The 144,179-nt window shown below is 40.0% G+C and overlaps 7 protein-coding genes and 2 long non-coding RNA genes across 9 annotated transcripts; 1 reads left to right on the top strand and 8 right to left on the bottom strand.

Annotated features, from left to right (window-relative positions):
• Positions 1 to 17,108: 17,108 nt before the first annotated feature.
• Positions 17,109 to 20,204, bottom strand: LOC109192700 (isocitrate dehydrogenase [NAD] catalytic subunit 5, mitochondrial-like). Its single transcript, XM_019343404.1, has 7 exons — positions 19,940 to 20,204; positions 19,260 to 19,580; positions 18,997 to 19,158; positions 18,839 to 18,913; positions 18,527 to 18,636; positions 18,374 to 18,446; positions 17,109 to 17,659 (listed from the first exon to the last, which is right to left on the bottom strand). The coding sequence occupies exons 1-7, from the start codon at positions 20,111 to 20,113 to the stop codon at positions 17,468 to 17,470; spliced, it is 1,107 nt and encodes a 368-aa protein (XP_019198949.1). The 5' UTR covers positions 20,114 to 20,204; the 3' UTR covers positions 17,109 to 17,467.
• Positions 20,205 to 25,582: 5,378 nt separating this feature from the next.
• On the top strand, positions 25,583 to 26,320 carry LOC109192683. Its single transcript, XM_019343378.1, has one exon. It carries the CDS (start codon positions 25,583 to 25,585, stop codon positions 26,318 to 26,320), a length of 738 nt encoding a protein of 245 aa, XP_019198923.1.
• Positions 26,321 to 46,896: 20,576 nt separating this feature from the next.
• On the bottom strand, positions 46,897 to 49,307 carry LOC109192689. The gene is made up of 3 exons (XM_019343382.1): positions 49,080 to 49,307; positions 48,282 to 48,455; positions 46,897 to 47,271 (listed from the first exon to the last, which is right to left on the bottom strand). Exons 1-3 carry the CDS (start codon positions 49,218 to 49,220, stop codon positions 47,224 to 47,226), a joined length of 363 nt encoding a protein of 120 aa, XP_019198927.1. The 5' UTR covers positions 49,221 to 49,307; the 3' UTR covers positions 46,897 to 47,223.
• Positions 49,308 to 52,487: 3,180 nt separating this feature from the next.
• LOC109192682 lies at positions 52,488 to 72,053 on the bottom strand. The gene is made up of 4 exons (XM_019343375.1): positions 71,873 to 72,053; positions 70,675 to 70,726; positions 53,583 to 53,740; positions 52,488 to 53,497 (listed from the first exon to the last, which is right to left on the bottom strand). The coding sequence occupies exons 1-4, from the start codon at positions 72,051 to 72,053 to the stop codon at positions 52,488 to 52,490; spliced, it is 1,401 nt and encodes a 466-aa protein (XP_019198920.1).
• Positions 72,054 to 103,523: 31,470 nt separating this feature from the next.
• On the bottom strand, positions 103,524 to 104,034 carry LOC109192687. Its single transcript, XR_002056140.1, has 3 exons — positions 103,903 to 104,034; positions 103,748 to 103,797; positions 103,524 to 103,623 (listed from the first exon to the last, which is right to left on the bottom strand). It is a non-coding gene; the product is annotated as an uncharacterized LOC109192687 (long non-coding RNA).
• Positions 104,035 to 104,521: 487 nt separating this feature from the next.
• On the bottom strand, positions 104,522 to 104,766 carry LOC109192686. Its single transcript, XR_002056139.1, has 2 exons — positions 104,718 to 104,766; positions 104,522 to 104,639 (listed from the first exon to the last, which is right to left on the bottom strand). It is a non-coding gene; the product is annotated as an uncharacterized LOC109192686 (long non-coding RNA).
• A 7,492-nt stretch (positions 104,767 to 112,258) lies between these two features.
• On the bottom strand, positions 112,259 to 116,849 carry LOC109192698 (phenylalanine ammonia-lyase-like). The gene is made up of 2 exons (XM_019343401.1): positions 116,180 to 116,849; positions 112,259 to 114,230 (listed from the first exon to the last, which is right to left on the bottom strand). Exons 1-2 carry the CDS (start codon positions 116,575 to 116,577, stop codon positions 112,481 to 112,483), a joined length of 2,148 nt encoding a protein of 715 aa, XP_019198946.1. The 5' UTR covers positions 116,578 to 116,849; the 3' UTR covers positions 112,259 to 112,480.
• Positions 116,850 to 120,442: 3,593 nt separating this feature from the next.
• On the bottom strand, positions 120,443 to 121,489 carry LOC109192681. The gene is made up of 3 exons (XM_019343374.1): positions 121,251 to 121,489; positions 120,949 to 121,184; positions 120,443 to 120,834 (listed from the first exon to the last, which is right to left on the bottom strand). Exons 1-3 carry the CDS (start codon positions 121,487 to 121,489, stop codon positions 120,443 to 120,445), a joined length of 867 nt encoding a protein of 288 aa, XP_019198919.1.
• A 1,624-nt stretch (positions 121,490 to 123,113) lies between these two features.
• On the bottom strand, positions 123,114 to 123,716 carry LOC109192679. Its single transcript, XM_019343373.1, has one exon. It carries the CDS (start codon positions 123,714 to 123,716, stop codon positions 123,114 to 123,116), a length of 603 nt encoding a protein of 200 aa, XP_019198918.1.
• Positions 123,717 to 144,179: the final 20,463 nt, after the last annotated feature.

Here is a 144,179-nt window from a genome sequence, read left to right as displayed (position 1 = left end):
ATTAGGTTTCTTTTTATTTCTTTTCCCCAGGTGGTGTGTGTGCGTTTATTAACAAACCAATATATATATATATATATATATATATATATATATATATATATATATATATATATATATATTATAACTTATTTACGTACGTAGGTATGTATATTCTTATACCAATCTGTAACATATCTACATAAATATATGTATATTAGTTTAATAAATTAGGAAATTAGTTATTTATATATTAAGTTTAGAACTAAACTAAAGCCATGAAATAATAATAGTAAACTATTCTAAAGGATATTAATATCAATCTAATATTAACGTACAAAAATAATCGGGGTATCACACTCTACCTTCCTTAAAAGATGCTTCGCCCCCGAAGCACAAGCATAAGAAAATACTGGGTATTACAGATGCTGGGGGCGGGGGCCCCGTTGGGGCCGTTCCCGTTCGCGACGAGCTGGGTGCTGGGGGAACCATTGGTATAACGAGAGATGGATCTCGATCTTGCCATCGCTGTGGATGAACGATAGTGGGGAGAGCGCTTAAGCTTGTACAGCAGCTCTCAACAAGAGCACCAATGATGGATTTAATTAACCCGGGGTGCGCCTGAAAATCCATCAACTTCGTATTATTTATTATTCGTATTCTTACCCGGATTTAGTGATTCGGGCGCACCCCGGGTTAATTAAATCCATCAACTTCGAATAACAAAACAAGTTTACATATGTCTATCTACCTAAATCTCTAAGACGGCAATTTATATCCTACACCACGGCGCGCATTGTATTGTGCGCCCAAATGCAAAACGACGTCGTTTCAATTTTTTTTTTTTTTTTTTTAAATTTCCCGCCCCAGTATTTGACAGTTAATTTTTCTTTTAAAAAACCCCATGTTCAAAAATGTACATAATGTTATACATGAATGTACATAATTGTATAACAAAATATACATACTGTTTTTTAAAGATAATACACATAATCTAACATAATACATAATAAACATAAACTTTTAACATAATACATATCAACTCTTAACATAATACACAAAAATTTCCTGATTCGGATGTACATAATTGTATAAAAAGAATGTACATAATTGTATAAAAAATGTACATAATTGTATGAACAAATATACATAATTGTATGAAAAATATACATAATTATATGAACAAATATACATAATCACAGTAACTTCCTACCGCGCCTCCCAAAACGACGTCGTTTTGGGAGGCGCGCGGCACACAGTGCTACACGCGCCGTGGTGTAGGGTATAAGGATTTCCCTAAGACTGCTTAATGTATAGAGATTCCATATATTAAATATATATTCCATAACACTCCCCCTCAAGTTGGAGCATAGATAATAATCATGCCCAACTTGTTACACAAATAACTGATAACCCAAATATAACTAACTCAAAATAACTAAATAATGAAATAATTAAATAAAAAAACTAACTCAAGTCCATTTAGGACACTCCCTGGAAACGAAAGCTTTGAACACCACCATTACCACGGATAGCTGGTGTACTCAACGTGGATCGAATAAGCTCGGGATTGGACTCTCCCCCATTGATAAACACTTATTTGTCCATATTTTTTCACCTTTCACTAAGCCACTTTGCTTATAGATCATTCCAAATTTCATGAGATTATAATTAAATTGTGTTATTTAGCAATGAGTTTTGTTTGGAAACAAAGATGAGTATTTTCAGGCATTTTGGTGGACATTAGAGTCAAATGGAGCGTTTTGGATGCATTAGGAGTCCATGAGAGCTAAGAAGAAGCTAAGAGGATGGACAAAAAATTTCTAAGGGAGCCTAAGATTGGTGTATTCAATGGTCTTAGTCATTTGGGCAAACCAAAACAAAGAGGAGCAAAAGATCAAGACATTACAATTTTCGTTCCTTTCGACCCTTGTTCTGTAATTTGACCATATCTTGGACTAGAAATGTCCAAATGAAGTGATTCTTGCACCATTGGAAAGACAACCCGAAGGGCTACAACTATTGTGCAGACTATAAATCTAAATTCAGAGGTTTTGGAGGTCAAACAACACAGCCAAGTGCACGGTCATGTCTGTAGGCGTGTAATTTCTGTGCAATTCCAGTAGCCACTGCCCATTTTGGACATGGCCAGTGGCACGGCCATGTCCCTGGTCATGTCACCTCTACTCTGCAATTATTTAAACTCGATTTTGGTCATTTCTACACGGGTTTGACTCTTGTTAGAACCCCAGACACTCTCATTCACTCAATTCCCTTCATATTTTTAGGTTAGATTAGGCTTAGATTTATGTTCTATAACATTTTGAAACATATATCTTAGATTTGAAGCTTGGATTCCAACATTTCAAGATTGTTCTTCCATTTTCAATACATAAGTTCTCCTTCCTTTTATCTCTTTATTTTGCAAGATTTATGTTTATTACTTGTGTTTTTGTGTTCTTTATGCTATTTAATCATGAGTAGTTAGTTTATGGACTTGAGTTAGGGTTGTATTATCTATCTTGATGCTTGATTTGTGATTATTGCAAAAAGGGGAAGAACTTTAACCTAGGGTTCATGTGTTTATGAGGATGTTGTGTTTATATCTTGTTAATGTTTGATGTACACGTTCATTTAGCATATATTTGGAGGATTCCTTGCCTCAATGAGAGTTGGGTGATGAATTCGAGTCACCCCTTGCATAGATCTGATTTCTTCCTACAAAAATAGAAGAAATTGGGGGATTTAGATTCTTTGTGTGCTTGATGGACTTGGAATTGATAAGTCACGAGAGTGGGGGTAATTCCTTATTCTAATCCTTGTTTATTAATCACAAGAGTGTGGTTTATAGGCTAGGATACCTACGTGCATTCCCACTTGATTCCTTGGTTATTTGTTCTCCATAATCCCATAGGTTGTTGAAGTATCTAGATGATAATGCTACCTAGCTTGAATCCTATTTCTTTATTTCGTGTTTATCTCTTGTTGATATGTGTTTGTGTTATTTTGTTTAGTTACCGTAGCCTTAACTTCGTTATGATTTGCTTAGCTTCTTGTTGGTTTCCTTATGCTAGTGCCTAGTTTCTTGTGATTTCATATTGCGTGACATATCCCCCAATCCCCTAAGGACGACATTTCACACCCGTACACTCACCATCACTCATTTTTGCTACAATAATGCAACAAAAGCTTGGATGCCACCAATACCACAGACAAACACCGGGTGAACTCGAAGTGGGACGAACAAGTTTGGGATTGGACCATCCCCCTGAACCAGAAACTTGGACGCCACCAATACCACAACTCCAGGTGAACACAAAGTGGACCGAACAAGCTTGGACACACAAGGTAAAGAAACAAACTCCGAACTGGAGGACACACATTCTTTACCAACAAAAGAGAAACATACCCCAAACGACAATGAGCATAAAAAAAATAATAATAATAAAGAGTGAGAGAGAGAGAGAGAGAGAGAGAGAGAGAGAGAGAGGGGGACAACACCAAAGCAAGCAACGGACTCCATCCTTCTAGAGGTCAAATGTAGATACCCCCAGACGCAAGCCCCTCACCAATCACCCTCTTCGTCATAAGATCTCGAGGCAGTAACAACTACACATTTATTCTCAGCCATACCCACTAACATAGATCACAAACTGATCACAAAACACACAAAAAGGGAGCTTGAAGGTGTACGAGACAAACCGACCGTAAAGCAAAAGGAAATGGTCCAAACTAAGTCCAGAACTAAGGAGAGTGACTCAGACGACCCAGGAACTGCCGACCAAAAAATTTTTCGGAGGCCGGAAATGCCCCACGCGCAGGCGCGTGAGAGAAGGGCAATGGACGACGTGTGGGGCTCACGCGCTAGTTAGATGGGACTCAAAACCTTCTGGCGAGGCCGACAGATGACGGCGCTTCTCCCTATTTGGTGGTGACGACAACAGAAGTGAAAAAAAAAAAATTATATCATAAAGCTTTGATACCATGTTATGAAAGTAAAGATAATATTTCTAAATATGTTATCTATTGCATTGTGTGTTATAAAAGAGAATACATAGCCCTATAAATACATGCTAAAAGACTACGAATAAGGAAACAAGTTTCCATATGCCTAACTACCTAAATCCCTAAGACTACCTAATTTATAGAGATTCCATATATTAAATATATATTCCATAATAGTCTTGCCAAAGGAATCTTTAGTATAAGATTAGCATCCCTTGGAGAGAACATAACTCTGATGGTGTCCCAATCCCATCTCTTCTCATTTGAAACAATAAGGTATGTAACCATTGCATTTTCCATTAGATGGTAAGGGTAAGAGACAACATTAGGATTGGACTTCTTTGTGAGACACTTATCTTTCCAAATTTGAATATGAGATCCACCCCTCCATCTATTGTGCTTTCTAATAATTTCCTAGGTTTGGATGAAGCTGCTCCAAATAAGGATGGGTTTGGACCAATTTTTGCCTCCATAAAAGATTATGTATTGGGAAAATACCTTGCCTTATACACTTTTGCTGCCAAGGAATTATTGTTTTGGATCAAACGCCATGATTGTTTACAACATAGAAAGATTGAAATCCCGAAGATTTCTAAAATCCAACACCCCCCCCCCCCCCCCCCCGATAATTTAGGATAACAAAGTTGGTTCAAAGATTTACGATGGATACCCTTTCTCTCCCTCCCACCCCCATCCCACCAGTAGGTGTTCATAATGATCTCAATCTCTCTAGTCAGCTCTCTTGGCAACAAAAAGACCCCATAGCATACAAGGAGACATATTGGATAACACTCTTTAGCAAAACTTCCCTTCCAACTTTAGACAAAAATTTATGATCACCCTTGGATCCGAGAAAGGATTTAATTTCTAATGAACCCCCCAAGATTTATCTCATGTTTCTATCTCACCATCATAGCAAGCTCTAAGTAATTCCCTGCCCCCCCCCCCCCCCCCCCTCTCCGCTACTCTCCTAACTCCTAGAATGTTGCCCACAACACTCCCTCAACCCTTCCACAACATTTGCACTAAAACACAAAGAAGATTTATCAAAGTTTACAATTTGATCAGAAGCATTTCTATACAGAGTCAACAAATGTTCATATTATTAGCCTCCTCTAGATTAGCATTAAAGAACACATAGCGGTCGTCACTAAAAAATATATTAGTAATAGGGGGTGCTGACCTAGCTACTGTGATGCTATGAAGTATGAAGCTTGCCATTCATTTCATAACTTGATAGCATCGCAGTGAAGCCTTATGCAATTAAGAGAAATAGATAAGGGGAAAAAGGGGTCCCCTTGCCGAATACCACGCTCTGGAATTATACGTCCTATATCCTCATTTCGATTAAGAACAAAGTAATTAACATTAGAAACACATTGAAATGCCAAATTAACCCATTGTTTGTCCAAACCCATCTTTAACATAATTGCACTCAGTAAGGTTCACTCCACCTGTCATATTCTTTGCCCATATCGAGCTTAAGCGCAGCAAAACCATCCCAATCTTGGGTTTTCCTTTTCAGGAAATGTTGCATTTCGAATGTCACCATGAAGTTGTCCGCTATTAACTTTCCCAAGACAAATGCGCTTTAGTTTTTTGAGATTACCCCATCCAGAGTTGGTTTTAGCCTGTTGGTCCTAGCCTTAGCAAGAATTTTATAGGCCACCATACACAAAAGTATGGGTTTGAGAGCCCCATTGATTCATGGTTGGTCTTTTTGGTATTAAAACAATATGGGTGGTGTTTAACCCCTTAGGCAGACTACTTAGTTCTCAAAAAGTCGTTACAAAGGCTTACCATGTTTCCTCGAGGATGTTCCAATAAGTTTGGAAAAAGCCTATATTAACACCATCATAGCTGGGTATGGATCTGGTAAATATCATGCAATACCCTGTAAATTATAATGGAAAAATAAGTCACATTAAGAAGATCATATCCAACAACTCGACCAAGAAGGTGTTCGCAAGAATTGTATTCATGACATTTTAGTACGAGAATTATGTTCCACCCACTTAACCACTCTTTCAGGGTATTAGTTGCAATTATGGGGATTTAAGGTCTATTTAGAAATTCGAAGAAAATAAAGTCAATAAAATGTCAAAAATACTCATTTTCGTCAAATGAAAAATGTTCATTTTGATATAAAATGACTTCTTGAATCTTTAGCCATAAGATATTTTTGTGTCCTTACGTGGTGTTTGGTTCAAAGAATAAAAATAAATTGGATGGAATATAATTCAAACAGGAATTGAATAAGAAATGAATAGAATATGAATATGAATACAATTCTATTGTTTGGTTCACAATTTGGATAAACATGGATTATAGGAGTAATCATATTCTTGTGTTTGGTTAGACCAAGAATGAATAAATAAATAAATAAATAAATAAATAAATATATATATATATATATATATATATATATATATATATATATATATATATATATATATATATATATATAATTTAAATAACCAAAATATGCCTATTCAAAATAAAACAAATAAAAATATATACATAATCACCTGCCATAAAATTACAAAATAAAAAACATAATAAAATTTATTATATTATTTCATAATCAATTCTAATTAAAAAGAAATCAAAGAACAAAAGAATTGTACACGAATTGAGTTTCTTCCGTTCTTGTATTACATGTGTATGAAGAGGCAATTTATATCGTGCATCAGGGCGCGCTTTGTATTGTGCGCCCTGATTCAAAACGACGTCGTTTCTGTTTTTTTTTTTTTTTTTTTTAATAATTTCGCTACCCTGTGTTAGCGGTTAATATTTTTATTTTTTTATTTTAAAATCTCATGTTGAAAAATGTACATAATTTTATACTAGAACACACGCAATTGTATACATGAATGTACATAATTGTATAACAAAATAAACATACTTTTTTTTTAAAAAGATAATACACATAATCTAACATAATACATAATAAACATAAACTTTTAACATAATACACATAAACTCTTAACATAATACGCAAAAATTTTCTGTTCTGAATGTACATAATTGTATAAAAAATGTACATAATTGTATAAAAAATGTACATAATTGTATGAACAAATACACATAATTGTATAAACAAATACACATAATCACGTCAACTCCCTACATAACTTACCTAAACGACGTCATTTTGGGAGGCGCGAGGCGCACAGTGCTATGTGCGCCGTGGTGCAGGGTATAACGATTGGTATGAAGAGTTTTTATAAGGGTTTTTTTTTTTTTTTTTTTTTGAATAATTCCTAACGGGCTAGGAATAGTTAATACCAAGAGGGGCCTTGAGAATGACTATTCTCATTGCAAAGGGGCGTGGAATTCTATTCCTTATTCTAAAAGTTGAACCAAATAACAGAATGGATCTATTCCACGGAATAACATTCCATTCCACTGTATTCCACAAACCAAACACCATGTTAGTTCATTAAGTATTCACATTGCGATCTAATGTTAGACCTAATTTGTCATTTCAATCAAATTTAAGAATTAAGTCTAGGGAAAAAGGTAAAATAGGCCCATAAAATTTATACAGAAAGTTAATTATGTTATGAACATTTTGTAATTAGATTTTGATGATACCAAACTTCGGAGTTTTAGACCCCTCATTTTGTTCAAGTCCTATTCTTGGACGAATCGTTACTCAAATCGTTAACCAACAGTAATGCAAGAAGCACTCATAGAAATCACCTCATTATAACTTCATCATAACCCGAGTTGATAGTCTTCAACCACGAAGTATAAAAGAACGAAGATTCGAAGACACAAGGCCGAGAGGTTACTAAAGACCGAATCATGGAAGGGTCTACCTCTTGTGTTGATCAAGACCGAATGATAAAGAAAGATCAGTCGAGGAGTTATGAGACGAATGATAAAGTCAATAATTCGTGATTGAGCAAACAAAGGTACGAGTCGTTGCACGATTCAATTGGACAAGTGAGGAACATTTTCTGAGCAATTTCTGTTCGAAGTCTTAAGTGTGGGATGTTTTACCTTGAACAATATGAGTCCTAGGAACAAATTCCAAAGTCAACTATCATTGAATGACATGTCCTTTTGTGCAGTGTTACGGGACAAAAGACCACACTTTATGGATCAAACGGCTAGAAAATACTTACACGCGCACATGCTCAATACACTATAAACACACACACACACACACACACTCTCTCTCTCTCTCTCTCTCTCTCTCTCTCTCTCTCTCTCTCTCTCTCTCTCTCTCTCTCTCTCTCTCTCCTTATCGGGACCAACAAATTAGACCTTAAACTTTTAAAAGTTGAAATTAAGTACATCAACATGTTATTTTAATGCATCGAACCTTAAAAACTAGTTAGTGACCTAGTAGGCCATCAGGGTTCAGTCGATGTTCCCGTTACCTCTGGAGATAAAAATCGACAATCAATGGTCACATTCTTCTCCAAATGAGACAATCTCTGATCACTTCCTTCAACAAAGTAGAGTCGCCTACTTCCTTAAGGACATGACTGCCAGTGACCTCCTCCACTGAATAATAAGGCGATTGATGGTCACATTCTACCTCAAAAAAAAAAAAAAAGGTAACTTGTTGTTTGCCTTCTTCCCCAATGATGCGATCGACGATCGCCTTCTACCTCAAAGGAAGAAGGTGACCTGCTGGTCACCTTCTTCCCCAAAGGAGGCAACCCTCAAACAAAGAAGGTGACTAGCTAGTCACCTTCTTCATCAATGAAGGAAGTGATCGGCAGTCGCCTCCTTTAGGAAGAAGGTGACCGTTCGTTGGTAGTCGATTTTAACTCCGAAACTAGTTAGAACATCGTCAAAATCGTAATGACCTACACATGTCACTAACGGGTTTTTAGATTTCAAGACACTAAAATAATATGTTAATGTGCTTAATTGTACATTTTAAAATTTCAGAGATCTAATTAATTTTTCGTTAAAGTTAGAATGCATTTGACCATTTTCCCTTTAAGTCTATATGATAATCCCAACAAAAATATTAAAAATCTCATTTTTTACGCTTTTTTTTACTAATTTATTTCTTTTATATGTATATTCAAATTTTGTACTTATATTTCGTCTCTAATTATAAAACAAAATGATTAAAATATTTTAATAGAACAAATCTTCTAATATAATTAAAATATTTTTAATTTGACAATTAATCAATTAAAATATATCATATACTCCATAATTATGTGTAATATTATTACTATTCTATTTTTTTCAACAGAAAATAACAATTTTGACCCCTCAATCATTTTACTTTTAGAAATTTAGTCTATGTAAATTAATTTAAACAAATTTAGCCCCTTGATTGTTCATAATATTACACTTTTAGTCCCTATTGCTATATAATTGTTAAACTCCATTAGCAAACTATTTTTTATGAGGCTATATTTGTAACTTAGAATCAATATCAATGGTTAAAAGTTTCATTCTCTCCATGTGAATGCCAGTTTTAATAGTGAATATTGATTCTAAATTATAAAAAGAGAAAATTTCAATTTTGGTCCACTGACTATAGAAGGTGTGTTAATTGCAACACTTAACTTTCAAAAATGTTAATTTAGTACTTTGACTATGCAATTTCTATCAATTTTGGTCACGCCAGCCAAATTGACGGCCAAATCTCACTGGAAAAATTTAATAGATTAAATAATGAGGGTATTTAGTCATTTTACTCACCCCTTTCTTCTCCAATGAGTTTCTCTCCATTTCCGACGACGAATAACCTTCATGAGCGGCAACCTCCTTCAACCGCTCCTATCCGACCAGCTCTAAGGAAGCCCCTTTCTGACTACCAAACAATCGAACCTAAAAAACAATAACAAAAAACATCATACAACCCATTAAACACAAGTAAAAACAAAGAATTGACTTGGAGATTCAATAAACGTAAATCCAAAGCAAAGAAAATGAAACATTTTCTGGGAAGATCCGAAACGCACACCAAAATTGGTTCTGAACCTGACAGGTCCAGAGCTGAAATCAGCAGTTCAGTCAAGAATTGAAAGCCTTATGAGTAGATACAGAGGTGAGTTTATCCATTGGGATGTCATTAACGAACTGCTGCATTTCGATCTGTACGAGCAGAGGCTCGGACTCGACGCCACCTTAGAGTTCTTCAAGACAGCACACGAAGCAGTGAAGAGACACGACATTTAATATTTTTCCGGTGAAGTTCATCGGAGAAGAAGTCGCCGGAAATTTGTTGGAGCTACCGGAGAAGAAAGGGGTGGTGAGTAAAATGACTAAAATACCCTTATTATTTGACCTATTAAATTTTTCCGGTGAAATTTGGCCGTCAATTTGGCCGGCGTGACCAAAATTGATAGAAATTGCATAGTCAAAGTACTAAATTAACATTTTTGAAAGTCAAGTGTTGCAATTAACACACCTTCTATAGTCAGTGGACCAAAATTGAAATTTTCTCTTATAAAAATAACCACATATGTTAATAGAGTTTAACAATTATACAACACTAGGAATTAAAAATGCAACATTATGAACAATTAAAGGCAGAAGGGTCAAATAGGCTCATCAACTACCTCGAAGTGTTCAATTCATGATGCGTAGTATATTTGCAAACAAATAATACTCGGAGTACGAGTTATCGATCCACAGGGAAGTGGTTGTATCAAGCACTAGTTACTAATTTATTCATTAGAGCTAATCCTAACAATTGTTTAGATGATTGATTTGCATAAAATAAAGCAGAGATTCAGGATTTTGAAAACAATTAGAGAGAAGATGAGATTCCTGACATTCAAGTATTTAATCACCTAGTGCCAAATCTTAAGGACAATATTAAAATGTGGGTTTAACAAGTGTGAGGATGCAATTTGGTATAGAGCTACTCTCGTAGTCATTAACACTAGTGAATTTCCACTCTCGTGGCTTAAACACCCAATAAAACAAGATCAAGCATCATAAATTCCTAACTACTACCATCTCTCGATGTGCAATAATCAAGAATTAAACTCCCTAAATAAATTACCCTTTCTCAAGGTGCAACAATTAGGTGCAATTGTGTGTGCCCAAAGTTATGTCCAACTCTCGTTGTGACACAAACAAAGCAAACGAAACAAGTAACTATGGCCACTAATTACAAGCATCAAACAATATTATCACAATTGCAACACAAGTATTAAACCCAAATAATAATACATTAGAGAGATCAGGCACATAGGTTCATAAACACTTTTACCCAAGAACCTCTAAAGAATTTAGCCAAACATGACTAAATTATACATAGCAAATATTAATAAAGAAAATACAAATTATCAACAGAGTACAACAATGAACCAGACGACTCTCTCGAATCTCCCTAGTCTTCTTCTTGATTCCCAAGACAATTGTGGCTCTTGATTTCTCTCCTTCTTGTCTCCAAGGATCTCTGAATTCTGAATTATCTCCATTAGAGTTGAGGAAGGGGGATTTTATAATAGGTACAAACCCTGGAGGAAAATAGGAATCCTATTTAATTTGCTTGGAAAATCATTGCCCTAATTTCACTTTCCATCTTGGAAATTATTTCTTTGATTTGGTATGGGAATCAGCACCAATTATAGCCTTGAAATCCATGCTTTGACTTTAGGAAAGAAAAATTAAGAAATCCCGCGCCTATGTTGAATTTTGCCCAGTCGCGCCACTTTAGGCGTCTGTTTTTACTGAAAAATAGACGCGTTTCGACGCGTCGAGAAAATGCGTCATTTTCTCCTCATCAACGACTGCTTATTCGACGCGTCGAGACTTCCTCTACGCAAGTTAATTAGCTACGGAAAAATTTCAACACGTCGAGTCTTTGGCTCAACGCGTCAAGTCCCCTGGGCCCCGAACTCGTCCAAAATAGCTCCAAACTCATCCTTGAACTCTCCTTGCTCATATCTTTGACCTAAAATGGTTCAAAAATACTAACAAACACCGTAAAACATTCAAAACAAGTGTGAACCATAAATAAATAATAAAATAAAGAATTATGCCAATAAATTACCAAAATCATGAACTTAAGCCTAACAAATGTAATTAAATAAATACGAAAAATATGCACAATTAGGCTCACATCAATTCACCCCACCATCTAAATTATAATATAATCAGGCACACTTGTTTTAAAATTGTTCGATTGAGCTTTTTCGCAGGTTACCACCTGGTTGACCTGGAAATAAATTTAATGCCATGGAATTTTATGTCTCCGGTGGTGACATTAGCGAACCCAAGGACTTCAAGAAAGTCGTCAACGTTCACAAAATCGAGAGGCAATACTTCATGTTTCGCCGGCTTCACCAACGGCAGCGGCAACTTCGAGGGGAAATACTTCGCGTTCATGTCCAACACGTTGACAATAGTGATAGGATCGCTACTGGGAACGTCGCTGGTGACGGCGTTCATCGAGCCATTGACTGGGATACGGGAAGGAGAGCGGACGGGGCTGGCGTTCTTCTTCACGCCGCTGTAGGCGTCGATTCCGACGTGGGCGATGGGGCTGATGTTATAATCAATTCATTTATGATTTTTATGATTTTAAAGTTAAAAGAAATAAGACATTAAAAAAAATATAAACAAAGAAAAGAAAAACACATTGTCCTCCATTGCTTATCTAGCAAAGCCATTTCTCTAGTTGTCGTCCTCTGATCCGTCATCGGAAAAGTTAAGACTAACAGAGGATTTTTTTTAACCAGTTGGGCCAAATTTACCACCAGTACAGTTTGGCAGACATGGAAATTCGACCATTTCGTAAATGAAATCTAGACTCCATAGTCGGAGGGAAACCCCACCGCCCATCAAAATAATTGGTCTGATTCTCCACTGCACTAAGCATACATCCTTATCCATAACTAAAAAATCATTCTAGGCCTAATCAGATACTTCGGCCCCCATCACTATGGCCACCACCGTTTGTGATATGAGCATTGGGATCCTCCATTGGTGACCCTCCGAATTGATCGGAAGCAACCATTTGTAAAATGGTCGACTTGATCTCGAAATTGTTAGCCTCCACACCCGGAACATTAAAGCTATCATGTTCCTCAACATCGGGTGTAATGTAGTCTGACATGGCTCTTCCTGGATGTGGTGGTTGATTGATTCCATTGTCATCTCTATCTCTATTGAGATTCAAATTTATGTTTCCTTGCCTCTGTGCCATCCTTCTTTGCTTTCTAAGACACTTGTCTCTCTTTTCAATCTCAACGTCCAAAGGTAATAATCCTTCTTTCCCCAAGGACCGTGTGAGCATACAACACCAAGCACCTTAATCAAAAGATCACAACTAAACAAAAGCAACTTGTTATCAGTTAGTAAAAAATTAAAGAAAAGGGTGGATTAGACTCCTAGAATAAAGCTTTCACTAATGTCAATACTTAAACACCACTTCCCCGGAAAGAGTCAATTTGATTACAGTATATTTGACAAACAAACAAATACCCAGAGTATCAGGTTATCGATCCACAGGGAAGGGGACGTATCAAGCACTAGCTACTAATCTATTCACGAGAAGAATCCTAGCGAAAAGGGTGATTGATTGATTGTAAAAGTAAAACTAATTAAAAGAGAAAAAGGCAGCAGGTTGATGAAAACAATAGGGAAATAGTGGAATTTCTGGGATTCAAGTGCTTAATCACATAGTGTCAATCTAAGATGCAACATTTAATTCGGGTTCAAACTAGTGTGAGAATGCATACAAGGGAAGGAATTACTCCTATAATTTCAACCTAAAATAACGCGAGTAAATATTCATTCTCATGATATAAACACTCAACAATTCAAGAACAAGCATTCAAGATAAATCATTAACAAATATGTCATCTCCCAATGTGCAATAGTTAAGTGCAATTGTGGGTGCTCTAAAATATGCCCTAACTCCCATTAAGACATAAAGATAGCATTCAAATGAGTAATTTGAACCCTTAATTACTAACATCAACAAGATATAACACAGTTGCAACACAAACTATAAAACGCAAATGTAAATATATTAATGAATTTAAGAACTAGGCACATAGGTTCATAAACACTATCACCCAAAAATCCCTAAGATGTTTTAGCCACTCATGACTAGATTAACATTCATTGCAATAATATAAAAGAGTTTACAAGAAGCAAAGAAAATAAAAGAAAAGGGAAAGAGATTCTCCCAAATCTTCCTAGCTTTTCCTCCTTCCAATGTAATCTTGTAGCTCTTGATGTCTCTCACTCTTTTTGTCTCCAAAAACGCAGCTTAGGTCTAGGGTTTGAGGAAGATGGACCTTTTATAGTGGGAGCCAAATAGGTGTAGATTAGGAATTTCCGCATAGCTTAAATTCTCGCCCAGGACGGAAATTCGACGCGTTGAGTCTTGAGCGCCTTTCTTCGCATCGCCTACTAGAATTATTCGACGCGTCAAAAACGGAATTTGCTTCTGCATAACAGATCCGGTTCATAATAGTTGTAGCCCTTTGATTCTTCTTTCCCATGGCGCAAGAATCACTTGAATCGGACATTCCTAGAATGAGATATGATCGAAATTCTAAGATGTCGCCAAATTTAGCGGGAATTACAACTCTTTGGTCTTTTGCTCCACTTTTTCCTTGTTTTGTTCTTGTGATCAAATCCATTGAAAGTGCCACTCTTTGGCTCTCTTTGAAACATTTTAGCCACCTCCTTAGCTTCGTCTTGACTCCCATTGACTCGAGATTCACTCAAAATGCGCCGAATAACATACGATTGTCTTCAAATCGACAATTTATGCACCTAAGGATATAAACAAATGAATTAAGACACATTTTGCATAAAACTAAAGTATCTTTCACTCAAAATAGGTCTATATATGGGGTAGAATCATGGGCATAAACACAGTTATCACCTCGACAAAGCCTCCTCTAGTCACGTGAGTGCCATTTGACTTGAAGAAATAGCCGGCGTTGTTCAATTTATTTTCATGTCATTAAATTTATTTCCAGGTCAACCAGATGGATTGGCAACCAAGAGGTAACCTGCGAAAAAGTCTCATCGAACAATTTTAGAAGGTAAGTGTGCCTGATTACATTATAATTTAAATAGTGAGTGAGTTGAACACTTCGGAGTAGTAGATGGATCTATTTGACACTTCTGCCACAATTAAAATGCTAAATTTGTTTAAATTAATTTATAGGGACAAATTTTGTGTGTAATATGTTAAGAGTGAATTCCATTTTTGGTCCTACTGTTATAGGGGCGTTTCCAATTTCAGTCCACTTTAATTTTTTTTGCCACTTTACAACCACTGTTATTGAATGTGTTCCACTTTTAGTCCAACGTTAATATTTCCGTCAAGAGGCTGTATAATCAAAGGGTATTTTGGTCTTTTTATGTTTGTCTCTTCTCTTTTAATCCAGGCACTTCGTCCTCCTCCTCCGATATTCGAAGATGGCTCCTCGAACAACGAGAATGGGAAGCCAAAGCTACATCGTTTCGTTCGTTCCAACATGGGCCGGCGAGGTTTCTTAGGTTTTAGGTTTAATGTTCTCATTTCTTTAGTCAAACATTGTCTTGGATGAGAAGAAAGGTCAAAATACTCCTAAATTACACGGCATCTTGATGGAAATACTAACGGTGGGACTAAAAGTGGAACACATTCAATAATAGTGGTTATAAAGTGGCAAAAAAAATTAAGATGGACTAAAATTGAAAACGCCTCTATAACAGTAGGACCAAAAATGGAATTCACTCATATGTTAACCAGTGAGTCATAATCACTTACCAAACGTCCAACCCCTTCAACCTTTTTAAGGCGGTTTAAATATTGGAGAATAATTGATTAATTGGTTAGTTGGTAGGTAAATTTCCAAGTTGTCATTCCGGTACTGTCGGTTCCGGTATTTGTTGACTTTTGAGTGTTTCCATTTAGCATGAAAATGTATAGGAAATAAACTATTATACAATATTAATAAAATAAAAAATTTCTACGCTATTTTATAATTTAGAGTGGAGTTATACTTTCTATTTTGTAAAAATACTCCGTATTTTTTTAGAAATAATTATGAGGGACAATGCTAACAATAACTTCTTTTTCTTTTTAAAAGGTTGAACTCCAACCCTGTCCCCCACATATAATTTCTTTTTTCAAGTTATTTTGATCAAACAATCATCATATAATTAAAAAGTATCATAATTGCTCCAAAAGGGATGATCAAATGATGGAGCACGCTTATCGTACCAAAGAGTCACATGAAACATTATTCTCGTACCAAAAGATTACGTGTTTAATTTATAACCAACACTCTCTCAGTCAAACTCATAAAAGAGAAATTTTACTTCTATTATGTAGTTTGCGTGTTATTACATAGAATCAAAGCTTACTCAATGCATACTCACGAGTAATAACTGCAAATTTACTTTTCATTCAAAAATAGTACGGAGTATCTACTACTATAAAACAAAAATTACAACAATATACAAAATTTATATTGTAAAAATTAAACTTGAGATATTTGCAACTCAATTTTTTATATTGTAAAAATTAAATTTAAAATTTATATTAAAAACATAATACAACAAAATGTTAATTTAACTTTTAAATGGCAAAAAAAAAATAATAAAATAATAAAATAAAAACCAACAACAACAACAATGTTAGATACAACTACATCTACCACTCACTAAAAACTCACTTCCTTTGTGACAAGTTCTAATAAGTTAGATTTCAGATATAAAAGAAATAAAAAGAGAACTATTAAAACTTGTCATAAAAAAAAAATTAAAACTTGTCATAAAAAAAAAAAGTCACTCTATTTCAAAAAAATAGAGTGACTCTGTTGTAAGTGGTAGATGTAGAAAATTTTAATATTTTTCCTTACTTTTAATAATAATAAAAAAAATCCTAATGCAGTGGTAGATCTAGGAAAATTTTAATATTTTCCTTTAAAAAAAAAAATTCTAATGGTAGAGGATGTAGAGCAGCTGTTTTCGTACAAATTACGGAGACTAAATTTACCTCACTAATAATTAAAAAATTAAATTTACACGACGGACAACTAAAATACTGAAAGTATCATTTTTTTTCCTAATAAAAATAACATTCAATATGGAATAGAGAAAGTACTAAACAATCCACTAAAGGAAAAAAAAATGTGAATTTTTATCATCATAAATAAATATATTATGCTCTGAAATTAAACCAAACGTAAATATACTTTTATTAAACAAGAAAAATGAGGAAGTACCAAATCAAATAAATAAACAGAATTTCAGTATTGAGAGAATGGCTCCTCCCTGAACAAAATTTCAGTATTGAGAGAATGGCTCCTCCCTGAACAAAATTTAGGGCCCTACATTCAAGTAGGTTCTATTAAAGGGCAAAACTTTTTATTTCTCCATGATGTAAATAAATTTGGCAGGAACAGGATATAATTGGAAATCCTGAAATTAATTGGTTGCCTTCCAAGAACAGCTTAAAACAGTTTAAATTCCCTATCTGAAAGAGCAAGAATGAACCCGGATAGAGCATCAAATGGATGAGTTGCAATGTTGTTCAAAGATGATCACAGATTGCATTTGTAAATTCGGTTGTTGATGAGCTTCCACCGAGGTCACCAGTTCTATACTTCCCTTCGGCAATTGTGGTCAGGATAGCCTTCTGGATGCGATCGGCTTTGTCATGCAGATCTAGATGTCTCAACATCATAACAGAGCTCAAAAGCAAAGCAGTTGGATTTGCCATGTTCTGAAAGATGCACACAATGTCAAATATGGTTATTAGGGCAGGGGGGAAGAAGTACAGCAAAATTACAAGGTTGGGGAGTCATTCTAGGCATCAACAAAGAACTCTAAAAGCAGAGGCCTTTCATGATCAATTGATATAATGACATGGTAAATAATCAATGCAACAAAAGGTTTGTTCTTTAAATTCCATTACACAATAATCACATTTTATCATTGCCAATAAAATTTCAGTCTTGGTTGCAATGTCCTAGTGCCACAAGACAATGGAGATGGGCAAAGGTACATGGAGGAGGACAGAAAGTGTTTTCATCAGTGTAGTTAGTCTAAAATTTATCGAATATTCACTCAATAACATCATGTTTGGTTCATGGAATAGGTCAGGGATGAAATAGACTTATTCAATGTTTGTTTTGACTTTTTATTCTCAAAAATAGCATTCCTGGAAATGGGATATTCTGGGGTAATAACATTCATATTTTCCCAAAATCCATTTCATGAACCAAACATGTTGTAAGTAAATTCACAAAATCCAATATTTAAATCAGGTATAAAGGGGAGAAAAGTAGTCAGTTATCATCAACAAACTTGAAAACCCTGCTTAGAAAACATGGCTTTATATTGACTTCAACTAGCATGTGTGAAAAATAGGACTTCTAAAATAATAGCAACAGGCTGGAAATCCAGAGAATCTAAATCCAATAGTATTAATGCAAACCTTTCCAGCAATATCAGGTGCTGAACCATGCACAGCCTCAGCAAGAGCAATGCCACCCTCACCAATATTGCAGCTGTACAGGAATATTATGTGTTAATGGCATAGGACAAAATCAACCTCACAAGGAAAATTTCCAAAGGGAAAAGAAAATACCTTGGTGTTAGGCCCAAACCTCCAATTAAACCAGCACACAGGTCACTGATAATGTCACCATAAAGATTGGGCATCACCAATACATCAAAAAGTGATGGATTTTTCACAAGCTGTATGGTCAGAGAAAAAGTTATTGTTACTGCCTATATTACTTTTCTTCCCTCTAAAGATTCGAATGTAATGCTACATATCTTCAAAATGAAAGTGATATGGCAAAAAATAACTATAGATTTGGTCTTTTAAGCTTGTCCATTAAGAAATCTGGTTGCACAGGTGCAAAATTGAAGTCCATAGAAAGGTGATTGTAGATACCATCATACAGCAATTGTCAATGACAACTTCCTCATACTTTATGTCAGGGTACTTCTGCGCGACCTCACGACAACACTGAAAGGGATATGCTAGTCAGTCTGATGATTCATAGATACATAGGGCATCATGAAAAAAGAGCATCAGAAATAAAGAAAGACCTTGAGGAAAAGACCATCAGTTTTTTGCATGATGTTGGCTTTGTGTATGGCGGAAACTCTTTCTCTTCCATGAGTCTGCGCATAGTGGAAAGCATATTCTGCAACCCTCAAACTTGCTTGACGTGTAATGATTTTGAGACTTTCAACCACACCCCTCACCACCTAAACCAGAGCCAATAGTCACACACAATTCTGAAATGATGATATATTGTATATATAACAGTATACTTATAAATTCACAGTTATCCAGCAAAGAAACTTACTTGGTGTTCCAGACCACTGTACTCTCCTTCAGTATTTTCACGAATTGTAATAAGGTCTACATCATCATAACGAGTTTTGTATCCAGGTAGGCTGTAGCAAGGTCTAACATTGGCAAACAGATTGAGCTCTTTCCTCAAGGTAAGGTTTAAAGAACGATGACCTTTTCCAATAGGTGTGGCCATTGGCCCTTTTAAACCAATCTTATTTCTTCTCACTGATTCAAGACTTTCCCATGTCAGAAAACTCTGGGTCCTAGGATCTACCTCCTTCCCCACATAGTGTTCTTCCCATTCAATTGGCACATCAGCATCTTTGAATACCTGCATTTAGCTACAATTGTTTAGATACCAATAACAATATTTGACCATATGATATGAATTAACAGAATAAGGATCTAAAGATTGAAAAATACCTCAAAGTCTCACAAAATTTACAAAAATATTCTAGTGCTTCCTAGTTCTTTTAGCTGTACAAACTTCTACGGTTCTCAAATTTTCATCATATTACTCTATCTAAATTACAATTTTGTTCCTACAAGCGTACAAATCATCATAGCAACAAAAGCTCACCCAATTCACGTTACATGCCACCATAATAATCATAACAAAAACAAATCCATGACTTTCATGCAAAATGGAAACAAACACAGAAGAGACGTGTAAGTCGCAAAGAAATGGACCTGCTTGACGGACTCAGCGATCTCAGGGCCGATGCCGTCGCCGGGGAAGAGGGTGGCGCGAATCAGATTGGAACTTGCAGCGAAGCTCCGGTGGAAAACCCTAGCTGATGCATCCGATGAACTGCGTCCGGAGAAGCCGCGGCGGAGTACTCGTCTTGCGATTTGAGAAGCCATTATCGCCGACGTTCGGTTTCGATCAATCAATTGAATTCTGAGTATACGCCAAAATTTAAAGAACTTTCGGTCAATTGATTTTATGCTATATAAAAGCATATTCCAACCAGTAGAGCTCAGAGCTAAAATATTAGTTTGGTCCTATATTTTTCAAGATTTATATAATTTGCCCTATATTTTTGTTAATTTATGAAAAAATTGAATCTTTGATCCCTGAGTTATACCTAAGTTCCGACTAAGTCTCTTAGTTATGACCGTATCCATTTTTTACCATTTAGTTATGAGATAAGTGGCGAGTTTGGTCCCCGATGTTAGGTTTCCATCTCAACTTGACAGAAAACTCAAAAACCTAATATTATTGGAGAAGTAAAGTAGGAAATTCACATCTTATTCTCCTTCTTATATTGAAACTACTTTCGCAACATTATTTTACACTTCTCAACCTCTTATTTCAAGGTTTTTCAACTCCAAAAGCATTTTAGTAATTCTCGCATGACTTGTTAGGAACTTGAATCTCGTATAAGGAATATGAGACTCGATATAAACAAGTGAACATTTGATCACCATCTTCAGGCGTGTAAAACACACTATTCTAAATTTTTTTTATTTTTTTTTACTAAGCACCAAAGGTAATTAAACTAGAATTTTTGAGATACAAGATGTCAAATTTCTCATGTTACTTTTATGAGAAATTCACCAAATGAGTAACTTGAAATTTTTAGTATGTCAACATTCTTTCGTAAACTCTACAATAAATTAGTCAAGAATCGTATATCCTAGTAACATATGAAAATTCTATTTTATATATCCACCATCAAATATCCTCTCATTTGTCCTCTTAAAACATGAGTAATAAAGGAGGAATCTAAGACTGTTATGAGAATTCCAAAAACTTTTGTAACTTTTATAACTGAGTCTCAGGTTCCTTATACGCGACCTAAGTTCCTCCTTCATTATTCAGATTTTTAAGAGGACAGATGAGGAGATGCATAATAAAGGATATACATACATATATATATATATATATATATATATATATATATATATATATATATATATATATATATATATATGAAATAGGTTCAGGTGCGGTTAAACAGAGACATTGATTCTGCTTAAATCAATGTCCAAGATTACCAAAATTAAAAAAAAAATGCAGTGACAATTTGGTAATTTTTGTATCTAGGTCAAAATTAATGTGAGTGGTTTTGTGATTAAGGTGCGTGAGTTTTGTATATAAGGCGCGTGAGTCTTGTGCGTAAGGTGCGTGAGTTTTGTGCTTAAGGTGCGTGGGTTGTGTGCTTAATGGTAGTAATTGTTGAAACTTAAGGTGCGTGAGTTTTGTACTTGAAGTGTGTGGGTTTTGTGCTTAAGGTGCGTGAGTTTTGTGTTTATGGTGCGTGTGTTGTGTACTTAATGGTAGTAGTTGTTGAAACTTAAGGTGCGTGAGTTTTGTGCTTAAGGTGTGTGGATTTGTGCTTAATGTGAGTAGTTTCTGAAACTTAGGTATGTGAGTTTCCTTCTTAATGTGCGCTGTTTTCATACTTAAGGTGCGTGATTTATATGCTTAAGGTGTGTCAGTTGTGTGAAACTTAAAGTGAACCATTTTTGAAACTTTAGGTGCGTGGTTTGTGTTCTTAAGGTGCTTTGTTATGTGCTTAAGGTGCGTGGTTTCTGTTCTTAAGGTGTGTGATTTGTATTCTTAAAGTGTTTTGTTTGTATGCTTAATGTGCGTGTGTTGTGTACTTAACGTGTATCAGTTTAATGCTTAATGTGCGTCCAACTGCACAACCGCACGAGAAGCCATTCCCGCGCCTGATCCCTTCCCATATATATATATATATATATATATATATATATATATATATATATATATATATATATATATATATATATATATAGGGTTTGCTTCAATTAAGAACTCATCCTTAGGTAGGAACCTAAGAACTAATCCAATCAATTAAATTTTCAATGATTAATGGTCAAGATAATCTATCAATTTAATGTGCATCTAAATCATAATTAATTTTAAAGGATATTAGTGTAATTTCGACCAGCAAACAATTAAATGAAAATATTATATTTAGATTTTTTTTCAATGATTTTAAGAAGACAAAATAAAGAAGGATTTCTTTCAAGTTGTGACTCTACACCAATACTGTTATTGAGCTTCCTTGTGCATCTCAGAAATTAGAAGTTGTCTTCACGGAGTACAATTCTTGTCCTTGTCCACATGTTTCATCTCATATGTATGTTAGGGATTTTAGATGATAGGATTTAGGGATTTAGATTTTAATTACTCTCAAATGAGGTGCCATGAGTTGAACTGTGTGCACTTGGGTTGATAGATTAGGGTGTACACTTGGGTTGACTGTGTGTGCCAAAATTTGCAGAATTAGTTTGTGTAGGAAAAGATGTTAAACATTTTGGTGTGCACTTCGATTGTGCTGTGTGTGCACTTAGATATAAATGTGTGTGCACGTGGGTCAACGAATTTGTGTCATGATGTTCAAGAAAACTGATATACGAAATATCATGTGCATTTAGGTTAACGAATGTGTGCATGCACCAAAACCAGATTGATGTTAAAGATTATGTTGTGCACCTAAGTTAAATGGTTTGTGCATCACGTAAATAATGAGTATGTGGATGGAAAGTTGTAAAACAAATTGGTGTGCACTTGGGTTTATAGATTAGGATGTGCACTTGGGTTGACTGTGTGCACTTAGGTTACATTGTATGTGTCATAATTTGCATAATTATTCTGTGTAGGAAAAGATGTTAAACATTTTGGTGTGCAATTTAATTGTGCTCTAAACAGACTCTCAAAATGACGAGATTACAATAAGATAAACCAAGACCCAACAACAAAGACAAATTAAAGAAGGAAACTAAATGAGAAACCTTATACTAAAAACACAAATGAAAGACAACACAAAGACCAACATAACCAACAATCTACTACAACTACAGTAATTAAGAAGGGGTACGAATCATTTCCTCATCATCATCAGGTGCGACAGCTCGAACACTTCTCCAGCGGAACTGCTCACCATCACCTTCTTCTCCTACGCGGCCTCCGACGACATCGTTTTCGCTATATGCTTATGTTTTCGGGCAATATGAAATGTTGCGGTGAAGGTGGGGATTCGAGAGTTCTTGAATGAATCTGCATAATTTTGGCGAAGGCTGCGTAATGCATAAAGACTGTACTATGAAAGGGTTTACTGATAATAAAGCTTTGAAATTAGGAATTTAGGATACTGTCAATCTCTAACTCTATATAATTAAATAATAAATAATATATATATATATATATATATATATATATATATATATATATATATATATATATATATATATATATATATGTATATGTAGATGAACAAACATATAGGAACCCATCTTTAGGTAGGAACCTAGGAACTCATCATAGCCATTTATTTAGGGCGATCAATGGTTTAGATTAAAACCTATTTTTACGAGATTTTTATTTATTTTAGGTAGTTGTGGGTATTAAGGGTATTTTAGTGCATATATATATACATATACATATATATATATATATATATATATATATATATATATATATATATATATATAGGGTTGAGTTCAAATGAGGACAACAATATATAGAGGACTATGAGGACAAATAATGGGCACACAACAAATTAATATCAGGCACACAACTTAATATATAATGGCACACAAGAATAAATGTAAACATCAGGTTTCGAACTCAGGCTCTATAAATTAACAAATCTAGCACGCGACATACAAACTGTGGCACACAACTGCATTCGGCCATGCACACGACATACCGGCTAATGGCACACACTACATCTGTCCTCACAATCCTCTATAATATACTTGTCCTCATTTGAATACACACACACACACACACACACACACACACACACACACACACACACACACACACACACACACACACACACACACACACACACACATATATATATATATATATATATATATATACATATATATATATATATATATATATTGATGGAATAATCACGGAGCCGGAGCGAAGCCAGATGATTTAGACCGGGTCGGACCCCGCGATACAGGGCGGACCACCCCGGGTCGGCCCAATGGGGGTCGGCATGGGCCGAACTCCCGGGCTAGGCCACGTGGGCTCGGCCCCTTGGCCGAGCTCCGTGCTCGGCCAAGGGCCGGGTCCTCGCGCGGAGCGAGTCCCGCGGCTCCTCCCGCGGGCCTAGGGCCCGTAGCAGCCAGGGGGTATATAAACACCCCCCGGTGTCCTAATTAGGCATCTCATACTTTTCCTACAACATTTGTCTTGTTATTACACGTCCTGAACCTCTGTAATAGCGTTTTGTGCTCAATCAATATAATATTTATCGTTTTATTATTTATTTCTTATATTCAAACATATATACGAGTTGTATAATTCGGACCCCCGGGTTCATATAATCCATCATTGGTACTCATGTTCATAGCGGCTGTACAAGCTTAAGCGCTCTCCCTATTATCCTTCATTGACAACAATGGCAAGATCCGGGTCGAACACCCACAATTCGCAGGGTTCGCGCAACCCACGCGACCTCGCCCTCGTCAACCGCCCCAACGGGATCGTGGCAAGCCGACAGACCATGTCCGTGGGGGCCGGGGAGGACCTCCGAGATCAGATCAACGGGAGTCGGCAGGGGGCCGTGAAGGACCTCTGGGGTCGTCTCACCAACAATCGCCCCCTCGGCGGGACAGCGCCACCCGCGCCACCGCAGGTCCCGACCTCCCAACAAGATGCCGCCATACTGGAGCAGGCGGCAAACGCGCTCAACGGCGTCGCGGCATGGCTGCGCCGGGGTGACCCAGCACCCCCACCTCCGCCCCCTCCGAGGGTGCGCAGTGGCCCCAGCACTCACGCACCCCGGGAACCCGCAGCGCTGGCTGAGGGGGAAGTCAATTCACCACGACCTTCTGAGAGGAGCGACGGGGTGGAAGCCACCCGAGCAGCGAGAGGAAAGGCGGACTCGGCCGGCGCGGACCACCTCCGCGCTCGGGCGGTTGGGCCCACGTGCACCAGCGCGAGACCGCCTAGGGCCGGGGCGGCCACACACGTCAGGTAGGAGGAGTCATCGTGCTCACGGAGGTCCCGGAGCCACGAACCCCGTATCCCGAGGACGCGGGAGCTGACCCCACCAGTGGAACGCTCGGGGGAGACCAGAGGCCAACCTCCGAGCATCCAGGGTGAAGAGATGGAACAGTTGCGTCGACAGATCCGCGAGTTGCAGCGTAAGATGGAGGCGTGCGACGAGTCACCGGAGCCCCGGGACGCCTTGGCCACACCCTTCACGGGGGCCATCATGGCCGAGCCCCTTCCTCGGGACTTCCGATTCCCGACCATCAAACCCTACACGGGGGCGACGGACCCGCGGGACCACCTCATGAGGTACAAGGCGGTCATGATGATGACAAGCGTTAATGACGCCATCATGTGTCGCAGTTTCTGCACGACTCTGGATGGGCAGGCCCAGGATTGGTTCGGGTCCCTCCATTCCCACTTTTGCGGTCCTGACCAAGAAGTTCATGTCGCACTTCACGGGCAGCATACAACGGCGGAAGCAGTTCGCCGACCTATGTTACCTAAAGCAAGACAAGTCGGAGTCTTTGGCAGAGTACCTGAGTAAGTGGAAGAAGGAAGCTATGGGGGTGACAAATTTCAACGAAAGGTCCGCCATCCCGTTTTTCACCAACAACCTCATGTCGGGTCCTTTCCACAACGACCTTGTTTGGAATGAGCCGAAGACGTACACAGAATTGATGGACCGCGCCGCGCGGTACGCCAACGCAGAGGCAGCAGAGAAGAGGAAGAAGGAGGAGGAGGAAGGCCGCGGACAAGGCAACAAGGCATCTCGTCTTCAAGAGGATCGCTGCCCTCCCCGGTCGCGACATGACCGGGGTCCCCGTCTAGCCCCGCTACGACACCTAACCCCGTTGACACAGCCTGTAAGCGTCATCCTGGACCATGCAGAGGACATGGGCATTGTGTCGTTCCCCGAGGAGTGCTTAAAGATCTCCCCCAAGGCCGACCCGAAGAAGTACTGCCGCTTCCATCGGCAACGTGGGCATGACATCGACGAATGTATGGTCCTCAAGAGGCAGATTGAGGAGCTCATTCAACGAGGATACCTGGGGCAGTACGTGAAGAGGTCCGGGTAAGACCACGCTAAAGGCCCCGACAACACCCGAAAGAAGAAGGATGGCGCTGGGCCCTCTACCTCTGCCCCGCTCAAGAGAGAGCTTGGCCAACTAACGGAGGACGAGGAGACCGAGCCAGACAGCCCACCAAAGAAGAAGGTCATCCATGTCATCTTCGGCGGCCCGGAGGGAGGAGACACACTCGCCGAGAGGAAGAAGTGGGCGCGGAGCCTGTACGTTGGGGAGGTCATCAGAGCGCCCCATGAGAAGAGGACACGCAGGGAGCCCATAACTTTCACTGACGACGACCTCCCGGATGACCCCCTACCCCACCAAGACGCATTGGTAATCAGCTTGGACCTCAACGACATCATTGTCCACCGGGTACTGGTAGATACGGGGAGCTCTGTGAATGTCATGTATTATGACACCTTCACGCAACTCGGCCTATCCAGGAAGCAGCTTTCCCAGGTTCGGACCGCGCTATCCGGCTTCACCGGAGATTCCATTGAAAGTTTGAAACAGAGAGATCCGTCACCCTTAAGGCACAGATCAGCACCCCAGCACACGTCAAGACATGGGAGGTAGAGTTCGTGGTGGTAAAGATCAGCTACGCCCACAACATCATCCTCGGTAGACTTGCTTTGGAGGACCTCCGGTGCGTCATCTCCATGGAGCACCTTTGCCTCAAATTCCCTACTCCCACCGGAGTGGGCATCGCGAGAGGATACCAGAAGATTAGCCATAGTGGCTACTTGAAGGCCTGCCGCCAAATAGCGAGGAAGGACCTCGAGGTACACACAGTAACCGAGAGGGCACTCAGGGAAGAAGAGAAGCGGCCCCATGCCGAACCCATGGTGGAGACGGAAGAGGTCATCCTGGACCTCAGCCGACCTGACAGGATGGTGAAGGTGGGCACAGGCCTCCCGGCCGACCTCCGGGGTCGGATTGTCGAAGTCATCCGCAGCTATAAAGACGTGTTCGCTTGGGGTCCCGAAGACATGCCGGGCCTCAGCCGGGAGGTCATCACACACAAACTGGCGGTGGACCCCAAAGCCAAGCCTGTTCAGCAAAGGAAGCGCTACCTCGCCGCAGATAGACGAGAGTTCGTGAAGAAGGAGGTCGACACCCTCCTTGAAATCGGGCACATCAGGGAGGTCACGTACCCGGCATGGCTTGCGAACGTAGTCCTTGCACCCAAACCGCCCACGTGGAGGATGTGTGTGGACTACACGGACCTCAACAAGGCATGCCCCATGGACCCCTTCCCACTACCCAACATAGACCAGCTGGTGGACGAAACAGCGGGATGCGCGCTCATGAGCTTCCTAGACGCCTTCCTGGGGTACCACCAAATTTTCATGCACGAGGATGACGAAGAAAAGACGGCGTTCACCACCCCCGAAGGGGTCTTTTGCTATCGGGCTCAAAAACTCAGGAGTCACGTACACAAGAATGGTGGCCAAGGTATTCAAGAAGGTCCTCGGCCGGAACTTGCAAGCCTACGTGGACGACATGATTGTGAAAAGCACGGAGGCCGACCTGCACATAGCCGACTAGACTGATGTATTTTCCATTATGAGGCATTTTGATTTACGATTGAACCCCAAGAAATGCACTTTCGGGGTACACGGAGGGAAATTCTTGGGGTACAAGGTCTCAAAGAGGGGTATTGAACCCAACCCCGAAAAAGTCAAGGCCATCCTGGAGATGGAACCCCCAAGGTCCCTCTGCGAGGTCCAGCGCCTCAATGGTCGGCTGGCGGCCCTCGGCCGATTCCTCTCGAGGTCGGCCGAGAGGTCTTTGCCGTTTTTCGGGGTCCTCAAGAAGAACCAGGGGTTCGAGTGGTCAGACGAATGCCAGAAAACCTTCGAGGACCTCAAGACGTACCTCATGACGCTACCCCCCTTGGCCAAGCCGGAGAAAGGGGAGGTGTTGTATTTGTACTTGGGCATCTCGCAGGCCGCGATCAGCTCCGTACTGGTCCGGGATGACGCGGGGACCCAACGCCCGGTGTACTACGTGAGCAGAGCCCTCCGAGGCGCCGAGCTCAGGTACTCACCCACGGAGAAAGCAATCTTCGCCGTGGACGCCACGGCCAAGAAGCTCAGGTATTACTTCCAAGCACACCCCGTACGGGTCCTCACCAACCAACCCCTCGAGGCAGTACTAAGGGCCTCAGGGTCGGCGAGCAGGTTGGTCAAGTGGTCCATGCGGTTGAGCCAATATGATGTCCAGTTTAAGCCCTGACCCACAATCAAGGGACAGGCACTCGCCGACTTCATAGTCGAGTGCACTGCTCGCGAGGCCGCCGAACTAGCCCGGAGCGACGAGGAAGATTGGTGGACCCTATCCACGGATGGCTCGTCCAGCCCCAAAGGGTGTGGCGGAGGGGTGGTCCTCGTAACCCCGGAAGGGTTCCGGGCCTACTACGCCCTTCGTTTCCACTTCAAGCTGTCCAACAATGAGGCCGAATACGAGGCGCTGTTGGGTGGCCTTAGGCTGGCATTGAGTCTGAGAACCTCCAAAATAAGGGTGCGGTGCGACTCCCGACTGATAGTCGGACAGGTGAATGGTGAATTCGAGGCCAACGAGGAGAAGATGAGGAGATACCGCGACGTGGTACTCCAGGTCCTCGGTCAGTTGACCCTCTACGAAATTTTGCAGGTACCCCGAAGCCAAAACGGGGACGCGGACTTGCTCTCCAAACTAGGCCTTGGCACTCCGGAACATGTATCTAAGATAGCACGGATTGAGGACCTCCAGAGGTCTAGCTTGGAGGCCTACCCCGTCCCCCCATACAGACACAGTCCCCATGCTGGTTGGACCACCTCATGGAGTATAAACGAACAAGTACCCTGCCGGCAGACGAAGCAGACGCCAAGGCGGTCAAGAGGAGGTCACCAACATATGTCCTCCTTGGAGACACCCTTTACAAAAGGTCCTACAACTGCGCCCTCCTCCGATGCCTATACCCGGACGAAGCCAAGTCCGTCAAAGAGGAGATACATGAAGGCACCTGTGCTGCACACCAAGGAGCTTTCGCCATGGCGAGGAGGGCCCTCTTGTAGGGGTATTTTTGGCCAAAAATGGCCAAAGAATGCGCAGAGTACGCCCGGGGGTGCCCGACCTGACAACACTTCCACGCAGAGCCGGGGCGGCCAGCGACCAGCTACACGCCCATCAGCACGGTGATCCCGTTCTCATGATGGGGAATCGACATCGTCGGGGCCCTACCCATGGGGTCCGCAAAGAGGAAGTACATAATAGTCGCCATAGACTATTTTACAAAGTGGGTGGAGGCGGAGCCCTCGCCACCATCACAAGCACCCGGTGCACGGAGTTCATACGGAGGAACATTTTGTACCGCTTCGGGGTCCCCATGCAAATCATCTCCAACAACGGGCGCCAGTTTGAAAGCAAAGAATTTAAAGCGTTCTGCGACCAATGGTACATAAAACACACCCGCGTGGCGGTGGCATACCCACAGGCAAACGGGCAGGTGGAGAACGCCAATAGAACTATAGTTGACGGCATCAAAAAGAACCTGGACGCAGCTGGAGGAACATGGGTAGAAGAGCTAGACACCGTCCTATGGGCATACCGCACCACCCCAAGAAGGGCCACCGGGGAGACACCATTTGCGCTGGCATATGGGTTCGAAGCACGGGCTCCCACCGAAGCTGTGATACCATCCTATCGGGTTGCGATATATGACCCCGACCTCAATGAGGAACACCACGCCACCGACCTCCACCTCATTGACGACAGGAGGAAGGAGGCCATGGTCCGCGCAGAAAATTATCAGCGTCAAACAAAAACTTACCATGACAACCGAGTCCGACCCCATTACTTCCAGGTTGGCGACTACATCCTCCGGAGGAGGGAGGCGAGCCGACCCCAAGACGGAGGCAAATTTGCAAAGAAATGGGAGGGACCATATGTTATTGACGTCATAGTACGACCGGGCAGCTACAAGCTAAGGACCACATCGGGCAAGGTGATAGACAGGGTGTGGAACTCGGAGCACTTGTTGAAGTTTTACCAGTAACAATTCACATGTATGACCTGTCCCCTCCCTAATAAAAGTCCGGGATCCCCACAATAATGTTTGTTTACAATCGCAATGGAATAATGAAGTTGTTGAACAATTATCCTATCCCGATGTAACACCCCTGATTTTCAAGACATTTAAAACTTATATAATAAAGGTAACATCTCATTAAATCCCAAAGCGTAACATAAGTGTACGGGGTGCTATGCCACACCTGGGCTAGAGAACCCAGGTGCACAGGCTGTCTAACTACTATCCTCCGAAATATAAATGCATAACATGGCACGCAGGCCGAAAGGGAAACTATACTACTTCTACGCTCCAGATCTAGCGCGCTCCAGTGCTCTAATCCTCTGTGCCTGAAAGCCAAATATATCTGTTCAGCGAGAGATGCTGGTAACCCACTCCAACGCGTTGAAATACAATACATATAGAGATATATATAGATATATGAAAACCATTATAAGCATGAAGATATATCCTACGAACTCTAGCTTTTAAAACCGGGAATGACTCGACAGATAAGGTCAGACACAGGCAATAGTTATAACGAGCATATGCAGTTCACGATAGATAAGGCAGATAAGGCAAAGCATAAACAATAATCACAACCCATCATAAACAATCCCTAATATAAATCCCATAGTCACATCCCAAGGCACTCATAATCACAACTCGTCCATATCACACACATAACGCACATTGTTGGCGCCACAGGACCGATCGCATGCCCATACATGAGGGCCAGCGCTTATAGCTCTGACACAGCCCCGCAGCACCATGCCCCGCATCGCAACACGGGGAGGTCGATCGCAACCGACCGATGAACCGCAGCTCATCATAATATTTGATCGCAACCAAACAGTGGACCACAGCCCAAGAGAGTGTCATCTGACCGCAGCCAGGATAAAGGACGAACCGCAGCTCGTATAGAAACGTTTGATCGCAACCAAACGGTGGACCGCAGCCCAAGAGAATGTCATCTGACCGCAGCCAGGAATACCCATCTGACCGCAGCCAGCTTCTGAACCGCAGCTCAGGATAACCAATCCGATCGCAACCGAATTGGGGTAACACACACACATAACACGTAGCAAGCACATGCAACCCACATTACACATTGGGAAGGGGAATAAAGCGTATAACAACCCTATGCGTGATCCGTCACATACTAAGAATAGTCCTAAGGGGTTCATACTTCTTTTACCTAGGTCAGCGGGATACCAATTCAACTAGCATGCAAGATAATAGACTCATAAACCTACGAACGGTACCCGAAACATCAAACTAGACATAGGCACGACAAGCGGGGTCAGTTGGGACACCACGGGGATCGGGGAAACATCAAACGGGGAAGCCGGGGTCCCGAGGTGGGAGAAATTCCAGCGGGTAGCCGGTGGGTGGGGGTCCACCCGCCGGCTGCCCGCCGGCTGTCACTGTTCCGGGCAGCGGGTGCCCGGCGGGCAGCTGCCCGCCCGCCGGCTGCCCGCTGCCGGAGCTACCCGAATTGCCGCGGGTAGGTGGTGGGTCCCCTACCCCCCACTGACTCTTTTCACCACTTTTCGTCCCGGGAACCGTTGTGGAACCCGAAACCATGCTTAGACACTTTTCAACGTAATTAACGACAACACATAGACAATTAACGGATCAAATACGATAGACAAACGACACATAACCTAACATGCTTTTCTAATCATAATCAACACCCAAACATGCGATTTCCCCCCGATAATCCAAGAATAAGATTATACGATACAACCTAGGGTTCTAATCACTTTTATATCAACAAGAATACGGTTCGTCTTCTAATTGCAAGATTCGGTAGGAACAACACATAATCATCAAGGATACCAATTAATCATCAAGAACATCATAATCATCAAGAACAACACATAATCATCAAGAATCCCAATTATTCATCAAGAAGATCATAATTATCAAGAAACTCCCAATATCAAGATTATCAAGATTCCCCATGGAATCATTAAATCAACATCAATAATAATCATAGTAATTCGCCATTTACAATCATGTGGGGAAACCCTGAGGGGAAATCATAGCTATGAAAATAGGTTTTGTTGAGACATGGGTTACCTCTTAGCCTTAATTAATTCCTTGGCTATGAAGGATCTTTCTTTAAGCTTTCTTGCTTTCTTGATTTCTTCTAAGGGAATTCTTGGAGCTCTCCTGGGGTGATGGGGCGTCTAGGCGTTTGGGGGGGGGGGGGGGGGGTTCTAGGTGCTCCCTAAGTTCCCTATTTATAGATCCAAGGGTTTATTTAGAGTTTATTCCTATTGGGTTTAGGGGTTGGGTTTATATAATTGGGCCCATGGGCTATGGTGGCCTTTTCCCTAATTAACCATTATAATTTATTCTTTCTCCTGGGTTATTAATTAATTAATTAATCAGTTGGTTTTAGGATCCGTAACACGGGGTGTTACACTCTCCCCCCCTTAACAGGAAGCTTCGTCCCCGAAGCTTGGCCCTGGGTGACAAAAAGAAAGGAAAGTTTTCCCTTAGTTACCTGGAGTGAACAGCTCGGGGTACCGCTCCTTCATTGTGTCCTTAAGTTCCCCTGTGGCTTCCTCGGTCCCGTGGTTGGTCCAGAGAACCTTCACCATTTCCACGACTCGGTTCCGGGTATTTCTTGTTTTGGTGTCCAGGATTCTTACGGGTTTCTCTTCGTATACTAGTGACTCGTCGAGGTCGACGGTCTCGTGTTGGAGTACGTGGCTTGGATCGTGTGTGTATTTCTTTAGCTGAGATACGTGGAACACGTTGTGTACTCGTTCTAGCTCGACGGGTAAGGCGAGACGGTAGGCCAAGTCTCCGATTCTCTCCACGATTTCGTACGGGCCGATGAACCGGGGGCTGAGTTTTCCTTTTCTCCCGAACCTCATTACCCCTCGTGTGGCGAGATCCTTAGCCAGATCTTGTCCCCGAGGCTGAATTCGGCTTGTTTCCTTTTTAGGTCGGCGTACGACTTCTGGCGGTCTTGGGCGGCCTTCATCCTTTCCTGGATGTGTTTGACCTTAGCTATGGTGTCTTGTAGGTATTGGGGGCCCAGTGTTACCGGGTTGACCATATCTTCCCAGCATAATGGGGTTCTACATCTCTGACCATACAGTGCTTCATATGGTGCCATGCGAATGCTCGCGTGGTAGCTGTTGTTGTATGAGAACTCGATGAGGTCTAGGTGTTCTTCCCACGTCCCTCGGAAGTCGAGCGCGCAGGCTCTTAGCATGTCTTCGAGGGTTTGGATGGTCCTTTCGGTTTGGTCGTCTGTGGTGGGGTGAAAGGCTGTGCTTAGCTTTAGTTGCGTCCCCAACGCTGCTTGTAGTGATTTCCAGAATTGCGAGAGGAACCTGGAATCTCGGTCGGACACAATGTTCCGGGGAACTCCGTGGTATTTCACTACCCGGTTTACGTAAGCTTGGGCTAGTTGCGTCATCGTCCATGTTTCTTTCATGGCAATGAACCGCGCTGTCTTGGTGAGTCGATCCACTATGATCCAGATTTTATCCTTACCGGTTTTTGTTGGGGGTAGCCCTCCGACGAAGTCCATGGATATGGAATCCCATTTTCCTTGTGGTATTTCAAGGGGTTGTACGAGTCCCTTGGGTTTGCATCGTTCGGCTTTTACCCTTTGGCAATTCAGGCACTTGGCCACAAAGTCTGCGACTTCCTTTTTCATATTCGGCCACCAAAATGATTTCTTTACGTCTTGGTATAATTTGTCACCGCCTGGGTGGACGGAGTAAGGGGAGTTGTGTCCTTCCTCCAAGATCTGCTGTTTCAAGTGGGGGTGCGTTGAGGGTACACACCATCTCCCTTTGTAGCGGAGGCTGCCGTCTGGGTGTGCTTCGAAGGGGCCCTCTTTCCCTCGAGTCAGGTCGCGGTGGATTTTACCTAGATCCGGGTCCTGTTGTTGTCCTGATTTGATTTCCTCGAAGAGGGTGGGCACGGCCTGTGTGTTGAGTAGATAGGCATTGGGGCGAGTTTGTCCCTACTCTATTATTTCCAAGTGTAGCCTTTGGAAGTCCCTGTACAGATGGTCTGGTAGGACCCACGTGGTGTTAAGGGAATGATTTGTCTTTCGGCTTAGGGCATCCGCCACCACGTTGGCTCTTCCCTCGTGGTATTGAATGTCTAGGTCGTAGTCCTTTATGAGTTCCAGCCATCTTCGTTGTCTCATGTTTAGGTCCTTTTGAGTAAAAATGTACTTCAGGCTCTTATGGTCGGTGTAGATCTTGCATTGTACTCCATACAGGTAGTGCCTCCAAATTTTCAGTGCGAATACGATAGCGGCTAGCTCGAGGTCATGGGTGGGGTAATTTTCTTCGTGGGTTTTGAGTTGCCTGGATGCGTAAGCTATTACCTTGCCATTTTGCATTAGTACGCATCCTAACCCCTTCTTGGATGCGTCGCTGTAGACTTCAAACCCTTCCGACCCGGAGGGTATGGCTAGCACGGGTGCAGTGGTTAGTTTATCCTTCAATGCTTGGAAGGCCGAGATGCAGCCGTTGTCCCAACGGAAGGGGGTTTCCTTTTTCATGAGCTTAATGAGGGGTTGGGCTATCTTGGTGAAGTCAGGTACGAATCTCCTGTAGTAGCCCGCTAGACCTAAGAAGCTTCGGACTTCCGAGAGTGAGTTCGGCGTGGTCCATTCTTTAACGGCGCGAACCTTAGCGGGGTCCACCCTAGTCCCTTCCTTGGTTATCACGTGGCCCAAGAAGGCTACGCTGTCTTGCCAGAATTCGCACTTGGAGAATTTAGCGTAGAGTTGGTTCTCCCTGAGGGTTTGCAGAGATATGCGTAGGTGCTTCTCATGTTCTTCTTTATTTCGGGAGTAGACTAGGATGTCGTCAATGAACACGATGACGAAGTCATCCAGGTGAGGTCAGAATACTCGATTCATGAGGTCCATGAATATGGCAGACGCGTTAGTGAGGCCGAAAGGCATTACGGTAAACTCGTAGTGGCCGTAGCGTGTCCGGAAGGCCGTTTTCTGGATGTCCGGTTTGGCCACTTGGATCTGGTGATACCCGGATCTTAGGTCGATCTTCGAGAATACCCCTGCCCCCTTGAGTTGGTCAAATAAGTCATCTATTCGGGGAAGGGGGTACCTATTCTTTATAGTAACTTGGTTGAGTTCCCGGTAGTCGATGCACAGGCGCATGCTCCCATCCTTTTTCTTAACGAATAATACCGGTGCTCCCCATGGGGAGGTGCTGGGTCGGATGTAACCCTTATCTAGTAGTTCTTGGAGTTGTGTTTTCAGTTCCTTCATTTCCTTTGGTGCTAGCCGGTAGGGTGGTTTAGAGATCGGGGCGGCGCCCGGCATGAGGTCTATAGTGAACTCGACCTCTCTGGTCGGGGGTGCCCCGGGAATCTCGTCTGGGAAGACGTCGGTGAACTCGTTCACCACTGGGATGGCTTGTGGTTCGGGTGTTTTGGCGTTGAGGTCTTCGACTGAGCATAAGAAGGCCTCGTTTCCTTGGCCCAGATACTTCTTAATTTTCATCATGTTTATCAGCTTGATCCTTGGATCCTGGCGGGCACTGCGGTACGACACCCTCTTACCGTTTGGCCCTCGTAGGACCACTTTCTGCTCTCCGCACAGGATTTGCGCTTGGAACTTCCCTAGCCAATCCATGCCCAAGATTACTTGCATCCCATCCAATTGAAACTGGATCAGGTTACTGGGAAATTCCACTCCCTGAATGGTGATCATTACATGCTCGTACATGCGATCACATTTTATGACCTTGCCTGAGGCCACCTTGACTTGGAGTCGGACCTCGGTGGTGGCGTTAAGACCGAGCTGGGCGGCGAACTCGGTTGCTATAAACGAGTTGGTAGCCCCTGAGTCGAATAATATGACAGCTGGGGTGGCGTGCACTAGGAAGGTTCCGGAGACTATGTTGCTATCTCCGATCCTGGCCTTGCTTAGGGTGAGGATTCTTCCCCGGGTAGTCGGCGTGATGGTTTGGTCAAGTGGAGCGGTTTTGGGGTTCTTAGCTTCCTTGGCGAGAATTGGGCGACTTCCTTCGGGTTTCCTTTTATACCCCAGTTGCATCCCTGGAGGCGGGTCCGCTACCTGTTGTAGCTGACATGCCTTGGGATAGGCCTCTCCGAGGGTCTTCGGTTCTTGGGCGGCCAAGGACCTCTGGTGTTTGGGCTTAAGGCCCGTTAGGAATTTCCTGACTTTGATCCCTTCGGTGGGTACTATCTCGGGGGCGAGGCGAGCCAGTCGGCAGAATCGTTGGTAGTATTCTGAGACCGGGGCCATCCCCTGTCTTAGATTGAGGAATTCCTCGCACATGGCGGCCTTCAGGTGGTTGGGGTAGAACTGTTCTCGTAACTTCGTCTTTAAGTCCTCCCAGTTGAATCCGGGGTCTTGCTCGTACATAGGCCCCTCGCGGGCCCACCAGTTGTCGGCCTCGTGCTTGAAATAGAAGGAGGCTATCCTGACCCGGTGGCGTTCGGGGCATTGGGTCGTCCTGAACACCTTGTCGAATGTCTCAATCCATTCCTCGAGGGTTGTGGGGTCTTCGTCTCCCGAGAGGGTGGGTGGTCGATGTGTCAAGACTTGGTGGTGGACTTCCAAGTTCTCGTCTGTTGGCAGAGGTTGGGGTACGATAGTACTTAGTGCCTGGGCAATTTGGGTCAGGCGTTGTAGGGCCTGATTCAAGATTTCTTGAGAGGGGTGTCCCGGTGCTCCTGATTGTTTCTTCTTGGGTGCCATTCCTGGCGATTAAAGGTCGATGTTATTTTGTGTTTCAATCTTGATATAATAAGTGGGGAAGGGATTCCTAATATTAGAGAGGGATAAAGTGAGGGGAGGTTATGTGTAGGTTTCACAATCTCACCGCGCGTCCTAAGATTCCTGAGTCCTATGTTCCTAAATACCTAGAGTTCAAGCTTAATGTCCTAAAGTCCGGTCTTAAGAGTCTTTCCTAGGGTCAAACTTAGGCTCTGATACCAACTGTAACACCCCTGATTTTCAAGACATTTAAAACTTATATAATAAAGGTAACATCTCATTAAATCCCAAAGCGTAACATAAGTGTACAGGGTGCTATGCCACACCTAGGCTAGAGAACCCAGGTGCACAGGCTGTCTAACTACTATCCTCCGAAATATAAATGCATAACATGGCACGCAGGCCGAAAGGGAAACTATACTACTTCTACGCTCCAGATCTAGCGCGCTCCAGTGCTCTAATCCTCTGTGCCTGAAAGCCAAATATATCTGTTCAGCGAGAGATGCTGGTAACCCACTCCAACGCGTTGAAATACAATACATATAGAGATATATATAGATATATGAAAACCATTATAAGCATGAAGATATATCCTACGAACTCTAGCTTTTAAAACCGGGAATGACTCGACAGATAAGGTCAGACACAGGCAATAGTTATAACGAGCATATGCAGTTCACGATAGATAAGGCAGATAAGGCAAAGCATAAACAATAATCACAACCCATCATAAACAATCCCTAATATAAATCCCATAGTCACATCCCAAGGCACTCATAATCACAACTCGTCCATATCACACACATAACGCACATTGTTGGCGCCACAGGACCGATCGCATGCCCATACATGAGGGTCAGCGCATATAGCTCTGACACAGCCCCGCAGCACCATGCCCCGCATCGCAACACGGGGAGGTCGATCGCAACCGACCGATGAACCGCAGCTCATCATAATGTTTGATCGCAACCAAACAGTGGACCGCAGCCCAAGAGAGTGTCATCTGACCGCAGCCAGGATAAATGACGAACCGCAGCTCGTATAGAAACGTTTGATCGCAACCAAACGGTGGACCGCAGCCCAAGAGAATGTCATCTGACCGCAGCCAGGAATACCCATCTGACCGCAGCCAGCTTCTGAACCGCAGCTCAGGATAACAAATCCGATCGCAACCGAATTGGGGTAACACACACACATAACACGTAGCAAGCACATGCAACCCACATTACACATTGGGAAGGGGAATAAAGCGTATAACAACCCTATGCGTGATCCGTCACATACTAAGAATAGTCCTAAGGGGTTCATACTTCTTTTACCTAGGTCAGCGGGATACCAATTCAACTAGCATGCAAGATAATAGACTCATAAACCTACGAACGGTACCCGAAACATCAAACTAGACATAGGCACGACAAGCGGGGTCAGTTGGGACACCACGGGGATCGGGGAAACATCAAACGGGGAAGCCGGGGTCCCGAGGTGGGAGAAATTCCAGCGGGTAGCCGGTGGGTGGGGGTCCACCCGCCGGCTGTCACTGTTCCGGGCAGCGGGTGCCCGGCGGGCAGCTGCCCGCCCGCCGGCTGCCCGCTGCCGGAGCTACCCGAATTGCCGCGGGTAGGTGGTGGGTCCCCTACCCCCCACTGACTCTTTTCACCACTTTTCGTCCCGGGAACCGTTGTGGAACCCGAAACCATGCTTAGACACTTTTCAACGTAATTAACGACAACACATAGACAATTAACGGATCAAATACGATAGACGAACGGCACATAACCTAACATGCTTTTCTAATCATAATCAACACCCAAACATGCGATTTCCCCCCCCCCCCCCCCCCCCCCCCCGATAATCCAAGAATAAGATTATACGATACAACCTAGGGTTCTAATCACTTTTATATCAACAAGAATACGGTTCGTCTTCTAATTGCAAGATTCGGTAGGAACAACACATAATCATCAAGGATACCAATTAATCATCAAGAACATCATAATCATCAAGAACAACACATAATCATCAAGAATCCCAATTATTCATCAAGAAGATCATAATTATCAAGAAACTCCCAATATCAAGATTATCAAGATTCCCCATGGAATCATTAAATCAACATCAATAATAATCATAGTAATTCGCCATTTACAATCATGTGGGGAAACCCTGAGGGGAAATCATAGCTATGAAAATAGGTTTTGTTGAGACATGGGTTACCTCTTAGCCTTAATTAATTCCTTGGCTATGAAGGATCTTTCTTTAAGCTTTCTTGCTTTCTTGATTTCTTCTAAGGGAATTCTTGGAGCTCTCCTGGGGTGATGGGGCGTCTAGGCGTGGGGGGGGGGGGGGGGGGGGTTCTAGGTGCTCCCTAAGTTCCCTATTTATAGATCCAAGGGTTTATTTAGAGTTTATTCCTATTGGGTTTAGGGGTTGGGTTTATATAATTGGGCCTATGGGCTATGGTGGCCTTTTCCCTAATTAACCATTATAATTTATTCTTTCTCCTGGGTTATTAATTAATTAATTAATTAATCAGTTGGTTTTAGGATCCGTAACACGGGGTGTTACACCCGACTTGGGGACAAACATGGGCACACACAAAGTCGGGCGCTCGGGCACCCCAGTGCCAGCCTACCCGAGGCCGGCCGACATGGGGTCGGCCCGTACGGGGTCGGCTGTCCTCGAGGCCGGCCGGCGCAGGTTGGGCCGGCGTAAAGCCGGTCCCCCCGCGAAGGGTATACGCGCTAGAGAGTCCAAACATGCCGGTCGCGTACACGATCAGCCCGGCGACCACTTTAGGCGTAACCTCAACACCCTAGGGGTGGTACGAGGTTCGTCCTTGCCTACCGCCGAACGGAAGGATTCGGGACGCGGGTCATTAGACTCCATCTCAGGAATCGCTAAGACATTCTAGGGGCGTGCCTCACCTATCGCCAGACGGGCGTAACGCAACCTCAACACCCTAGGGGTGGTACGAGGTCCATCCTCGCCTACCGCCGAACGGAAGGATTCGGGACGCGGGTCATTAGACTCCATCTCAGGAATCGCTAAGATGTTCTTGGGGCGATATGAGGTCCGGCCTCACCTATCGCCGGACGGGCGTAACGCAACCTCAACACCCTAGGGGTGGTACGAGGTCCGTCCTCGCCTACCGCCGAACGGAAGGATTCGGGACGCGGGTCATTAGACTCCATCTCAGGAATCGCTAAGACGTTCTAGGGGCGATATGAGGTCCGACCTCACCTATCGCCAGACGGGCGTAACGCAACCTCAACACCCTAGGGGTGGTACGAGGTCCTTCCTCACCTACCGCCGAACGGAAGGATTCGGGACGCGAGTCGTTGGACTCCATCTCAGGAACCGCTAAGACGTTATAGGGGCGACCCAGCAGCAGACCCGAGAGGTCGGCCAGTCCTGCGATAACGGGCTGGCTGATACCGCGTTGACGGGCCAGCTAAGTTCCCGCACTGTCGAAGCTCTTTAGTCCCACATTGGCAAGCACAAGGAAAGTCAAGACAAGGAAAGACTAAGATAAAGGCGCAAGTAAAACAGACAGATGTATAAGACGAAATAGACGAACACTATCATATCAAACAACGTCATGGCGAAGCCAACAAGTCTGGTGCAAACAAAATGAGCAAAAGAAGCGTATGGGCGACAACCCGAATAACGAAATAACACCAATCTAAGCAAAACAAAAGAGATAGTCTATGCGAGCAACAAAATAAAGACAAGGGGCCGCCAACGCGAAAAGACATCAAGGCTGCGTAGCCTCGCGGGCACCGTCATCACTACCCAGGTCAGCCTGAGTCTCCTCCTGGGGGGCATCCACGCCTGCAAAGCGAAGAAGGTCGGCCGCGAAGTCTGCACTCGACGAGCGGTTGGCCGCCGAGTCCAACGGTGGGGGCGCGCCACCCTCTCCCGCCGCCACATCCATGGGATCACCTGGCTCCTCCTCCAACTCCTCGGGCAGGCCCCATGCCGCGGGGTCAAAGGATGCATCTCTAGCGCGAAGGATGGAATAGATCTTGCTCTGCATGGAGGACTCCCCCGCCTCATACATCTCCATCCCCTGCAAACCCAAACACTCATTCCCCTCGGGGAAGCTCGAAAGATAAGTCAAAGTCTCCTGGGGGTGCACGGAGATATAGGCTTTCGTATCCTCAACAAAGGTCTGGGAGTCCTTGTAACCCGCAATAGCCACCCTCGAGGCCTCCTTCAGGGCCACCTGATGCGCTGCGCGCTCCCGCAACCGACTGGCAATCAACTCATCATGCTGACCCTCCAGCGCCACTAGTTTTGTGATGGCGTCCTGGCGAGCCCGCGTCTCGGTCTCCAGCTGCTCTCGGGTACTCCCTAGGACCCTCTCCATGGACGCGGCACGGATAACCGCCTATACAAGAGCAAGCATAAGCAGAAAGCAAGATAACAAGGAACAAGAAAAGCAGAAAAGGGCGTAAGCAAGATAACAAGGAACAAGAAAAGCAGAAAAGGGCGTACCTCTATCAAAGGGCGTAAGATGGCGTGGTCGTCGTGCATGGCCGCGTCGCGGGGCAGGAGGAGGCTGCGTGCCAAAGCCTCCGGGGGGGACATCCCCACAGAGTATCGAGGCTGCAGGCGGGAGGTGGATGGACCAATCAGTCAAGGCACCCGGATACGGCGCTGTGGTCGTTGGAGCTCGAGGAGTGGGGTCGGCCGGACGACCATCCGACATGTGGTCCTCGTCAGTGATGGACCTCGCCTCGCGGCGGCGTGATACCCGGGAACCTGGGGGAACCCGGACGCCCGAGGTAGCATGGCTAGTCTTGCTAGTCTTGCGGCGCTTCGGGTCCTCGCCTCCACGGTTCTGCAAGCTCTCAATAAGGTTCGTAATGGCGGCGCGACGGGGAGCCATACCTACACCAAGACAAGCCAGTGAGCACTTCTAATTAAAACGCATAAACAAACAGACACGCAGACACATCGGCGAGGTGACAAACCAGAACTGGTAGGAGGAGGCGTCGAATGTCCGGCTAACAACTCAATAACGTCGTCATCTCCTGAATCATCGCTCGCAGACTCCTCCTCGGTCTCCCCCGCGGAGTCTAGAGGAGGGGGAGCAGCACCACGAGGAGGCGGCGGAAGGGGGTCGCGAGAAAAGCCCGCCCTGATCAAGGACTCGTGATCAACAAGGGTCTGGGAGTCCAACATGTCAGCCGTGTCACCCAAAAACTCCCGAGCCAAGGCCTCAAGCTCTGGGGTGGACTTCGGGCAGCGGCACTTACGGAAGTACCCACCCCAAGGCACCTCAAAAGGGAGCACCTTGCCCGTAGAGACGAAGACGAACCGGGGCTTCCAACCCTTGTTGAAGTCCTGTACGTGCCCCATAATCCGCGTCCCCGGTCGAGCCGAAAACGCCATTTAGCCCTTGCTCTCCTTAGATGAGGAATTGGCTGCGGTGAAAAAAGAGTGGAAAAGGGCAAGGTTTGGGCGGATATCCACCTCGACACATCGAAGAATGAAGGCCGCCACCGCCCGGTGGGATTTAGGGACTAGCTGACCCACGGACACACGATGAAAGTTCAGGAGCTCAACCATGAAGGGGTGAAGCGAGAAAGCCAAGCCCATGAGGAGGGATGTAATATGGACCCAAAAACAATTGGGTCCGGGAGGCGGGACATGGACCACAACCGACGGGCCGACCAAGGCTTTCGCCACGGCGATATCGTGAGGACTCAAGGAGGACCCCAGTCCCCGAAGGATGGCGGAGTCAAGTACAGTGTATTGATTCACGGGGAAGGGATCCGGGAGTGGCGTAGGAGTCAACAGGAAGGGGGGATGCGTGGCTAATGGATTTATATATGGGTACTCAATGTTATAGTGCTCAATGTAAGGGGAAGGAAACCTGTCTAAGTCAATGGACTCGTCATCACTAGGCGGGAGGTCCGTGTAGTCAATGGAATCTAAGACGGTCCAATAACTAATAATCACGGGAAGGTCAACCGGATGCGTGTCCTCGACAAGAGGCACTATGCTCATAAAGCTAGCTAAGGAACTCTAAAAGAGGGTTTGCACAAAACTCACCCGACTCAAGCAAGGAGGGGATGAACGAAGTGGGCACAGAGGGAGGACACGGCGGAGAGTGGTCGGCCTCGGCCGGGCGGGGGTCGGCCGGCGACAGTTCGGCCTCGGCAGGGGTGGGTCGGCCTCGGCAGGGGTCGGGGTCGACTAGATGGCGGAGGCGGTCGGCGGCAGCAGTGTGGCCGGAATTTTTTTTTTTTGGGGGGGGGGGGGAGAGAAATTTTCAGATTTGGGGAGCTTTTGTGTGTGTGTGGGGGGGGGGGGTGAAGAGAGGGCTACTTTATATAGGGGAGGGAGGGGGAAAAGGGGCGGGGGGGGGGGGGGGGGGGGGGGGAAAGAGAGCACATTTTTTGGGAAGAGGGGGGAAAATTTTGAGGAAAGGGGGAAAGGTGTGGTGTTGGGAATGGGAGGGGCTTTGGGAAGATGGAGGGGGTATTTAAAGGGGAAGTGGAAGGGTTGTAGTAGGATGAGGACTCTTAAAGCTGATAAGGATGGATACAAGCTTGAATTTCAGATCGGTTGTGAATTCTACCGCGTCCAGAATTTTACAGGAAGAAATGTTGAATTTTTTGGAAACATAATTCAGGACCCCGTAATTATTAAGTGCATTTTACTCTCTCGCGCTGACGACTCCTCGCAGCCCCGAGAGTGGGGGACTGATGATGGAATAATCACGGAGCCGGAGCGGAGCCAGATGATTTAGACCGGGTCGGACCTTGCGATACAGGGCGGACAACCCCGGGGTCGACCAACCACCCCGGGTCGGCCCAATGGGGGTCGGCATGGGCCGACCTCCCGGGCTCGGCTAAGGGCCGGGTCCTCGCGCGGAGCAAGTCCTGCGGCGCGGGCCGCGGCTCCTCCCGCGGGCCCAGGGCCCGTAGCAGCCAGGGGGTATATAAACACCCCCCGGTGTCCTAATTAGGCATCTCATACTTTTCCTACAACATTTGTCTTGTTATTACACGTCCCGAACCTCTGTAATAGCGTTTTGTGCTCAATTAATATAATATTTATCGTTTTATTATTTATTTCTTATATTCAAACATATATACGAGTTGTATAATCCGGACCCCCAGGTTCATATATGTGTGTGTGTGTGTGTGTGTGTGTACCATGTGGTCAGTGGTCTAATGGTACCCGGGTTGGACTTCCATTTGGAAGGTTGTGAAAGTATATGAATAGATACTACATGACGGCAAATAGATCTGCAATTAACAAATACTTCGTTTATGTTTTCTAATTTTTCTGTTTAGAAAACTTGTGTACTAACAAAAAACTGTTCTCTGTTTTCTAATTTTTCAAATTTTACCTAAAATTTAGTTTAGATAATATTAATATTTTTTGAGCTAATATTTAATTTTTTTTTTGTTTTGGATATATTCATTTGAATGACATGTATATGAATATATAACTTTTACTTTGAATTCTAATATATGTGAGATTTCAATATCCGATATCTGGGCCGAACTTGTATTATGATGTAACATAATTAAAAATATTCGAACTAATAATCTATTGAGTTCAATCAAAATCTAAAACATTATATAGAGTTTAATTCTTAATTTTGATAATGTAAATAATGTCTAACTTTAAAGTGTAAGCAAATAATTAATTTAAATAAGTAAAGTAAGTAGAAAAGATAGAACTAAGACTATGTGGTCTAATGGTACCCGGGTTGGACTTCCATTTGGAAGATCGTGAGTTCAAGATAAGTAAAATAAGATGATAATGAATGTAATCATAGTAATGTGGTTATAGACTTATAAAAAAAGAAAGATAAGTAAAAAAAAAAAAAAAAAAAGATAAGTAAAATAAGATGATAATGAATGTAATCATAGTAATGTGGTTATAGACTTATAAAAAAAACAGATAAGTAAAATAAGATGATAATGAATATAATCATAGTAATGTGGTTATAGACTTATAGGACATATAACTAAATAGATGATAGATGATTACGTTTTCCATTTCGAAAACAGTTTTTAAGTGTGTTCCGATTTTCCAGAAATTGTTTTCAGTTTTCAAAATGGAAAACTGTGTTCGTACACATGTTTTCTGTTTTCTATTTTCCGGTTTCTGGAAATTTCTGCAAGTTAGTAAACGGCCCCTAAGTTTTTTTTTTAAAATTTTTTTTTACACAATAGTAAGGCACATACACTTTTAGGCATTAAATTGAGCACTTGAAAGCATAAAGAGGATCACTAGAAGGCAAGTGAGAGAAAAAAAAGACACTGAAAGAGATAATTCAAAGGAAAATTAATTATACACTCTTAGAAAGGAAAACATGCACTTGAAGGCTACAAAACGTGCACTTGAAGGCCAAAAGATTTGCACTCAAAGTCACAAAGATGTGCACCAAAATAGAAACTAAGTACTGAAATAAAAGTGATGCACTCGATGAAGAAAAAGTATGTACTTGAATAAGGGAAAATGTGCACTCGAAGAAGGACAAATGTGCACTCGGAAACAATACACAAGCTGACTTATTTACTCAAAATTACAAATATGTCACCGCGCGTTTTTAAATTAAAATTCAATTTGGGCTGTTGATTTGGATTGCATCTACGACTAGAATATGTCGGCATTTTTTACCTGTTGAGGCTATTTTATTTGATTCGCAATATATATATATATATATATATATATATATATATATATATATATATATATATATATATGTATGTATGTATATGTACTACGTATATATATACAGGAGGGTCCCTATGAGATCACCTATGTAGGTGAGATTGTGAGATCAAATATTGTGTATCAATCTAAAAAAATTAATGTTCATGATTAATCAAGAATCCAATTTGTAATTAAATAGAATTGAATGCCAGGGCGAAATAGTAAACTAATGTATGTTCATTTAATGATTTTTAATTGAAGGAATATATTGTCTATATTTATTGAAGTTCTAATAATGGTAGGAATGCATCCTATAATTTTTAATTCCCAATTTCTTTGCATACGTATCCAGCAATGCCTACATTGTAACGGTGGGTGCCTATTGATAGCAGTAGAGATGCACACGCCTGCATTGTAATGGTTAGTTACAGAGTGTGCAACGTACCCACAGTAGGAATGCACAGGCTTGGTGCTGTGACACATGCACACACCACCCTATAAAAGGTACCGCACAACGTTTGCATCGTGCCCAATTAACGACTGCACAGACGTGTGTACGACTGTTGTGTTAGGTTGGTAACCGAGTAAGAATTTACTGTAGAATTTTTGGTCATTTGTGTACCATGACATAGTGAGAGATGATGAAGAATATTTGCAAAGTGTGTACTTTCGTGGAAACAAATATGCACGCACGTGCATGTCTGAATATAGGTGTATGCATATCGTGGTAACACGTAATTGGGTGTGTGCAAGAAGGTTATGTGCGACAGTATAAATGTATGCATTAGCGTGTACATGAGGTTGGACTCTAGAATAGTGTGTGCGTAGGATGATACAGCTTGTGCATTTAGGTTGTTTAAGTATAATATCAAAATAACAACATAGGAAAGCTACGAGTGTAGAAGAATGCATAAGTGTGTGTATTCTTGTGGGTTAGTTTGTGCGTGTACAAATATAGTTTGTGCACGCATGGACAATACTGTGTGCATTACGCATTTCTTTAGGAGATAAACTTGTTGACCATGTTTTACTATTCTCAAACATTAAATTAAACAACACAATAATCCATTAACACATGAAGAATAGGTGGGAACAATTTTAAACTAGTACAGTTCAGTAAATTGAATATCACTCAACAAAAACAAAGTTGTAAGCTAATTTCATAACTTAAAGAACTACGTATAACCCAACTAAACAATGGTCCTTACGACCCAAGGCCCAAGGCTCATCTCCCCAACAGCCGTCCTCTAACATGCATTAAATCGATTCATTGGAACAACCAACTTCATAGCTGCAGAACGAGTCTTCATGGTAGGAAACATAGCGACCTCATCCTTAGTCAACCCATAATTCGGCACTTACCACCGCGGTTCAGCCTGCATGTGTCGTAATAGCGCTCGTAGAGGAGAGACAAAGTCATCATCCCCCAAAGTGCCTCGCTAGAATGATGAGGTAGTGACTTGTCCCCTGCACGTATATACATAAGGAATGAAATGCAAAAACTATACACACACTGTTCAATACAATTGAAAATATAAATATTATAACGTACATATATATGGGATTAACACCAATGCACACACTGCAGACCAAATATGCATAAACCTTAGTTAAGCACTAAATTGCATATTGATGCACACTGTTGCACCCACCCATCCACCACCTCCCAAGAGCCCATAGGAGACCATAACTCAACCGAAAATACGCACACACGTTTACACATCCATCGGTATCTCCATGAAGTGTCCATTACTATGTAAACGCAATTCAATAATAAATGAAAATATCAACAATATAATGCACATATATTGGAATTATCACCAATGCACACACCACACCCCAAAATTTGCACACACGCTTACACAGCCATGTGTATCTCCATGAAGTGTCCAATACCATGCAAACACAGTTGAATAATAACTGAAAATACCAGCAATATAATGCACACATATATTGGGACTACCACCAATGCACACACATCGCCCCAAATATGCACACGTACAAAGACAAATGTGCATAAACATATACACAGAAATGCACAGATTACCCATAGTCAACAGGCACCCACAAAGTCATTGACAGCTAGAACGCACACAGTTGTTAACATTAATGCACATTCCAATTATAGGATACAGAAAGAAAATATAATACACAACAAAATATGGTAAAACAAATATTTATTTTTCTAATACAACCATAATTTGACTGATGAAATAAGCAAATAATGGATAATAGTATATCTTCTATCTATTGGCCACATTGAAGACAAATGATCAAAGACTAAATAATCACATATTTAAGAAAAATAGTTATTAGAATGTTTCAAAGAGGTAGAATGAGGGGAAAAAGCATCTCTAAGAACAGATTTTTTATCTGTCATTTGTCATTGAAATCACAGGTCAGGATAAAAGAAACAGTAATTTAAAACATTAACAAAGAGTTGATATCTTGATGCTGTAAGTTTGATCCTCACTTACAGGCTGACAATTCATGAGAAGAGGTATTGGCTGCTGAGACTCATGCCTAGAAGAATAAGAGAGATCCACATCTTCTCCCTGCCACTGGCGTCTAGCCTTGCTATTCCCCTGGGCATGCATGATTAAACTCATCATCCAGATCATCGGCATCATCCCTATCAACTTGTGGACTCCCTAACAGTGCCAAAACAAAGTTCATTCCAATGGTTCTCCAGAAAATGATAGATAAAATGCAAGAAGAAAAGGGAAGAGAAAGAAGAAAAGGTATAGCGAGTCTTAAATATTCTGTTCACCGCCTTCACCCTCCACCACCCCAACCCGCCAAGATTTCCGCCGGATCCGAGTACCCATCCGCGACCACAACCCATAGAATCAGAAAAACCCACAAAGAAAATACCCAAAACCCTGACACCCCACAACTTCAATAAAAAAAATAGAGTTAATTCCATCTGAGGTCTTCTGAGTATAGTGGTTTTGCCACGTTTAGTCCTAAACTTTCAAATTGACCATCTGGTCATTTGAATTTCAAATTTAACTATTTGTGGTCCAAGTTAACCACCCATGGTCCTTCAAGTTTTGAAATTTAACCAGTTGTGGTCCTCTTAAAAGGATCATGGTTGGTTAAAATTTAATAGTTGAAGGTCATGAGTTGTTAACTTGGATCATGAATGGTTAAATTTGAAAGTCGAAGGAGCACAGATGGTCAATTTGAAAGTTTAGGAGTAAACATGACAAAATCACTATACTCGGAGGACTTCAGATGGTATTAACTCAAATAAATAAATAAAAACCTATTACCTTCCTCCTCGACGCGTGTACACAGCACCCTGCGCTTCGATCGTTGGAGACTGGAATCTCGCATAGTATCTCCGCTACAAACTTGCACCCACCAAGCGAGAACAAGAAGCGATTCGAATAAAACCCTAGAACAAACCTCATGAACCCGTGTTGTTTCTTTCTTATTCTTGTGCAAGCGTCTTCACAGATGAAAAAAAAAAAAAAAAGAGGAACATGGTAAGAAGGATGGAGAGGATCTGGCATTTCCAAAAACTAATGATGAGGATCTGGCATTTCCAAAAACTAATGATGACTAACAATATGAAAAAACACGCCCCATCATCCAAATCAATCAGAACCATTGAAATAAAAAATTGAATGGTTAAAATTTAAAAATTGATCTCACAATCTCATTTAAAAAGGTGATCTCATATGTTCATATATATATATATATATATATATATATATATATATATATATATAGGATTTTCATATGTTGACAGGATATATGATTTTTAACTAAGCTACTCCAGAGTTTAGCAAAGAATTGTTACATATTAAAAATCTTAAGTTAATCCCTTAGTGAATTCTTCATAAAGTAACCTGAAAATTTTGACATCTTGTATCTCAAAAGTTATGAATTAATTAACCTTGTTGCTTAGTAGGGGAAATTAAAAACTTTTAGGACAGTGTGTTTCACACACCTGAATACGGTGGTGATCAAATGTTCCCTTGTTTGTATTGAGTCTCGGGTTCCTTATATGAGACACAAGTTCCTAACAAGTCATATGAGTGTTAATTATTGAAATGATTTTGAAGTTGCAGAACCTTGAAATAGAAGCTTGTGAAGTGAAAAATAATGTTGCAAAAGTTGTTTTAATATAATAAGGAGAATAAGATGTGAATTTCTTATTTTACCCCTCTAATAATAGAGGATATTTGGGTTTTCCATCAGGTTGAGATGAAAACCTAACTTTGGGGTATAAAATGTGGATACGATTATAAGTTAGTGACTGAATCATCAATATGGGTATAACTCATGACCAAATATGTCATTTTCCCTAATTTTATAACTTGTCTTAGTTACATTCAATTTTATCACTCGCATCAGCAATCCTTTCTAAAACTTAAATTCAAAGATTACCAGTATAAACATCAAACATCAGAAAAGCGGAAGCTAATATAATCCGGGAAAGGTGTTATGCCACACCCATAAAACTACGGGTGCACAGGCTAAGTCTACCAAAATCCATCATAACAAACAAATGCCTAAGGTACACAGGCCGCAACTATCTAAGACTCACAGGCCCAAATCTAAACAGAGGGACGCAAAGCTACGCTAACTAGAGTCCACATCTAGCGCGCTCTCCGATCTAATCAAAACCTGTAAAGACAAGGGATAACACCCGGTCAGCGAATAAAGCTGGTAACCCACCAATACACGTTAAGTATCAATATATATACATAGATATGATCAAAACCATTTGGAACTGAGGAATACAGTATATAGCATTTGAAAACTAAGAGACGAGACAACAATCAATATAACACACTCTCAACAAGGTACAAGACCAACAACTCCAATCAAATCAGTAGAGACCACAAACACAAGCGACATCCCACAACTCTAGATGCAACCTACCATTCACAAGGTAGAGTTCATCATAGACATGCACATAAGCAAGGAAATACAATCATCACATAATGACAAGTTCACGTTCCAACCTTATGCCTTAGTACCACCCATATGGCTACCCCAGGCCTTATCACAGTTCCAACCTGTACCTCCGATTGCCACCCTGTACTTCTGAGTCCAACCTTTTTCCGGTCTGGGACCGTCGTCACCCACCAATCTACACCACCAATCAGTATACCACCGATCTCAAGTACACGAGGGTACCATTAAATTCATAGTAACATACCACCGATCTCATGAGCAAAACTCTAGTAACAAAATCACCAATCTCATTCATATTCACACATTGTCATCATCAAGAGGATTGAGGCTCATCAATAGCCCAATCAAGTATCAACAAAGGGTACAACGATTTGTACAAGACAACATCATAAGAATCAACCAAGAGATTTCAATAAAGACATGAAGCAATACTCAACATCAATGGACTACAATCCAACACCAAATGATTGGCAACACGAGTTGCTAATCCTCCACAAGAAGGAACAAACCATACATATTAGCATAACAACATCAAACTAGCATGCTCATCAAACAGGTAAATCAAAATAGTTCCAACGAACCTTCAAGACTCATATTAACCCAATGAATCACAAGGTTGGACCCTTAGCACGATTCAAGACGCCAAATCCTAACATGGATCCCTAACACATCGTTCTAGACATACGAAACATCAAGAAGAATCACAAAAGCTCAATAATCTAACAACGGGAGGTCAAAACATCACATACCAAAAGGAAAAGGGTTACGGGGAGCAATTCCCCGCAATCTCCACATATGTTCCCCGCGGGTGGGGCCACGGGTAGGCCCCCACCCATGGGCCTGCCCGCGGGGTACACTCCATAAGCCACCTTGTTCCCCGCGGGTGGGGTGGCGGGTAGGCCACTGCCCGCCGTTCCGCCTGCGGGGTACACCCTGTACTCCAATAATTCCCTTCCGGGAAAATCATCAACAAAGCCAAGTTCAAGTCCAAAACACCCAAAACCTCACACACAACAAAGATATGACTTGAACCCAAGAATAGCTCAAAGAAAAGCATTCAAGAACCCTAAATACAAGCTCTAAACATGCATTATCACAAGATCATGCATCAAATCACTCACAACATCAAGAATCACCAAATAGAAGCCAAGAAATACCAATAGCAAGCATAAAATAGGTTTTGTAGAGCATGGGTTACCTTTGTAGACTAAAACCACTTTCCTCTTACCCTCCTAAGCCTCACCTTGAAGCTCTTCCTCACCAAGGACTTCTCACCAAACCAAACCACAAGGAAAACACCAAAATAAGATAAAAATACCTTAAAGCTAGCTAAAAACACTAAACAACTAGAGATCTTACGCTTTCCTATGCTACAGAGATAGAAAGGTGGAAACTTTAGGTGGAATCTTGCAAAGATAGAGAACCCTTCTTCTAGCTTGGAGAGAAAGCTAAGATTTCTTGTAGAGAGAAGGTGGAGGTTTTAAGATTTGGCTAGCATGGGAAATGAATGAAATGTCTTGCTAGGGAAAGCTTGAACATTAAAACATGTGTGAAAGGTTAACTTTACCCTTACTAAGGTTAGAAAGACAAAATTGTTGAGGTACAAAACATAAGGCAAAAGGTACACTTGGTTGACTAAGGAGACTAGTCAAATTCTAGTCCCTCGACTATCAAATTTCAGGATTTTTAGAAAGAAATTATCAAAGGAAGATAAGATCAATTCCTCAATTAATCACAATTAGGAGTTAGATTTACGGGGTGTCACACAATGAATTAGCCTGAGAAACGGTTGCATATGCTAAAGTGTGAGCTATAATATTAGCTGATCTAGGTACTAAACATAAAGTGCAATTGGTAAAAGTGGACAAAGCAGTCCTACAGTGATCTATAATCAAACACACATACGATAAAATGGGCACCTGTGAAGATAAAATACGTCGAAGCTCCGAACAATTAGTGTTGAGATCCACGGTTAACACTCCTTGATCTTTCAACCACGACATCGCCTCCTTGCATGCCATAGACTCCGCCATGAGAGTAGAGGAGCACACTGGTAAGGGTTCGTCGCAAGCCGCTACGAAAACCGAATTGGATGGGAATAACACTACCCCGTACGCTGCTTTCCCCATCGAGTGGTGATAATTGGCATCGAAAAGACATCTGGGCAGCTTCGGCGATGATAGAACAGGAACGGTGATGGTTGGAGCAGCTAGTGAGAGTGGAGAATGGACTTGTCGCCATGCATGCAATGATGACGTCGCATTCTCGAGAACCCTCCTTGGCAGCGGTACACAACCCTTCCAGATAGCGGAATTCTGGGCATTCCAGAGGTGGTACAGCACTGCCATAATCAATGCCAGGTTATCTTCGCTACACACGTCCAATGCATGTTTAAACCATAAAGAAAATGTGTTGCCAGTAATAGAAAATATAGTTAATGAAGAAATATTCCACACAAGTTGAGAAAATTCACACAAAACAAGGGAGTACATTGTATTCTCATGAGTACGATCACATAGAGGGCATGATGGGCTCACTTCTACCCTCTTTAAAAGCAAGTTGGTGGTTGTGGGGAGAATATCATTTAGAGCCCTCCATAAAAAAGTCATCCACTTGGGAGGAACCTTTAGTTTCCAAAGGGTGATCCATTTGTCAAAGTCCCCAGGATGGTTTACATAATCATCAACAATGTGTCTATAGTAACTCTTCACAGAATAACAACCCGAACCATGAGTCTTCATAATCCGGGCTAATAGGGATCCTAGAGATACGAGCCACATCATTGGAATTAAACAAGTCGGTCAAAATTTCGGGGTCCTAAGAAGTTGTGCTGTGGTCGATCAAACCTGACACCAAAGCAGCATGCAACGTAGGGGGCATGGCGGTTTGCACCAATGGGCTCGGCTCATCAGGTAACCATGGGTGACCCCAAATTAAAGTAGATTTACCATCCCCGATCTTGCGTCTCACACCACCACAAACCATCTCATGAGCAACCATAATACTACGCCAACAATAACTTGGACAATTGCCCACAAAGGCATCGATAAAAGAGGAACTAGGAAAATATCTAGCCTTATAAATCCTAGCAACCAAATAATGGGGCTTAGTGAGGAACCTCCAGGCTTGTTTACCCAACATAGCCAAGTTAAAAGCACGAAGGTCCTTAAACCCAAACCACCAAATTTTTTAGGTACACATTAACACCCTACTTTTCTTAAATCTAAACCACAACACTTAACCTCAAAAGATAACTAAACAAGATCAAGATAGCATTAATAACTTAAAAAACTGTTAGGAATAAAGTGTAATGGTTTTGATATGCCAAAAATGTATTTGTAGATCCCCCAATTTTATTTGTTAGTTCTAGTAGAGTCTTAGACCATGATAGGGAATTTATTTAAATTTGAAAAGAGAAAAACAGAGGAAGATGGATGAAAATAGAAGAAGAAGATATAAAGCCTAAAATCAATAATTTGTCTGGAGAAAATGACAAATTGAAGAAGAAGATGAATGATACAATATTCACGTCAATGCTACTACTCAAAGAAGATATCCCAGAAGAATTTTCGTGAAGAAAAATTAATATTGGAAGAATGCATGAAATTGACTTGGAGATCAAGCATCTAAGAAAAGAAAGGAATACATCAAAGAAGATTGGAGATTTAATCAATAGTTGTACGGACGAAGTGGATGATGCTTGATATATTATGCGAAATGGCTTAGGTTTGAAACTCACCATCAATAATTTTACAAGGTAAAATTTGAGAAGCCAAATTAAATTAATCTGATGGAGTTGGGCGCTAGTTTAAGCTTTGGGCGCCAATTAGAAGTGGAAATTGGTAAGCAATTTCACTTGGCGCCAATTCAAATTGGGAGCCAATTCAAAGGAAGCTAGTTTCAGAGAAATTGAAATCAATTGAAAGGGAGCCAATGTAGAATTGAAATTGGGAGCCAAGGGAGCCAATGTAGAATTGAAATTGGGAGCCAATTGAGCCAATGTAGAATTGAAATTGGGAGCCAATTGAGGGACGTAGTATGGGATGCAAGGGAGCCAATGTAGAATTGAAATTGGGAGCCAATTGAGGTTGTAGTATGGGATGCAATTTCAGGTTGTAGTATGGGATGCAATTTCAAAGTTGGGGACCGATTCAAAAAAGACGTAGTATGAGATGCAAGGGAGCCAATGTAGAATTGGGGACCGATTCAAAAAAGACGTAGTATGGGATGCAAGGGAGCCAATGTAGAATTGAAATTGGGAGCCAATTGAGGAATTGAAATTGGGAGCCAATTGAGGTTGTAGTATGGGATGCAAAGAAGACATGGAGATCAAATTGCCAGGAGAAGTCTGGGAGCCAATTTCGAAGTCAAAGTCAACAATTGAAATTGAGAAGCAATTGAAAGCACCAGGAGTAGATTGGGAGCCAATTACAAGTCAAAGTCAATTGGGAGCTAATTACAAAGGAGAAATTCAAATTGGGTGCCAATCACAAGCCAATTGAAATTGGGTGTCAATTACAAAGGAGAAATTCAAATTGGGTGGAAGTTCAAAGCCAATTTGAAGTCTGAGAACACCCAGACGTGAGAATGAAGAAGATGAAGATGAACTTACAGTGAAAATATTCTCACAAGGAATAATACTAGTTTAACTAGTATGGGATTAAATTAATGAATATTTTTAAATTCCAAAGATACAAAGACCACTTCAGAGCTGATCAGAGAAGCCATTCTACACCAAAATAGAGACCCAGATATTCCCACTCAACGTTAAACTAGAGGAATATCAGATGAAGTTTGCGAGCTCATTTACATGGAGATGAAGATCCATCAAACGGCTAGCTTATCCTTTCTGACATCTTTGCAAAAGATAAGATAAGATCTATAACAAAAAGATACAAGATTTCAAAAATGAGAGCGTCTCTTTCTAACGGACAGATTCTCATTACCAACTATAAAATGATGAAGATATGAAGACCTGAAGAGAAGTAGAGATGTGAACGAACTTGAGAAGAGCATAGAGCAGTTGAGAAAATTCGAACCCATCAAGGGGAACGAATAGAGCAATTCATCTTGAAAGAGCATAGAGAAAAAATCTCATTTTGGTACAGAGCATACCAAAAATCTTCAAGTGAGAAGTGAGAAAAGAAAAAGAACTCAGAGAGCTTCAAAAGAGAAATATTCTGAGAGTTCTTAAATAGAGCAAAGCAGAGCAAAAATATCAAGTGCTTTACTTGATATATTCAAAGAGAGAAAACACTCAGAGCTATCAAGAGAAATCATTCCAGAGTGTTTATCTTCATCAAAGAGACATGCGCATCATTGAAGATCATCTACAGAGTCTCAGAAGTTGGAAGCAAGACAACACTTGTTTTGGAGCAAAACAAGAGAAGGGAGGAAAGTAGCACGGAGCTGTGAAATCCTGGATTGTCACAAGGAGCTGTGAGATCCGAAGCAGCAGTGTCGGAGGCACTGGGCGTGATTAGTGCGGGCTTTGTGATCAAAACACTAGATCACAGGATACATTTCTACCGGAGTGTGGAAGACGGGGGGAAAGTAACGCGGAGTCGTGAAATCCTGGGATAGTAGCGCGACGACGTGAAACCCGAAGCAGCAGTGTGGTGTCACTGGGCGTGATTAGTGCGGGTTTTGTGATCAAAGCACTAGATCACGGAAATTCATTGTATCTTGGAACCAAGGAGTGGTAGATATAGTGAATTGCTCTTAGAGATAAGAGCAAGTGGAGTAGGAGGATTACACCACCTCGCGAACCACTATAACTGTCTTGTGTTCTTTACTGTTTTTTTTTTACTTACTGCTCTTTACATATTCGCTCTACACGAGATATACTGCTCACACAATCTCACACACACTTTATGTTTATTTATTTCCGCTGTGCACCATACTCTAACAATCCAGTTAAGAGTTTTGGTTTATCTCTGGCTTAGTAATTGTTGTGCTGTGCGAAAAAAGTTTGAAAGTGTATTCACCCCCCCCCCCCCCCCATCTAGACTTTCACCTTTCCTCTTTTGGGACCAACAATTGGTATCGGAGCAGGCTGTCTATTTAGGCCAATTTGCTATCTAAGCACGTGCCTAACTGGGTCAACCGTTTCTGACAGCTAGACAGATCCATTCTACAAAGTGTGTGAATTGGATCAATCTTTCATATCTCTCGTGATGATGATGAAGAAAGATTTAGCTCAAAATCTATTATTCTCACTTGATAAATTTGATGATTGGAAAGTTCGTATGCAGGTACACTTATCGGCCTTACACGATGAAATGTGGGAAGTTATTTCCATTGGCCCTATAGAAATATTAAAAATCAATACGGCATTTGTTATATCCCCGGATGCTCCACAGTACGTACAAAAGCCAAAACCGGAATGGACATCGGACGATAGAACGCGGAATAATCTTGACAATATTGCCAAGGATATTCTATTCAAAGCCGTAGACGATACAATATTTCTGAAGATCTAAAAGTGTGCCACTGCCAAAGAAATATGGGAAACTCTCATCAAGATTGGCGAAGGAGATGAACAAGAAAAAGACAATAAGCTCACAATCTCCATGAAGAAGTTTGAAGATTTCAAAATGCTCTCAAATGAAAGTATTGCAGATATGGAAGCTCGAATGATCAAAGTTCTTGGAGAGATTAGTGATCTTGGCAAAAATATTAGCCAAAAAGAAATTAATCTCAAAATCCTACGAGGCTTACCATCTGCATGGGATATGAAGGTTACGGCTATGCGCGATCACCGAGATCTAAGAATGTTATCAACAGACAAATTGTTTAGTGATCTAAAAGCATATGAGTTCGAAATGAAGGCCAAAGATGATGATGTACATGAAGCTCGAAATTCTGCTCTAATGGCCGAACAACCGTCAACCTCCAGGTCAGTAGAAAATAATGTTGATTTTATGAATGACGAACAATTTGCTCTTTTTGTGAAAAGATTTAAAAGGTTTATGCGAAAAAGGAGACAACAAAAATTCTGCTCGTGGAAAATTCATCTCTCGCATAACACAAGAAGAAAAAGTCGAAGAAAACAAGGATTTATGCTACAATTGCCGCAAACCCGGACACTTTAAAATAAATTGTCCGTATCCGATCGTTAGCAAGTATCAAGGCAAAAATGTTGAAACTACGGCGAACAAATCCGAAAGCAAAAGGTTCAAGCGCGACAAAAGAAAAGCTCTCCTCAGCAACGAACCAAACGAAAATGATGATTCGGAGGATTCATCATCAAGCGATGAAAGTTCATGTTGGGATGATGATACGACGCTAATATGCAAGTCAATTGAGTTGAGTACAAGTGAAGATTGTCTTATGGCTCTTGAAGCAGAGGAAGAAGAGGTAACATCTAATTCTTTCAATTCTGTTAATTCTTCTTTTTCTCGTGAATCTATTGATAATCTAATGCGAGAATGCCAAGAGATTATGCTCACTCATCCTCAACTCAAGGAGCTCAATAATATTCTAATTCTTGAAAAAGAAGAAATGAATAAAAAATTGCAAGATGCTTTACTTGAAGTGAGTAAATTGAAGAATGAAAATATTCATCTTCAAGAAGAGTGTAAAGCAAGAGAGGTTAGAGAACATAATCTTAGAGCTACTATTGCTACGTTCACTAATTCGTCTAAAATTATAGATAAAATGGTGAGCTTGCAAAAGCTATCAGGAGATAGAACCAGAATCGGTTATGACTCCACATGTTCTCAAACCCCTCAAAATCTGACTAATTCTACTACTACTTTAAATAATAAAGTTCAAGTGGTAAAATTTGTTAAAAGTCAGAATAACACAATGAGACAAGGACTTGGCTATCAAACAAATGCAAAGATGAATGTTGAAAGGCCGAAACAATTTAATTATACGGCAAAGCAACAAAATTTCTTCAAGCAAAGATATGCCAAAGAGTCAAGTGCTAAAAGATTTCATAGAAAAGGAGGAAGCTTTTCTAAAAATAAAGTTGGGAGATTTTATCCCACTCAAAAAGATTGGTTGTGCAATAGATGTAATATTTTTTATAGACCAAAACAACCATTCTCTTCCCAGGTGCCAAAATATAAAAATAATTTTAAAAACCCGGTGCCAAAAATATTTTCTAACATGAGTTATGATTATCGTGTCTCTAATGGTTACAAATCACCCAATCTTAATTCAATAAGATCTAGGTGGGTTTGGTTACCAAAAATCACTAACAGTAAAGGACCCAAGCAAGTATGGGTTCCTAAAGTTTTTTTGAATGCTACTGGTTCTATTACATTGTAGTATCTGTTCATATACTTTCTCAACCTACTGAAACACAAAGAACCAATAATGCCTCAACTGAGACTCGAACTCACAATCTTCCAAATAGAAGTCCAACCCGGGTACCATTAGACCACATAGTCTTGGTATGGGTACCTAAAGTTAATTAATCTTTTTTGCAGGATGTTTGGTACATCGATAGTGGTTGCTCACGCCACATGACTAGAAATAAATCATATCTAGTGAATTTCAAAGAAATCGATGGACCAAAAGTTATATTCGGAGGAAACAAAATTATGGAATTACAAAAGGAGTTGGCACGATCAAGAAAAATGGATTGAAGATTGAAGATGTTTCTTTCGTTGAAGGCTTAAAATTTAATTTGTTGAGCACTAGTCAATTTTGTGATAAAGGCTATCTTCTAGAATTTTCTAAAGATAATTTCCTAATCAAAGATGAGCTCACAAATGAGATTGTTCTATCTGGAAAAAGACGAAAGAATATGTATGTTGTTGATTGGAGCACAAGCAAAGATTCAGTATGCTTAATGGCCAGAAATTCGAATGAAGCTAATTGGGAATGGCACAGAAAGCTCAACCACTTAAACTTCAAGACTATCAATCAGCTTGCAAAGAAGAATCTAGTAGAAGGCTTGCCAGATATTATCTTCAAGAAGGACCAAGTGTGTGATGCATGCCAACGCGGAAAGCAAATCAAATCATCCTTCAAATCAAAGACGCACGAGTCAACGTCAAGACCGCTAAGCTTACTACATATGGACTTATTTGGACAGGTTGATCCAATAAGTGTAAGTGGTAAGAAATATACTCTCGTTGTTGTTGATGATTTTTCCAGGTACACTTGGACCGTGTTTCTCAAGAAGAAAAATGAAGTTGAGCAAGTTCTACCGAAGCTGTTGAAGCAACTACAAAATGAGAAAGAATTGCAAATATCAAAAATACGAACGGATCGCGGAACCGAGTTCGTGAATGGAGTTATACAAGCTTTTTGCAATTCACATGGAATTTCTCATCAATTATCTGCCGCAAGAACACAGCAACAAAACGGTGTTGCCGAAAGAAGAAACCGGACACTCAAAGAAGCCGCACGAGTGATGATTAGTGCTGCCGGTCTCCCGAAACGATATTGGGCGGAAGCTATCAACACTGCTTGTTACACGCAAAATCGAAGCATGATCCATAAGCAGTACAAGAAGACGCCATATGAGCTATATAAAGGGAGAAAACCAAATATTGGTTATTTTCATATTTTTGGATGCAAATGTTTTATTCATATTAATGATAAATTGCATCTAAAAGCTTTTGATGAGCATGCAGATGAAGGACTTTTTCTAGGATATTCGACTACCAGCAAGGCATTCAGAATTTTGAATAAAAGATCAATGGTGGTTGAAGAATCCATACACGTGGTATTTGATGAAAAATCACAGATCAAAAATGATGCACTGGACGAAGAAATTGCACAAAATGGTAACAAGTGTCATATTGATTTTTGTGATACTAATGATACGTGTGAAGATGATGTTTTGCAGGGAATGGATGAGTTGGAATTTAATTCTCTAGAAAATCCCATCCCTCATCCAGAAGAAGTTGGAAATTCTTTTAATAATAATTTTGGGAGTGATGCCTCACGTGGGAATGAGGATGCAGTACGGGTTCCATTTTGTGATCAAGTAGCATGTGAAGTTGGTAATCAATTTCAAGAAGAATTAAATAATGAAATTCGAACCAACATTGGCAGTTCACAACAAATGGATCCACCCAGTACCGTGCACCCATTTGAACCAGATTTAAGATGGCTCAAAAATCACCCTCTAGAATTAATTATTGGGAATATTCATGAAGGCGTGAAAACAAGATCGTCTACCATGGAAGCATTGCTCACGTGTTATCTATCTCAAATTGAACCAAAAGAAGTTGACGAAGCTCTCAATGATCCGGATTGGATAAATGCTATGCAAGAAGAGCTCGATCAATTCAAACGAAATGATGTTTGGGAACTTGTTCCAAGACCGGCGAACCACAATGTTGTAGGAACCAAATGGGTCTTCCGGAACAAAGCAAACGAAGAAGGCGTGATTGTTAGGAATAAAGCAAGGCTCGTTGCAAAAGGATACTCTCAAGAAGAAGGAATAGATTTTGATGAAACTTTTGCACCGGTGGCCCGACTTGAAGCAAACAGAATTTTCCTAGCCTACGCAGCACACAAAGATTTCACTGTTTATCAAATGGACGTGAAAAGCGCATTCTTGAATGGTCTACTCAAAGAAGAAGTTTATGTCGAACAACCCCCAGGTTTTGAGGTAAAAGGCGAAGGTGATAAAGTCTACAAACTTAAAAAGGCATTGTATGGGTTGAAACAAGCACCTAGAGCTTGGTATGATACTTTGTCAATGTTTTGTCAATGTTCTTGATAAGTTGTGGATTCACCAAAGGCCTTGTTGACAAAACTCTATTTAGAATTCAAGATGATGATCATATTTTATTAGTGCAAATATATGTTGATGATATTATTTTTGGAAGCACTAACAATTCTTTGTGTGAGAAATTTTCGAAGCTTATGCAGAATAAATTCGAAATGAGCATGATGGGTGAATTGAATTACTTCTTAGGCTTACAAGTCAAACAACTGAAAGAAGGAGTATTCATCAATCAAGCAAAGTACACCCGTCACTTGATAAAGAAGTTTGGCCTTGATGGAAAATCATCGATCAAAATTCCAATGAGCACATCAATAAGGCTAGACAAAGATGAAGATGGAAATGATGTCGATCAAACAAAATATAGAGGAATGATTGGTTCTCTTCTATATCTTACTGCAAGCAGGCCGGACATTTCTTATGCTGTGAGCGTGTGTGCAAGATTCCAAGCAAATCCAAAAGAAAGCCACCTCACCGCAACAAAGAAGATCATACGATATTTGAAAGGCACAATCAATGTTGGATTGTGGTATCCAAAAGGTACAAATTTTACTCTAACGGGTTTTTCAGATGCGGATTTTGCAGGTTGTAAAATAGACAGTAAAAGCACTTCCGGGACATGCCAGTTCTTGGGGGGAAGGCTTGTTTCTTGGTTCAGCAAAAAGCAAAATTCCATCGCAACTAGTACCACCGAGGCCGAATATATTGCTGCAGGAAGTTGTTGTGCGCAAATTTTGTGGATGAAGCAACAATTGAAGGATTACGGAGTTAATTGTGATGACGTTAGTATTTATTGTGATAATACTAGTGTAATCGCTATCACTCACAATCCGGTGCTTCACTCAAGAACCAAACATATCGACATTTGACATCATTTTATAAGGGATCACGTTGAAAAGAAAAATCTGAAGATCGAATATATCCCTACGGAAAACCAAGTTGCTGATATTCTCACGAAGCCTTTATGCGAAACGAGATTTTCTACCTTAAGGCACGAGTTGGGAATGATTGAAATGAGCTAAGTATCACTGGACTTAATCTCTCTATTTAAATTGATACTTGTGCTCAAAATAAATTGTTTTATATGAATAAATTGTTTTACGTATTTGCATGTATGTTTTTATTCGAAATTTTTATATGATAAAATTGCAATATGTGTTAAGAATTTAATTGTGTATTTGCATGTGTTATTTAACGTGAGATCATATGCCATGCAAATTAATTTGATGAAATATTCAATTCGTGATTTATTTGATAAGTTGTTTAAAATTGCATGTTTTAATATGTTAATCAGTTTTTGAGTATGTGTTCATGTTTCTGTAAATTAACTAACTTGTTTGCATGAACAATTTGCTCTAAAAAGTGATTTACCGTGTTTGTTTAATAATATATATATATATGTGTTATGTGCAAAATATGATTTAAAGTGTTAATTGCATATGTGTTTCGTATATATGCAGTATATGTGATATAATTTGCAATAAAATGTTTTAGAAATCTAGAAGTTAATATTTTTGTTAGTTTTTAAAATATTTTGGAATCTGATTTGTGTGCTAGTTTTATAAAGATGTTTCTAAATGTTAATTTGGAATATGAATGTTAATTTTGTTAGTTTCCAAAATATGTTTAATTTTTGATTGGAAATTACCGTGTATGAGTTTAATATAATTGGTATGTGTGATTAATTATTTGTGGAGTAATTTTTGCTACTAACGAGATGTTTGAGTGTTATTATGTTTGTGGTACACGAATTTGAGAAGGAAATCAGGAGATAAAGGAGGAAAATTAGAGTTTAATTGGGCATCAAACCTCCACCCATAAACTCCTACCCTTTCTAAACCTCCACCCAACCTAAACCTCCCCCCCATAATCCTCTCCTAAATCAAATCTTTCCAAACAGATTTACCCCCTCTCTCAATCGACACCCCCATCTCGCCTGTCAGAAAAATCACTCTCTTAATCGATCCCCATAAACAAATCTCAAGGAGATCAGAACCCAAATCCTTCCTAAGTGTCTCTTCAAATCTCCACCCTCTACACCTTACGTGCATTGGGTATTTCTAAAGAGGTGTGAGCATTAAATGCTATTGTCTGCTCATGATGACATTTTCTCTTTCCTCGTAACACCCTCTATCAGATGACTCATCTACCCTAAACTCACCCAATCGACACACCTCAACCAAATGGTACAATTGAGAAGTCTCATCTCTCTCTCTTAAATTCGAAAAACCCCTTCGAATCATCCTCCTCTTATAAACCCCTCACTTATATTTCAAAAACTCTTTCAAGACCTTCAGAATATCAGAAAACTCTCTCTCAAAAAATTATCTCTCCTCTAACAATCGATCTGATCATCATGGCTCAATCTGGAAGAAAGCAAATTGATCCTATTTTCGCCCTCTCGCAACAAGTGACGAATGGGATGGTACTCAATCCTGAGTTTTTCAGACTAGGTTCTACCAACAAGGACACGACCGAGAAAATTCTTCAAGCTTTTAAAGACTGCGGACTGTTTGATTTCTTCACCTACAACTACTTTGGAACCTTTGAAGAAGATGTAGCCGAATTTTATCTACATGCAATCGTTGAAAAAGACTCGATTAAATCTAAAGTTGGAGGATCAGAAGTTTCGATCACTGAAGATGACATACACAAGTGCTTCAATTTTCCTGAATCTTAGATAATGCCAGAATCTCACAGCTATGTTGTTCAAAACTTTTGGAACGAGATTCGTGGCCCTACGACTCCAATTTTCTCTGATGTATCCGCTCATAAGAATGTATTGAAGTTTGAATATGAGATGTTGGTGGACATGATTTACAAGATTCTTGAACACAAATTGGGAAGTACTGAAGATTTGACCGCAACAACAGTGTGCCTGATGGACGGAATCATGAAAGGAATAAAATTCAAATGGGCAAAATTTATCTACAGGAAGATGGTTATTTTTGTTCATGCTGCCAAACCAATGAAGAAACCTGCTGTGGTGGATCGTTTCTATCAAAATGTTGGATATGGTCTCATCATTGGAGAACTGCTAAGGAAGAAGACAATTCCAATGAGAAAACACAAAAATATTGGAATCTACAGAGCACTCTTCAGAAAATTCAGCCCTAATTTTTGAAAAAGGTCAAGCCAAAGAAGAGGACAAGAAGGCGGGAGTTCTACAAGTTCAAAAACACCTCAAAGTTCCAGACCGAGAAACAGCAAAGCAATCTCAACCTCAAGTAATCAAATGGGATCAAGTAATCGATCAGGAAGAGATCAAGAAGCCATTAGTACGGCTATGGCAGTAGTTCCACTCAAATATGCCGAACCGAACTTGTTGGCCGAAGGAGTTGACGATACAACAAGAATGGAATTTGCAGGAGTTGATGTGCAAATTTCGAATGATTTACAAAGAAGACTCTCAAGTCAATCTGCAGCCGGAGGAAGTGGAGGACCTATAAATTTTGACTCCGCCCTCATTCAAGATGATCCGGAGCTGTTGAAAGAATTGATAATGGTGCAAACTTGGAAAGAATGGAAACTTGAAAGATATCATTCTTTCATGTCAAAAATCACCCCAGATTTGATACGGAGTGAAGATTTCTCCTTGGAATGGTGCGGAATGAACGTGATGCTAGATGCACTCAACATGGATTTAAATCAAGTTTATCACATGAAGCTACACGAGAAGGCGGCCAGACAAAAAGGAAAAGCACCAATAAAGGGAGGCAGTACGGCTCAAGACCGTTTAGCTGAACAAGAACGACAGAATGAAATTTCACTTCAGTTAGCTCTACAAAGGTCAGTTTATGACACGCATCATTATCCAGGAAATACATCTCTTGCGGATAATGAAATTTCTGTTGAAAGAACTGAAGGGACAACACTCATTGATGTACCAATTATGAGCACTGAAAATCATATGGACATACCTGTGAAAGACCATGATGCTTCCTTGTTGATATCTCATTTGACCCCCACAACAATTAATGTGAATCTGGAGTGCAATGAAGCAGAAGTGTCAGTACGAGAAGAAGTAAGAGAACAAATGTCAGAAGAAAGAAGAAGAGATATACCAGTTGAAGTTACAGTAGAAGTTGCTACTGAGAGTGGACTGCAAATCACAGAGAATTTATCCAGTGTATTGCCAGTACACCATACCGAGTCTACCATACCTATTGTGGACCTTGTTCTAGAAAATGAAGATTTATTTGCAGACAATTACACGAGAACAGAAGTCCTAGAAGAACAAGTTGGTGATCTCAATCAAGAAGCCGAATCACCTGAACAATAAGGGATGCAACTTATTGATACAGTTGTTCTCACAGATCCGAATAGAAGTCCATTCGGATCCCCTCAAAACTTTGTGCAGATGAATGATCAAGATGATGGCATATTTTCATCCTTATTTGCCAAAGTGGCCGAATCCAGTGATGTTGTTTGTCAAACAATTGGAGAAAAATTGGTTGAACAAAACCAAAAGCTAGATCAACAACACACGGATACACGAGTCAATCTGAAGGAATTAATGGAGCATCAAAATATTTTGAAGACCCAGATTGACAAAGTAGAAAGAATTTTGAAAGGAGAATTGACAAAAGGCTTACTTGAAGTGATTCAACTCATGAAGAAGGAACGAGAAGCAGCTGAAAAGATTAACAACGAACGTCACTTGAGACAGATCAAAGCAATTCAAGACCAAGAAAGCCGAACCAACAAACTTGGCATTATCAAAAGGGGGGAAATTGTTAGGAATAAAGTGTAATGGTTTTGATATGCCAAAAATGTATTTGTAGATCCCCCAATTTTATTTGTTAGGTCTAGTAGAGTCTTAAACCATGATCGGGAATTTATTTAAATTTGAAAAGAGAAAAAACAGAGGAAGATGGATGAAAATAGAAGAAGAAGATATAAAGCCTTAAATCAAGAATTTGTCTGGAGAAAATGACAAATTGAAGAAGAAGATGAATGATACAATATTCACGTCAATGCTACTACTCAAAGAAGATATCCCAGAAGAATTTTCGTGAAGAAAAATTAATATTGGAAGAATGCATGAAATTGACTTGGAGATCAAACATCTAAGAAAAGAAAGGAGTACATCAAAGAAGATTGGAAATTTAATCAATAGTTGTCCGGACGAAGTAGATGATGCTTGATATATTATGTGAAATGGCTCAGGTTCGAAGCTCACCTTCAACAATTTTACAAGGTAAAATTTGAGAAGCCAAATTAAATTAATCTGATGGAGTTGCAATTGCACTTTGGAGCCAATTCAGAGCCGATTTCATCATAGCAATTGGGAGCTACCAATGGGAATCAAAGTCAAAGTCAAAGCAATTGAAAGCACCAGGAGTAGATTAGGAGCCATTCAAATTGGGAAGCAATTGAAAGCACCAGGAGTAGATTAATTGGGAAGCAATTGAAAGCACCGGGAGCAGGAGTAGATTAATTGGGAAGCAATTGAAAGCACCAGGAGTAGATTAGGAGCCATTCAAATTGGGAAGCAATTGAAAGCACCAGGAGTAGATTAATTGGGAAGCAATTGAAAGCACCAGGAGTAGATTAATTGGGAAGCAATTGAAAGCACCAGGAGCAGGAGTAGATTAATTGGGAAGCAATTGAAAGCACCAGGAGTAGATTAATTGGGAAGCAATTGAAAGCACCAGGAGCAGGAGTAGATTAATTGGGAAGCAATTGAAAGCACCAGGAGTAGATTAATTGGGAAGCAATTGAAAGCACCAGGAGTAGATTAGGAAGCAATTGAAAGCACCAGGAGTAGATTAGGAGCCAATTACAAGTCAAAGCAAAGTCAATTGGGAGCCAATTACAAAGGAGAAATTCAAATTGGGTGCCAATCTTGGGTGAGAAATTCAAATTGGGTGCCAATCTTGGGTGTCAATTACAAAGGAGAAAAGGAGAAATTCAAATTGGGTGGAAGTTCAAAGCCAATTTGAAGTCTGAGAACACCCAGACGTGAGAATGAAGAAGATGAAGATGAACTTACAGTGAAAATATTCTCACATGGAATAATACTAGTTTAACTAGTATTGGATTAAATTAATGAATATTTTTAAATCCCAAAGATACAAAGACCACTTCAGAGCTGACCAGAGAAGCCATTCTACACCAAAACAGAGACCCAGATATTCCCACTCAACGTTAAACCAGAGAAATATCAGATGAAGTTTGGGAGCTCATTTACATGGAGATGAAGATCCATCAAACGGCTAGCTTATCCTTTCTGACATCTTTGCAGAAGATAAGATAAGATCTCTGACAAAAAGATACAAGATTTCAAAAATGAGAGCGTCTCTTTTTAACGGACAGATTCTCATTACCAGCTATAAAATGATGAAGATATGAAGACCTGAAGAGAAGTAGAGAAGTGAACGAACTTGAGAAGAGCATAGAGCAGTTGAGAAAATTTGAATCCATCAAGGGGAACGAATAGAGCAATTAAGCTTGAAAGAGCATAGAACATAAATCACATTTTGGTACAGAGCATACCAAAAATCTTCAAGTGAGAAGTGAGAAAAGAAAAAGAACTCAGAGAGCTTCAAAAGAGAAATATTCTGAGAGTTCTTAAACAGAGCAAAGCAGAGCAAAAATATCAAGTGCTTTACTTGGTATATTCAAAGAGAGAAAACACTCAGAGCTATCAAGAGAAATCATTCCAGAGTGTTTATCTTCATCAAAGAGACCTGCGCATTATTGAAGATCATCTACAGAGTCTCAGAAGTTGGAAGCAAGACAACACTTGTTTTGGAGCAAAACAAGAGAAGGGAGGAAAGTAGCACGGAGCTGTGAAATCCTGGATTGTCACAAGGAGCTGTGAGATCCGAAACAGCAGTGTCGGAGGCACTGGGCGTGATTAGTGCGGGCTTTGTGATCAAAGCACTAGATCACAGAAATTCATTGTATCTTGGAACCAAGGAGTGGTAGATACAGTGAATTGCTCTTGGAGATAAGAGCAAGTGGAGTAGGAGGATTACACCACCTCGCGAACCACTATAATTGTCTTCTGTTCTTTACTACTTTCTTTACTTACTGCTCTTTACATATTCGCTCTACACGAGATATACTGCTCATACAATCTCACACACACTTTATGTTTATTTATTTCCGCTGTGCACCATACTCTAACAATCTAGTTAAGAGTTTTGGTTTATCTCTGGCTTAGCAATTGTTGTGTTGTGCGAAAAAAGTTTGAAAGTCTATTCACCCCCCCCCCCTCCCCTCTAGACTTTCACCTTACCTCTTTTGGGACCAACAAAATCAATCCCAAAAGAGGTGTCACCGCCACAATCACCACACACGGTGATTACACAGGCTAAGAAAAGTATTATCTAGAGTCAAGCTCATCAAAAGCTACACAGTATATAAACATAAGAGTTTTTAAACAACAGAGTCTAGACTAACATCTAGCAACTCTAACCTACGCACGAATGCTAAGTATAACACCTCTCAACCCTGTAAAGTACTATAGAATATAGATTTGAAAATCATTTGGCAAGTATACTTAGGTCAAATATTCTCAATCACTAAAACAACAATTCAACAAGCTCAACGATAATTCTATATGCTTGCAACCTAATTATCAAATAGGCATGCTTTCTTAAGTGCTCAACTTAACATAAATCTCATGCTTTCAAAGATATTTCTAAACATAGCTCAAACTGATAGTTAAGGAGATACTTTAACTTTAACAAGCAAACTCATGCCATAAAGTCGATCAATAAACAACAATACAGTATCATACTTCTCTTCAAGCTAAGCTTTATGATAAACATGCAAGTCATGAAAACCATGCAACAAGATAATCATGACGCCTTAAGTATAAGCATATAGATAGATATACATATACCCTCGTTCTTTTGTAACAAGGAACACTTGTTTTGTGTAGGTTTCTATTGAGTCGCAATGACTTGCTGTTCTCTTCTTTCACTTGAGTCTCTTGACTCGCTTTCTTTCTTTCTTTCATTCTTACTTTCTTTACTCGTGGGTGAGGTAGGAAATTCACCATAACATACACGGACTTATCTGGGCTCGGCATCTAGCCCACCTAATACTCATCTCGCCCACAGAACCACTCTCTTGGTTCTTTTCTCAAACTCTGTGGAATCAGGTATCGAACTTGTTAATGCACACCCCCTGACCGGGATTCCAAGCCCGGCGGGTAGTATCCAACCCAGTAACTCGGGAATATCGACCTCGTTACTTCATATCGGATCACAATGTCCGTTTCTTTCTCAACTTTCTGTCTTTCTCTTTTATTCCGAAAAGACATAGTCCTAACGGGCCTCCAAAACATCAAACTACTCGAAAAACTTATATAGATATAACTCATGCACTTCTTTCTCATGCAACAATCTAACTTATGAAAGCTCATGCACATATTTTCTTAACAACTTCTCTTTTCTCACAATTTGGAAATTAACAATTATGCAAACTTCTCAATGCAACTAGATAATGATTTTCCAAAATATATATAGATTTTTGAGAGAAAACTTAGGATTACTAAGAGACAATGATGCACTGTAAACCATGAAATGCTAATCATGCACTTTTACTATAAAAGTAATCTCAATTTCTCTATCCCTGTAAATCAAGGAAATAAGGTGCTACTTCGTGCTTATAAGTCATCACTTAGCAAATCTCTTATACTTAACAAGTATTGATCATGCTCTTTAAACTCAAAATATACTTCAGACTCTCGTAATTTTCTTTACTATAAACAATGAAATTCATGTACTGGACAAATCCAAATTCTCACAATCTTTGCAAAGCTTCTCAATAAATAACAATAAGTACTTAGACATGATTTTCAATCAAAATAATCAAATAATGATTATGCTTCTTTTCTCAGATAACTAAGCTCAAATACTTCAATTTTTCCTTACTGTAAACAATTTACAGAACACAACAAGAACAATTCTCAACACAACTTCTGACGTAAAACAAACATTTCAACTCTAAATTCAACGAAACTAACTTCTACTCGTGCGTCGTAACGAACCCGAGTGTTCGAGCCTCAAGGGCCCATGAGTCTCGGTCCGAATGACACGTAGCTAAGCCACAGAGGGACCAGCCAGAAACCTTTTTGGCCTGGCGGAGCTTGGTGGCGTGGCTTGGGAAGCCTCGCCCTAGCCAAGTGGCGGCCCTGGGCGACGGATTATGCTATGATCAGTCCCCTGGAGCCGTTGTTCCGCGGTGCTAGCTGGCGGACCTCCTTGAGGTCTGTTGGCTAGTACCATGAGGCTATCTGGTGCACCAGACAGTGTGCACTAGAGCCCTTCTCTTCACCTGTAGACACATCCAGTGCAATTCAAAACTCCCAAATCCTCAACAAATCCATAATAGATCAACAATAACTCTTTAATAGCTCAAGAACAACAATAATCTAACATTCTAAGCATTTAACCCTCTATCTAGCCATTCACAGAGTTAAATAAGTAGTTGGGAATCCATGGGTTATACCTTTGTTGCTTCTTCTTCCTTGTATGGATTCCTTCTTCTTCCCAACTCAATCACTACCCCCTTCACCACCTAAACACCTCAAACAAACCAAACAACAAACCTTAAGAAGAGAGCCTCAGAGATTGGGAAGCAAAAGAAGGGAAGCTAGATGAGAAATGGATGAAAATGGAGGTAAGGAAGCTTACTGTGTTTTCTCCCTTCTTTATTGCAGAGCTCTAGGATGGGGAAGACAAAGAATGGAATTAGGAGAGGAAGTTGGCTTACTATTCCTTATATATGGGTTCAAAACCCTAGAAGGATACTCAATGATTGGTGGAGGGCAAAATGGTCTTTTGGTTGATTCTCAAAGAAATATCAGACAAAGGTTTAGAAAAGATTGTGGTCCACCTTGCTTCATGGACCAAAGTCTAGAAAAGTGATTTTAAAATAGCTTGGGGTCAAAATATATTTTTTTCCAAAATGTGTTCTAGTTAAACACTTGGTTCAGGTTTATCAGATTTCTTCCGGTTTCACTCAGATTGACTTTTGGGTCAAAACTTGGTACATAATGTACCCGAGAATTTAGAATTTTAGAAATGGAATAAATCTTGGTGTTAAATTTATTTAAGAACGTGGCTTAAAATAATTAATTCAAACACCATTTTTTAAAAAAAAAAAATTGGAAGAGAGAAAAATGGCTATTTTGGAATTTCGTAAAATAGAATTTAGAAAATCAAATTTTGGGTTGTCACATCCTACCCTCCTTATAAGGAGTTTCGTCCTCGAAACTTAGAAGGAACGGACAGGTTGTCTTAGAACAGAAGCCTTCGAGAAGATGGAAAGAATTTTAAGAATTGGCTCAAGAGTTTTCTTAGAATACTTGGAAGGTTAGGAATCTCTGAGTTTCAAGCTAACATACCACAACTAGAGCACTACTCAAAACTAACAACTTAAGTAAAGTCTACTAACTGAACTTAAAGTTTAATGGTTTACCTTGGTTAAAGTCTCCGGGAGCGCCACCTTGAGGCATGTAGTTGGGATCCCATCTGTACGGGGTCCATCTCTGAACGTTCTCCACTCCCAATCTGTCTTCGAGAACTATAGCCCTTTGATCGAAGTTTGCAAATCCGTAGTTCACTTGGGCACTTAAATTGTTGAATATTTGGTTGATCATCTCATAAAGCTCCTCGTAGGTATGTCCCCTTGACCCTCCTTCATAACCTCCTTGTCGCCTTCCCTAAGGTGCTGCGATATTTGCTTCTTCAATCCCAGTACCCATCTCTTGATCAGTCCTCGTGGCGTTCCCTTCACCACCTTCCTCAGCTACATCACTGGCCTCGATGCCAACACTTGACCACTTATTTCGGGGTATATTCAAACTAACCACGAGTGCCATCCCCTCATCCATGGGCTTTTTAGCAATCTCCCCCAAGGTCAGATATATGTTGTTGGCAACATGATACAAATCATAAAATCTCAAGTTTGTTGCATTAAGGGCCGTCCTTGTAGTTCTCTTTATCATTTCTCCTTTCTCAGGTAAATTCATCTTGATAAAAATCCAACTCAGGACCATACCATATAGCAAACATTTCCTATTCCTTGTCTTTGAATAGGCTATGTGCTTAAGCATCAAAACTGGCAAATTTATCTCAATCCCAAACCTAAGTAAACTGTGGTACAAGCCCAACTACCAACTTCATTAGAATTGTTCTTGCAAGTAAATAAACAATCTTCTATTAGCAAGATTAAAATCTTCTTCTCACCATTCAAGGTGGATTTCTCGGGTCTAAACTCTTTGGGAAATTCCTCTCTTCTTCCCGTCATATACCTCAGATATTCAACATAACCCACTCTCTCATGAGAGATCCAATCATCCCTATCATAAACATCTACTCCACTCAAGGGCAAATCAAACCAATTTGACAACTTTTGCGGGGTTAACTCCACTTTAGTGCCTCTAACATTGGAAGTAATTATAGTAATTCCTTTCTTTAATTCGGTGGACAAATTATCATAAAATTCAATAATCAAATCGGGGTAAATCTCATCTTGAATTCTTAGAAATTTTCTTAGAAATCCTTGATTTTCTAACAACCGATTAGTTGCTTCAGAAAAATGTTCAGGGAAGTAAGTTTTACCTCCAATGACCGAGTAGTTTGAGCCCTCATGGCTACTCTCTCCCACTTGTTGCTTCCCTTTTGCCATTTGACTCCACAAGCTACTTGCCTTGAACTTGGTTGGAATGAAGTGAATGACCCAAGTAGTATTTTCCTTGCACTTAGAAGGAGTTGGAGAATGAAACTTTGAATTTTCTAGAAGCAAAGATGAAGGATTTTTGAAGTTGGAAATTTGGTTGAGGTGAGGCAGTGTGCAATCCGTAGAAACTGAAGAAGAAAGGAGGGTTTCAGCAACTTTAATTTGGGGAAGAACTTGAGAAAACACCAAAATGGCCTTGGCGGGGCTTGGTAACGGCACTTCACGTGATCCACCTTCACGTTTCGCCGCCTGTTCCTCTGCCATGGTTCACGGTCACGGACCGTAACGTGGTCCATTACTACGTTCTGTGCCACGGAACGGACTCCGTTCTGCTCCGTTGGCAAGCCCCGTTCCGAGCTCGGGTCCTCGGGTCGAACTCCCCAATCTGCAATGATTACAATTAGTCCTCCAACTTTGACAAATCCTCAATTAGAATCAAAATCAAAAGTGGTCCTTGACTTTGCAAAATCCCAAATTTTAAGTCAAACTTTGACTTTCCAATTCCTTTCCGAGATCGTTTGGTCCAACTTAATCTTAGATTAAATCTTTGTCTAATTCTTTCCCGACACTTCTTAATCTTTTAACTTTGAGGATTTACTCACTACCTCCCGTAAACTAACTCTTCTAATTATACTCTAATCGTTCTTCAACGATTTCACTTATACTTGTATCTATTTCGTTCTCAAAAGAATTCACTTACTTGTTCTTAGTACCCTTTACCGAAAATTTCTCAAAAAAAAAAAATTTTTCTAAACAACGTCTTAAATCTCAAAGTTTTAAACAAGTCACAAATTGCACCAAATCTTTCAAGCACACACAACAGAACAAGAACCCAAGCAAGAACATTAACACTTATTCCAATTTAGAGTGTTACCTTTCTCAAGATTGCGCCCCTCAGCTTGCGTTTGTCCCATCACCAAGATTCTCCCCAATCCAGCTCCTCCCGGACGTCCCTGATTAGATCCTCCACGCCCCTGGTTGCCATTTCTGTGTGGCCCACCACCTTACTAATTCCCTCGACCCATTCCTCGATTCGGCGCTGACTCTGGGTTGTATTGTGATGTCATTCCATCTTTAGGTACCAACATATAGCAGCCCTATGCCCTGGCTTCTTGCAATTGAAACATATAACGGGTCTGCCTCCACAAGTAGTCCGAGGGTGAGCCTTACCACACCTCGTGCAAGCCACGCTCCTCACTAGATAACCCTCCAGCTCCAACTCCCTGTCCTATCACCGAATTCCTCATTTCTCCATTTCGGTTGTCATTTCTCGCCACAAGATTGAATCTATGCCCCTTACTTGACTGTGAGTCGTTCTCCTCACTCTTCTTCTTCGGTTCGTACATGGCAATCTAATGTAGTTGCTGAATCCTAGAGTGTCCGACAACTGCGTCACAGGCTTCATTCAAAGTGGCAAACTTTGCAGCAGTAAAGAGCTTCTGGGCATCATAGTGAAGTCCACGGACGAACTTTCGGGTCTTGCTGGCCTCATCCGGTGCTATGGTAGGAGCAAATCGAGACAGTGCCACAAAGCGGGCATGATACTCTTGCACAGACATGCTTCCTTGCTCCAGATGCAAGAATTCCTCGTACTTAGCATCCTTGACATGCTCGGGGTAGAATCTTTCTCTCAAGACAACCTTGAACTTTTCCCAATCAAAGTCCTCTTTCTCCTTAAGGGTCGGACCCTCCATTACCCACCAGTGATCAGCCTCTTCCTGAAGATAGTACACAATTGTCTCTACTAATTGATCTTGCAGAGAGTTGACCACATCAAACAGTTTGTCAAAAGTACGGATCCAGCTCTCTAGGATCTCAGGGTCCTCTTGGCCCAGGTAACTCGGCGGGTTGTGCTCCGTGATCTTTCGTGACACATCTCCGCCAATGTAGCTCCCATTCACTACGTCGGCTCCTATTGTAACACCCCGTGTTACGATCCCTAAAACAAATTAAATCATTTAATTAATCACCTAAGAGAAAAAATTAAATCACAACAATTAATTAGGGAGGCCCACCATAGTCCATGGGCCCTTATCCCTAAACCCAATCCTTAGTCCTAAAAGGAATAGAGTTAGCAGACCTATAGTAATTAGACCCTAAGTAAGACTCTTAGATATATAAATAGGGAACATAAGAAGGCACCTAGAATCCCCACCACAATAATCCCTCACCACACAAGAAGCTCCAAGAATTCCCTAGGAGAAATCAAGAAAGAAGAAAGCTTCAAGAAAGACCCTTCATAGCCAAGGAATTAATTAAGGCTAAGAGGTAACCCATGTCTCAACAAAACCTATTTTCATAGCTATGATTCCCCTCTTAGGATTTCCCCATATTATTGTGTATTGATGATTTGTGATATTATTATTGATGATTGGTGGGATGATTCCATGGGTGATCTTGATGATGAGAGGTTCTTGATAATTATGGTGTCCTTGATGATTATATGACGTTCTTGAAAATTATATGGTGTTCTTGATGTTCTTAATGATTATATGAGGTTCTTGATAGTTATATGATATTCCTACCGAATCTTGATTTTGGAAGATGAATTGTGTTCTTGTTGATTTAAAAATAATTAGAACCCTAGGTTATATCGTGGAATTCGTATGGTATTATTCTTGGTATATTGGGTGGGAATTCGCATGATTGGGTGTTGATTATGTTTAGAAAAGCATGATAGGTTATGTGCCATATGTTTCTTGATTTTTATCCGTTAATTGTCTACGTATGTTATCAATTGCGTTTGAAAGTGTCTAAGCATGGTTTCGGGTTCCACGAAGGTTCCCGGGGTGTTTTTGGTGAAAGAGAGTCAGTGGGGGGTAGGGGACCCGCCACCTACCCGCGGCCTTCTTGGGCAACACCGGCAGCGGGCAGCTGGCGGGCGGGCAGCTGCCCGCCGGGCACCCGCTGCCCGGATTAGCTGCCGCCGGCGGGTGATCCCTCACCCACCGGCTACCCGCTGGTTTGAACCCCAATTTGGGATTTTGGCTCCCCGTTTGATGTTCCCCCGACCCCTGTGGTGTCCCAATGGACTCCGTCTATCGTGCCTATGTCTAGTTTGATATTTCGGGTACCGTTCGTAGGTTGTATGAGTCTTATATATTGCATGCTAGTTGAATTGGTATCTCGTTGACCTAGGTGAAAGAAGTATGAACCCCTTAGGATTATTCTTAGTATGTGAAGGATCACGCATAGGTTTTGTTATACGCTTTCTCCCCCTTCCAAATGTGTTAATATGGGTTGCATGTGCTTGCTATGTGTTATGTGTGCATGATACCCCAATTCGGTTGCGATCGGATTGGTTATTCCTGAGCTGCGGTTCAGAAGCTGGCTGCGGTCAGATTTACACTCCCGGGCTGCGGTCCACCGTTTGGTTGCGATCAAACGTTCCTACATGAGCTGCGGTTCATATTTCCTGGCTGCGGTCAGATGACATACTCTTGGGCTGCTGTCCACTGTTTGGTTGCGATCAAACTATGATGAGCTGCGGTTCATCGGTCGGTTGCGATCGACCCCTCCGTGTTGCGATACGGGGCAGGGTGCTGCGTGGCCGTGTCAGAGCTATATGCGCTGACCCTCATGTATGGGCATGCGATTGGTCCTGTGGCGCCAACAAAGTGTGCTATGTGGTAAGACATGGATGAGTTGTTGTTATGAGTACCTTAGGGATGTGACTATGGGATTTATACTGGGAATCATATATGTTGATTTATAATTGTGCTTATCTTACCTGTCTTGCCTGTTGTAAACTGTATATGTTTGGTATAACTGCTGTCCATGCTTAGCCCTATCTGTTGAGTCGATCCCTGTTTTAAAAGCTAGAGTCTCGTAGGATATATCTTCATGCTTCAAAATGGTTTTTGTATATCTATATATATGTCTATATGTATTGTATTTCGACGCGTTGGAGTTGGTTACCAGCATCTCTTGCTGAACAGATATATTTGGCTTTCAGGCACAAACGAGTAGATCACTGGAGCGCGCTAGAAGCTTGGGGCGTAGCTTAGATAGTTTTCCCTTTCGGCCTGCGTGCCATGATTTAGTATTGATACTGATTGAGGTTTTAGAATTTAGCCTGTGCACCCGAGTTCTCTAGCTCGGGTGTGGCATAGCACCCCGTACTCTTTGTATCGTATTTTGGGACTTAATGAGATTCTATCTTTATTATATAAGTTTTAAAAGTCTTGAAAATCTGGGGTGTTACACCTATATTCTGGGTCAACTGGCTCAGCTGACGCAAGCTCTCTGTCAAATCGGTAGAGGATGAAGCTCCAGGTCCTGAGAAACGAGGAGTCTCTTCTCGGTGGCATTATGTTAGCCCTTTAACATGATCAGAACATATCATCTTGGTTAGTACCTCTAAGAATTATTTATTTCTAACTTCTCTTTTCTTAATGCAAGGCTTACAACAAGTAAAAGCACGTAAAGAAGAAACAAGTATAAGCTCTCATACTTCTTACTTTAACAACTTTCACAAAACTTTGCTTTCAAATTAAACTTTAACTTTCAAAGTCTCAACTTCTAACTTTTTCTTTCAACTTTCAGCTTTTCACTTTTAACGTCTACTTTCATGGAAAGGCAAACTGCACTTTAAACACATTGATAAAGCACAACAACAGTTAAGCAAGCTTAAGGAAACTCACAACCTCACCGCGTTCCTAACTGATACTTAAAGTACTTCTTAACTTGGATTCTTACACTTAGCCTCTAAACTTAGAGTCATTCTCATATTAGATCTCATAAATTAGAGTTTTTTCCATAACTTGTCCACCCTAGGACTTCAACTTAGAGTTTCTATTCTCAATCCTAAGGATCAGTCTCCCTAAGTTCCCGCGGTTCGCACCGCTCTGATACCAACTTGTAACACCCCCACTTTTCTTAAATCTAAACCACAACACTTAACCTCAAAAGATAACTAAACAAGATCAAGATAGCATTAATAACTTAAAAACCAAACCCAAAAGAGGTGTCACCGCCACAATCACCACACACGGTGAATGCACAGGCTAAGAAAAATACTATCTAGTGTCAAGCTCATCAAAAGCTACACAGTATCTAAACATCAGAGTTTTAAAACAGCCATAACTAAAACAAAGTCTAGACTAACATCTAGCAACTCTAAGCTACATGCTAACCTATCTCGATCGCGCTGAAACACTGCCCACCTGAAAAGGGTTAACAAACAAGCAAATAGAAAACAACCAGTTAGCACGAATGCTAAGTATAACGCCACTCAACCCTGTAAAGTACTATAGAATATAGATTTGAAAATCATTTGGCAAGTATACTTAGGTCAAATATTCTCAATCACTTAAACACCAATTCAACAAGCTCAACGATAATTCTATATGCATGCAACCTAATTATCAAATAAGCATGCTTTCTTAACTGCTCAACTTAACATAAATCTCATGCTTTCAAAGATATTTCTAAACATAGATCAAACTGATAGTTAAGGAGATACTTAAACTTTAACAAGCAAACTCATGTTATCAAGTCGATCAATAAACAGCAATACATTATCATACTTCTCTTCAAGCTTTAATGCTAAACATGCAAGTCATGAAAACCATGCAACAAGATAATCATGATGCTTTAAGCATAAGCATATAGATAGATATACATATACACTCGCTCTTTTGTAACTTGGAACACTTGTTCTGTAGAGGTGTCTGTTGAGTCACAATGACTCGCTTTTCTCTTCTTTCACTTGAGTCTCTGGACTCACTTTTTTTTTCTTTCTTTCTTACTTTCTTTACTAGTGGGCGAGGTAGGAACTTCACCATAATGTGAACGGACCTATCTGGGCTCGGCATCTAGCACACCTAATACTCATCTCGCCCACAGAACCACTCTCTTGGTTTTTTTCTCAAACTCTGTGGAATCAGGTATTGTACTTGTTAGTGTGCACACCCCCTGACCGGGATTCCAAGCCCGACGGGTAGTATCCAACCAAGTAACTCGGGAATTAATTTCGACCTCATTACTTAATATCGGATCGCAATGTCCGTTTCTTTCTCAACTTTCTGTCTTTCTCTTTTATTCCGAAAAGACATAGTCCTAACGGGCCTCCAAAACATCAAAATCCTCAAAATACTTATATAGATATAACTCATGCACTTCTTTCTCATGCAACAATCTAACTTATGAAAGCTCATGCACATATTTTCTTAACAACTTCTCTTTTCTCACAATTTAGAAATCAACAATTATGCAAACTTCTCAATGTAACTAGATAATGATTTTCCAAAATATATATAGATTTTTGAGAGAAAACTTAGGCTTACTAATAGATAATGATGCACTGTAAACCATGAAATGCTAATCATGCACTTTTACTGTAAAAGTAATCTCAATTTCTCTTTCCCTATAAATCAAGGAAATAAGGTGCTACTTCGTGCTTATAAGTCATCACTTAGCAAATCTCTTATACTTAACAAGTATTGATCATGCTCTTCAAACTCAAAATATACTTCATACTCTAGTAATTTTCTTTACTGTAAACAAAGAAATTCATGTATTGGACAAATCCAAATTCTCACAATCTTTACAAAGCTTCTCAATAAATAACAATAAGTACTTAGACATGCTTTTCAATCAAAACAATCAAATAATGATCATGCTTCTTTTCTTAGATAACTAAGCTCAAATACTTCGATTTTTCCTTCACTGTAAACAATTTACAGAACACAACCAGAACAATTCTCAACACAACTTCTAACGTAAAACAAGCATTTCAACTCTAAATTCAACAAAACTAACTTTTACTAGTGCGTCGTAATGAACCTGAGTGTCCGAGCCTTAAGGGCCCACGAGTCCCGGTCTGAACGACATGTAGCTGAGCCACAGAGGGCCCGGCCAGAAACCTTTTTGGCTTGGTAGAGCTTGGTGGCGGGGCTTCTTGGCGGATTGGCTCCGCCAAGTGGCGGCCCTGGGAGACGGATCATGCCATGATCAGTCCCCTGGAGCCGTTGCTCCATGGTGCTAGCCGGCGGACCTCCTCGAGGTCCGTTGGCTAGTACCGTGAAGCTATCTGGTGCACTAGATAGTGTGCACCAGAGCCCTTCTCTTCACATGTAGACACATCTAGTGCAATCCAAAACTCCCAAATCCTCAACAAATCCATCATAGATCAACAATAACTCTTTAATAGCTCAACAACAACAATAATCTAACATTTCTAAGTATTTAATCCTCTATCTAGCCATTCACAGAGTCAAATAAGTAGTTGGCAAATCATGGGTTATACCTTTGTTGCTTCTTCTTCCTTGTATGGATTCCTTCTTCTTCCCAACTCAAACACTATCCCCTTCACCACCTAAACACCTCAAAAAAACCAAACAACAACCCTTAAGAAGAGAGCCTTAAAGATTGCGAAGCAAAAGAAGGGAAGCTAGATCAGAAATGGATGAAAATGGAGGTAAGGAAGCTTACTGTGTTTTCTCCCTTCTTTCTTGCAGAGGTCTAGGTTGGGGAAGACAACGAATGGAATCAGGAGAAGAAGTTGGCTTTCTATTCCTTATATATGGGTTCAAAACCCTAGGAGGATACTCAATGACTGGTGGAGGGCAAAGTGGTCTTTTGGTTGATTCTCAAAGAAATATAAGTCAAAGGTTTAGAAAGGCTTGTGGTCCACCTTGTTTCATGGACCAAAGTCTAGAAAAGTGATTTTAAAATAGCTTGGGGTCAAAATAGATTTTTTTTCCAAAATGTGTTCTAGTTAAACACTTGGTTCAGGTTTATCAGATTTCTTCCGGTTTCACTCAGATTGACTTTTGGGTCAAAACTTGGTACATAATGTACCCGAGAATTTAGAATTTTAGAAATGGAATAAATCTTGGTGTTGAATTTATTTAAGAACATGGCTCAAAATAATTAATTCAAACACCATTTTTAAAATAAAAATTTTGGAAGAGTGAAAAATGGCTAATTTGGAATTTCGTATAATAGAATTTAGATAATCAAATTTTCGGTTGTCACATAAACGTTCCTAGGCTTTCTAGTGATTCGACCTTCATTCCCATTACCCCACCAATAACGATTCATGGTCCGCTCGATAGATAGGCAAACAGTCTCAGGAAGCTAGAAAATGCTCATATAAAAAGTAGGCATAGACTGAGCTACACTTTTCAAAATAACCTCCTTACCATATTGAGACAGAAGTTTTTTATTCCATGAACCAATCCTTTGCTTAATTTTATCCCTAATATAGGAGAAAGCTGCTCTTTTATTTCTCCCTACAAAAGTATGTAACCCTAGGTATTTCACAAACTTTGGGTCCTGTACAACACCTAACACACTTACCAATTCCTCCCTATGTTCCTCGGAAGTATTCCTGCTAAAACATACAATGAACTTATGAAAATTAACCACCTGACCTGACAAATTCTCATAAACATTCAGACATTGTTTAATAACTCCTGCTTCTGGACATTTGCTTTAAAGAAAAGTAGGATGTCATCTGCAAAGAAAAGATGGTAGCTAGGGGGGCACCCCTAGCTACCTTGCATCAATGGATAAATCCTTCCATTTGAGCTTTCTGTAGTAAGAGAGAGAGACCCTCCGCACAAATAATAAACAAATAAGGGGATAATGGGTCACCCTGCCGTAAACCACGAGTATGGGTCACACTTCCGCTACTGATGCCATTAATTAGGAAATTATAAGAGACTGTAGTAACAGAAAGCATAATGAGATCTACCCACTTCTCAGCAAAACCCATTGCTATTAACGTCCTCCTCAAAAATGACCATTCCATTCGATCATAAGCCTTGGCCATGTCCAGTTTAAGACCTCCCCAACCTACTACCCCACATTGTTTTCGATTCAGGTAATGGCCCACCTCTGCAGCCACTAGAATATTATCTGTAATTAGCCTGTTTGGGATGAAAGCAGTTTGAGACTCAGAGATCAAGTCACCCAAAAGTGGTTTAATCCTATTTTCCAACACCTTAGCCATAATCTTATAAACAACGTTACACAGAGCAATAGGCCTGAGGTCAACAACGGTCTCAGGAATACTCTTCTTAGGGATGAGGACTACATTGGTATCATTAAGGCCATCCAGGAAGGAACACGTATTGAAACAATGAATAACAAAGGATGACACATCCCCCCCTGTAAAACCCCGTGTTATGGCCTTCAATCCTGGATTAATTATTTAATTAATCCCGTTAATAATAATTAAATATGATTTAATTCGGTTAGGTTTCCCTTTAATTAATTAATGAGGTCCACCACGAACCGTGGACCCTTGCCTAAATGAGAGTCTTAGGCCTATTAGGAATAAAGGAAGTAGGCCTTTTACTATTCAGATTATGATTAGGATTCTCTTTAATTAATTAATATGGTCCACTATGGACCATTGACCCTTATCCCTAAAACAAGTCCTTAGTCCTATAAGGAATAGAATTAGTAAACCCATACCATTCAGGCCCTAATTAGGAGTCTTAAATATATAAATAGGGATATAGAAGGCACGTAGATCTTTCACCACAATAATCCCTCACCACCCAAAGAGCTCCAAGAATTCCCTTAGAAGAAATAAAGAAAGCAAGAACGCTTAAAGAAAGACCCTTCATAGCCAAGGAATTAATTAAGGCTAAGAGGTAACCCATGTCTCAACAAAACCTATTTTCATAGCTATGATTTCCCTCTTAGGATTTCCCCATATTATTGTGTATTGATAATTTGTGATATTATTATTGATAATTGGTGGGATGATTCCATGGGTGATCTTGATGATGAAAGGTTCTTGATAATTATGGTGTTCTTGATGATTATATAACGCTCTAGATGATTATATAACGTTCTTGATGATTATATGATGTTCTCGATGATTGTAGGATGTTCTCGATGTTTATGTGATATTCTTACCGAATCTTGATATTAGAAGATGAATTGTGCCCTTGTTGATTTAAAAATGATTAGAACCCTAGGTCGTATCGTGTGGAACTATTCTTGGTATATTGGGAGGGAATTCGCATGATCGGGTGTTTATTATGTTTAGAAAAGCATGATAGGTTATGTGCCGTTTGTTTCCTGATTTTGATCCATTAGTTGTCTACGTGTGCTATCAATTGCGTTGAAAGTGTCTAAGCATGGTTTCGGGTTCCACAAAGGTTCCCGGGGCGTTTTTGGTGAAAAAGAGTCAGTGGGGGGTAGGTGGGGGTAGGGGACCCGCCACCTACCCGCGGCCTAGTCGGGCAACGCCGGCAGCGGGCAGCTGCCCGCCGGGCACCCGCTGCCCGGAATAATAGAACACCGGCGGGCAGCCGGCGAGTGACCCCTCACCCACTGGCTACCCGCTGGTTTGTACCCCACTTCGGGACCCCGGCTTCCCCGTTTGATATTCCCCCGACCCCCGTGGTGTCCCAACGGACTCCGTCTATCGTGCCTATGTCTAGTTTGATTTTCTGGTACCGTTCGTAGGTCGTATGAGTCTTATATATAGCATGCTAGTTGAATTGGTATCCCGTTGACCTAGGTGAAAGAAGTATGAACCCCTTAGGACTATTCTTAGTATGTGAAGGATCACGCATAGGTTTTGTTATACGTTTTCTCCCCCTTCCCCATGTGTTAATGTGGGTTGCATGTGCTTGCTATGTGTTAAGTGTGCATGTTACCCCGATTTGGTTGAGATCAATCGGGCTATACGGGCGGTCGGATGGGCTGAGAACCATACCGGCTGTTAACCAGGCTGGTAGAGACCGGTCAGGTATATAAATATTATATAGGACTGAAGTCCACTATACGGGCAGTTGAATTGGTTGAGAACCATCCCAACTGTTAACCAGGCTGGTAGAGACCGGTCAGGTATATAAATATTATATAGGACTGAGGTCCACTATACGGGCAGTTGAATGGGTTGAGAACCATCCCAACTGTTAACCAGGCTGGTAAAGACCGGTCAGGTATATAAATATTATTATATAGAGCTGCGGTTCATCGGTCGGTTGCGATCGACCCCTCCGTATTGTGAGACGGAGCAGGGTGCTGCGGGGCCGTGTCAGAGCTATATGCGCTGACCCTCATGTATGGGCATGCGATTGGTCCTGTGGCGCCAACAAAGTGTGCTATGTGATGAGATGAGAAGAATTGATGATATGACTGTTATGGAAACGTGACCATAGGGCTCTAGCTAGTAATGTTTAATTGTGATTATTGGTTGTACTTATCTATAACTGTGCCCTATGTGAGAATTGTATATGCTTGATTATGACTGTTGATTGTGTGTACCCCTATTTGTCGAGTCGGTTCCCTGATTTGAAAGCTAGAGTCTCTTAGGATATATCTTCATGCTTCGAAATGACTTTTCGTATATCTATGTATATAACTATATGTATTGTATTTCAACGCGTTGGAGTGGGTTACCAGCATCTCTCGCTGAACAGATATATTTGGCTTTCAGGCACAGAAGAATAAGTCACTGGAGCGCGCTAGAACTTGGAGCATAGAAGTAGATAGTTTCCCTTTCGGCCTGCGTGCCATGCTTATGCATTTACATTATTGAGGATATTAGTTAGTTAGCCTGTGCACCTGAGTTCTCTAGCTCAGGTGTGGCATAGCACCCCGTACTCTTGTATTATGTTTTGGGATTTAATGAGATTTCACCTTTATTTTATAAGTTTTAAATGTCTTGAAAATCTGGGGTGTTACACCCCCCCCCCCCCCACATCCCAAAAGTTTTGAGAGAACCCCGGGTTCATCCCATCAGAACAGGGGGCTTTATCAGGGAACATAGAGAAAAGTGCATATTTAACCTCTTCTAACACAAAAGGACGCAACAAGTTATCATTATCAAACTGGGTGACCCGGGGTATAACAGAGTTAAAGAAATGATCATCATAGACAGACCCATTAGACCGGAAGATATTATCAAAATAGTCTAATACAAGAGAATTCATAGCAACCCCCTCAACCCAAACCCCAGAGTTACTCTTAAGCTTAGCAAGAGTGTTCTTCTTTTTACGAGTAGAGGCGTACCTGTGATAGAACTTTGTGTTTGTGTCTGCCCCCTTTAGCCAATGCTGCTTAGCACGCTGTCTCCAGAACACATCCTCCTGTGCTTCTAAACGGCTCAGTTGCGATTCAGTCTGTTAGAATTCAGCCAAGGCGGTTGGATCCCTACAACCCCACAATGCTAACTGGTTTTTGCGAAGATTTCTGATTTGTTCCCCAAATTTGTGGAAGTGCTCCCTCCCCCCCACCCCCCATCTCACTAACCGTTCTCCACAGAGATATAAACATCCCAACAAACCACTCTCCTTCCCATCCTCCCATGCACCTTCCACAACCTCTCTACAGCCTTTATCTAGCAGCCATGCCATCTCGAATTTAAACCCCCCTTCTTCCCTCCACCCATAGACCGAGAACCACATATGTCCAGGAATAGAGCTGAGTGATCAGATGAGCAAGTGATAATGTTTTCCACTCCCGCGCACCCCAATATATCTCTCCAACTTACACTTGTTATAACCTTATCAAGTCTCTCTTCCATCCAATCCATAGTATCCCTACCTCTCTCCCAAGTGAATTGATAACCTCTCAAAGGCAATTGAGTCAATCCACAGTTGTCCATAGCTTCCCCAAAACCGTGAAGGAGGCTATCAGGATGGGGGTTCCCCCCGCACTTCTCGTGTTGAAACAAAAGATCATTGAAATCTCCTACAACAACCCAAGGAAGCGAAGATCTATCAACTAGAGACCTAAGAAAGTCCCATGATTCCCATCTCCTACTACCATTTACTTTTCTTCAATATCCTGCATTCCATCAGTGTAAACTTTAGTAACAGAATATTCCGTTAACTATTTATTATTCTTGACTAATTCATTGATTTTCATAAGGAAGATCTTAGGTTCGAACCCCATCCCAATCAAAATTAACATAATTGTTAAACATATATTATGACTATGTTAGAGTGTATTAAAAAATTAATTAGAATCACTCATTAGGCATTGATGAATCAGTTCACTTAATTTACAGTATATATTCAACACAGATGAGAAACTATGCCTATTATCATTGTCTTTATTGGGGAAGGAAGATTTGGTTCTGTTTTTGAAGGTGCACTGCGCCAAGGCACTAAAATTGCAGTGAAGCACACCATGGGACTAGATTAAATCAAGAATTCATTTTTGGCGGAAGTGGCAACATGAGGAAGCATGGATCACGCCAATTAATAGGGTTTTGTGTTGCAAAAATTATGTTGGGTATTATCCAGTGAGGGTGTTTTCCTTTAAACCTACTATTTGTTGGTGTAGCAAAAATAAGTGCTAATGAGTGTACGGGGTACAATATCTGTAACACCCCGTGTTACAGCCTCCGTACCCGGACTAAATATGAGATTAATTCCGTTAACATATAATTAAAAAGGATTTAATTAGACTAGAATTCCCATTAATTAATTAGTATGGTCCACAATGGATCATGGACCCTTATCCCTAACCAAGTCTTTAATTCTACTAGTAATAGGAAAGATGGGCCTTTACTATTCAGATTCTAGTTATGACTCCTGAATCTATATAAAGAGGATTAGAAAGCATTTAGAAACCTACCACAATTAATTCTGCCACGCGAGGTATTCTCCGAGGAAGCCTAGCAAAGGAATTCCACACCAACGAACTTAGAGGAATCCATCGGAGGGAGATCCTAGAGAAGAACCTCAGTAGCCAAGGATATTGATTAGGGCTAAGAGGTAACCCATGTCTTACAAAACCTATTTTCCTTGCTATATCTTATTCATTGGCTCCTTTGATAATCGTATGCGTGATTCTGTGATTGAGTCTTGATAGAGCTTTGCCTAGGGTTTATATTGTGTTTATTTATAATCTTGATGTTCTTGATATTGTGATTGATTATATGTATGATCTTGTATTTTAATGATATCTAGAGCTCGTCTCTAGGGTTTGTAGCGTGAATCTCGTTGTTGTGATGTTCTTGGTATATTTGGGTGGGATTATGCATGATCGGGCGTTGAGTCTAGCCTAGGATTTATCTTTAAGACTTTGCATATAGTTTTCTTGATGTTCTTAAGGTTCCGGATGCTCCTGAACCGTTATTTAATTGATGTTGAGTCTTGGCGTGCTTAGGAATCGTGTTAGAACGTATTTGGAATGATTCTTGGTTTAATTCCCGTTAATTGAATCCGTGGCATTGTTGTTGTGTGTTGGAATGTGTCTAGACATGGTTTTGGGTTCCACGAGAGATCCCGGGACCAAAAAGTTGCCTGTGTAGAAGTTGCCTGGAACTCTAGGCCGCCGCCGGCAGGTGGTCCTCCACCCGCTGGAAAATTGGTGTGGGTCGTGATGTTTTCCCCCGTTTGTTGTTTCCCCGTGTCCCGTTGTACCCCGTTTGTCATGTATGAGTCTCGTTTGATATTTTGAATACCGTTCTAGGAGTCTATGTGTAGTACGTGTCATTGTTTCTATGTCGTGGTTGTTGTTGATTGATTATGTGTTGATTGGTTGAATGATGATGAGTATCGTGGTCATTGCGCAATGACCGGTGTGACTAATGATGATGATCACGATGAGATTGTGATTGGTGGAAATGAATTGTTGGCAGATGACACAACGAGTGCCCGGTCATTGTTCGATTAAGCGGGCAGCAGCTATCCTCTCAGTAGCGACGACGACGACGACGACAGAATCACGCAACGGTGATCCAGTAGCTTCCCTATCTATCTCTCTTCTCGACCTTCCATTTTCAGTGCGGCACCCCAGGAGCGCGACGGGAAATAGCGAACGCAAGGCAACAACAATCCCCTTCGGTTTCACCGGCAAGTTCGGACGGCGTGGATTGACGTCTTCCCCCTCTGGTCTTCATTCTCCCGGTGACGTGTGGTTGTTGGTGTCTCAACGGATGGTAGGCCGGGGGCTGAAACTCCCATGAAGTCCCTTATGGAGTTTAAGCAACAGCAGCAAGACTCTGAAGGTAAGCATGATTTTAACGTTAATATAGCTATTAAGATTAGTTTGGGCTGACAATTAACAAGTGAAGTTTTGGTCTAGTGGTCAAGGGGCGAGTTGCATTAGGAGATGACCAGTGTTTGAATCTGTTACTTTAAACAGGCATAATTACTTGTGTATTATCCTTTTTGGTTAGTGATTAGTAGATCATTGTTAGTTAGGGATGATTAAGTTATGTTAAGTATAGATCATTAATAAAAGGAGGATTAGGTTAGTTGGGTAGGATACATTTAGCGTTGGGAGAAATCTAGGGTTCAAATCCCTTAGGGTTTAATTATTTTATTCGCTCCATTATTTAGTGAAAGCACGATTTGATTCACAGGTCCCTTTGACGTTGTTTTGGATGGCTAAGCGGAGGAGGTAACCCATGTCTTACAAAACCTATTTTCCTTGCTATATCTTGATTATTGGCTCCTTTGATAATTGTATGTGTGATTCTGTGATTGAGTCTTGATAGAGCCTTGCGTAGGGTTTATATTGTGTTTATTTGATGATCTTGATATTGTGATTGATCATATGTGTGATCTTGTATTTTAATTACGTCTAGAGCATGTCCCTAGGGTTTGTATTGTGAATCTCGTTGTTGTAATGTTTTTGGTATATTTGGTTGGGTTTATGCATGATCGGGTGTTGAGTCTAGTCTAGGACTTGTCTTTAGGGCTTTGCACATAGATTTCTTGATGTTCTTGAGGTTCTGGATGCTCCTGAACCGTTATATTATTGATGTTGAGTCTTGGCATGTTTAGGAAACGTGTTTAAACGTATTTGGAATGATTCTTGGTTTAATTCATGTTGATTGTATCCGTGGTATTGTTGTTGTGTGTTGGAATGTGTCTGGACAAGGTTTTGGGTTCCACGAGAGATCATGTAACAACCCAAAATTTTATTTTATAAATCCAATTATAAGAAATTCCAAAATAGCCAATTTTCACTCCATTAAAATTTGTTGCGATCAATTGGTGTTTGAATAAATTATTTTAGTCACATTTTAAATTAATTCGACACCAAAACTTATTTTATTCGAAATTCCTAAATTTTCGGGTACTTCGCGTACCAAGTTTTAAATTGAGAAATTGATCTGAGTGAGACCGGGAAAATTCAAAAAGACTTTAAAACAAGGGTTCATCTAAATAGCTTTTTGAGAAAATTCATTTTCAACCCCAAAGTATTTAAAATAGCCAATCTCGCCATGATTCATGGAGCGTGGTGGACCACACTACTCCAAGTTGTCTGATAAATTTTCTAGCCAAAGTTTTTACACTTTTGTCATCCACCAATCATAGGAGATCATCCTAGGGTTTTGTGCTCCTATATATTGAGCATTTATAAAACTTAGCCTCTTTGTTTCCACCATTGAGCTCCCTCCCCTGCAAGAACACCAAGAAATCACAGTAAGTTTTCAACCTTCATCTCCATCCACTCATTCTCCCTTCTAGCTTTCATCATTCTCTGATATTCTAGTTTAAGTTGGTTGTGTGGTTTGTTGAGATGTTTAGACGGTGAAGGAGGTTGTTGCTAGCTAAGGAAGAAGGTGGAAACCAAGCTAGAAGAAGAGAAGTCTACAAGAGGTTAACCCCATGGATTCCTTCTTAAAATTTGGCTCTTTGAAGCCTTAATATTGAGTAGATATGAGTAGAAACTATGAGATTTTATTGTGGTTATGCTTAGAAGTGATCTAGTATTTGTTTGTGAGTTGTTGAGATTGTTTTGGACTTGTTTGGATTGAGTTTTGCAGATGAAATTGCCATCTGGTGCACACACAGGGTGCACCATATTCAAACCAGCGGCCCTAGCCGCGACCCATCAGGAGGGCCGCCGATTAGGACCGTAGCTACACGGGACTAGGGCACGGCCCTAGAGGAGGGCCGCCGCCTAGTCCCATTGGAGTAACGGGGCTCATGGGGCGGCTCTTGAGGAGTCCCGCCCCAGGTCCCTAAGTTTGATTCTGAGGAGAATTTGTGCAGTGGCCGGGCCCTTGTGGCTCAGCTACGTGTAGTTTCGGGCTGAGTGTTACGGGCCCTTGTGGCTCGACTCTTCGGGATCGTCTCGACACACGTTTTGGCTTTGATTTCGTTGAATTTGGATTAAAAATGAGTAAGATGTGAAGGATTTGTTGAAGAATTTCCACACATTGCATATTTGCTTAGTTCTCTGTATGTGAAGGATTCTTGGCTTTGTAAATCTGATGTTATTTTATTGAGTAGAGAAGCATGATCCTTTGAGAGTATGATTTATTATGCAAGCGTGATCCTTTGAGAATATGATTTCTTATGAAAGCATGACTAGATTGTGATATTTGATCAACGAGAAATGTAGCATATTTTGTTGCTAGAATGTGTAGAATTTGCTATGTTGCAAACCGAGCATGATATTGAATTCTTGAGTACTTCATGTTATTTTATACATGATTTAGAAGCATGTTATAGAGTATTTTGACATTTCACATGTGCATAAGGGGCTAACGTGAGCCCAAGAATACTTTCAAAAACCATAGCATGTGGTATATCATTCTTTGATGCATTGAGAAGTAGTAGAGTTGATTGCATGCATGAGATTGATGCATGAGAGATATATTTATGTATTATCTATATCGGTGAGGTTTTGGAGGATACCGTTTGGACTATGTTCCTCTCGGAAGATATTTATGGACATTGCGGTCCCAGTATATGTAACGCGGCGTATTCCCACGCTACGAGGTTGGAAACTTCCCGCCAGACTTGGAATCCTAGTTAGGGTGTGTGTACACTAATAGTTCGATACCTGATTCCACAGAGTTTGAACCACGAGATTGGTTTCGTAGACGGTAGGAGATATTGGGTCGGATTTATGCCGTTCCCGATGGGATAATTCACGCTTCGGTGAAACCCAAAGCCGTCTACGAGTAAAGAGAAAGAAGAGAGTCAATAGAGACTCAAGAAATAGAGTCAAAAGAAACTCAAGAGAAAGAAAGAGAGTCAAAAGAGACCCAAGAGAAAGAAAGAGAGTCAAAAGAGACTCAAGAGAAAGAAAGACAGTCAAGAGAGACTCAAGAAAGTAACAAAGAGACCTCCACAGAAAGTACTCTATTTTATAAAAGAGCGTATGAGTATTATTATATTATTGCACGAGATTGCATATGAGTACGAGTATATTATTGCACTAGATTGCATATAAGTATGAGTATATGGTTGCACGAGAATGCATATGAGTGTGATATATTTTTGCACGAGATTGCATATGAGCATGATATATTTTTGCACGAGATTGCATATGAGTATGAGTATATTATTGCACTAGATTGCATAAGAGTATGATAATATTATTGCACGAGATTGCATATGAGCACGAGAATATTATTGCACGAGATTGCATATGAGTATGAGTATATAGTTGCACGAGGTTGCATATGAGCATGAGTATATTGTTGCACGAGATTGCATATGAATATGAGTATATTATTGCACTAGATTGCATAAGAGTATGATTATATTATTGCACTAGATGGCATAAGAGTATGATTATAGTATCGAATGAGATTGCATATGAATATGTTTACAGCTTTGCACAAGTTTGTATATGAGAGTGATGTATAGTATTATACGAGATTGCATGTGAGTAAAGTATCGTATAAGATTTCATAATGAGAAAGTTGACTTAAGATTTTCCATCGAGTATGATTGTCTTGTTGTACTAGAAGTTCTATTTATCAAGTTATGTGATGAGAATGTGAAAGTATGAGAATACATGTTATATGGTTTATTAGCATGATTATATCTGTAAGCATGAATTGCTTGTTAAGTTATTTGAGAAGTTTATATGCTGATGAATTTAAGTGAACAGTCTTATATATATATATATATATATATATATATATATATATATATATATATATATATATATATATATATATATATATAAATATATATATATATATATATATATATATATATATATATATATATATGTGTGTGTGTGTGTGTGTGTGTGTGTGTGAGCATGCCAACTGATATAATAAGGTGCAAGCATATAGAAAGTACGTGTTAGATTTAAAGATGACTTGAGATGAGTTATTGTTTATAAAGAAATCAATTGTTTTCAAAGTAAATGCTAGAATGCTTTACAGGGTTGAGTGTGGTTATACTTAGCTTCGTGCTAACGGGTGTTTTCCTATTTGTCTATGTGTTGCTTGCAAAACCCCTTTCAGGTGGGCCCAGCAGTGAGAAGAGATCGAGTTAGATTAGTCTCTTAGTTTGAGATGTCTAAACTCTAGTTTTATTGATGATCATGTTATGGATTTTAGACTTATTGACTCTTATGTTTTTTTGAGGATGATGTAGACTATTGGGGTGACGTTTTTCCCCCTTATGATTCCAGTATTTTATTTGGATGCCAGATTTTTATCTTATTTCTAGTTTTACCCCTTAGCCTGTGCAATCACCACGGAGTGGTGGTTGTGGCGATGACACTCCCACTAATTACCTTTTAGTTATTATTTCCGCTGCTTAGTTATGTAAATGGCTGTTTAGAATTAGAATTAAGAGCAAGAAAAGTGGGGTGTTATAGATCCGTGACCGAAAAGTCGCCTGTGTATCAGTGGGGGGTAGGTGGGGGGACGAACACCCGCCACCTACCCGCTACCCGTTGCCCCCTTTTCACTGGGCAAACGACTGCCCGCTTGATTGGTAAGCTGCCGCCGGCGGGTGGTCCTCCACCCGCCGCCCACCCGCTGGAAGGAGTTGGTGGGTCATGATGTTTTTCCCCGTTTGATGTTTCCCCGTGTTCCGTTGTACCCCATTTGACGTGTATGAGTCTCGTTTGATGTTTATGTGTCTCGTATGATGTTTTGAGTACCGTTCTAGGAATTTATGTGTAGTGTGCATCGTTTGTTATTGTATCCTGATTGTTATTGATGATTATATGTTGATTGATTGAATGATGATGGGTGTTGTGATCATTGCGCAATAATGGTTGAGATTGATGATGAGATTGTGATTGGTGGAAATAAATTGTTGGCGGATGACACAACGAGTACCCGGTTATTGTACTAAAGGTACAGACCTAGCGGTTATTGTGCTGAAGGCACAAACCCACCTTCAACTAGCTTGCCTTGAGCATGGGTCAGGTTATAAGTGTTGCGGTGCCATGTCGGGGCTATATGCGCTGAGCGCTTGTTATTGGTACTAGAGGTACGGATCATGCGAATGGCACTGCGACGCTATCATGATATGAAGTGGTTGATAGGTGGTTGGTTGGTGGGGGCATGTAGTTGCCCGGAGGGATAAGGGAGGCGATATAAGGGTGGCTTGGAAGTACAAGTTGGAACTGATATAAGGACGGAGGGGAGCCATAAGGTTGGAACTTGGTATAAGGTTGGAAGATGGATTGTGTGCCTTGAGGATTACTTGCTAATTGATTGTCTTTGAATTCCATTGTTGTCTCTATTTGTTATTTATGAGCTTATTTGTCTATTATGTCTTGTATTGCGTTCTTGGGATGCATGCTAGTCTTTATGATCGTTCTATAGTGTCAAGTCTATTGTTATGCCTTGGATCTTGATCTTGGTTTAAAGCTAGAGTTGCGTAGGATATATATGTATTCCCGTCTCAAAATGATTTTCTCATATCTACCTATATTGTACTTAACGCGTTGGAGTGGGTTACCAGCATTATTCGCTGACAGTTGTTACACCGAATGTTTTTCAGGAACAGTTGAGTAGCTTCAGAGAGCGCTAGTTGGATTCGTGGACTTAGTTTAGTTAGTTCTAGCTTTGACGAGATGGCCTGCGTGCCTTGATTTGTATTTGGATATTAGTTACGCTTTATTAGTTAGTTTAGCCTGTGCATCTGAGTTCCCTAGCTCAGGTGTGGCATAGCACCTCGACCATCATGTTTAGTTTATGCTCTGTTCGGGAATTAATAATGGATTTGCCTTTATTCCATAAGCTTTGAAAGTTTTAAAAATTTGGGGTGTTACAGTTGGTATCAGAGCTTAAGTTCGACCCTAGGACAATGCCTTTAGGATAAGACTTTTGGATGTTAAGCTTGAATTCTAAGTATTTGAGGTATTTAGGAAAGGACTTTAGAAAATTTAGTTTGAACTCTAGGTGTTTAAGTACTTAGGACTTAAGAATCTTAGGACGTGTGGTGAAATTGTGAGTTTATCGCTATACTTGCTCCTTGTTTAGCTTTAGTTCTTTTAGTTAAAGCACCAGGTAAGGATGCAAGTGGCTAAGTATGCCTCCGTAACTGGGTGGTGTGCACTACCTAGTAAGTTGCCCCGTTCTAGTTACCACTAAAGACTTGACGAAGACCGCGACTAAGAAAGGGGACTTAGATGTCTGTTAAAGCAAAGTAGCTAAGATGTGGTGTCTACATCCGATCATGGGGTCAACTCGAAGAGGTTAGACTGCTCTAATCTCAGCCTGGAGCCAGCTACCACAAATCCCCATTCCGACAAGTGGCGTGCACCTCTCGGTAAGTTGCTTTATCCCGATACGTTAAGGTTATAATTACGACGAAAAAGAAAGAAAACTAGGATGCCTATTGATGCAAGGAAGTGGAGTAGCGAAAGGAAAACGCCGTTGGTTAATCTTTGGTGCAAGGTAAGTATATCGTGTTGTCTTGCGAGCCCCTTTTCTTCAGTTTAAAATATCATTCACCTTTGAACCTCAGCCTCTTGATATTCCCATTTGTTGAAACCTCTACCTCAAATCCTCGGTTATTCTTGAAAGTAATTAACACCCGTTATACCTTTACTTACCCTTGTTATACCTAACTTGAATCCTTGGAAGCCTTAAATTGTTATGGGCTTGGAATCGTTGCCATTGCTCTAACTTTGTACCCCCTCCTTTGGAACCCTTGTTAAAACCCTATGAGTAGTGTAGACCCCTTGCTTTGTCTGATGGCGTGGGAGTTGTTGTTTATTGGTTGGGTATTAAGAAGAAAGAAGGAGTAAACCAAGTTGCCATCAATTGATGAAGTTGTCAAGAGACTAAAACCGTTAGGAACAAAACAAGAGGACGAATTTGATCACCAAATATTCCTAAGGTAAAAGTAGGATTCCGTGACTGGTAACTCCTGCTAACGAACATATCCTTGACTAAAACAAGGAAGGAATAGGGAGTACGTAAACTCGTAATTGGAAGTTAGAACAACCAAAAAGGATAAGGTTGACAAGAGCGAGCTGAAGGACGAATTCCACTCTTGGACTTCCTTAAGCAGCGCAGGACTGCGCAACTAACGAAGCCTTCAAAGGAGACTTGTCGTTAACCAAGACAAGAAAAGACAAATTTGGATTATAACCAACTACCTTATGAAGATTTCAAGGTTGTTGACTGTAAACAAGACCCGACCTACTAAGCAATTAGGGACATGCGCGAATCCTTGAGTAAGGAAACCACGGGTTGTTTCAAGACATTGACCTTGGTAAAGACTTTGACCCACATCACGATTTCGAAAAGGAACTATCGATTGCATTAGTTGTGAATTTGTAATTGAACTCTACGATTCAACCAACTAAGAATAGTTGACGAGAAGAATCGTGCAAACCAAGAAGTCGAGTTGGGAGCTTGTGCTATGGACTTACAAAGGCATTAAGTCAAACACTAAAGATGGACCAAGTTTCCTACAACCATGGTTACCATTCGAGTATTCAAAGGACTCCCTACAAGGTTTTGTAAGGTCAAGAGTACCAAAACTCGTGGTACTAAGAAAAGTGTAAGGAATGCATGGGCATCAAGGCCTCAATGGTTTTAAAGGATCAACAAGGAAGTAGGATGGCTCGTAGAACCACCAAGTCATCCCACGACGAGAGTCAGTAACTGACTGCGTTCCAAGAAAGAGAAAAGTGCGCAAAGTGCTCTCACTACTAAAAGTATCACCAAAAAGGCACAACAAGCCAAATTTCAGGGAGGACATAAAGTCTTGCTAAGAATTTCATTCACTAAGGAAGAGGCGAAATTCAATAAAGCAAGAAAGTCAACCCGAAGTCTCTTGATCCTTAAGAGACCTCAAAGGATCGAGAGTTGAGACCTAAGGATTGACTTTGCTAACCGATTAGGTCAAGACTTTTGAGTATTTTGGGGGAGTATGCACGGAATTCATCACGTGACTTCCTTCAAAAGTGGTAAAGATGGATTAGACTTTAGCTGGGAAGGAAAAGATCAACGAAAATCTTAGAGGCAAGCGATGCCAAAACTAAAGGAAAAGGATCATCAGTTCGTCATTACGTCGTAATCAATGCTTCAAACTGGAACGATCGCTCATAGTTGAGAACACTTAACCCTATTATAGCCAAAACCCTTTCCTCTCTTTGTCTAATCAAATACCGTTTCGTTGAGAAACCCAATCTACCCTTTCAAACCTCATTCTTGATTCCCTATTTCAAATGATTCCATACAATGTGGTAACCTTATTTCCTATGTTATAACTTCGAAAAACTTCGATCCTATTCCTAATTAACATTGCCCTCGTGTTTGAAGCCTAAATCCTTCACTCTCTTTATCCTTTTAACCCAATCCTTCCCAAGACCTAGTATATGTAGATTTATATTTATATATATATTCTTCCGCGTAGAATATTTTTCCTCATTTTGACTCGTCATCCCCAAAATAACTTCTAAGCTTCAGGGACGAAGCTTCTTGTAAGGGGGGGAAGGCTGTGACACCCCATGTTACGATCTTCAAACCTAGACTAATTATGTATTTAATCCCGTCAAAGAGTAGTTAAAAAGGATTTAATCTGGTCGGGATCCCTTAAGTAATTAATGTGGCCCACGGAGGACCGTGGACTCTTGTCTATATTAAAGACCTTAAGCGCGAGTATGTTACTATGGACCTTAGCTAATTATTTTATTAACTATAAATGCCCAAATCCTAAGCTCGATATGTATATATTCTATAGGCCCAATAAGTATTAGGCTAGCCCAAGCCCATTTAGGAGACCTAATCCTGTTAACAATAGATATGAATATTCAGATAAGTATACATTATACACTATTTCCCTAATATACGTAGTATGTATATATAGATATAGGATAACCTGTTCTTCCTCCTCCCTTCCAGCCACACTCTCCTTCATGCATTCATCATCCAAACACCCCCCTTCCGTTTCCATGACCCCCTCGACCGCTGGCGACAACAAGGCGACGCAGCAGCTTCCCCTCCGGCGAGAACCCCCTCCCCTCTAAAGCTTGAACCTTTGATCTCCCTTTCCCTAGTTCGATTAAGCGGGCAGCAGCGATTCTCTCAGTAGCGACGACGACGACGGAATCATGCAACGGTGATCCGGTAGCTTCCCTATCTATATCTCTTCTCGACCTTCCATTTTTAATGCGGCACACCGGGAGCGCGACGGGAAACAGCGAACGCGAGGCAACAGCAATCCCCTTCGGTTTCACCGGCAAGCTCGGACGGCGTGGATTGACGTCTTCCCCTTCCGGTCTTCATTCTCCCGGCGACGTGTGGCTGTTGGTGTCTCAACGGACGGTAGGGCGGGGGCTGAAACTCCCATGAAGTCCCCGCTAGAGTTTAAGCAACGGCAGCAAGACTCTGAAGGTAAGCATGATTTTAACGTTAACAAAGCTATTAAGATTAGTTTGGGCTGACGGTTAACAAGTGAAGCTTTGGCCTAGTGGTCATGGGGCGAGTTGCATTAGGAGATGACCAGAGCATGCGTAATTACTTGTGTATTATTAGTATATCATTGTTAGTTAGGGATGATTAAGTTATGTTAAGTATAGATCATTAATAAAAGGGGATTAGGTTATATTAGTTAGGGGATTGGGTAGGATATATTTAGCGTTGGGAGAAATCTAGGGTTCAAATCCCTTAGGGTTTAATTATTTTATTCGCTTGATTATTTAGTGAAAGCACGGTTTGATTCACAGGTCCCTTTGACGTTGTTTTGGATGGCTAAGCGGAGGAGGTAACCCATGTCTTACAAAACCTATTTTCCTTGCTATATCTTGATTATTGGCTCCTTTGATAATTGTATGTGTGATTCTGTGATTGAGTCTTTATAGAGCCTTGCCTAGGGTTTATATTGTGTTTATTTCATAATCTTGATGATCTTGATAATGTGATTGATTATATGTGTGATCTTGTATTTTAATTATGTCTAGAGCTTGTCTCTAGGGTTTGTATTGGAATCTCGTTGTTGTAATGTTCTTGGTATATTTGGGTGAGTTTATGCATAATCGGGTGTTGAGTCTAGTCTAGGACTTGTCTTTAGGGCTTTGCGCGCGCACACACACTCACACACACACACGAAATATATATTAACAAAATAGGAATTTATTTTATCAAAATTAATCCCACCACATTTGGTACGAAACAAAGAACAATATATATATATATATATATATATATATATATATATATATATATATATATATATATATATATATATATATATATATATATATATATATAAAGCGAAAGAAAGGTTTCTAACCCGAGCTTTTAACCCAACATAAGAAGAAAGAAAATCCGAGTCGTGTGTACACACACTCTCCTTAAAATCGATTTGCCACCTCCCGAGGGTGCTAGGAGCGTTGTGGCGTCAGTCTCTCAGGATAAAACGGACTACGACTTTGGTGTTCAAGCACTCAAACTCAAGGCCTGGCGAGCTAGGACACAAGCTGAGCACTCCGTACGAATTTACAGAAGATGTTGACAGAAATTTTTCTCCGTAGCAAAGAGTTGAGAGTGGAGAGAAAAACCAAAAAGAGTTTTGAGAGTTCTAAAATTGGCTTTTAAAACAATCTGTCAACGTCCAAGCTTTTTATAGGAGAAGGGAATTAAAAGCACAATCATGGCACATAAACCAACATAAATCCAATTTAATAATTAGATAATAATGTTTGAAACAATCATACTTATTATCGAAATAATATCAACGATTACAGAATTAATATACAATTAATTCGTACCGGCCATAATGACCTATTTCAAAATACGTGACCGAGAAGTCTGTACATATGAAAGGTTAACGATTCTGAGCTAACCGAAGCATCCGAAATTAAAGCACCACTCGGTGCTTAAATAAGCACCAACAACTCGTTGCTAATTATTTAGCACCGATTTGGTGCGTCAAAGCACCATCACCTCGTGCTTATAAGCACTCGGTGCTAATTAACAAAGCACGAATCGTACTTGTTTTTAAAGCACCAACAAGTGCTTCATTAAGCACTACTTAGTGTTGAAAGCATCAAATGATTAGTTATCCATTCGTGAGTGCTACCAAAATTAGCACGAATCGAATTTAGACTTCTCTCATAGGTTCATTTTGAGAATCATTTCTCATTCATTTATTACCCAATTTGAGCGTACAATATATCAAATTCTTCATCTCACTACAAAGAATGCAAATCCACTTTGGCCCGACCCAAATCGGAAGTGAACCCCACTTATATTTGTACCACAAAATAGCCACTCAAAAATATCATTTTAGCTAAAAAAAAAAAATTCCAAAAGTCAGTTCACAGCAGAACTTTTGGAAGAATTTTGTGGTGAACTTTTTGGGCCTCCGATCGAACAATTAGCCCCGATGTGCCAAACGAGAACTGTTGATGAATTTGCCAATACATTTAGAGCTCGTGTTGCCCAGATTCCAGGCCTAACATTCAATAAGGGTTTTTTCTGAATGGCATGAAACATGCAATTAGGGTGCGGCTCTGACCGAATGATGTGACAGACCTCCGAACAACAATGCGTGTCGCTCGCGCTGCAAAACGAGAAATTGAATTTCTCTCCACAGGCCGGCTCCTTGGATGCAATCTGCAAGAAGTAAATGCAGCGCTCCAGATAATTCCTTCACATAATGGGTGTACTTGGTCTAATGGGCCTAGGAAGAATTACCAACACAATTCTTTTTTGAATTATTCACAGCCCAAACCCATTCTAACCCAATCTCAATTCTCTAGTAGCAATCAAGCATCTCTCTTATCCTCCCAAACACAACATGTGTTTCCTGCTACGCAGTCTTCAGTACGCAATTTCAGCACGACATTATTCTAACAAAGAGTATTTGAAAATGCACGCCAAAGGACTTTGTTTCCGTTGTCAGCAACTGTACAGTTCGTTTATATATGCCCGAATAAATCCTTGCGAACAGTAATTCCAACAGAGGATGATGAGGACGAAACGAGCAACGAGCCTGGTGTAACTGACCAAATCGACATCGGACAATATAAGGCAATCTTTCCACTCTAGCATTAGGGACAAGGCTGTGTTTTTGGTGGGCGGCAATGATACGAAGGGATAGTTCACTCAAAAAATAGAATTAAGAAAATCAGGAAAATCAGAATACACAAAGAAAGGTTTAACTCAAGGGATTTGACAAGAATAAATCAAAGGCACAATCATATCAACAATCATCTCCTTTTCTATAATTATTTATTTCCTGACACTATAAATTAGAATCTTTAGATGAGAGAACTATCCAAAGTGTATCCTTAGTCTTTAAGCTTTAGTAGCTGGGCAAGAGCCTAAAACTCTTGTGGGGTAAGAGCCTAAAACTCTTGTTGGGGAAAGTCTTGTGACTTCCTTTTTCTTTATTTCAGTTTCTAGTCAATAAAAATACCTCATTGTTCTTTTCTCTAACATAAGTACTTACCAATTACACCAGTTAATTTTATGAAAAATTATGCCACAGGTCATATATAGTTATGCATTCTTGAAATATTTACTTTTATGACAAATTTTATAATCTTGCATTGATAAATGTTAGGATACCAAATAATACTTTGATAAATTCTTAAACACTAATTTAAAAATACACATTGGACATTGGACTATTTGCGCAATGCAGGTGTGATAACTAGTATAAGGAATAAAAATAGAAAAACTAGTCTAATTGTATCGTATATGAATCATAACAATTTAAACATGTATATGTATACACAATTCAGTTAACTGACACTTTCAAATTGAATTCACTGTTAACTTTTTTTTTTTTAATTCTTAACCATTAACTGAACCGAAATATTTCGATTAAAAAATAATTAACCAAAATTTATCAATTTGATCTATTAACCACATTTTCATCCTACTCCTAATTTTTGTATCCAATCCCTGTGACTTATGAACTGACATGACCATTTGGAATTGATTCAAACTATCAAATGGTCACATTATTTCAAGTGAAAGAGATGTATTTGTTTTTCTTTAAAAATAAAAACATATAAATATATTAAAGAGGAAACAAGTGTTAGATACAAGGAGGTACAATACATAACCAAATAAAGGAAACAACCTAAGAATTCGTCGCCCTGGCTAGGGAGTGGGCTAACAAATTCGTTGATGGACGCACGAGCGGAATAACACTGGCTCAAAGTGCCTAACATGTAAGAGATCGACAACTTGAGATAATGCAACCTGCATAAGAATGGTCAGGAAATGGCTTATTGAGAAGCTGACGAACATTGTGACAATCCATCTCCACCTTAACATGCCGCTAACCACCTTCAATCATCCAAGAAAAAACTTCTTTTAATGCTAAGGCTTCTACTGTGTGGGATCATCAAAACAACGTAAGGCCCCTCTCTTCGCAACAACAAACTCCATATTCTGATTAAGGATTATGACTTCATAATATGCTTCTCCACACTCCGAATAAACACTAGCGTCAACTTGACAGATCACGCCATAGCCATCGGCATGCATGGGTTGGTGAAGATGAGGCTGTTACTCAAAACCAGCTCGTTACCAGCTTTCCAAATCTCCCAAAGCATAGCAATAACTTTGATTTTCCTATCATTCATTTCAACTTCAAAGACCAAAAATACTCAAGCCAAGAACTCAGTAATACCTGGAATAGGCATCAAGCCCTAAAAAATCGACAAAAACAAGTTGCATCCATCTCCTGATTATTCTCACAAAAGGGACGAGGTCATCAATGTCTAAACCCCTACCACGCAATGCACAATGAACAGGAAGAATGACGCGAGTACAACACCATATAAAATTTTGATATTTAGGAGGAATCTTTAACCTTCATACTTGAGACTAGACTAAGAAGAAGAGACCATCACCAGCCGTGTCATTCATAAGTTGTCTATAACCATGATTAACATAATAAAAACCTGTCATCCTTCCATATCCATTTATCTGGGAAATCAATAGCATTGGGAACTTTGAGAATAAGATCAATGTCCTTTCCGCAAAAAGCTCACATAATTTCACTATATGATTGACTTAGGGTGGCCAATTTGACAATTTTTTTTACATTTTTTTTTCTAAAAAGTGTTATTTTTTCTCAAGAGTATTACAAATTCATGTCATTGGTTAGTTTCAAAGTTTCAATAATAAATCATTATCAAAGGGTGTTGCTATTTGCACCCCCTTTGACCAAAAGTGGGTATAAAACATCTTGAAATTGTAAAAAGGTGAAAACTTTTATTAATTAATAGGTGGTGTAAATAGTCAAATGGGGGTACATTTTGCTATTTGCACCACCTAGTCAAACATGCAATTAATAATTTGTCAATTCAAAATTTAATTAATTAAAACATTAAAAAAAATACTAAAAACTAAAAACTAAACATCACCTTCTCCGGTGAGAAAGCAGCCCAGTGGGTCGCCTTCTCACTAGAGAAGGCGACCCAGCTGCCTTCTCCGGTGAGAAGGCTGTTGGGAAACATTCAAAGCAAAGGCTGCCTTCTCCGGTGAGAAGGCTGTTGGGAAACATTCAAAGCAAAGGCTTCAAGTGGGAACCCATTTAATGATCATTTGATTAAAGTGAGTGTCCCACATTGATTTGCTAGCTTTCCTTTCCTTCCCTTATATACTTGAACTCCCTAGAGAAAGCTTGAAGTGTTATGGAGAGGGAACAAGGGGAAAACCTGCATGCGCTGCCTGCCCATTCGGCACGCGTGCGAGGTGTTGTGTGGAATAGTTTTGCTCGGTCCTCTTTTGTGCTATGCTATTTTTATGGATCAACACAAATAATGTTCGAATAGATCATGTGGTCAGCACTGTTTTCGCACATTAGGACCATGCATGAGCTAGATCATGTGGTCAACACTGTTTTCGCACATTAGGACTAGGGTTGCTAACGAGCCGAGCCGAGCTCGAGCTCGAGTTGTTAGAGGGGAGCTCGAGCTCGGAAATGGGGCTCGAGCGCGAGCTCGTCACAATGTTGAGCCGCTCGAGCTCGGCTCGAGTTACTCGTTTGTTCGAGCTCGAGCTCGAGCTGCTCGACTTGGATTCGAGTTTGCGAACATGTGCTCGAATTCGAGCTTGAATTCAAGCACTTATTTTGACCTATTTAATACATGCTGAATCAGAACTCAAAAAAAAAAAAAAAAAAAAAAAATCAAAGTCCAAAACAAAGCTCTCCACACAAGTCTACAGCTTCAAATCTAAAGTAGAAGTCTACAACAACATTACAAAATACAAACAGATTAAACAACTTCACATCAATTCAATACAAGTTAAAGAACTTAACATCAACTTCACACTCGCCATGCTTTTCAATCTTCACTCTTTCCAGCAACAACGCCCCGTCAAAAAAGATTAGGAACAATCATTCTAACATAACCTGCAAATCTTTAGATCTTAAACACACTAACTAAATATATAAAAGCTGTAAATGATCAATATATAGATTTTAATTGAGATGTTACTCATGAGTTGGATACTGGAAGATAAAGTGTGTAACTTACTTTCATGGGTTGGATACAGGAAGATGAATTTCTTGATACGATTTCTCTTTCTGAAAAAAAAAAAAAAGAAGATAAATTAACATGTAATTAAACAAATATTTTTAAAAGGCAATGCATCATTTAACATAAAAGTTATAAATTAAAAATTAACTTACTTTGTTTTTGGTAACTCCGTGTATATGTCGAAGCCAATCACCCCCACAGAGTAAAGCTTGTACTATTTCCGGCAGCAATGATGCACGATAAGAATCAATTACTCGTGTCCCCGCACTAAACGTTGCTTCTGAAGCCACCGTGCTAACAGGTATAGCTAAGATATCTGTTGCGATTCTTGCCAATATTGGATAGTGCATTCTATTCATCTTCTACCAATCCAAACCAGAAAAGTCTGCAGCAGTCTCACTTTTCTTAAGACGGCCTTTTTCAAGATAGTCTGCTAACTCTGATTTCTTAGGCTCTGAAGTTTCAACTTGAGCACAATAATCATCAAAATCATCCCAATCGTATGTAGAACTTTGACGGCTTACTTGGCTCCCAAAAGTTGTAGAAGAACCTAAATTTTTAGAAATGCCTTTGTTCATTGCTTCAGCAACATACTCTTCATAAAGAGTATTGATGATCTCTTTCACTTTTGAAATGTTTTCCTTAGCTTCAATATCAGAATACAGTCTAGGAAAACAAAACTCAACAGCAAACATCTTCTTTGTTGGATAAAAAACAGCACCTATAGCCATCAACAAATTACACTCACCCCAATATTTATCAAACTTCATTTTCATTTTCCCAACCAAATCCTTAATGAAGGAATCCTCATCATTTGCATGACTATCCAAGGCTGATTTGATTTTCTGAACTTCTTGAAGAAATAAATTTGAAGTAGGGTACTCACAACCTGAAACAAATTTGAATTCAGATACTCACAAGTCACAATCTAAAACAAATTTGAAGAAACAAGTTAAAAGAAACAAACCTGAAATAATGTGAGTAGCTATCCAGAAAGCATCTAAAATAGAGCAAACCTTGGTAACTTTAACCCAATCATCTTCTAACGGACAACTGTCGAAGAATGGATCATGATCATTTAACATCTTAAACGCTTCTTTAAACTTGAGTGCACAACTTAGCATCTCAAAAGTCGAGTTCCATCTTGTTTTACAATCACGGATCAATTTTCTATCTTTCAACTGTAATTGCTGCACACAATCTGCAAACTGTATATGTCTTGCCTCCGATCGGTTCACATATTCGACACTATCTCTAACATCCCTAATGACATGTCGAATCTCATCTAATCCATCTTGAACACACAAGTTCAAAATGTGTGCACAACATCGAACATGAAATAAACGACCTCCACATACCCAACTTCTTGATCTTTGAAGTGTATCCTTCATGTACCGAATTGCAGAATCATTACTAGTAGCATTATCAACCGTAATTGTAAAAACCTTCTTTTCAATTCCCCAATCTTTCATGCACCTAAATATAGCATCACATATCTGCAGACCCCCCCCCCCCCCCCCCCCGGTGGTGGAATATTGATAAAGCTTAAAACTCTCTTCTGCAATTTCCAACTAGAATCAATCCAGTGGCCAGTCACAACCATGTACTCAATCTTTTGGTTTTTTGATTTCCAACAATCCGTTGTCAAACTTACTTTGCTAACGGATTCAAGATTGTGGTTCAACTTTTTCTTTTCAAGTTCATAAACCTTCAAATAGTCTGATTTGTTTGTGCTTCTACTAATCTTTCTCCACTCTGGCATTCCTCGTTTCATCATGATGTTAAATCCTACTTCCTCCAAAATGTTAAATGGGTGCTCATGCATCATGATCCAATGAGCCGCAGACTCTCTCATTACTTCCATGTCAAACTTCCCATGATGTAATGGCGGAAGGGAAGATCAAACTCCATCACTAGGCAAAAAATTCAACTTAGTTTGTTGATCAACCACCTGCAAAACCAATACAATTAGTCAATTACTATAAATTTATTTCCATCTAGCTAACATTTAAGCTAATGAGAATTAAATAGTTACCTGTAAGTTTGCCTTTCTCTTAACACATTTCTCTTGATGCCTCTTGTAGCTAGTTGTCGTTCCAGTTTTAGTCAATGCAAAGTGATGATGACAATGATTGCACTTTACCTTCTTTATTCTATCTACATTGATCACTTCAAAATCAACCCACACACTTGAGGTTTTTTTCCTCTTGTTTGTTTGAAAATCTAATTGTTGTTCTACATCTTCATTTTTGGGTGTATCATGATCACCTAAATCTAATTCTATTCCTTCAGTTTGTCGCACTTCATTACTTTCACCAACCATACTGCTTGAAGTAGGTAGATTTTGCGGGATAGATGAATTCTCGGTAGACATAACTAATGGAAAACAATAATAAAATCAATAACTTGTTTAATTAATTTGAAATTTGGTTAAGATTTTAGTTGCAATTAACATCTATTTAAAGATTAATGAAACATAGAAGGAATGTGAGTGAACAAAAGACAATTCTAAATGTACATACAATTAACATCTATTCTAAACACAGAAGGATTTTAGTTGCAATTAACATCTATTCTAAACAGAAATTAGCACATTTTATTCCATATTTATTTTCTCTTACAGGCTTCTAGTTATGGAATTGTCCTAGGCTTTCATCTGTTTTCTTAATTGCACTCTTGATACCCTAACAACTTTATACTCCAATTATCTTACTAGAAGGATCAATCCCATTGCTTGTCCTATGTCAAAGTATAGAAATTTGCATCCCAAGTTAGTTAAGCAGACATCTTTACATTCTTAATAATTAATGATTACTTCATTTCGCTGTTTATGTTACATGTTATAGTCCATTGATTCCAAACAAATTGGAGTTCTAGTTCAAACAAGTAATCTGAGCATTCTTTCATCATGTTCAAATGTTTCAATGTTTTAATGTTTTAAATTTATCAAATCTGAAATCTGTAAATTTGTATCAAATCTGAAATCTGAAATCAGCCAAGTGAAAAGTATCAACACACCATGGTGTCCTATGTCAAAGTATAGAAATTTGCATCCCAAGTTAGTTAAGCAGAAATATATTCTTAATCCCTAAGGCACAAAATAAGCAGAAACATATTCTAATCCCTAATTTAAATATTTAATTAGAAACATACTCAGTAGTCAGTAAGTATCTTAGGCAGAAAATATAAACATACTAAGCTTAAAACAAAATTAATTACCTCACAGTTTGCACTTTGCACTAACTCAGCAAGTTTCGGCAGTTCGGCCTGGAAGTAGCAGAAGGAGGTGCCGGAGTGCCGGACCGTCGCCGGAGGCGGCGGAGTGGTGCTTGGCTGCTGCGTCACCGGCGGTGGCTACGAGACGGAACCGGAAGCAGCAGTCACGAGAGCCGCGCCTGAGGGAGTCCAGAGAGGCAGAGAGCTGAGAGCTAGCGGCAGCGGTGGACTTGGGTTCGGGCGTTCGGCTGCAACGTCGCCGGCGGTGGCTGTGAGAGGAAGCCGGCGACTCTTTAGAGAATCGAGAAGCGAGAGGGCGAGAAGCGAGAAGCGAGAATCAGAATAATTTGGGATTTTTGTCTTTAGGCCTTTAGGGTTTGACATTAAGAATTTAAGTATACATATTAATATATTATATTATATTATATATATAATATTATTTATTTACTTATGGCTCGCGAGCCAGCTCGACGAGCCATGAGCATATAACATATGAGCTCGAGCTCGGCTCGTTTGTCTAACGAGCCGGCTCGTTTGTCTAACGAGCCGGCTCGTGCTCGAATTGACCGGGCGCGATCCGTGCTTTGACCGAGCGGCTCCCGAACCGCTTGCGAGCCGCTCGGCTCATTTGCAGCCCCAATTAGGACCATGCATGAGCTATGTTTGTGCATTGGCTGTAATAGGATGTAAGATGCTATAAATAGCAATGTATTCTTCATTCTTGATTACAGAATCACGGCATTACAACTATACACACGAAACACCATCCAGCTATACACACGAAACACCATCCCTATGTTCTTATGCTAATTTCTTCCCGTCTGTGCTATCTATCGAACATATAACGATACCCTGGTCGTTAAATATCTTTAAGATAGTGTTCCACTGAACACGACACAGGCCTACCTCCACTTGTTCCGGTTCTGCGCTGCGCAAGCTTTATTCCAAGCCTACCTCCGCCGAGTCCTGTACGAAGCACGCCGCAGGTCTGTCCAAAGTATGTGAAAGACAACAAAACTGCGTGAGCCTCAATTCTTCAACGGGTAACAAATTCGATTTTTGACATGTTTTCTGGAGAAAAATCTGCAAAAAAGCTATCTGGGGACTATTACAAGGAAAGTATGGCTCCGATGACACCAGTAGGAGGAAGTACGTCGTGGGACGATGGCTGCATTTTCAGATGACCGAATCCAAAACCGTGGTGGAACAGGTACATGAATTCGACAATATGATTTCAAATATGCGAACTGAAAGTGCTGAAGTCAACGATGCGTTCCTGTGCGATGCACTCGTTGATAAGTTTCCTAATTCGTGGGTGGACTTCAAGAGTAAAATGAAACACGAGCAACGCGACTACACCCTCTAACAACTGATCGGTAGCATCAACATTGAAGAGGAAAATCACACAGTACAAAAGTCTAAATCCTTTTCTAATAATTCAAAAGCTAACGTTGTTGAAACTACAGGAAAGTATGATAGTAATAAAACAGGTGATCAAAATAAAAATCAAAAAAAGAATGCGAAAAATAGTAACAATTGCATCAAAAATGGAAAAATTCAGAAAAAAGGCAAGGGCGACGAGTGCTATGTTTGTGGGAAACGGGGACACCAAGCAGCACAGTGCTATCATCGTAAAGGGTCCAAAAATAAAAAATCAGAGAATGACGGATCCAAAAATCAAGCACATGTGGTAGAAACCACGGAGAATGACGAGGCCGTAGCAGTGGTGATTACTGAGATTAACATGGTCGGAGACCCAAACGAGTGGGTCGTGGACACGGGGGCATCTCGTCACTTCTGCAACAACAAGTCATTTTTCAAGGTGTTCGAGCCCGTTACTGGAGGAGAACTAGTCTTCATGGGGAACTCCAGCATTTCTAAGGTAAGTGGTAGAGGAAAAGTAGAGTTACTGCTTAATTCTGGCAAGAAGTTATTACTGAACAATGTGTTGTATGTTCCCTCTCTGCGTAGAAACTTAATTTCCAGGGGCCTACTTAATAAGGCCGGGATCAAAATTGTCCTTGAGTCAGACCGCTTGGTTATGACTCGATGTGGGACTTTTCTCGGAAAAGGGTATCTACGGGGGGGGGGGGGGGGGGGGGGGGGATATTTATGTTAGACATATCTATAATTGGACCAGAATCTATCAATAAGAATAATGCTTCCCCTTCGGCTTATATTACTGTTTCAGTTAATTTGTGGCATGGTAGATTAAGACACGTTGGCTCAAAGTGCTTAAATAGATTAAAAAGCCTAAATATATTGCCAAACTTGTCTAATGATGCATGCTCCCAATGTGAAACTTGTGCTGAAGTAAAATTTGCTAGGAAGCCCTTTTTTGCTGTAACTCATAGATCTTCCTCTGTGCTTGAATTGATTCACTCTGACCTAGCGGATTTTAAAACCACTGAAAGTAAAGGTGGAAAACGGTATTATATAACTTTTATAGATGACTATTCTCGTTTTACAAAACTATACCTCTTGGGATCAAAAGATGAAGCTGAACACAAGTTTGTGATTTTTAAAACGAGTTAATACCCAAAATCGTCCTCGACTATAGTGGTTTTTCTCAATTTCGTCCTAAACGACTTTGGTGACCTAATATCGTCCCAGACTTTTGTGTTTCGCTCAATTTAGTCCCAGATTTTTGTGTTTTTGCTCAATTTAGTCCCTCATTTGTTATTCTGTCCATTTGGTGTTAAATAAATAGACAATTCAGTAATTTTGATATTGACATCTCTTTACTCATAGACATGTGAACTGCGAAATCCCTTTTTTTTTTACGAATTACTCCAGAATTACTCCTAAAACTGTGAATATAAAATTTGATTTGCAGGTCCGGGAGTAAATCTGGGTGTAATTCGTACAAAAAAAGAGGAATTTCGTACTTCACAAGTTGAAAGTAAAGAGAGATCAATATTGATATTACTGAATTGTCCCTTAATTTAACACCAATTTGACGGAATAACAAATGGAGGACTAAATTGAGCGAAACACAAAAGTCTGGGACGATATTAGGTCACCAAAGTCGTTTAGGACGAAATTGAGAAAAACCACTATAGTCGAGGACGATTTTGGGTATTAACTCTTTTTAAAACTGAGGTAGAAAATCAATTAAACTTGAAAATAAAGAGGATTCGTTCTGACAGAGGTGGAGAGTATAAATCTTTTTCGCTAAAAACCTTATGTGCATAGCCAGATCAACTATAGAAGCAGAGTTCATAGCTTTAGATCTGGCTAGCCAAGAGGCTGAGTGGCTAAGAAATTTAATGGCAGACGTGCCGTTGTGGGGGAGTCTTGCTCCCGTCGTGCCCATTCACTGTGATTCTCAAATTGCCATCTGTGTGGCACAAAATAGTGTCTACAATGGAAAGAGGAGACACATTAGAGTCAGACATGAGTCTGTACGACAGTTAAATGGGGTAATCACAATGGAGTTTGTGAGATTTGAAAGGAATATAGCTGATCATTTCAAGAAAGTCCTAAATCGAAAGGCTATCCTTGATACGTCAAGGGAGATGGGATTAAAAGCCAATGAGGTGAGAAATTCATGATGGATACCACCTTGGTGGTTAAACGAAATCATGGAAAGACTCGCATTTATAAGCAGACTGTAAATCAGTCCGCTCGCCGTAGTCCACGATTGGCAGTCTATGGTGAAGTACACTCGGTGGAGTGGAATGTCTTTGCTGAGACAGACAAAACATGGTTAATATGTGGTTATCCACATAACTATATAAAGTGTACAACAAATAAAGCTAACAAGGTGCACATAAGTTCAAAATTCAACTAGCCGAAGAGTTCAAGATTATGTTCACTCTCGGGTAGTGGATTACTTAGTGCCACTACTTGTCAGTTCAAGTTTAACACACTAACATGAAAGATAGCTCTTGTTTGTTATGCTCAGCTGCTCTCCGTCAAGCCTTACACCTTCAAATGTGTGGGGGGTTGTTGGGAAGTATTCAAAGCAAAGGCTTCAAGTGGGAACCCATTTAATGATCATTTGATTAAAGTGAGTGTCCTACATTGCTTTGCTAGCTTTCCTTTCCTTCCCTTATATACTTGAACTCCCTAAAGAAGGCTTGAAGTGTTATGGAGAAGGAATAAGGGGAAAACCTCGCGTGCGCTGCCCGCCCGCTTGGCACGCGTGCGAGGTGTTGTGTGGAATAGTTTTGCTCGATCCTCTTTTGTGTTATGCTATTTTCGCACATTAGGACCATGCATGAGCTATGTTTGTGCATTGACTGTAATAGGATGTAAGATGCTATAAATAGCAATGCATTCTTCATTCTTGATTACAGAATCACGGCATTACATCTATACACACGAAACACCATCCCTATGTTCTTATGCTAATTTCTTCCCGTTTGTGCTATCTGTCGAAGATATAATGATACCCTGGTCGTTAAATATCTTTAAGATAGTGTTCCACTGAATACGACACAGGCCTACCTCCACTTGTTTCGGTTCTGCACTGCGCAAGCTTTATTCCAGGTATTCATCGTGCCTATTTTACCCAACAAAGGCAGCCCGTCTCCTTCCCACCGGAGAAGGTGACGGGTTCATCTTCTTTTTTTTTTTTCTTTTTTTTTTAAATTAATATTTTGATGGTTAAAAAAATAAATAATAAATATTAATATTTGACCACATTTAATGATGACGGACTTTTCTATTTGCACCACCTATAAAGCTTTTATACCTATTAAATAAGTAGTGTAAATATCAAATTGGGTGGTACAAATAGAATTACCCTTAGAGCATCTACATCAGAGGAGAAATGGGGGAGAATTCACTACTTTTGAGGCCAAAATGTCATGCTGGCAGAGAGAGAATCAAGAGAGAGAAGGGGTGGGGAGCATCTGCAAAGGTTTGGATATTACTCTGCTCAAGAAAAAGAATTAATGACGGAGGAAAGAGAACCAATAGAAAAATGACATGTTTATTTTTTATATATTTTTTTTATAAAATCAGTTTTGATTTTTTTTTCCCTCCCCTCTCACATTATTCTCTTTCCTACTCACTCTTACATTCTCCCCCTAATATCCCCAACTAATAACCCCAACTAATAAGGATGATCTTATAAAACTAGTTATTAAATGGGAAAAGTTGCCCAATATTAAATTCGATATTTTAAACAAGTAAAACTTCACAAATTTGGATCAGACAATTGCATCAATATATGTGAAAATGAACTGCTTCAATCATGTTGGGACGTGTCCCATCTATGACTCTATGTAATACTCCGTAATTTGCTTTCATGTGAATATGTTTGAAAAAAGAAAAGAGAAAAAATGGGAATTAAATTCACAAGTTTATTTGGATTTTGAAGTGGGATGTTTAGCTCACTAATGTCATCAAATGACATTACTACTTTTACATTAATATTTTAAAACTAATAAAACCCACACCATTACTCTCCGCTATACTACAATAACACACATTTTTTAAGAATTCACCCAATAATTTAAAAAAAAAAAAAACAAAAAAACAAAAAAAAAAAACAAAAAAAAAAAACTAAGAAATGGGAAGTGGAGCGCCATTCCAGCTTTCGAGGCATTCCAACAATGGATCAATGATTTTACCCGCACACAACGCCGTGAACACCTTGTCGCACTCTTCACCCGGCGACCTGACCTTCTCGCCGGTGAGAAGTTCGGTTCCGAGTCCCTCCCTCACAAACTTGTACAATGGGTAAGACCTGCAGTCCTTGATCTTGTTAGGAACGGCGGAGTTCCCGCTCTCCACGGCGGCTCTCGCGGCCTCCACTTCCTTGGGCAAAACGGCTCTGAGTTCGTCCTCAAACGCCGCGATCTTCTGGAAAATGGAGGTCCCTTCGTCCTTCTCTTTCTCGCCGTTTTGCAGGGCGTGATCGACCAGTACTTGCCGGAGTTTCTGCACCAATGGGTAGGTTTCGCTGCAGGGATCGTCGGCGTAGGCGAAGACGTATTCTCTGTCCACCACTCGCAGCAAGTCCTTCTCGCAGAACCTCGACGGGTGAAGCTCCCCGTTGACGCCGGTGGTGAGAGTCCTCTTCGCCACTTGGCTCACGCTGTTCTTCACCGCATGCTTCACGTTCTCCTCCACATGCCTCAGATCAATCGCTTGACACAGCCCCACCAGATACGTCGACGACATGAGTTTCAGCACCTCCACCGCCTCCGCCGTCTTCCTCGCCGAGATCAGCCCCAGGGAGTTAACGTCCTGGTTGTGCTGCTCAGCGCTCTGGACATGGTTAGTCACGGGATTAGCCAAGAACTGAAGCTCGGAGCAGTAGGAAGCCATAGCGATTTCAGCGCCCTTTAACCCATAGTCCAGGCTAGGGTTCCGGCTGGCGGTGAGATTGGACGGTAAGCCGTTGTTGTAATAATCGTTAACGAGCTCGGAGAACTGCGCGAATATGAGTTTTCCGATTGAAGCTAGGGCTAGTCTTGCATTGTCCATCGACACGCCGATTGGGGTTCCCTGGAAGTTGCCGCCGTGCAAGGCCTTGTTCCTTGAAACGTCGATGAGGGGGTTGTCGTTGACGGAGTTGATCTCCCTCTCGATCATCTTGGTGGCGGCCCGAATAACTTCAATCTGCGGGCCGAGCCACTGGGGAGACGTGCGGAGAGCGTAGCGGTCCTGTTTGGGCTTCTGCAACGGGTCAATCTCGTGGAGATTCTGGGCGGATTTGACGTAAGAGCTGCCGTCTAAGATGTGCTCCATGATCGCTGCCGCTTCGATCTGGCCGGGATGGTGCTTCAGTTTGTGCGTCAAATGGTCCGTGAATTCCGGCTTTCCGTTCATAACTTCTGCGAAGATTGCGGAGAGAACCTCCGACAAAACCGCGAGGACGTTGGCCTCGAAGAGAACCATGGACGCCATGCCGGACCCCACCGCGGTTCCGTTCACGAGCGCCAGCCCTTCCTTGGGCTGCAGCTCAAAGAATCCGACGTCAAGGCCGGCGGCGCGGAAGGCCTGTTCAGCGGTGAGGGAATCTCCGTTGGGGCCCGCCGCCTTGGAATTGGGGCGGCCGGTGAGCAGACCGGCGATGTAGGATAAGGGGACGAGGTCGCCGGAGGCGGTGATGGTGCCGCGGAGGGGCAAGCATGGGGTGATGTTGTGGTTGAGGAATTTGGTTATGGCTTCCAAGATCTCAAACCTTATCCCTGAGTAGCCTTGAAGAAGGGTGTTGATTCTCACAAGCATGGCGGCCCTGGTTGCAGAGTGTGGCAGCGTGTGACATGAATCTCCTCCATTTCCAAAGATTCCGGCATTCAAAAACCTGCCCAACACAAAATTTAAGATTGAGTCCAATACACATAATGGATTTGAGTTTATAATCAAATTTCTCACCAAAATCCTTTATACTCATCCCTCATTTTGTGTCTACTTGAATTAACAAGATTTAGTTAAATTTATTTTTAATTTAATTTTTTATAATATTAATTTAGTATTAGTATATAAAATTTAGAAAAAAAATTATTTACCCTTTCTAAATTTCTTCTAATATTTTTTTTCATAATGTGGCTTATATTTATTGAGTGTCAAATTGGCAGATTCTACAAACTTTTAATTAAATACTTAGATACAACCACACAATGGGAGGGGAAATTGGGAGGGATAATTTTAGGAAGAATACTAATATTACTCTAAAATTTATATATTTATAAATTACATTAAAAAATACTATTTAGCAAAAAATTTAAATTTAAAATTAAAAAAAAAACAAAAAAAGAAGTTAATTTGTTTAATGAATAGTAAATATGATAAAAGATAATACTCCATAATATATAAAAGACAAAATATATTATTACAAGTAGTTAAGTTGATTCTCCGTAAAAAATTTCACTCAAAAGACTCATAATAGAATTTTGGAGTCATAGTGTGCACTCACTCGTGTGATGGTTCGTTGTGAGGATCGAAAACATGGAGGAATTTCGCCTTCTTGCATCCAAGGAGACAAACGGTTGAATCTAAGGAATTAATTATTATTTTTTATGCAACTAAATATTGAATCTTATCCTCAAAAAAAAAAAAAATTAAATCTTGATCGGAAACATGTGCCACGAGACGACTAAACAAAAATCACGTGGCAGAGCGTTGACTAGATCTCCTAAATCAATCGCGCATTCGTGAATCTTGAATATTCCTCTTTTGTCAATTACTATATTTTTGGTTTTCTTTTACTTGTTATTTTTAGAATTTTTATGTTTTAATTAGATTTTTATAATAACTTATTACTTTAAAATTCTAAAATTCAAAAATCTGATTAAAATAACTTTTTCCATCAATTTTTTAAAAAGTCATTTTGAATGTAATCAACTATCAGCAAACAATTAATTTACAAAACACTTTTCTAAAATCAGTTAATACTATTAACTAATCAACTTATTAACTCAATCGGCTAACATCTATTTACCAAACACTCTCAATATTTATTTTAAAATTTTCTAAATATTTACCGTCCAAAGAATTTAAGCTCTCACCATCGGAATTCAAATCTATAACTATCCATTTAGAATGATAACTTAGATGTCATCAGATTATATAATAGATGGATAGTTAGCTTTAAAAATTATTTAATAACATGATTATTAATATTTAAAAACACTCTGTAAAACTTGCAACAAATATCAGGATTATTGATATTCGTTAAAATGAAGTAATCATATTTATTTAAAATTAAAAATTAAATCATATTCAAAAAGTATAAACTTTTAAATAAAAAAATTATACAAATACTATCAACCATAATTTATATTTTTCATGTTAAATTATAAAAATTTCTAAAGTCTTGTTTAGCACTATACCATGACGTAACTGGTCGCATCTATGTATGATATTTCGTATATTTGTCGATATCTTAAAAATCCCTTGACATTTATTCTCTATGTATAAGTGAGTGGTTCAAAAACTTTTGTTAATTATATATATATATATATATATATATATATATATATATATATATATATATAAAACCATTATTTTAAATTTCGTCAATTAAATTCTCTAATCATTATTTTATAGTGATCATTAATTACCTTAAAAGATTTAATTATTTAAATTTAAAATAATTGAAGGTTCAATTAGTTTAAATTAAAAATTAAAAACTAAATTCACATTTGTAAAACAATTGATGATCTAAAATAATGATTTTCCCTTAAAACTAAGGATGGTAATTTGTGTCATAATTCAAGCAATTTAAAGATAAATAGAAGTTGTTATGTATACCTAATGAGCTCCTTCTGAAGAGCGCCGCCCTGCTTGGTGCGGCGGTGGGAGGTGGCGCCGAAGCCGGTGGTGACACCATAGCTATCAGTGCCTTTGCCCATGCTCTCCATCACCCAATCACTGCTAGCCTTAACGCCGGCCCGAGCCTCCTCCGACAGCTCCACCGTGACGGCATTATTATCGCGGGAGGCGATAGCCGCCACCTGGGCCACCGTCAGCGTCTCGCCGCCGAGCTTCACCACCGGCTTCCTGAACTCCGCCACCATCCGCTTCACCTCCTCCAGGTGGCTCCCCTTCACGGCCTCCGCCGCCGCGCCCCAATTCAACGGGTCCACTTTCACGCAGAACTCCATAGCTTCCTTCTTCTGGTGGGTTCCGTTTTGGACTATAGCGGCCATTATGTTTTTTCTCAGGGACTGTGGTGAAATGGTTCAAGAAATGTTAGGGGGAATAATGGGATTTGGAGAAAATTGAGGGATTGAGAGATGAGAAGATGAGGGAGGTATATATATATATATATATATATATATATATATATAAAGATGCAGGGGAGAGAGAGATCGGTGAGGAATATGGCTATGGGATGGTAGCGAGGTAGGTAAGGGCTGTGGTGCAAATAAAGACACCAATTTTGTTAGGTAAGTGTAAAGATGGAAGAGGAAGACAGATACCAACGTAATGGAGGAGACTTCCAATTTGGGGTAGTTGGGAACAACTTTGGGAGATTAATCTTGGCCGTTGATCTAGAGGGGAATTGAAGATTTTGTAAACGTTGATGTAACATGCAATATAATGTGTGTGTGGTGTGTGTCTATTTTTTTTAGGGGTTGGTTGAGTGGAAATTTTGTGTTTATACATGTCAGAATCTTGGTGAAGTTTTCACAACATTTAAGATGTTTTAATTTTAATTTGGATAATGGTATAGAGATCAAAATTTTCTTTAAGTGTCAATAAATTATTTTATTTTTTATCTATTGGTTATCGATTATCATGAATTAACTGATACATCCCCCATTAAAAAATAAATGTACTTATTAATCAAATACGAATTATATATTGTTATATCAATATATAATGAAATATTTTTTTTTTATCCTTATAGCATTATCCTTTTAGTTTTGACATTTTTTTGTGTGATGTAAAATAACTATGATTAAGTGTATAATTTTTTTTTTTTTTTTTTTTTTTGAAAATAAGTGTATAAATATGATTAAGGGTATATTTTGAAGAGTAATGAGATTAGAGCGATTATAACGGTAGCGTAAGATTGGAGCAATTGAAAGGATAAATTTCTTTATAAAAATTATTGAAGAATACTTAAAGCAATAAACCACTCTTGTTGCGTTTCGGCCTATCAACTCGTTAGTTGTTTCGCGTTGTCTGTATGGTAATAACTCGAGTTTTGTATGCATGTGTATACGTGTGTAGAATAAAGCAATAAAATGGGAGAAGGAGAAGAAAACAATTGAGCACTACAACCATGTAACTATGTAAGTGTGTAGTCTTTCATTCACCGGAAAATTATATCATGCACCACGGTGCATGATCAATCATGCACCGCGTGTCTTTTTTTAAATGAAAAGAAACGGTGTTTGTTTTCTGCTGTTTCGCACCCTTTTGCAAAAAGTAACCCTGTTATTCAGTGTCATTTTGTATACACTGCAGTTTCAGTTCAACACAACTACAGTTTCAGTTTGATATAACTATAGTTTCATTCGATATTTATAGACTCAAATATGTGAAAATTTTATTTAATTTTATTTTATATACACTATAGTTTCATTAAAACACAACTACATGATCATTTTGATATAATTACAGCTTCATTGTACAATATACACCCAAATATGTGAAATGTTATTCATCTTCATTTTGTATACACTGCAGTTTCATTTCACTATAACTACAGTATCATTTTGATATAACTGCAGTGTCGGTTTAGATATACTGTAGTATCAGTTGGTGTTTAATACACCAAACAAGCGGACTCCGTTAACTATAACGGCGGGCCGTTTCTTTTACTTAAAGAAACGGCGCCGTTTTTTACCACGGTGCACATGCACCGCGGTCTATGATATAACGACTGCCATTCGCCTTCACTCACTTATATAGTGATCATATAGAACATTTCAAGTACACAACATCAATACATGATTAAAGGCTAAGCTAGTGAAAGGTCTAATAGTTTAATGACCATAAATATAAATTGAGTTATTACTCATTTTGGTCCCTCAACTATTAGCTAATACGCAATTTAGTCCCAAACTATTAAGACTACCGAATTTAGTCCTCTAACTTGTGAAATCATACCCAATTTTGTCTTCCGTTACAATTGTCATCCATCCACCCTTAAAGAAAGGGGCAAAAACGTTATTTTATCATAATTGAGGGACCAAAATGAGTATTAACATAATCGAGGGACCAAAATGGGTATTATTATTATTATTATTATTATTATTATTATTATTATTATTATTATTATTATTATTATTATTTGATATTGGGACTAATATGTAAAATCTCTATAAATTATTATTATTATTATTATTATTATTATTATTATTATTATTATTATTATTATTATTATTATTATTATTATTATTATTATTATTGATATTTGATATTGGAACTGAATATATAATCTAATATGTAAAATCTCTATAAATTCGTAATGTTGTTATTGTATATTTTCTCATGGAGTTATTATTATATGCATTGTTTTAATTAAATTTATTATTATCTGTATTATTTTTAGGATTTAAAACTTTAGCTTTAAAAAGTTCAGTTAATTGGTTAACCGACCGATTAACCCAAAAAAAAAAAAAAAAAATTCAATTTGGTTAATTCGGTAATACAAAGTTCAGTTCAGTTAACAGTTAAATTTTTAAAAATTTCGGTTAAAACAGTTCGGTTAACCGACTGCACACCCCTAGTCTTGATATACAAAACTAAACTAAGAGCAACCCTATCTATTATTTTTTGTTGATTTTTGTAGGGTCGAATATGAGTTGCAGGATAGAGAAGAAAGAGAGAGAGTGTGCATTTTAAACTCCTGAGTGATAATGGTTTTTGTGGGCCCCAAGAGGGAGAAAAAAAATAGAGAAAAGACCTTGCATGATTTTTTGTGGTACATTTTAGTTATTAAAATAATAGGTAGTAATATGGTGGCAGGAGACACCAATGTCAAATATAATAATAATAATAATAATAATAATAATAATAATAATACCCATTTTGGTCTCTCGACTATGTTAATGCCCATTTTGGTCCCTTGACTATGATAAAATGACGCTTTTGCCTCTCTCTATAACGGTGGATGGATGGCAATTGTAACGGAGGACCAAATTGGGTATGATTTCACAAGTTAGAGGACTAAATTGGGTACTTTTAATAGTTTGGGACTAAATTGCGCATTAGCTAATAGTTGAGGGACCAAAATGGGTATTAACTCATATAAATATTTACAACACTCCCCCTTGGCCATTAAATAATTATACTCGTGCCTCGTTAAAAATCTCGCTAGAAAAACCCTGTGGGAAAAACCTAGTCGAGGAAAAGAGTACATGTAGTATAAAGTATGGGTTGCATCGGTTGCCTCGTTAAAAACCTTGGCCTAAGAAAACTCAGTGGGAGAAAGACTTAGCTAAGGGAAAAAGAGTACAACTGTAAGCCTTCCGGGCATCATCTTCCAGATTTAAACTTTAGAGTTTGTCGCTCCCCCTGAAAACAACAGTCTTCCTAGCCTTCGCATCCCAATTTTATAAACGTACTTCTCAATGGTGGATGTAGGCAGGGTCTTAATGAACAAATCTGCCAGATTTTCACTAGAGCGAACCTTTTCAATGAGTATCTTACCACTCTTCTAGAATTCATGTGGGTAAAAGAATTTAGGAGCGATATGTTTAGTAAGGTCTCCTTTTTTTTTTTTTTTTTTTTTTGAAGGCAAACCAATGTGGTTATATTAGAGATAAACCGAAATAGAGTCAAGAGGGACAGAGTCCCAATACATAGCCGTAGTCTGATCAAAAGCTGCGGATGCTAAAGTATGAGCTAATAAATTCTGCGATCTAGGAACAAAATTAACAGAGCAGGTAAAAAAAGTAGACATGCTAGCTTTGCAGCTATGAATAACATATCTATGATCGAGGCGGAGTCCCTGGTGAGGATAAGTAGCATTTCAACGTATGGCAATCTGTATAAAGTTGGATGGCCTGTTCACCACGCGCTCGTAACCATGATAACGCTTCTTTGCACGCAACTGCTTCAGCCATGAGGGGGGGATAAACAACTTGGTAAGGGGATGCTGAATGCCGCAACGTAGCTTCTGTCCTCGTCGAGCAAAATTGCACCCACTGTGGCCGAATTTACGGAATGATGATATCTGGCGTCAACATAACACCTCCTTGGCCGTGCAGTAGCCGCTTTCACCATAGCTGTAGATGTCGAGGCAGCAGCGTCGGGTGGCAGCGGCAGTGGGAGGCCGGCGGTATCGGCTGCAGCAGTGTCGTCGGCCATCCTTGCGGCGGTTGTGCAGTGGACAGCTCGCCATGCTTGCATGTTGGCAACTGTCATAGTAATTAGCTTCCCGGGCAACGGTAAACAGGCATCCCAAACCGCTCCATTTCGTGCTCTCCAGATGTGATATAGTATTGCAGCTGCATATATAATTTCATTAGTGTCTAGAACATTTAAGATTGCACTAAACCACTCATGGAAAACATTTGTCACAATATTGGGGATTGGAAGGTTAGATCAGGCCCATATGGAACTTGCATAACCACACGTTACTAATGAGTGCATAGTGTCCTCTTGCATGATTCCACACATGGCACAAGTTGGATCAACATCCACCCTCTTTATAAGCAAATTGGTGGTAGTGGGAAGGATATTACTTATAGCTCTCCATAAAAATGTCTTCCATTTTGGGGGTATTTTTAGCTTCCATAGGGTAAGCCATTTATCAAATTCCCCATTATTGCTACTTGTATAATTTCCAATAATTTGCCTGCAACCGTTCTTTACAGAATAGCATCCGTTCAGGTCCCCATGACAGTACTATACATCATCATACTCTGGAGAAACTGGTATCTTTAGAATTCTAGGCACGTCACTTGGTTGGAAGATATCAACTACAATTTGAGGGTCCCAAGTCCCAGTATCCTGATCAATCAATCCTTCCACTTTAGCTCCTGATAACTGGGGTGGCATCTCCATATGGATCATAGGGTCTAAGTGCTCCCATATTAAGGTAGAATTTTCATTCCCAATACGGCGTCTCACCCCACCACATACCATATCTTTAGCTGCCATAATACTGCGCCAACAATAGCTTGGATTATTTCCTAAGGATGCTTCAAAGAAAGTCTGATTAGGATAATATCTTGCTTTATAAACACGGGATACTAAAGAGCCAGTGTTAGTAAGCATCCTCTATGTCTGTTTACCTAGCATTGCCAAATTAAATGCTCACAGATCTTTGAATCCCAGACCTCCATATTTCTTTGGGATACACAATCTATCCCATGCTTTCCAGTGAATGCCCCGGTCAGTACTTGATCCCCCCAATAACGATTCAGTACTCGTTTAATGGCTGTGCAAACAGATATAGGTAGCAAAAAAACCCTCATTGAAAAAGTAGGCATAGCCTGAGCTACACTTTTTCAATAGGATATCTTTCCCCGCCTGTGACAGTAGTTTCTTATTCCATGACCCAATTCGCTGCCTGATTTTATCCTCAATATACGCAAAAACTGCTTTCTTATTCCTCCCAACAAATGATGGCAAGCCTAGATATTTTCCAAAATTAGGAGCCCGGACAACTCCTAAAATCTGTGCCACTTCCTCCCTACATGTATTCTTACTATAGCATATACTGGATTTATTATAATTGACCACCTGTCCTGACAATTTCTCATAAACAGATAAACAGTTCTTAATCTCTGTAGCTTCCTGCATATTAGCGTTGAAGAACAATAGGTTATCATCTGCAAAAAATAAGTGTGAGATCTGGGGGGGGGAGGGGGGGGGGAGGGGGGGGGGGGCTTAGCAACCCTGCACCCATGAATCAAGCCATCATCTTGTGCCTGCTGTAGTAACAAAGAAAGCCCATCCGCACAGATAATGAACAGATAGGGGGATATGGGATCACCCTGCCTTAATCCACGCGTGGGCGTGACCGGATTACTCCTGGATCCATTAATTAGAAAATTATAGGATACAGTAGAAACACACATCATAATTAGCTCTACCCACCTATCATCAAAGCGCAGTGCCATAATCATTCCTCGTAAAAAGGGTCACTCAATTCGGTCTTAAACTTTGGCCATATCCAATTTTAGGACTCCCCAACCAACCGCCCCACATTGCTTCCTATTCAAGAAGTGCCCTACCTCTGCAGCTATTAGTATATTATCTGTGATAAGTCTATCAGGTATAAAAGCACTTTGTGACTCAGATATAATATTCTCCATGATAGGTTTCATCCTGTGAGTAATCATTTTAGCCATAACTCTGTAAACCACATTACTCAAAGCTATTGGCCTTAGATCAGTGACCAGTTCAGGAGTATTTTTCTTAGGAATTAGCACAACATCCGTTTCATTTAAACCAGGGGGAAAGGAACCAGAATTTAAGCAATTCACTATAAAATTTGAAACATCCCCACCCACCACATCCCAGAAGTGCTGATAAAAACCCGAGTTCATTCCATCCGGGCCAGGGACTTTTTCCAAGTACATTGCAAACAGAGCATCTTTGACGTCATCTATCTCAAAGGGTCTAAGTAACATTTCATTTTGAGCCTGGGTAACCCGTGATGCCACTTTCTCAAACAAATAATTTCCGTTGACAGGATTACCAGAACAAAATATTTTATCAAAATAATCCAGAATAATGTTCCTCATTGCATTTCTTTCCACCCAATCCCCACTATCATTCATAAGTCTAGATAAACTATTCTCTTTTCTACGGTGAGAGGCATACCTGTCATAGAACTTTGTGTTGGCATCGGCGTTCTTAAGCAGTGCTGCTTGGCTCTCTGTCTCCAGTAAACATCCTCTTGAGCTTCCATACTACTCAATTTCGTCTCCAAGTGTTGGAACTCAGCTAATGAGGCTGTGTCAGTGAGTCCTCTGATGTGCAACTGCTCTTTGCGTAGATTCATGATCTGTTCTCCAAACTTATGAAAACGATCATCGCCCCACCTCGACAAACGATCTCCACAATAAAGAATACAATCCTGAAAGCCCATATTTCTCCCATCTTCCCACGCCGTTTCCACCACCCCTCTGCATCCCTCATCATGCAGCCATGCCATCTCAAAATGGAAACCCCTTTTTCTTCTACCTCCTTGTCTACTATGGTCATGGATCCCTAGGAATAAGGCAGAGTGGTCTGATTCCCTTGTCAAAAAATTAGTCACACTAGCCCCACGCACAACACCACACCAACTCTCCGTAGCTAGTACCTTATCCAGTCTTTCCTCAATCCAGTTCACCGTCCCTTTTCCTTTTTCCCAAGTAAACTGGTACCCATTCATTGGTAGCTGAGATAATCCACACTATTGAACAACATCCCCAAAACCATGAAGGAGGTTGTCTGGATGCGGATTACCCCCTCGTTTCTCATACTGAAACAGGAGATCATTAAAGTCGCCCACCATAACCCATGGTAGGTCATATCTTGGTGCTAACAAGTTAATTAACTCCCATGCTTCATGCCGCCTGTTGAGGTCCGGATAGCCATAGTAACATGTCATACGCCAATTTGGAAAACCAGTGATACTAACCTCCACATCAATATGATTCCTCGAAAAACTCATGAGCCTTACCGTGTTATTCTTCTTCCACAGCAAAGAAAGTCCACCACTCAATCTAATATTATCAACAAAAAACAACCCATCAAAACCAAGTTTGACATGAATACGTTCAGCATGTATACGTCCCACCTTAGTTTCCATGAGAAAAACAAAATCCGGCTTCTTACGTGACACAAGGTCAACGACTTCGCGAACTGTTCGTGGATTGCCTAAGCCACGACAGTTCCAGATGAGGGTACTCATGATGATGGGCGGGTCTGGGAACCAGAACCCGCCATAGACAAGTTTTTTGAAACCTCTGTCATTGCAATATCACGATTCGTATCCTCTGTGCATGCTATCCTCATCTGCCTCCCGCCTCTTCTTTGTCGCAGCCACTACAAACGGCTCGTGCCCCCGCCGGCCAGGATCCGAGCACACCGCAACATCGGCGGACGGTCCTCCTGGCAGTCTAGAAGCTACGGTCGCCGCCGCTTGTACCGACTTTCCATCCTTGTCAAGCAACCACGGCGCACCCACTTTGCGCGGTCCCCTTCTCTGCCCGGCACGCAGCTCATCAGTATAGGGATATTGGTCTACCGATAAGGCCGATTCCCGGGCCTTCAAGCAATACCTGTACAACTGTCCAAGCATACCATAGAAAAAGCAAAAATTATGCAGCCTCTCATACTTAAAATTCACCCACCAAGGTGTCTTATCTCGTTTCAAAAGCTTCATACGTCGCTAGAGCGGTTTCATAACAGGGATAGAAACCCTAATACGGTAGAACGTTTTCCATGGAGCATTAGCAAACCTGTCACCAATCTGAACAAAGTTTCCCAGAAAATTCCCAACTTGCTCTGAAATCACATCAGAGGTATATCCTAGCGGAAGTTCATGAACCTGCACCCACATATCAACTGTATCAAGAGCAATTGTAACAGGAACTACACCATCCCGGACCTGCCTGCATATTAAGGTGTGATTCTCGAATGACCACGGGCATCCGTCAAGAATGTGTTGCATCTCGGTTTCATGATAGAAAACGAATAAGAATAGCCCCGGTTGAATTTCTGTCACCTGCAAACCCGTTACCGGTTGCCACACCGAAGCCATAACCTGACTCATAAACTCGAGTTTAATAATCTTCGTCGTCAGAAACCTCCCCACCATCCTCCACATCTCCTCCGCCGGCACTGCTTCCTCGCCGATCGCCTCTTCCGCCGGTGCAAAGACCTCGTCTTCTTCTAGAACCATGTCGGCCCATCGTCTCGTCAGTCCCTCCACGACTCTCGTCGACGCTGCTGCCTGCATACTCAGTAACCAAGGAAGAAAATCGGCGCTTCGCCGTAGAGAAGAAACATATGATGATCTGCAAACCACCTCGGCGCTCCAAGGAGAAAGGCAGAATAGAACCCTAGAGAGAAATTTTATTTTAGTAAGGTCTCCTTTAACGTACCCATTACTCATCTGTGCAACACATGCTACATTGTCCTCATATAGGATAGTCGGGGAAACAACATTGCTCATTGTTCCGCATGAGCGATGAATATGCTGTATTAGTGATCTCAACCATACGCATTCGTGTGCGGTTTCATATAAAGCAATTATCTCCGAGTGATTAGATGAGGTAGCAACTAAGGTCTGTTTAATGGACCTCCAAGATATAGTTGTACCTCCACAAAGGAAAACATAATCAGTTTGCGATTTAGCAGTATGAGGGTCAGACATATAACCAGCGTCTGAATACCCCGTCAAAGTAGTGTCCTGGTTGTTTTCAAAATAAAGACCAAGGTCTTTTGTCCCTTGGAGATATCTAAAGATATGCTTTATTCCACTCCAATGTCTTCTGGTTGGAGATGCACTAAATTAGCATGTAAATTCATCGAGAAAGCAATATCCGGTCTAGTGCAATTAGCCAGATAAAGCAAGGCTCCAATAGAACTTAGGTAATGAACTTCAGGTCCTAGTATGTCCTCATTATCATCCTTAGGTCTAAATGGGTCCTTTTCCGCTTCAAGGGATCGGACTACCATTGGAGTGCTAAGGAGATGAGATTTATCCATATAGAATTTCTCCAATAATTTATTAACATAGTCAGCTTGGTGAATGAAAATTCTATTGGGGAGATGCTCGATCTGCAGGCCGAGACAAAACTTGGTTTTTCCTAAGTCTTTCATTTCAAATTCTGCCTTTAAGCATGAACATGCTTCTATAAGGTCTCTCTTTGTCCCAATAATGTTCATGTCATTGACATAGACAGATATAATACAGAAATCATTAGATGACTTCTTAATGAATATACAAGGGCAAATATAATTTTTAACATATCCCTTCTTTAGGAGGAATTCACTCAAATGGTTATACCACATTCTCCCAGATTGCTTCAAGCCATATAATGGCCTTTGAAGTTTGATGCTATACATGTTTCGATATTTCTCCCTGATATTGGAATTTTGAATAACCTCGGGTATTTTCATGTGTATATCAGCATCTAGTGACCCATAAAGGTAAGCTGTCACTACATAGTACATCCATCAACTGCATATCAAATTTCATGTTTACTGCCAGTGATATTAAATAGCGGAATGAAATGCCATCAATAACAGGAGATTATGTTTGATCAAAATCAATTTCGGGTCTTTGCGTGAACCCTTGAGCTACCAATCTCACTTTATATCTAACCACCTCATTGTTTTAATTCCTCTTCTGTACAAATAGATCACATCTTTTGGGGTAAGTACGGTGGGACCAAAAACTTTTCTTTGATTAAGCGAGTTGAGCTCTGCCTCAATTTCCTGTTTCCACTTCAACCAGTCAGAGCGCTTTCAGCACTCAGTTATTGACTTTGGTTCTGGATCCAGATTATTTTGTGGAATATTACAGGCAACTCCATAGGCAAAAGTGATGCCGACGACTATTAAATCTCTGTTATATGTTTCTCCTGTATCAACAAAATTTATGGTCGTTTCTATATTGACATCAACCAGATCATCGTCATTTCCCAAAATATTCTGATCTGGATGTTCCGCATCCCCAGTGTTTATATTATTTAGAGCACGTGCAGGTTCACTGGGTTCTCCGTCTTCGGGACGACCGTCTTAAGGATGGTTAACATTGTTTTGGAGTGACTGAGATATTTTACCAATTCTCATCTTCCGCGGATTTAAATCTTTTGCACCAAGTGGTCTCCTGCGCTTCTGGCGATGAGGAGTGTCAGTGTGCATACTTGGTCCCTTGGGGACTTAAACTCTCGAAGGACCATTCACAGCAGGGTTATCAACAAAAGCATCTGGCATATTATTTGCTAAATTTTGTAAATTAATAATTTTCTAAACTTCTAGTTCAGTTTGACTAGTACATGGGTCTAGGTACTGAAGATCATTTTCATCCCATGAAATTTCTCGGCATTTCGTTAAATAAGGTATTTTATGTCCCCCTAATGCCAAGAAATGATCTTCATAAAAAATGCAGTCAGCGTACCTCGCGGCAAACTGATCTCCTGTCATGTGCTCTAGGTATTTAATGATGGAAGGAGATTCATAACCAACATATATACCTAGTTTTCGCTGTGGGCCCATGGTGGTACGGTTTGTAGGTGGTATGGGGGTATAAACTAAACACCCAAATACACGCCGATGGGAAATGTTAGGTTCTACACCACGTAGTAGTTACAAGGGGGAATAATCATGATATGCACTGGGCCGGATTTGTATTAAAGCTGCAGCATGTAATACTGCATGTCCCCAACATGAGACCGGTAAATCGAACTTCTGCAATTTAATACGCTTAATCAGAGACTCAGCCAAGCCATTCTGAGTATGGATATAAGGTACATGATGCTCCAATTTGATTCCCAAGGCCATACAATAATCATTTTGAAAACCGTTGACGTGAATTCTCCAGCATTATCCATTCTTATTGAATTAACGGGATAATCTGGGAATTGGGCATTCAACTCAATAATTTTCGCAACAAATTTGGCGAAATCTTTGTTCCTCGTGGACAGTAGACTAACATGAGTCCAATGAGTGGAAGCATCAATAAAGACCATAAAATATCTAAGTGGTCCAGAAGGTGGACTAATAGGTCCACAAATATCGCCCTGCAATGTCTGCAGAAATATAGGCGATTCATGTCCAACCTTAGTACGCGATGGGTGTATAATATATTTACCTTTCGCACAAGGCACACATGTAAACATATTTGGCTAAAGTACCTGAGATCTCGACAGGTTATGTCCAATAGAATTAGATATGATCCGACCCATCATATTCTGCCCAGGATGACCTAGATGGTCATGCCACATTTGAAAAGAATGTGGATTTTTGAGTTTCATGGTTAGTGCAACAAATGAATCATTGGTTGTATATAGGTATAATATAACCCAGAAGATAAGGAGGCAAGTTCCTCAACCTCCCGCTTTTGACTAGTGATCAATTGAGTCATGATTAAGAACTCCTCTTTGTTCTTAGTCTTGGTTTCAATATGGAAACCATTTGAACGAATATCCTTGAAACTCAGCAAGGTTCGTTTAGATTGAGGGTACAACAAAGCATTTTCAATTAGTAGCTTTGTACCCTTAGGGAGGATGATGGATGCTCTTCCGGAGCCTACTATTTGTACCTCATCATTAGTAATGGTAGAAATACTACTACTTGATTTGTTTAAGGTACGAAAAAACCTCATATTTGTTAGGATAGTATGCGTGGTTGCACTATCAACCAAGCACAATGTTGGTTCATGCTCCATTGTACGAACAACAACTTTGCAATGTTGTAAGAACTTCGGGGTTAGTTCTCGAACAGTGGTTGTTCGTTACTAATTAACCAATGCCGTTCACCGAGTGTGTATTGAGCTGCTGATAACGTGTTGCGTTTTGGCCTATCAACTCGTTAGTTGTCTCGCGGTGTCTGCACGGTAATAGCCCAAGTTTTGTATGTATGTGTATACATGTGTAGAATAAAGCAATAAGAAGGGAGAAGGAGAAGAACACAATTGTGAACCATAACCATGTAAGTGTGTAGTCTTTCATTCACCTTCACTCACTTATATAGTGATCATATACAACCTTTCAAGTACACAACATCAATACATGGTTAAACACTAAGCTAGTGAAATGTCTAATAGTTTAATGGCCATAAATACAACAACTAATCATTTTCAAACATAACTTAAATATATAAAAAATAAATGATTCAAAATAAATTACTGAAATACATAATGATTGATAGGGGCGGAGGGACTTTGGGGGTTAGGGGGCAACCGCCTCCGCCCTCGCCTACATTTTTTTTAAAAAAAATATGTGTGTGTTTGTATAAATGTCATGTTAGTGGGAGATTAGGAATGAAAAGTTTTGGAGGAGTGGATAACATTACTCTATATAATAGAGAAAAGGTACAAATAGGCCATTAAATTATTTGGGGATAACAATTAATTGAATTAAGTCATCGAACTCGAATAATTCAAATTGATCCATGATCTTGGAAAAAAAGTACAGTTAGCATTTTTAGCAGGTTACCAACAAGTTTTTGCTGATTAGGATGTCATGTGTATATTTTAATTTTTATTTATTTATTTATTTATTAGTATTATTATTATTGTTGTTGTTGTTGTTGTTGTTGTTGTTGTTGTTATTATTATTATTATTATTATTATTATTATTATCCTACTAAGCATTTCACCTTTAAAAAAAAAAACTAAGGAGAATGAACTATTTAAAATTTTCATGTATTGCGTTCTTATAACACTTCCTAACTGTCAACAGGTCTATTAACTGTTATGTAGACTTGGTGATTTAGTTGTATGCATGGCTATTTAATCCTCCTAGACCTGTTGACAACTAAAGTTCTATAAGAAATTAATAACGCAATACATAAAAATTTTAAATAGTTCATTTTTGTCTTTTTTTTTTTTTTTTTAAAAGGGTCAAATACTTAGTAGGATAATAATAATAAAAAAAAATTGAAATTAAAATATTCACATGGCATCCTTATTAGCAAAAACTTGTTGGTAACTTGATAAAAATGTTAATTCCACTGTTTTTCCAAGTTCATGGATCAATTTGGAACTTATTCGAATTCGATGGTTTAATTGCTATCTCCCATCAATGGCCTATTTGTACATTTTCCCTATATAATATTAATGTAAACAAAATTAAATTTATTGTTAATTTGTCAATTAACATAGCATAGACTAGTGTAATTTTTTATTTTTTATTTGAAAGGAAGACTAGTGTAATTTAATTAAGCTATTATGTAGCATTTCTAGTTTGCTACACAACTAAAATAGTCAAACACATCAAAGAAAATTTCATATAGTGATTAACCACTCATGACCAATAAATAACACTATCAATGGTCAATCAAATTCAATGTTTTTTTTTTTTTTTTTTTTTTTTTTTTTTTTTTTTTTTTTTTAAGTTTATGTGTATATGTAATGCCAAGGTACATCTTACAATTATTATTTTATAAGATCTCTTTTTTTTTTTTTTTTTTTTTTTTTTTTTTTTTTTTTTTTGTGAGCTTATAAGATCTTTTTCGTTTTACTATTATTTTGATAAAATAATTTCACTTTTATTATTGGGAAATTATAAATGCGCGTCACGCATATTTATAACTAGTAAGGTATATATATGCTTTAGCTTTTTAAAATTGATTAATAATTTGTTGTGTGTTTTTATTATTTATTTACATTTTTAAGATGCATATTTGTTTGTTAAAAGGGAGTTTTGATAAAATAATAAGTAAAATCAACATCATTTAATTAATTACTAAAATATTGTTATTGATAAAATAATTGACTACTAGAGTCGACTACTATTGTAAAGTTTTCCTATAATGTCTCCCCCAAACTATGATGATTAAATAAGAATGATTGTAAAAGAGGTAGTGAAGCATGTGAATATGTGGCTGATCTGAGAGGCTCCTAGCAACTCGGTGCCTAATCTCCTTGAAATATGAAACCAGGAGATGGGGCGTAGAATTCCCTGCAAGCTTTTCTCTCACGCGAGTTCATAGTGTGTAGGTGTTTGACACTTCTCCTATTCTCCTTCAATAGTTTTTTTGGAAGAAGATAAGTTGGATGTTTCTTGGGTTAAAAAGGTCAGGGTCTCTTACATTTGAGCTTTGGCTTCAAGTGATCCCCTCCTAGTTTGATAAAATAAAAATAAAAATAATAAAAGAGAGAGAATTAACTATAGAATGATAATTATTGATTATAAAATAATTAGATTTAATAAATAATAAATTAGTTTTTATATAAATATTTAAATAAACAAAATAATTGTAAATTGTTAATTATACAGTATTTTAAAATAAAAATTATCATTAATATTTATAAATTTATTGTAGGAATCGTTGGTAGAAAAACAAATAATAATCCAATAAATAAGATTATTATTTTCTGGAAAAATAGGGAAGGAAAGATGGAGAATTTGGCTAGTGTTTGGTGTTGGTTTTTGCAAGAGTCAAGCGATCACTCTTTCCTTAAAACCTTATTTGCCACCTCCCAAAAGTGCTAGGAGCTTTGTGGCCTAGGCTTCCCAGGATAAAACTTGCTTGTGATTCAATGTTTGAGCACCCAAACAAGGAATCCGGCAAAGAAGACAAGGCTATGAACACAGTATGGCTAAAGAAAGAGTAGAAGCAGAGAGTTTTGAGGCTGGAAATTATACTTTCGTGTTGTGTAATTCTGTGTGTAAAATCTGCTGCCTCTACCCTCTCTTATATAGGGTTGAAGGATTAAATAGCTCTTAATAGGGCACTTTAGGGCACCTCCCACTACACCTGGTAACAGCAACCATTACCATGGGTTTCAATTCAAAAATTTAAGATTGGAATTAATTCAAAGAATTAATTCCGTAACAGTAAGAATTGAACACCCAACGGTCACAGAAAGCAGTACATGTTCGTGTAGGCCAAAACTTCCAGTTTCGGCCATGGCGCCCTCTCTAGTCTCGGCCCGCTTGGTCAAAACTACAAGTTTCGGCCATGATGGCCGAAACTTAAATGGCAGCAAGGTCCAGTTTCGGCCACATCCAGTGGCATGTGTTAGAAAATTGATTCCGAAGTTTGGCATAACTTAGCCCGCAAAAGTTTGGCATTACTTAGCCCGCTAGGCCAGCCGGACGACATTCGTGCCGGCGCACACGAGCTCTGGCTTGAATCAAGCCTTTTCAATCTTGTCTAGTTGGAATTTGAGCTCGGGCTTGAATCAAGCCTTTTCAATCTCGTCTAGTTGAAATTTGATTTGCACCCCCCCCCCCCCGCGTCCGCGCGCGTAAGAGAGCCTCTATGCTATACAATTCTACAAGTTTCAAAAGAGCTCTTGTATATAAGGGGGGCAAATCCTCTTTCCAAACCAATGTGGGACAAAATCTCACTTTTTCCCTTCATTTTCCAACTCAAATGGGTCTACTTTGAGAATCAATATCTCATTCACCCATTATCCGTTTTGAGCGTACAATATATCAATCTCTTCGTCTCACTACGAAGAACCCGAATCCACTTTGACCCGCCCAAATCAGAAGTGGACCCCTCTGATAATTGTACCACAAAATAGCCACTTAATATGCCATTTTATGACATTTTAAGCTATTTTTTTTCCAACAATCTCCCACATGAATGAAAAATTGATTTTCGGGGTATTTTAAAATCGGAAACAACTGTGTTCAAACGGTCGATCCCTGCATAGGATAGGTAGGGAGTCACTATACCCTTTAAACCATCCTTTGTGAAGACATGTTTACTCTACTGGCTGTACGGTAGAACGCGATGTCTTTGAACCGACTGCCGTTTGTGTAGACGATGACATATCTCACACAAGAATCTCCCAACCATGTTCTTGCTCTCACGAGTGTGCCCGTTTTGGTCGTGGGCCACCGTTCCTAGTTCTGCAATAGTTTCTAAAGAATTGTGCCCAACAATTCTCCTTTGAAGCGACCCTCACTTCTCTCTTACATAGGTGATTCTTTCTCGAGTATCCCGTATACTCAAGAATCATTAAAGCATTAACATGCTAGCCTCTTGCGGAAGTCACTGTTTTAACGAGGAGTGGTAGAGAGTCCGAGACCCCCACAGTGACACGCTCCGTTCTATAATTTAGTTGTCCCATTGAACCTAGGTGCCAGTTAGGTTGAGTATCCACTATAGAACTTTTTAGTCCAAGGGCATTAGACCCATTCCTCGTGTTAACTTCTCCACAACTTCTTTGCCTAACCCTTTGGTCAGTGGATTCGCTATATTGTCTTTTGACTTTACGTAGTCAATCGAGACAACACCAGTTGTGAGCAGTTGTCTAATGGTATTATGTCTACGACGCACGTGTCTAGACTTACCATTATATGACTCTGTACTCTCCCAATTGTGGCTTGACTATCGCAATGCACACATATTGGAGGTACCGGTCTTTCCCAATTAGGAATATCCTCTATAAAATGGCGTAGCCATTCAGCCTCTTCACAACCTTTGTCCAACGCTATCAGCTCAGATTCCATCGTGGATCTAGCTATCACAGTTTGCTTAGAGGATTTCCATGCAACGGCTGCACCGGCTAGTGTAAACACGTAGCCACTCGTGGACTTAGAGTCTTTAATATCAGATATCCAGTTCGCGTCGCTATACCCTTCAAGTACAGCGGGATATCTCCCATAGTGCAGTCCAAGATCACGAGTATTCTTCAAGTATCTCATAACCTTTACTATTGCCTTCCAGTGTATAGCACCGGGGTTACTCGTATATCTACTGAGTTTACTAACCGCGTAGGCAATATCCGGCCTAGTACAGCTCATAAGATACATCAAACTACCAATAACCCGAGCATATTCCACTTGTGAAATACCTTCTCGGTGGTTCTTGGTTAAATGAATGTTTGCATCAAACGGTGTTCTAGCCATTTGACCATCATCCTTGTTAAAATTTTCAAGGATTTTGTCAATATAATGTGATTGGCTCAACACGAGACCATCAGGTCTTCTAATGATTCTAATCCCGAGGATTAAATCAGCCAAACCCATATCCTTCATGTCAAATCTCGCATTTAACATGTTCTTGGTAGACTTGATCATCCGATCATTACTACCATCGATGAGAATATCATCGACATATAAACAAAGAATGACGTAGCCGTCTATCGTTTCCTTAACGTAGACACATTTGTCACTTTCGTTTATTTTAAACCTGTTAGTTTACATCGCATGGTCAAACTTCTCGTGCCACTACTTACGCGCTTGTTTCAAACCATAGAGCGATTTAACCAACTTACACACTTTCCTCTCTTGGCCCGGAACCACGAATCGGGTTGTTCCATATAGATTTCCTCATCTAATTCGCCATTTAGGAAAGTGGTTTTCACATCCATTTGATGAACTTCCAAGTTCCGCAACGCGGCTATGGCAAGTATCATTCTAATGGAGTTTATTCTCGTCACGGGAGAATACGTGTCGAAGTAATCGAGGCCCTCGCGTTACCTGTAACCCTTGATTACAAGCCTAGTCTTATACTTCTCGATGGAACCATCAGGTTTCATCTTCCTTTTAAAGACCCACTTGGATCCTAAGGGTTTACTACCCGGAGGAAGATCAACAAGTTCCCAAGTGTGATTCTGTAGGATAGAATCCACTTCACTTTTTATAGCCTCTTTCCACATTGGTCCTTCCGTAGAAGTTACGGCTTCTACATACGTTCGAGGCTCGTTCTCTATCAAACAAGATAGAAAATCGGGTTCATTTTCTAATAAACAAGTTAGAGTACCCGAATCGTACTCTAACAAGTAAGTTAGAAAATCAGGACTGAATGAATTTCCAACGCTCGCCCGCTTACTGCGTCTCGGCTCGAGCACGGGTTCTTTCTCAGATTCCCTACTATCATTATCCATAGTTTCGTCAAACGTTCGTTTTGACGTACTAGGTCCCTCGTTGGACCTACAAGGAAATATATTTTCAAAGAAATATGCATTCCTTGATTCTATTATCGTTTTCTCAAGTACGTCCGGATTATGGGACTCGTGTACTAAGAACCGATAAGCACTACTATTATGTGCATAGCCAATAAAGATACAGTCCACCGTCTTAGGACCTATCTTTACTTTCTTAGGTGTTGGCACCAATACTTTGTCAAAACACCCCCACACTTTCAGGTACTGGTGGGAAGGTTTCCTACCGTTCCACAGCTCATGAGGAGTCTTATCGAGCTTCTTGCGGGGTACCTTATTCAAAAGGTAATTACTTGTCAAAATCACCTCACCCCACGCATCTTGAGGTAGGCCCGAACTTATAAGCATCGCATTCATCATATCTTTCAATGTACGATTCTTTCGTTCGGCAACACCGTTCTATTGAGGTGAGTAAGGTGCAGTACGCTCGTGTAATATACCTACACTCGCACAGAAGTCACCAATAGGTGCTTCGTACTCACCACCTCTATCGCTTCTAACCTTCTTAATTCTCCGATTAAGTTGGTTTTCCACTTCATTCTTATAAAGAACGAATTTATCAACGGTTTCATCTTTGCTTTTAAGCAAATACACATAGCAGTATCGTGTGCTATCGTCGATAAATGTGATAAAATACTTATTACCACCTCTCGTTTGTATCGATCTAAAATCGCACAAATCACTATGGATTAATTCTAGTGGTTCAGTTTCCCTTTCAACCGATTTGAAAGGTACTTTCGTTAGTTTTGCCTCAACACAAATTTCACACTTGTTATTTGTGTCAATTTGAAAGTTAGGAATATGGTCCATGCTAATTAATCTACGCATAGAATTAAAATTAACATGACCTAGTCTACCATGCCACAAATTGGAAGACTCAAGCAAGTAAACAGAATTAACTTTGCTTTTATTGATAACAGGAATTACACTGAGCTTAAAAAGCCCGTCAGTTACATATCTTTTACCAACAAACATCCCTAACTTGGACAAAACTACTTTGTCTGACTCGAACACCATGTGAAAACCATGCTTGTTCAACAGTGAGCCAGACACAAGATTCTTCCTCAGCTCCGGAACATACAACACGTTGTTAAACGTCAGTTCCTTCCCGGAAGTCATCTTCAGAACCACCTTGCCCATGTCTTCCACAGCAGACTGAGCAGAGTTTCCCATCCACACCTTTTCACCCTCAATGGTCTCAAAGGTGTTAAACATCTCTCGATTGCAACACAAGTGCCTGGTTGCACCGGTATCAATGAACCATTCACGAGGGTTTGAGCCCACGAGGTTCACCTCGGTCACCATAGCCGAAAGGCTAATCTCGACCTCCTTCTGATTGCTATCTCCAACAATATTGGCTTCAGAACTCTTGTTCTTCTTCCGTGGAGCCTTGCATTCAGACGCTCTGTGGCCAAGCTTGCCACAATTGTAGCATTCACCAGAAAACTTGTTCTTGGTAACGCCACCTTTCGAACCTAGCTTTCACTTGTCCTTCCTGTTCCTCTTGGAGCTCTTACCGTGCTCCACAACGTTGGCCTTAGCGCCAACAACGATAGGAACTTTCCTATCATTCGTCCTGTTCCCTTCCTCAATCCTGAGTCGCTGGATCAGGTCTTCCAGATTCATCTCCTTTCACTTATGCTTAAGGTAGTTCTTGAAGTCCTTCCAACCTGGAGGCAAAAAGTGGATCACAGATCCCACTTGGAAGGCTTCACTTAGCACCATGCCCTCGTCACGGATCTCATCGAAGATTAATTGCAAATCATCTACCTGACTTAGCACGGTCTTTGAATCAACCATTTTGAAATCGAGGAATCGGCCAACCACAAATTTCTTTGAGCCGGCATCCACACTTCGGTATTTATGATCCAAAGCTTCCCACAAAGCTTTTGATGTGCTTATCTTTCGATATACATCGTATAGCATGTCACACAATCCATTCAGGATTTAGTTTCGGCAAAGGAAGTCCGAATCCTTCCAATAGCCAACTGCCATCACGGATTGTGCATCTTGCTCCTTCAACTCGGGAACCTTCTCGGACAAGAACCTTGCCAAGCCGAGAGTTATAAGGTAGAACAACATCTTTTGTTGCCACCTCTTGAAGTTTGACCCAACACCGGTGAACTTCTCCGGCTTTTCAGCCGAACCACTCGGTACCGAAGGTACCTGAGACATGGGAATATATCCCTCAGTGCTACCACCATCTTGTGAACCAACGTTCACGGGTGTAGCTTGGGAATTAGCAACATTGTTGTCGTTTCCTCCATTGTTGTCCACAACAACATTTTCCTCCCCATCAATTGGCAGTATGGGATGCTCAATTTTTCTTCAAGAAAATTCAGAGAAGACCACCAACGGGAAAACAAATAAAATAAGGTTTTAAGACTGTAGGAACCGTTGGTAGAAAAACAAAAAATAATCCAATAAATAAGATTATTATTTTCTGGAAAAATATGGAAGGAAATATGGAGAATTTGGCTAGTGTTTGGTGTTGGGTTTTTGCAAGAGTCAAGCGATCACTCTTTCCTTAAAACCTTATTTGCCACATCCCAAAAGTGCTAGGAGCTTCGTGACCTAGGCTTCCCAGGATAAAACTTGCTTGTGATTCAATGTTTGAGCACCCAAACAAGGAATCCGACAAATAAAACAAGGCTATGAACACAGTATGGCTAAAGAAAGAGTAGAAGCAGAGAGTTTTGAGGCTGGAAATTATACTTTCGTGTTGTGTAATTCTGTGTGTAAAATCTGCTGCCTCTACCCTCTCTTAGATAGGGTTGAAGGATTAAATAGCTCTTAATAGGGCACTTTAAGGCACCCCCCACTACATCTGGTAACAGCAACCATTACCATGGGTTTCAATTCAAATGGCAGCAAGGCCGAAACTGTCAAGTTTCGGCCACTAGGTGTTGGAAAATTGATTCTGAAGTTTGGCATAACTTATGCCCGCAATGCCAGCCAATTTTCGAACGACATTCGTGCCCGCGCACACGAGCTCGGGCTTGAATCAAGCCTTTTCAATCTCGTCTGGGTGTTGGAAAATTGATTCCGAAGTTTGGCATAAATTATGCCTGCAATGCGGGCCAATTTTTGAACAACATTCGTGCCCGCGCACACAAGCTTGAATCAAGCCTTTTCAATCTCGTCTAGTTGGAATTTGATTTGCACACCCCACCCCCCCCCCCCCCCCCCGCGCAAGAGAGCCTCTATGCTATACAATTCTACAAGCTTCAAAAGAGCTCTTGTATATAAGGGGGGCAAATCCTCTTTCCAAACCAATGTGGGACAAAAGCTCAATTTTTCCCTTCATTTTCCAACTCAAATGGGTCTACTTTGAAAATCAATATCTTATTCACCCATCATCCGTTTTGAGCATACAATATATCAATCTCTTCGTCTCACTTCGAAGAACCCGAATCCACTTTGACCCGACCCAAATCGAAAGTGGACCTCACTGATAATTGTACCACAAAATATCCACTTAATATGCCATTTTATGCCATTTTAAGCTATTTTTTTCCAACATTTATTACTATCATATAATTCTAAAAATTCAAAAAGAAAAAGTAGAGAAAATTGGGCATGCAATTTCAAACGAATGGAACATGAGGTTCCTCTTCCTCCGCATCTCAAAATGTGCCTAATCAACATAACATATATATATATATATATATATATATATATATATATATATATATATATATATATATATATATTACTATCATATAATTCTAAAAATTCAAAAAGAAAAAGTAGAGAAAATTGGGCATGCAATTTCAAACGAATGGAACATGAGGTTCCTCTTCCTCCGCATCTCAAAATGTGCCTAATCAACATAACATATATATATATATATATATATATATATATATATATATATATATATATATATATTGATAAACATTATTTTTGTTGTTATTTTAAATAACTTTTTATAGTTAATTTGCAATAATTAATTAATTATAAACATTATTTTTGTTGTTATTTTAAATAACTTTTTATAGTTAATTTGCAATAATTAATTAATTTTGTATTTATTTTGATTTATTATTGTTATTAGTAGCTTTGATAATGTTATTCAATTTTAGGTCGTTTTAATTATTAAATTTTTTTTATCATTTGAATTCTATCAGTCCAATAATTCATTAATTCTATTTAATAATAATAATATTAATTAATTTTAGTAGTACATGATCAGTAGGAGTTTAATAAGTGTAGACCAGTTAAATGTGGACTCTAATAGTCTAATTTATTTAAGCTTTTGTTTTTATTTAGACTTACTGTTTAATTTCTCATAAGATTTAATTAGATAGAATTAGTCTGCGTCAACACCTCGCGAGAAAGAAGATCGCAGGCTTTGATCGGTAAGGATGGAGGAGCGTGAAACTTGGAGAAGAATCGGGCAACAAACAGCTTTGCAGTGCGGACTTCCTTTCATCTAGATCAATAGCTATGCAGACTAGGAAAAGATTGCTCATCAAGTACTATAAATAGAGCCATGGGATAGGAGGAAAGCATCATCAAATTTGCCCCGGACCAATTCCGGAGGCGGTGGCTGTTTCTGATGTTCGGCGAATTCCTTTGAACAACTAGCTTCGATTTTCGACGGTGACCCTGGAGTTAAAGAAATTATTCGGCGCGGCAGATTCAGGACGGCGGTGGTAGTCTCGACAGCACTTATTAATTCGGCAGCAATATTAGCATAAGCAGTTCTTTTTCTATTCCTTTAATTGTCTTACTTTTGATTTGGTAGCAAATAAATTCATTTGATTTAAATTTCTCCATGCAGCACCTTGTTAATTGGCATACGCAATTCTCCCTTTTCCTTCCATTACTTTGCTATTCTTTTGCCGTACAGAATGTTGCTTTGTTTATTTCCACATTTCATTTGCTATTGATTTATGAAAACGCATGAATTTTAATTGGGGAGCTCAAACTTTGAATTTATTGCTAGTTCATTTTCCAAGGATTTGATTTTCATGCTTAGCTTAATTATTATTAGGTATTCTGGTTCTCAGTAAACCTTTTTTTTAGCTTCCTGAATTTCATTTGAGTTTAGCTTTATTATTGGTATTTATTTCTAGTGCTTTAAATTATTGAGTTAATTATTTTCTTCTTATTAAATCAATTTCTTACTTCTTTTCCAATTTGATTGATATTTGATTTCTGCTTCCTGGTAATTCATTTGCTTAGCTTTCTTTGAGATTTGGCTTAATTATTTTGCATTCGGATTGATCTTTTATCTTTGTCATTTTATTCTGATACTTTAAATTATCAAGTCAATTATTTCTCCGTTTAGTAATTAAATTGCATCCTATCAATTCCCTGTGGGTTCGGCCCTTGCTTTTGCACCTTATTACTACACTGACTCGTGCACTTGCGAGGACATTATATATTTAAAATTGTCCATCAATTTTGGCGCCGTTGCCGGGGAATTGTTTAACTTGCAATTTAATTTTCTGTTTTTTTTCCCCTTAATTGCCTGATATTTTTTTTTCCTATCCCTTCATTATTGTTTCTCTTACAGTTTTAATATTGAATTTTATTTAATTCATTCGTCCATTTAAAAATTGCTTTATACTTGTTTTTACTTTCACTATTCTCTTTATTTTTCTCATTCCTTTAACTGCTTGGTTCTTTAATTCTATCACTTTATTATTATTGTCGTTTGATTAACCTTTTCAATATTGCTATTTATTCGAATCATTAGTTAATTTAAAAACTGCTTACTATTTGTTTTTGCTTTCCCTATTCGCTTTATTTATTTTTTCCCTTTATTATCAATTCCTTGTTTTTTTCTCTTTACTATTGTTGCTACAACTTTTTTCATTTTTTTAGCACTTTAAATTTGCATTGAAGATTTTTTTTCCCCACTTTATTTACCAAGTAAAGAAGTACTTAATAATTGTTTAATATTCTCCATTTCCCTTTTACTCTTTATTGATTATCTTGTTTATTTATCTGTTTATTTATTTGATGGAGGGCCGTCGTTCTCTATATCCTAAACTGTTTCCTTTAGACGATCATATTGATATATTACTTTTTGAAAACCCAATTTTTGAACCGCAAGAAATATTACTTTTTGAAAACCCAATTTTTGAATCGCAAGAAACAACTACAATCATAAATGCACTTCATCCACTCTCTTGGGTTGATAATCAAAATGATTTTCAACTAAACCACTCTAATTTTTATTGTGTTAATAATCAAAATGATTTTCAATCAGTTGACCCATCCCAACTTGAACAACCATCTTTGGAGGATACTTTACAAAATTTCATATAGGTTTGTAATGTTCCAGTCCAACCTAAAGAAGAATCTTTGGAAGATACCCTGCAGAATTATATACAGGTTTGCAATAGGCAGCACGAAGCAGATGAACAACGATTCCAACAACTTGAAGCTTCTTTGAGAAAACTAGAGGTACAAGTAGGAAAAATTGCTAAAGCTTTGCAAGGGCATGTGCCAGGTAAGTTACCTAGTCAACTTGAGGAAGATAAGGCTATGGGAAGTGGTGAAATAATTGAAAACGAGTTAATAGATAATACCACTTCTAAACAAACTGAAATAACTGAAAATTTGCACAATGATGTTGATGATATTATTGTTGAAAATGATGAGCCCCAATTGCATAAATATGATAATCGTTATGTGCTCCCAATCCCTGTTGATGAAAACTTTGAAAACACTAAAGCTGTGCAAAATGAAGATTTTGAGGTAGTGGAGCCCTATGTACCACCCGAGCCTTATGTGTCCCCGATTCCATTTCCAAATAGGCTCAAAAGTTGTGTTTCTCAAACGCTACAAAAAGACTTGCCCCCAATCCCTTTTGGACGATCGATAGGTTGTTACTAGAGAATCCCGACCGCAGTCAGTCGGTACTCAGAGCAACCAAGTAGATTGTACTTAGGGCCTTTACCGTGATCAATAAAGTCTTTTACTTGCTTTAATTGGTCTCGGGTTTATTTTATATTGCTTACGTATAATTAGCAGTATCAATATATATATATATATATATATATATATATATATATATATATATATATATATATATATATATATATATATATATAAAGTTACGAAAGAATTTTACGTACTAAAAATCTTAAGTTACTCCTTTGGTGAATTTGTCATAAAAATAACCTGAGAAATTTGATATTTCTTGTATTTAAAAGTTATGATTTAATTACCATTATGTTTAGTAGGAGAAATCAGAAACTTTTACGATGATGTGTTTTACATGCTTGAAGACAATGATCAAATGTTCTCTTATTTGTACTGTGTCACAGGTTCGTTATACGAGACTCAGGTTACTAACAAGTCATACGAAGATTGTTGAATTGCTTTTGTAATTGAAGAACCTTGAAACAGAATGCTAGGAAGTTGAAAATAATGTTGCAAAATGGTTTCAATATAACAAAGTGAATAAAATTTGAATTTCCTACTTTACCCTTAAAATTTTAAATATTTTTTAAATTTTTCCGTAAGTTTTAACGGTCAAGGACCAAATGCACCACTTCGCTCATAACTGAGGGACTAAAAATAGATACGGTCATAACTCAGGGACCAAACTCACCATTTTCACTAATATAATTTCATAAATCATATTTCATATATATATATATATATATATATATATATATATATATATATATATATATATATATATATATATATATATATATATATATTGATATAATTGCAGACAAACGAGTCATATATTATTCAATTAATTGAGTGATACTTTTGCACTAATTTTATAATAAAATAAATGTATATTTTCGAATATTAGAATTGTTTATAGATTCATCTTTAATTTTATTATCTAAATATATAACAAAGATTTTTATCGTGTAATTGTACAATTATTTACTCTTATTCAAGCAAGGATAACATTAGAAACGGTCCAACCCATTTTATCAATTACACTATATAATATTCGTTGTTATAATTTATATAATTGTATATCAATCCAAATATTTTTAGAATATTATAACAAATGCATTCCGTCCAACCTACGGGTAAAAATAATAGTTAAAATTCAATTATAAAATCTCTAATCTCTATTAATGCCAAAAAGACTAATGTCATAAATCCTATTTTCTTTTGTAAATATATGTGATATTATGACCATTATTCTGTATTTATTTATGGTATCTTTTCTTATTCAGATTTCTCATTATGTACGGTTATCTAATCAGGGTGTGGCTTAAGCAGTTTTTTGTATTCTCTGAGTTTCTTCATTCCTTTCGTTTATGGTCCTGAACCTAAAATCGATACAAGAATACACTGAAATTACAATGCCGTCGCTACACGACAGTCCTGTGGTCGACGAAGCCAAGCCCTCCCCTGTGATTCTGCAACATTTTGTTGTCCCCTGCCGACGATGAAGCAAGCAGAGGCCCAGACTGTAACACCTTGTGTGTCACTAAATATTTATATTAGATATAAATATTTATCAAATAGAGCTATTTATTTATAATTAAATATTTTGATATATATATATATATATATATATATATATATATATATATATATATATATATATATAATGGATTTAATTAAACTGGGGTGGCCCAAATTATTAAACCTGGATAAGAACGTAATATGGAAATATATAAACGGGACGAAACGATGTCGTAAGGTCGCAGAGACCGTAGGTCGTGAGGACCGTATATTATATCAAATGCCATAAATAGGCTATTACAATGATTCGCTATTACAAAGTATGTAAGTAGGATAGATCGTCCCTTGTTAGGACCAAATGGGGGGCTTTTATACAAGTTAAAACCCCCCAACCGCCTCCCCCCTAAAACGGGGGGTGGTTGGATCTCAAGTTGACCGCATCCGGGCCGCACCGCGGGGGCCGAACCGAGCCCGTCATAGGCTCAGACCGAGCCCATCTGGAGGTCGGTCCGACCTCCAGCCGTAGCTCGCGCAGGGGCCACGTGCCGAGGCCTCGTGCCGGGGCGGGTACGCGGCTCCGCCCCGGGACCCGTTCTTGCTTCGCACCCTCGGGTCGGTTCAGGTGGATTCCCAATATATCCATCATCAGTCTCCCACTCTCCGAGTTGCGAGTGATCGTCAGCGAAGGAGAGTAGACGCTTTGGCCGACCCGCCAAAAATGTTGATCCCCCGGCGTCCGAGGTTGGCTGCCGACCTCCTGCCGAGGTCCCGAACCGACCTCCTGCTGAGGCGGCTAGCTCGGGCACGTAGATTCGCCCTGGGGCCCCGTTCTTGCTCGGTGCTCTCGGGTAGGTTCGGGTCAACTTATAA

The sequence above is a fragment of the Ipomoea nil genome, unplaced genomic scaffold, assembly GCF_001879475.1.
Source record: "Ipomoea nil cultivar Tokyo-kokei standard unplaced genomic scaffold, Asagao_1.1 scaffold1830, whole genome shotgun sequence".
In the NCBI taxonomy this organism is placed as follows: Eukaryota; Viridiplantae; Streptophyta; class Magnoliopsida; order Solanales; family Convolvulaceae; genus Ipomoea; species Ipomoea nil.
This window is presented reverse-complemented; position numbering and strand designations above follow the sequence as displayed.

What these genes read in the sequence shown, in the direction of transcription:
- LOC109192700 (XM_019343404.1), bottom strand. Translation starts at nt 20,113, where the DNA reads ATGGCTTCTCAAATCGCAAGACGAGTACTCCGCCGCGGCTTCTCCGGA. An exon ending in CTGATGGTCTTTTCCTCAAG is followed by an intron (nt 18,914 to 18,996) that starts GTCTTTCTTTAT and finishes TATCCCTTTCAG; the next exon opens with TGTTGTCGTGAGGTCGCGCA. An exon ending in GGTTTGGGCCTAACACCAAG is followed by an intron (nt 18,447 to 18,526) that starts GTATTTTCTTTT and finishes ATTCCTGTACAG; the next exon opens with CTGCAATATTGGTGAGGGTG.
- LOC109192683 (XM_019343378.1), top strand. Translation starts at nt 25,583, where the DNA reads ATGACGCCATCATGTGTCGCAGTTTCTGCACGACTCTGGATGGGCAGG.
- LOC109192689 (XM_019343382.1), bottom strand. Translation starts at nt 49,220, where the DNA reads ATGAGGTTTGTTCTAGGGTTTTATTCGAATCGCTTCTTGTTCTCGCTT. An exon ending in TACACGCGTCGAGGAGGAAG is followed by an intron (nt 48,456 to 49,079) that starts GTAATAGGTTTT and finishes TGGCACTGTTAG; the next exon opens with GGAGTCCACAAGTTGATAGG. An exon ending in TTCTCATGAATTGTCAGCCT is followed by an intron (nt 47,272 to 48,281) that starts GTAAGTGAGGAT and finishes ATATACGTGCAG; the next exon opens with GGGACAAGTCACTACCTCAT.
- LOC109192682 (XM_019343375.1), bottom strand. Translation starts at nt 72,053, where the DNA reads ATGATCAACCAAATATTCAACAATTTAAGTGCCCAAGTGAACTACGGA. An exon ending in TCCCGGAGACTTTAACCAAG is followed by an intron (nt 70,727 to 71,872) that starts GTAAACCATTAA and finishes ATGTGTCTACAG; the next exon opens with GTGAAGAGAAGGGCTCTAGT. An exon ending in GCATGCTGCTTTGGTGTCAG is followed by an intron (nt 53,498 to 53,582) that starts GTTTGATCGACC and finishes TCGTATCTCTAG; the next exon opens with GATCCCTATTAGCCCGGATT.
- LOC109192698 (XM_019343401.1), bottom strand. Translation starts at nt 116,577, where the DNA reads ATGGCCGCTATAGTCCAAAACGGAACCCACCAGAAGAAGGAAGCTATG. An exon ending in CTTCAGAAGGAGCTCATTAG is followed by an intron (nt 114,231 to 116,179) that starts GTATACATAACA and finishes TGTGTTGGGCAG; the next exon opens with GTTTTTGAATGCCGGAATCT.
- LOC109192681 (XM_019343374.1), bottom strand. Translation starts at nt 121,489, where the DNA reads ATGGCAGCTAAAGATATGGTATGTGGTGGGGTGAGACGCCGTATTGGG. An exon ending in AAGATACCAGTTTCTCCAGA is followed by an intron (nt 121,185 to 121,250) that starts GTATGATGATGT and finishes GAACGGTTGCAG; the next exon opens with GCAAATTATTGGAAATTATA. An exon ending in AGTAACGTGTGGTTATGCAA is followed by an intron (nt 120,835 to 120,948) that starts GTTCCATATGGG and finishes TTATATATGCAG; the next exon opens with CTGCAATACTATATCACATC.
- LOC109192679 (XM_019343373.1), bottom strand. Translation starts at nt 123,716, where the DNA reads ATGAATGGGTACCAGTTTACTTGGGAAAAAGGAAAAGGGACGGTGAAC.